This window comes from Prionailurus viverrinus, chromosome B1 (assembly GCF_022837055.1).
Source record: "Prionailurus viverrinus isolate Anna chromosome B1, UM_Priviv_1.0, whole genome shotgun sequence".
Classification (NCBI taxonomy): Eukaryota; Metazoa; Chordata; class Mammalia; order Carnivora; family Felidae; genus Prionailurus; species Prionailurus viverrinus.
Window position 1 is genome coordinate 194,158,616 of NC_062564.1, and position 121,896 is coordinate 194,280,511.

At 42.7% G+C, this 121,896-nt stretch overlaps 2 protein-coding genes across 4 annotated transcripts; one reads left to right on the forward strand and one right to left on the reverse strand.

Moving 5' to 3' along the window:
* Window positions 1-31,237: 31,237 nt before the first annotated feature.
* On the reverse strand, window positions 31,238-52,085 carry LOC125164913 (transcription factor SKN7-like). The gene is made up of 5 exons (XM_047857622.1): window positions 51,619-52,085; window positions 50,879-50,907; window positions 38,785-38,851; window positions 38,154-38,291; window positions 31,238-33,057 (listed from the first exon to the last, which is right to left on the reverse strand). The coding sequence occupies exons 1-4, from the start codon at window positions 52,083-52,085 to the stop codon at window positions 38,195-38,197; spliced, it is 660 nt and encodes a 219-aa protein (XP_047713578.1). The 3' UTR covers window positions 31,238-33,057; window positions 38,154-38,194.
* TAPT1 (transmembrane anterior posterior transformation 1) lies at window positions 52,036-121,006 on the forward strand. Of its 3 annotated transcripts, XM_047856292.1 has the most exons (15): window positions 52,557-52,728; window positions 53,237-53,366; window positions 63,801-63,931; window positions 79,364-79,482; window positions 90,501-90,663; window positions 93,102-93,237; window positions 94,540-94,637; window positions 94,817-94,886; window positions 96,352-96,432; window positions 104,798-104,907; window positions 106,278-106,337; window positions 106,709-106,777; window positions 111,920-111,996; window positions 115,737-115,897; window positions 118,864-121,006. In XM_047856292.1, exons 3-15 carry the CDS (start codon window positions 63,905-63,907, stop codon window positions 119,079-119,081), a joined length of 1,389 nt encoding a protein of 462 aa, XP_047712248.1. In that variant the 5' UTR covers window positions 52,557-52,728; window positions 53,237-53,366; window positions 63,801-63,904; the 3' UTR covers window positions 119,082-121,006. The 3 variants fall into 3 exon arrangements, with proteins under 3 accessions (XP_047712247.1, XP_047712248.1, XP_047712250.1); XM_047856291.1 differs by lacking the exons at window positions 52,557-52,728; window positions 53,237-53,366 and adding an exon at window positions 52,036-52,288; XM_047856294.1 differs by lacking the exons at window positions 52,557-52,728; window positions 53,237-53,366 and adding an exon at window positions 57,437-57,442 and having other exon boundaries at window positions 63,883-63,931.
* Window positions 121,007-121,896: the final 890 nt, after the last annotated feature.

Here is a 121,896-nt window from a genome sequence, read left to right on the forward strand (position 1 = left end):
TGATCTTAACGCCGTTTTTACTCTTTGCTAACGGTGTCCAGGAGATGGTCTAACTTTTCTTTTCTTTTTTTTTTTTAATTTTTTTTTCAACATTTATTTATTTTTGGGACAGAGATAGACAGAGCATGAACGGGGGAGGGGCAGAGAGAGAGGGAGACACAGAATCGGAAACAGGCTCCAGGCTCTGAGCCATCAGCCCAGAGCCTGACGCGGGGCTCGAACTCACGGACCGCGAGATCGTGACCTGGCTGAAGTCGGACACTTAACCGACTGCGCCACCCAGGCGCCCCGAGATGGTCTAACTTTTCACCTGCCCACCATCTATCCCCTGCTTCTTCCAGTAAATCACCGAGGTAACGTGTCCCCCTGACAAAGTTCTGTGACATGATAGCTGCATCACTCAGAAGGCATTTAGCGTCAAGGAGCTGAGGACTTCTTTAAATAATTAGGAAATATAGAACTAAACAGAACTGTGTTAAGTAAGAAGGAAATATACACAGAAACCCTCAGACAGCCAAAGGTCTCTGCAATAGTACACTTGGAGACTCAGTGACATCATTCAGGGTCAGGGATCTTGGCACCTCTCCACTTTATAGATTTCAACCAATTTTTCATCCTAATGCTTATTCCCTTTGTGCTTAAAAGATGCAAACAATTTTTCCTGCAAGAGTCACATCCTCTGACTGAAACAGATTATCCAGAAGTGTTGAAAACAGTAAAGTGCCGTATACACATATTAGGTGTTATATTGCTATGCTGCTATTTTGTGAACTCCCTAAAAAAAAAACAAATAAGAAATAATGGGAAAAAAACAAATAAAAGCAATGTCTTGATTTTTGAGTACTTGAGATATTCACTAATTTAGTCACTCATTAAGAAAATATTGTTGAGCACATGCTCTAGGTCAGACGCTGTGCTAAATGCTGGGATACAAGATTAAGACAAGGAGATTCTGCAACAATTCATTAATAAAGTCACAGTCTGTGACTTTTGTATAAAGAGTTATTAGTTGGTCTCAAAGTTCCTCTAAAAATGTTTATAGCAGTGGTTGAAATTTGGAAACCCAAAGGTTACTTCTTGGGTTGTCCAGACAGTATTTTAAATTACTGGAGAATTCTACATAATAATCCAGATTTCTGCCTTTCACATGGAACATTTTTTTGGATTTGAGCAATGGTTCTTCCCTTAGGTGTGGATGGGGCATGAGTCTTCCAGTTTCCAAATACTGTCATTGGTGCCTTTTGCTTTATATTTTGCCTGCTTTGCTTATTTACATTCCTTGCCTGGCTGTGAAGGGAGGTCACAGGCACTGGTGTGGACTCCGAGGTGCAGGAAAAAAAAAAATTTATTATGTCTAATGCCGGTCTTCTGCATCCAAATGGATACAAAACCTCACCCAATGGGTAGTAGGATGAAGTTAAGTTCCCTAAATTTCTTTCAGTTTAAAGCAATGCCATTCCAGGTAAATAGCCCAAATTTCATAAGCCTGAACGCTTGTGATTCATTCTGCTCAGCACTAAAATTTAGCCATGAGGCTAGCTTAAGAAGAAAGAGAACAAGATGTAGGAAGATTAAAGACATACCTGCCATGTCTGGATTGGACATGAGAAAGGATGTCCCAAGAGACAGGAAGAGAGAGGAATAAAATATCCCCTCCCCATTCTGGTCCCAGCCAGTAAACAGCAGCCAAAGAGACAGATGTGCCCTCACTTACCCTCCCTGGGCTCTGGCTGGGAGAGGAGAGGGTGCAGCCAAGAAATGAGAGAATAAGAAAAGAACAGGGTGCGCGCCACACTTACACTTGGGGCTCCGGAAAGCAATCACCTCCCGGAATGTCCCAGCAGCACCGCTGAGAAAATATTCCCTGGGTGCATTTGGCACATGAGACCCTGACCCAATACATCAGGAACAAAATCACATTTCCTCCTCTCATAAGGCTAACGTTCCAGTGGAGAGAGACAAATAGTAAATGTGATTCCTAAGTGAATTATATAGAACTGTCTTTAGTCGGGGTTTTGAAATATGACTCTGGCTGCTATGGGAGGAATGGACTCTAAGGGGGCCTAAGTGTTGACAACTACCATGGTAATTAAGGCAAAAGATCCCAGTGGCTCCAACAGAGTGTTGCAGTAATGTGGGGAGAAGTCATTGAATTTGGGAAACATTTCAAGATGGAGCCGCCATGAGTTCCTGTCCCACTGGACTGGGACATGGGAGAAAAATAGGAGAGTCATAGATGGCACCAGTGTCCTTGGCCATAGGCAACTGGAAGGTGGAGCTGACAGTGCCCGAGGTGGAAAAGATGCGAACAGAGACTATCTGGGTGGGGGGTGGGGGGGCAGATCAGGTGTCCTTGTTAAGGACCGAAATGTTTGGTAGTCATCAAAGTCGAGATATCGAGGAGGAGCACAGGGGTAGATTTGATGCTGCTGAGACGGAGAGGCCCTCAGTTTCCACGTGGAAAGAATGGGGTAAGAAGACACAGCAGGGAGCTGGGTTGAGAACTAATTGCCTGCCATGGATCCCCCGTGGCCAAAGGCTACATATGGACGTGACAGGGGCCCAAGAGTTCTATAGTGCAAATGAAAACTGAGACGAGGCCAAGTGGGCTGAGAAAAAGCGGTGGCCCCTGACCAGGCCACAGAGGAGAAGGCCAGGGGCCATAAGGACTGCAGACCTCACAGGCCCTACATGCATGGCTACTCCCAGCAGCACAACACCCAGGGCAGAACCACCAATCCAAGGAGCATCCCCAACTTAGTCCTCAGCGGAGCCCCTTGAGGATCCAGATGTGTTTGAGAGCCATGTTTCTTCCCAACTGCCCCCAAGATCGAATTCCTCCGTAAGATGAGAATTCTGAAGGAGAGAAGAAGCCTCATCTCGAACCTAGAGCGGAAGGTCTCCGGGTGCCTGAGCAACAGCTCTTTCCTATGGGACCCTAGGTTGGAGGTAGTATTTTACTTCCTTTTTTAAGGCAGAAAACTGAGGTTCAAAGAAACCAAGTGATACGTTTAAAGGCGACTAAGAAGCTCCATATATACACTACAAGTACCAACTGAAATATCATGGAGAAGATGATTAGGTGTTAGAGCTGACCGCTGGGACATCTGGGATCTGGGCTTTCAGTCATCATCTAAGCGCTGCTCCATGGAGGTTCAAGCCGCATGCACTCTGGACTCAGCACGGGCTGGCCCTAGGAGCCCAAGGGCAGTGCTCAGAAAAGAGTCCCAAGCATAGGCGTTGGGAATAAAATGGTCTGAAATCAGGAGAGGGGCTCCCAGACGCAGTAAAATGGACCCAAGGGGATCTGGGCGTGACACAGTGTCCAGCGGGATTTATCCCTTGTTGATTTGTTTCTTTTAAATTGTGGTCAAAAACACATAACATAAAATTTGGCATCATACCCATTTTTAAGTGTATAACTCAGAGGTTCTGAGGCCCTTCGCACTGTCGTGCAAGCATCTCCATCATCCACCTGCAGACTTGCAAAATTAAAATTCTGTCCCCATTAAGCAATAGCTGACTCCCCATTCACCTTCCCCCGGCACCCAAAACCCACCATTCTATGTTCTTCTGCCTCTGCGACTTTGGCTCCTTGACATGCCTCGCACAAGCGGAATCATATTCTAGTTGTCTTTTTGTGACTGGCTTACTTTGCTTGGCATTCTGTCCTAAATATTCCTTCCCATTGCAGCCTGTGTCAGAAGGTCCTTCCGTCTTAAGGCTGAATGAGTCCCTCTTATGTACCTATCACATTCTGTTTGTCCATTCACCCACCGATGGACATTTGGGTTACTCTCACCTGTTGGCTATTGAGAATAGTGCTGTGATGAATATAGGTGTGCAAAGGGACTTATTTTGAACGTAGGCTGTGCCAGGTATCATTATCTCATTTAGTTCTCCCAACCATCATGCAGCATGGGGTGGCAGACTGCTAAGCATCCCCCAGCGTCCATTTCCCCCTTCTTCCTTAGTAGTAGAACCCTCTCTAGCTTTTTTAAAATTTTTATCATTTTTAAGGAGGTTCCACACCCAGCATAGAGCCCAATGCAGGGCTCGAACTCACAGCCTTGAGATCAAGACCTGAGCTGACATCAAGAGTCGATGCCAACCAACCAAGCCATCCAGGGGCCTCTAGTTTTAAATCAGCACAAAGCAAATGAGCAGAAAGTAAACGAGAGACAACAAAGGAAAGCTGCTGATGCTAAGCTCCCCGTGCAGCCGGAGGTAACTACCTCACCAAGTACTCTCCAACGGCTGTGAAGAGAAGTGGTCCGTGCAGTTTCCAGGCGGGCTGTTCACAGCCGGGGGTGAGCCCTTACCTTCTCTTTCCTACAGGCTGGAATGTGGATGTGGTGGTGGCCTATCTTGGATCTTGTGAACAAGAATACCTTCCTGCCCCCACCCAGAGACAGGGAATAAGGTAGAGAGAGTGTGAGCTTCTGACTTAGGCTGTTTGTGTGGGGCGTGGCATCCCTCTGTCTTGCCTAAGACACAATTTTTTGAGGTCTTCGCTACAAGTGTCAAACCATATCCCAACTAATACTGATAGATTGATTATTATTCTTGCTGTTGCACAGATAGGGAAACTCGTGCTCAGACAGACAGAATGCCTTACATGCACTCATGGCCATGGATGGACCAGCCCTTCCTGGCTCCACGCCTGTGTTCTTCCTATCACGCCATCTTGCCTCAGATCATGTTTATGGGAGGTATATGCATAGGGGAGAGTGTGTGCCGTATAGGTGTGTATAAGAACATATACGAATTTAGATTGTGTTATTAAATTCCTATTTCTAAAAAAAAATGAAAAGTTACAAATTAAATAATATTTTAATTGCACCAAAGGCACTTAGGATTCAAAGGTATTTTTTTTCAAAGATATTTTTTAAAAGAATTCTTTTATGAAGTGAAGGCCACATCCCCAGTTTTGTTCTGTTATTCAAGGTTGGGTTTTCCTATACTACATTTAGCTTACTTAACACAGATCACATGCACACACACACACACACACACACACACACACAAATGGATAAATATGTCTCAATTGCCTTAATAGCCTATGATATTTGCTTTCAGGCTTCATTTGTCATATTGGAGGAGGGAGAAATCTGGAAGAGGGGAGGAACAAGATGGGTAATTCACACTCAAACTTTTAAATAAAATTTCCTTAGACGTATCATATTTGCAGTTTAAATTGTTTTTCTGTTGCATGAGTGGTTTAACCACCCCCCTCCAAAAAAAAACATGAGAGGGAAGACAATGAAGCAAACTGAATCATTGGTTTACAACCTACAATGACCATGACTTTAGCTGGGAGTATATGAGAGTACTTCCTTAATTCTGCCATCTGGCAAGGTTTTCCATGTGATTAATGAGAGACCATTGCACAACATTACCAGGAGGGAAACGATTCCAATTATGCATAAAGTGAAACCATAATTACTATGCAAATGATTTCAGTAATGTAATAGAATGGGATATCTGGTCATTACAGGGCAGACAATTCACAATGCTAATTGGGGTTAGTGTGTTTTGAGAAGGTAAATAATATTAACAGTAAAATAAATCCAAACTAATATTAGGTTTGATTTTGCCTATAATCAAGGGGCATGGTCTGGCTTCTGAAATTACATGTATATTAAAAAGATAAACCATACTTGCTGTAGGCATTTTACTTCTCTCAGAAGTAAAATGACTTTGGGTTGAGACACTGGGAACAAAATGATACCGAGATGAGATTTAGCATTTGAGAGGGGGGTCAGCTGTTGAGGGTCTTTGGGCCAGAAGATCTGAATGGAAATAGACAAGCTTTCATTCTCAGAGTTGCCCAAATAGACCTGGGGCAAGAGGTGATGCTCAATCTGAAGAACAGGGGAGGACAAAGAAAAAGGAAACTGCTGATCAGTCATCCACTTGAAACCTTTTTTTTTCCCCCAGTCTCTTTTCTGTTCCCCAAGTATAAGTCCTACATCACCACCCACTTGTTCTGTTATGATCACTTTCAAATCAGTTTCTTCTGAGTCCCTCCTCCTCCCCATTCATGCTCACCTCTCCACCATGCCATGCTATGGCAGCTCATGAGGTCCTTCCCTTCCACTGCTGAGTCCCATACATTTTACCTCTGGGGGAAGTACCCAAAGCCTCCTTCATCAAACTTTTCTCTCCCCATTCTGCACAGCCACCAGAAGGGCACAGAACCTGAGCTTGGATAATCAGAGTCATTCCCCCAAGACTCTTGCAAAATGGAGCCCATTATCCCAGCAGCAGTGCCCAAATTTTGAGCCCGTCCAGCAGCTTCCCCCAACCCTGCCTCCACAGCAAACACGACATCTATTTGTGGCTCCTCTCATCCTATTTTTGGGCCAGGTGTTTTAGCTTCACTCCCATTCCCTGATCCACATAGCGTCCTTCTAACAAATTCCCCTTCTAGATGATCCTAACCAGCCCTCGTTTCTGTGGATTTCCAAAAAGGAACTATAACTGATATGCTTCTCCTGAGAAATTTAAGCTAGATCTACATGGCATTCAGTGGATGGGCATGAGAAGAAGGTCATGATCATCTTGTAAATTGGTGCTGTTTCTAGAGATTGCTTGTGGTCATTTGACATTTGGAAACATCCTGTGAGTACATGATATCATCAGAAGCAGTGGAAGCAGTGGTTGAGAACGAAGCTCTCAGCATAGACCATGTGGGTTTGAACCTCACTTCCTCCAGTTGAGAGCTTGTGTGGCCTTGGGCAAGTTGCTTACAAGGAAAATGGAGAGAGCAAGAATACATTCCTCCTAGGATTGCTGGGAGAATGAATGAGTTATACATGCGGATTTCCTAGAGCAGAGCCTGATACTGGCAAGCATTGTAAGCATGTGAAATGTGATTATTAAGATTTCCGAAAAATAGCCTATGTGGGCAGGCAAAATAAGATGTAAAGCATAATGACTCAATACACTTACTTGACATCTGTGTACAAGGATTTATGCCGCTTCCAAAGTAGTTCCCCTGGGGCTACTGATATCCCATGATACTGCCATTATTCAAGTTTGGGGGGGGGGCGGGGTTAGGGGGGGTTTTTGGTTTTTGGTTTTATTTGCCGGTTCCAAAATTTCTTTTTTAGAACTTTGTTTACAGCTGCTGTACATAGATTGTAGTGCACTTTTTCCAGTTGGAAGGGGATTCAGTTACTAAATACCAGGAGAAAGTTACTATTAGAGCAGGTAGGCGGTGTGTGACCACTACTCCCACGGTCTCCCGAGCCCTGCCAAAAACCGAAATTGTGAAAGTGAGGATACACGCCTCTTTGCTCCCATGGGCCCTTCTGGCTCAGGGAACCAGTCTTTTGGTAAAACTGCAGGCACTTGCTCGTCTGACAGCAAAGTCACTAATCCAGAACCTTAAGTGTCCTCGCCGCCCCTTATGGGGTCTCAGATGACCAGCAAGGAAGCCCGGGCCTGGGACATACTCCTGCCTCCCCTGCTCCTAGAAGGCACCAATCAGCACCTGCTTCTGCTGCTGCTACCTCTTGGTCCTTCACTCCTAGCCCTGTCCAAAACACTTATCAGGCTCTCCAGAGGTAGCCAGAGTTTGATGCATGTTAACTTGAACACTTCCCAAGAGTCAGATCCATGGGTCTAAAATTTGAGAGCTCACTGGCATCTTGGGAAATTTAATCCTCTACCCAGTTCTCAATTTGAAGATAATGCCCCTCTCAGTACTCCGAGTGAGACACTTGAGCTCCCAGCTGCCAAAAACAGCAGGAAATGAGTCCCCAGGTCTCCCCCCTGGACTCCAACACACACAGTGCTTCGCATTCAGGACTCCCCGGTGCCCACAGGTGTCTTGGGTCAGGTGTGGTAGTGGAGGATATAGTCAAGGCACTGGCGTCTTTCAATGCATGTTTGATTCAGAGAAACAGTGGTGGCCGACCGGAAGTTCACCCAGTCATGTTCTGATCCCAAGTGGTGGTCTAGTTGCCAAGTCCTGCAGAGGACACAAGCGGTTGGTATCATCTTCTAGGATAACTCATCTTGGTGGTGAGCAGCTGGCTCACCAGCGCTGCAGTCCCTGGGAAGGTTCCACTGGCCAGTCTCTTAGAAGAATGCTCGCCTGGTTCCCTACAGGCTCAGGCACAAGTTGTCTCTGACAATAGCTGCCATCAGTGACAAGTATGGCTCACTGAATGAGAAGAGGCTTGGGAACAGAGTCATGGTTAAACCTCTCTGCGAAAGCCAGAGCCACTCAGAAGCGGGGCTATGGTTGGGGCTCTCCTATAGAAAGCACCTAACACCAGGCTAGTAAAAGGTGCCAAGTAGCTGCCATTCTGAGTTCTAAGTTGGGAGCCAGATGTTGGGAGCAATTATCTTTATCTCCATAAAGTACTCACTGAGGGAGGGTCACTTCAGCAGAATGAGCACCAACACCACCTCCAACCATACATTGATGTGAAAATAGGGTAAGGATGGGACAGAGCTTAATTTGGGGCTGCAGTAGGAGAACATTTAGATGTTGCAAAGTGCCAACCTTTCCTTTTAAGACAGGAGCAATGTCTCTAAGTAAGCATATTAGCTCCAGCACCCAAGGCAGTGTCTCTCATCCAGTAAGAGCTGAGTAAATATTTGTTCAGGACCAATCCCTCTCTGTAAAAACAATTTCCAGGCCTTCAGTGAGAGATTCTAAGAGATAGAAAGACATCTTCTTTCACTCCTGCTAGTCCCAATCTACTTCTGAATTGAAACAGTGACAGTCATGATCCCTTTTCTCCTTCATTTTTTCCCCTAATTTTTTTCTAATCTTTTCAAGGAGATAAAATGTAGTTTAAAAACTAACAACACCAAATAGAACATAATTAAATGTCCAGTGAGCTCCGTGGAAAACAAACGTGGCTGTGCCCAGAGGTAAACAAGAATATGTGGCCAGGGTGGTTCTCCATCCATTTTCACTGTACCCAACCTAAAAAGGCCCATCTCAAACAAGACCAATGCCAAGTCTTTCCCTACACCTCTTCATCCCCAAATCTACCTCTTATCTGTCTCATCAAATCTCCATGGTACAGTTTGGTTTAGTTGTTTTGGGTTTGCTCGTTTGTTCGTTTTCTGCTTTAGCTTTGGTTTTTTTAAACAACATAAAAAAATAAAAGCAGTATAGAAATGTATAGAGTAAAAACTAAAAATTCCCTCAGCCCTCAAGGACTGTTTGTGTTTCTCTTATAGGATTTCTTTGCTTTCCCTTTTCACTGTAATTTTTTTACAAATTTGACTTTCCTCCCACAATTTGGAAGTTCATGGAAGGAAAATAATGCATCTTATTCACTTTTGATCTACTTCAGAACTGGTAAAATTTGAGATTGAGTAGAACCTTAAAGCATGGATAGGTTTTAACAGGTAGGGAGGATAGGGAAAGCTATTTGAAACTGGCATGCTATCTGACACTTAGGAGAAAAGGTATGTTTGTGAAATGAATGAATGAATAAATGAATGAATGAGAGATTTATCCTCTGTGGTAACCAAGTAATGGATTGAGATAAATTCAGGATCAATAAAATTTATGAATAAAAATTTTCCTAAACAATGTAAGAGGAGAGGGGTACCTGGGTGGCTCAGTTGGTTGAGATTCCGACTTTGGCTCAGGTCATGATCTCACGGTCTGTGAGTCTGAGCCCCACGCCGGGCTCTGGGCTGACGGCTCAGAGCCTGGAGCCTGCTTCAGATTCTGTCTCCCTCTCTCTCTGACCCTCCCCTGTTCATGCTCTGTCTCTCTCTGTCTCAAAAATAAATAAACATTAAAAAAAATTTTTTTAATGTAAGAAGAGAGGAAGGAAAAGAAAAACATAAAACAAATAGTCTTAGTGATCATGTTTTCAGCAATGTTGCTAAATTTAAGCTGGTATAAATTAACAATTTTTGTTTCCCAGTTTTTGACACTTTCTCCTTCCTTAACTCCTAAATACATGCTGAATTACATGTATTAAAATTTTATTTCAAAATTGTAAAGTATATATTCTTATAGAAGTTTGGAATTTCTCTTTTTCTCCTTGTTTTGGTTTTGAAGGGATACCAGCCTCATAAAATGAATTTAAGAGCTTTCTTTCTTTCTCTATAACTGGAACAGTCTGTATAAGTAAAACTTCCTTCATGATGTGATAAACTGAGTCTTGAAAATTGTCTGATCCATGGGAGTGAGGGAGCGTGTGTGTGTGTGTTTATTTTTGAAACTTGATTCAATTTCTTTGATGTTAATAGGACTCTTCAGATTTTCTATGTCCTCTTGAGTCATTTCTCAAGCTTAAAGAACTTTATTGGCATAAAGCTGTTCATAATAGTCTCCTATACTCTCTTTGTATCTTTGTTTGTAATCCCTTCTGTATCTGCAGTCATGATTCCTTTTTCCTCTTAACAGCAATTATCATTTACCACTGATATTAATGCCAATCAATATTGCTGGAAGTTTATTCTGTTAGTTTTTTCAAAGAAGTTGTTTTAGTTAATGTTTATTGGTTGTCTATAATTTTTTGTTTCATATTTAATTATTTTCTGTTCTTATCTTTAATATTACCCTTTTCTCTTGTTTTGGGTTTATTCTGCCACTTGTTTTCTAGCTTTATTTGTAATTTTTAAATCTTTTTTTTGTCAAATAAATGTATTAACTCCATAAATGTAAAGTATTACAATCACTAAACCCCATTATCCCTTATTTGTACTGTTTTTCTAAATATTTTGTAATATTTATTACAATTTGGTCTTGCGATATACATTAATTGATTACTGTGGTGTTTTTTTTTTCATTTTTAAAACTATGGGGACTGTCTATAGTATTGATTGCCAGTTTGATTGCCTTTTAGTAGAACAACATAGTCTATCGTGTATTTGTTTTCAGGTGTTTGCTAAGACTTTTTGTGGATTTATACATGTTTATTCTTTAATTAATCGGATCAGGGTGGTTTTATTATGCCTATTTTATTATATTGTCCAAACCTCCTAAATCCTTTAAAGATGCTGTCTGTCTTATTTATCAGATTCTAAAAAAGATATGTTAGACTCTCCAGGATTGGTAAGAATACTCCCATTTCTCCCTGAAATTCTCTCAGTGTTGGTTTAAATATTTTGAAAATAAAGCTGGTAGATGCAGACGAGTTCAGACCTATTTTAGTTTCCCAGAGAATTGCTTAATTTATTGTTCGGTGATGACTTTATCTCTTACAATGATTTTATTGCCGTGAAAAAGCTAATATTAATTATTAATGTATTTTAAGACAATATTAATAATTCATAATTACTAATGACTAGGCTCATATTGATATTGCTATGACTACTTTTTAAAAAAAATTTTAGCTTGTATAGAAGAGTGTTACAGGAGCCAAGGAGGGTGGTTTGGGCTCACCCCCGTTCAAGCCAGCTGCCAGCCCATGAGCTCAGCATCCCCCTGCTTAGGCCACCCACTCTGGTGAGGGACAGTGGATGCATGCCCTATAATTGCAGTCATTTGTCTTCTTCCCTGCATGCCCAGGTGGAGACGAGGGCAGGGCCCACAGGCTGGGTGGATAGGACATTGCTAATAAACACACCTTCATTGGCTAAAGACCATTCCAGACACTGCAAGAGCCGAGGGTCCTTCTTCTGACCAGGGTCAGCATTCCATCTCTTCCCCATCCCAGCTCAGCCTTATCAAGGACAAGGAGCACGTCCTAGTGTCCAGGATGCTTGATGGCCATCAAGGCACTTCAACCTCAGCTCAGCTCAGTCTGGAAGAAAGCCTGAGACCAGGGGAAACCACGGCACCCATTTGGGTGTATATTTACGCTATAAAGTGAGGGAGGTACATTTTTTAAAAGTCTGAGGTCATTTCTAGTTGAGGAAAATGCTTATTGCAATAGGTGACCTGCTCTTCGTACGGGGAATTTCAAATCCGAATTATGCTGAGAAATTAACTTATAATTATGCTGAGAAATTAAACAAACAAATCCTCAGAACTGAACACAAGAAGGTTGCAGTGAAGGGAAATGATGGCAGCGGGATAGATATTAGGAAATTCTAAGGTGGAGGAGCTTGGCAGAACAGGAACACTTTTCTTCAAACACTCAAAGCAATGACGACGTTTTTTTCCCCAGAAAATTCCCCTTTTTTCTGAACTTCCACCTCTCTGGCAAATGAAACACAGCAATTTTCAAGACAAAGCAAGCTCTGGGTAAGTATAAAACATTTTAAAACATACAACATGCTTTCGAATTTTATTTTAGTCCTCCAAAAATCTAACAAAGTAACTCGTCATCTGTTTAAAAAAAAAGACCGAAAAATATGTGTTATATAGACCCTCTATGTAGGAAACCTTTCCTATACCAGCTTTATAAAACTTAGGAGAATCCTAATACTTAACCAGAATTCAGGTGCAGAAAGCACAAAATCTGAAATCACCAGCGCAGCCCCGTGGCTATTCCACTAGGGGGCAGCATATAATAACGAATAATGGTACTACAAGGGCATGAAGCGAAAAGCTACTTTCATAACAAATGTCAGTCCCACAAAGACTCTGAAAGAATATAAAAGAACTTGAGTAACTTTCAGCTTAACTTTAGAGTACTGTGGACCTATTGGAGGCGTTATTTTACTCCACACATTCACACTTTCTACTTTAAGTACAGACTCTTGAGACCGAAGTATGATATGGGTAGAAGGGTTGGATTCTCTGACGCATCTTTTCTTCATTTACATTTAAACTAAAGGAAATGAAAACTGATCTCCTAGCCAAGACAGCTTTCAACAGATACCAAGAATCAGTTGGGGTGCCTGAGTGGCTCAGTCGGTTAAGCGTCCGACTTCAGCTCAGGTCATGATCTCCCGGTCCGTGAGGTTGAGCCCTGCGTGGGGCTCTGTGCTGACAGCTCGGAGCCTGGAGCCTGTTTCAGATCCTGTGTCTGCCTCTCTCTCTGCCCCATCCCCGTTCATGCTCTGTCTCTCTCTGTCTCAAAAATAAATAAAAACGTTAAAAGAAGAATTTAAAGACTCAGCTATAATAAAGCCTTTCTCAAAGTCAGATCTTGAATTTTATTTGGCAATTAATGATCTAGAAAAGGAACTCAAGATTTCAGGGAAACGTACCAATCCAACTGAGAAGTTTAAGCCCAAAGGTCATTCTACAAATTCAGGGCATGAACATGTTTTGCTCGGCCTGAAGTGTGTGTGTGTGTGTGTGTGTGTGTGTGTGTTTTAAGAACAGTCCGTATTCAAATTCACACTCTTTCATACAAAACTCCAGATCCCTGGGTTATCTGGAGCATACAGAAGATCTGCCAACACTAAATCCATATTTTCACACGCAACGAGAGGCTGGAATCAAACGGTGGCTGCTCCTTTTTGACCAAGCAAGAGCCCTTAAGTTTTTTTCATTTCCTCTGGCTCTATTATCTATTTCCTAGCTATATTTTTTTAATGTTTATTTGTTTTTGAGAGAGACGGAGAGAGACAGAGTGCAGGTGCAGGAAGAGTAGAGAGAGAGGGAGACACAGAGTCTGAGGCAGGCTCCAAGCCCTGAGCTGTCAGCACAGAGCTCAGCGTGGGGCTCGAACTCGTGAACCGCAAGATTCGTGACCTGAGCTGAAGTCGGAAGCTTAACCGACTGAGCCGCCAGGGTGCCCCAGCTATATTTGCTTTCTATTGTTATGTAACAAATCGCCACAAACTTAGAAGCTTAAAACAACACCCACGCGTTAGCTCACAGTCCCGTGGATCAGAAATCCAGGCCTGCGTTTTCTGCCCAGGGGCTTGCAAAGCCAACATCGGTGTGTTGGCCAGACTGCAACCCCATCTGGAACTTAGAATCCTCTTCCAAGCCTATGGTTGTGGCAGAATTCGGTTCTTTGTGGTTGTGGGCCTGAGCTCCCCATTTCCTTCCTGGTTCTCAGCAATTCCTATCAGCTGCCTGCGTCCCTCACCATGTGATCGCCTCCCTCTTCAAAGCCAGCAAGGGAGAACTTACCACGCACTAAATCCCATTCAGGCCTCCAATCTCTCTGCAGAAGTAGCCCGGTCCCCTTTAAGAACTCAGCTAGTTAGTTCAGGCCCACCCAGGTTACTCTCCCTTTCCGAAAGTCAGTGTGCTAGAGGACATAACCTAGTCATAAGAGTGATGTGCTCCCTCAATCACAGTTCCAGAGATTGTACAGAGATTATAATGGAACATGCCACTGTGACATCAGGCAGATCTCAGAATCCGATTTACTGCCCTTGGCTAAGAGTCAGTTTGTCATTTATTGTGAAACATACACTCTTCCTTTTTCAGAAGAGAGTTTAAAGGAAATGGAACTATTTCTATGCAAACATTTCTATTAAATGATAAGAAAGAGAAAATGATGAGTGGAAAGGCCACATAGTTCCACAAAAACACCAAGGAAAAGATTCTTACGTGTTTCTAATGAAAATAAAAAGGACTATTTGTAGACTGGGGCCTCGTGTTTCATTTACGGTACCATCTGGTTGCTTTGGGGGTTTCCGTCTGGGACCTCTAATTTAAAGCATCTCCTGACATCCATCGCCACTAAAACCCTCTGAGTCCCTCTCAAAACACACCCCACGGGACTCTTGGCCCCTCACTCCTACTTCTCCCTTTCCTCTTGACGTTGGTGTCTTAAATCTCCCGGGTTCGCCAAGACGGAGAGTTTCCCTATTCCAGTGCTTCTCAAACTATCTTCCGGCAAAGGAACTTTCTTCCCCCAACCCACCACAGACTGATGCTTTTGTAAATCGAAATAATGCAGTGAAAATAGAATGCGCTTACTGCTTATGTTCTTGGATGTTTGAGCAATATTAGATTGATATTAAAGTTTCTAAACTTTATCTCACTAAAGGCTGGTAAGCCACAGCTCATGGACAGCTACCACTCCACTGACCACACAAAGCTCACGATGAACCTTCCACCAAAGAAATTTTCAGTGCAAACCCTGTGTAGTATCTAATTACATATACCGCTATGGCTGTGATAGCTAACTTTTCTTGTGGAATTATTATGTGCCTCTGTCAAGTATTTTTCTAGTACTTTATTCATATTATCTCCTTTGGTCCTCAAAATCTGCTGATGAGTGAATTCTGTTATTTTATAGGTATGCAAACCAGGCACAGATAATGTCAATAACTTGGCCGCATTCGCACGGTCTGTTCTCAAATACCATGCTCTGTGGCCACTCAAATAGCCACAAGGGTTGTTAGAAATTGTACCAGAAACTAGGGCTCAAACTACAACTCCTCTGTCTCCTAGATACATGACATGGGTCAAATTATTTAACTTCTCTGAGGTCCACTGTCTTCATTGAAATGCAGTATTATAATCTGCGGCTCACTGGGAGAAAATAGGGAGAGATGGTTACACGATATAATTTGTATTAGTACTTTACAAATTGTAAAATTCTCTTCCAGCATTAATTATACACACACATCAATTTTTTTTAAGGTGATATTGGCATAGTCTCTAACCAACGTCCTTCAAAAAGCCTCTTTTGAATATGCTGTACTGGTGAGGGGAAGAAAACCCACTCTTCCATACAGAAACAATTGAATACCGGGAACAGAGTTGATGGAAATATTATATTTATATTATATTTATATATACTATATAATATAGTATATATGCATATATAATATATATACACATACATGTACCAGAGACATAAGAATATTTTGTATCTATACATAAATATATATAATTATAAATATATTTTTACACGTAAGTAAATATAATATATGTAATAAATATGAATATATAATAAATAAAATATATATGACATATATGGATTCAACACAAATAGCAAAGAATCGTCAGTCCCTCCACCTTACAAATGCTTCACATTTTAATCTTTTGTTCTCAGTTTTGTTCATCTGTTTATCTTCCTGCCACCCTCATGGCTGCACTAGTCCAAACGTACCAATATAGCTTTCATAAATACATAGATACCAATCATCTGATTTACATAAAAATGCTGTCAGGCATAAGCTTAGCATAGCAGACACTGGGACTTAAAAGACGACTGCCGTAAAATAGTTAAGTGCAGGGGACATCTCCTATTTATTTTCACCAGATGAACAAGGACCTGGAGAAGGTGGAAAGCATAGGGACAAGCGTGGAAGTGGGGAAACTGGCCTTGGGAAAAATCCAGGAAACCAATTCACAGAAATAGGGAGGAAGAAGGGCTAAAAAGAGAGGTGTTTTGAAGGGGGTGCTGCAGAACTGGCCTATGGTCCCTGCAGAGCAGGAGGTCAAGGGGACAGGGCGGGGTTGGGGCTTAAGGGGAGAGAAAAAACTTTCCAGTGGGCCATGGTGAGGGATTGGAAACCAGCTCACCGCGGAATGGCAGTCAGTCCTAAGTCGGCTCAGGGCCAGCTGTGGGGAGAAGTCATCAGTTCCTGATGTTTCCAATGAGTCTTGAGGCAAGACCTGTCTCCTCTGAGAGTCTTGGTTCTGCTCTCCACCTTTCATATGCAGGCATACTTGCATTGGGAAGGTGTGTATCTTACACACACATTATAGATCTGCAGGTGGTGAGGATCGGGGTTTGTTACTTTGTGTTACTCTGTGCCTCTAACTCTTCTCCTCTCTAGTTTAGCATCTCAACCTGCAGCTGCTCCTCAACACTCATTCTGCCATCTTGGCAGCTTTCTCTTGGAAATAAGCTTTCTCTTGGACGAGAACTGGTACATCTTCAGGTTACCTTGTGGGATGGTTAAGTTTATGTCATCTTGGCTGGGCCACAGTGCCCAGATATTTGGTCAAACATTATTCTTGATGTTTCTGGGAGGTGTTTTGGGGGGAAAGTTTAACATTTACATCAGCAGACTCTGGGTAAAGCAGTTTGCTCTCCATAATGTGGGTGGGCCGCATCCAAGCAGTTGAAGGCCTGAATAGAAAAGGACTGACTTCACCCATGCAAGAAGGAATTCTGTCAGAAGAATGCCCTTGGATTCTAACTGCAACTCTTCACTGGGTCTTCGGACTGCTGGCCCACCCCATCAGACTTGGGGCTTGCCAAGCCTCCGTAATTACATGAGCCAATCCTTAAAATATATCTATAGATACATGATTAGTTAGACATGCAGTTAGATATGAAGATTAGAGACATACAAATGATAGAAATAGAGACAGACACATCATGTCGGTCCTATTTCTTCAGAGAATCCTGGCTAATACACTTTATGAAAAGTGTTTTCACATAAGCTACCCAGCAGGTGCATTATGAAAGTTATTTGTGCCAATCAGCTTATACGGGCTTTTCAAAATTCTTTCACGTGAAAAGGGATATAAACTTTGGTGATCCCTTCTCCATTTCTCTTTGCTAATTTTCAAACGCCAAAGCCCACAGCAGCTACTGAATGTTCATATCTGGTATGAGTTACACAGAGGTAGGCTAAGCCTCAATTCATTAGTAGCACTTGTAAAAAAACAAACAAACACACCATAATTAATGACCACGAGCTTGTTTATTCCCCAACTTCCCCTCTGATCTTCGAATAAGCTGCTTTTCTTCAAATAATGCAGGGTTTCTAACCTATCAGTTATAAATATTATTACAAAGTGGATTTGAAATTCAGCAGCACATCTAGAGAGAATGATGAGGATTCTGTTGGAATAAAGATGACTAATGATGTATTATCAAGAGCAGCAGCAGCTAAGGCTGGTGCAATTGGCAACTCACCCACGTAGTTCCAAAAACAGACCGCCTCGTTGAGATCCATGATGTAATACTAGCAGCCTTCTGATGGAGAACTCTCTGGGTCTTCTCTTTGACCCAATTCACTGACAGAGCTTTACTTTCAGGCAAACAACCCTGGGTTAGGATGAGAAGTAAATGGAGAACAGCATAGCTAGGCTGTATTCTCTCTCCTTTCGAATCTACTTTATGGAGGGCTTAGTTTGGGGGACAGAGCTGCCTCAGATCATAGGCACCAACACAGTCAACCCAGATTCTGAAATCACAAAATTGCTTGTCCTTGCTGGAAAACACCTGCTACCCTATGCAAACCCCCCAGCCCCATACCATCTCTTCCTCTCCTCTAGTCCCTGCTTGGGACTGCGCCAAGAACTTCCCACAGTTTCTAAGCCAAAAGATCATGCTTGGCAGAGTGGAGGTCCTCGGAAGCCCATTTTGGGGCCATCGCTGGCATGTCTTCTGATTGGCCAGTATCCATGCGCTACTGATCTGTAAACATGTGACGTGTCATACCTGGCTGGTAGGGAATGTTTTGAACATTCTTTTTATTTTTTTCCCCATACAAAGGTTTTTAACTAACCTATATTGGCTCCTGTCATTCCAAGCACCACGATCAATCTTCTCTCTCTCTCTCTCTCTCACACACACACACACACACACACACACACACATCCTTTACTCCTCATGACAACCTTGTGATGTAGGTGGTACCATAATAATCCCCCCACCCCCCTCAAAATCATATTAATATTAGCTAACATTCTTTGTGCTGGATGACAGGCCCTATGCTGGGCACTCTACATGGATTCGCTAATTTAATCTACAACGATGTCATGAGATACAGGCTTTTCTTTTTTATCCCCAATATCTAGATGAGTCAACTAGCACCAAAAAAATTAAGTAACATCCTCAACACTAAAGAGCCGCTAGGAACCGAGCAAGAGCACTCACCAAGGTTTTCCCACCCACTGCATTCTCCGTTCTTGCCTTACAAGTTGATATTGGCAGAAGCATTGAGTAACAGGGCTACCGCAATTTCTAAATGGCTTAAAAGCGGATTAAGCTCTCGCTTTCAGCTTTAGCATCGGCAACTTCTACATTTCACAGCAGAAAGGTTAGCATTCCAACAGCTAACTGATCTCCAGGTGAAACGGTGTTCCTGTTGCTCATTGGCAATTCTAATCTCCAAAGGATGGGCATTTTACCATAGTGACTCTTTCTGTGTTTTTATTATACGTTGTATTTAAGGTGAAAAAAAAAACTGTGGCTTTGACTTCCTGGGGCTATCGCAGAGCAGAGGAGTTGCTGGAGATTTTCTCTGATTCCTGCCCCCACCCCACTTTTCCCTACTCCTATCCAGAGGGGAATGCTTCACCACAAGCTCTGGGACAGGGCCTATGCCTATTTCATTGGATCCCCAGCCACAAATCTAGTGCCTAGAACATAAGAAAATAGAAAACGTTGTTTTAATACAGGAATAAGTACGGATGATAGGGATGCCTGGGTGGCTCCGTGGGTTAAGTGTCTGAATCTTGATTTTGGCTTAGGTCATGATCTCACAGTTCATGAGGTTGAGCCCTGCGTTGGGCTTCGTGCTAGCAGCACAGAGATTCTCTCTAATCTCTGGTGCTTGAGATTCTCTCTCTCCCTCTCTCTCTCTCTCTCTGCCCCTCCCCCTGCCCTCTCTCTCTCTCTTTCTCAAAATAAATAAACTTAAAAACATTTTAAATAACATCAATGTCTCCAAAAGAGGGTGTGCCTTCAGTCATGACAATTATCATACTTCCCACAATATATTTTCTAAGTCCCTTGGGTTAAAAAGTCACCATATCCAGTATACGACATCTGACACCTGGTTCTCTCTTCATTCTTTCATTTCAACAAGCATTTACTGAAATAATCATTCATTTATCTAACAAGTGTTTGTTGAGCACCTGTTATACACCAGGCAACGCGCTCAATTCTGGGAATACAGTGACGCATGAGAAGGTAAGCAAGGTCACTTCCTCAGGCAGCATATGTTCTAGTTGGGGGAAGGAGGTGGAAATGAATGCATTCAGAAAACAACTCCGAAAGTAATACGCAATATACTTATCAATTGTATGAAGGGCTATGAAAAATAAAATAAATGAGGGGAAGAGATGGAGAAACTAGGAGTAGCAATGAGAAGATGGCCTTGGGCTATCTAAAGGATGAAGATTATGTCACCATGCAAAATGGTGGGAAAGAGCATTGTGGGCAGAGAGAAGCGTACGTACAGGTGCTTGGGCTCTTGAGAAACAGAAAGGAGGCTGATACTGCTCCAGTACAGTGAGAAATGGGGAGGGTCAGGAAGGAGAAGGCAGACCTTGCAAGACTTCATGGTACTGAGTTTGCCTTTTATTCTCAGAGAAATGAAAGGCCAATGGAGGGGAACGAAAAGAATTTTATGTCTACTGCAGAGAGGACTGAAGAGGGAAAAATAAAGAGAGGGAAGTGAAGGTGCCTTAGCAGTAGAAATGGAAAGAGGTTGATGGGTTCAAGGCCAGCATGAACTGGGTGTATTGGATAAAGACAATCTGGCCTAAGCAACTGAGATAGGAAAGAGTGGAATAGGAACAGGTTACAATCAAGAATTTCTGCTTTGTACATATGAGCTTTCCTTTGCCTATTAAAGACCCAGATGGGGCTATCAAGTAAGAAGTTGGATATACAAGACTTGAGTTCCAGGGAGAGAGAGAGATTAGAGCTGGAAGTAATAAATTTGGGTATCTCCAATAGATAGATGGTATTAAAACCAAAGTGATAAGTACAAGGATTTGTCTCTTTAAACACCAGTTACAAACTATGCTAATCCCATGATCCTGAGCAAACACACGACTTCTTCATGCCTCCATTTCTCATCTGTAAAACAGAAATGAAAGTACCACTCTTAGGGGCATTGTGAAGATGAATAAAATAATCCATGTTCCCTCCCTAGTCCTGGATAAGCACTCCATGAGTGTTAATGGAATTTTTCTCCCACAACTGACTTCACACTTGCTCTTGGTATGACTGCGTTAAGAAAACTCAAGTCTGAGTGCCTTCAATGGGGTCACTTGGACATGCTTGCTCTACCAAATTCTAGTAGTCGTGGTCAGTGCCCTTGCTGCCCTTAATCTTCATCTGCAATCTCAGGCAGCTTTGCCCACCCCCACATGTTCATAATTCTTTAGGCAATAAGAAGGCATCAGTCTCGGGGGTGAGGTGTCCCTATTCCCTCCTGGCAGACATTCCCCTTTTTTAGGTTTGCTTTGAGGACCATCCTAACTGGGCTTCAGGAATAAGCCCTCCTCTCTTCCCCCAGAGTTGGGAAGATCAGAGAAATGCCATGATGCTCTTACATCCGTGAATCCCATTTAAAGCATCTTCTCAAGCTTTTCCCTACATAGTTGAAGGTGGTTAACAGAATTGATAGTCAGAGGACCCGTTTGTTCATTTCAAAGTCCCCCACAAATGTGTCCAATGTTGCTCTTTATAAAGAATTTGTCATACAGTGTAACTAGTTTTGGTCATCAGCCAAAATTCCAACAGAAAACATCCCTTTTCTCATCATTTATACTTTATTTTTAGTTTTTTCTTAGTATCGGATTTATTAGCTCATTATGACCTCCAGGCAAATAAATACTGGCCTGAAAGTCCAAGAAAGATTTAGGGAGAATAACAGTATATATATTATTGTCTCTTCTTTTCTTATGCTTGTGATACTGGTTACAAATCTGCATTAAGACATTATAAATATCTGTACTACAGAGCTGTTCATAGAAAGGGTCATCTGGGTGATGTTTGATTTTAAAGAAGGGTGGTAATTAATTGCTCCTTCTCCTCAGAGTTCAGAACTAATTAAGAAATGGAGTCTTATGCATGGAGACCCAAACATAAGCCTTATCATTCAGAAAGAATGGCTCCCCAACTCCCCCCCCCCCCAATTCGGCAAGGCAAGATGACAGCCTGTCTTCAGAACCCTACCATATGCAGTCAGGGGCCAGAACTGCACGCCTGTCATTGGCCAGCAGAGCCCTGAGAGGCAAACAGGTGGCCTCTTTTGAAGGCAGGGACACACAATCACAGACGCTTGCACAAGCAGACATCGGACTCCCCTGCCTTCCAAATCAGGACGATAAGAGAGGAGAGAGATACCACAGCATTCCTTGTGTCTTTTCCTTTCCTTCCTTCCTTTTTCCTTTCGTGAAGGAAAGGTAGGATGAGGGATAAGAAGGGCCCTTCAGTAGGCAAATGAAAGAGCTAAATGCTGTGCACATGCAGAGAGTAGAGAAAGATCACCTGGAAGTGGAGACACCCAAGGAGGACGTCATGATGTTCGTTTGCTCTGGGGCCACAAGGTGTGCATTTTTCAGGGGAAGGGGTACAGGCAGCGTTCCCGTCAGAGGCAGAGCATGAGTGAAGACGGGGGGCACAGGCAGGGGTGCTTAGGGAAAGTAGGTGGCCTAGACTGACGTGAAAACCAAGGCTTCGATGGGGACCGGAGGCAGACAGTGAAGAGGCCATCTGGAGCCAGGTTGGAGAGGATCTTGGTTACAGGCCAAGGAGTTTGTATTTTATTTGGTCAGGAATTGGAAAGCAGTCAAAGTTTTTGAGTAAGAGAGGAACATAATTATAGCAATGCTTTAAGAAGATTAAGTGGGCAGCAGGGTTCAGAATGTATTATCTAGAGAGCATTTGGAAGCAGGAAGATCAGTCAGAGGCTCCTGTACAGGTTGGAAGTGGAAGGAACGCTAATTCGTATCATCACAGTGTGATGGGAAGGCAAATGGCTTGCGTCGTGCTTTAGAGTTTACAGTTCTTGTTGCATTAATTGCCTCATGTGATGTGGTAGCTGCGAAAAGTAAGTAACTCAAGGATAGACATACCCTGAGTTATCAATAACTGTTAATTGAATAAGAGCAAGGGACACTCGAAAGGACTCGGTGACTATAAACAGGAAGGAAGGCAAGTGGGCATTCAAGATGACCCACAGCCCTCAAGAACTAGGATAAGTGAATTGATCGTCAAATATTTACTGAGCTTCTACTACAATGCCAGGAATCGTTCCAGATGCTGGGCTATAACAAAGAGCCTGAGAGACAAATCGTTTATCCTCAGGGACCTTATGTACTAGGGGAAAGAAATCATCAATAGATATGTAAAGAAACATAAAATTAAAATACCTGGGAAGAAAGGGATGAACATCAGAGTAAGTGAATTCAGGGTCAGGCAGGTGCTTTTTAAGATAATGCTATCAGAGAAGTCCTTTTTCTGGAAGCGACTTCTGAGCAAAGACCAGACGGGAGGGAGTCAGAGATCCACACAAAGTTCTGAGAGAAGAGTATTTGAGGCAGTGGGAACGGTAAAGGGAAATCCTCAAAGCAGGCAATGGTCTGGCATGTTCAAGAAGCACCCAGGAGGCCTGTGCAGGCAAAGCAGAGTCCACAAGGTGGGGGTGGTAGGAAATGAGTCTATCATAATAGAGTGATAAATGACAAATGAGGGGTAGGTCAAATCCTAAAGGGTTTTGTAAGCCAGGCTAAGGACCTCTGGCCATGGTGGAGAGTCATTTGTAGAGGCGCAAGTGTGAACATGCCGATGATTGACGATCGTTGGACTAATGTGATATTGTTAGAGAAGATGAAAAACAGCCAGAATCTGTTTACAGTAGGTAAGACAAGGCTTATAAGATTCTTTATTGGATTTGATCTGGAGTGGAAGAAAAAAAAAAATTAAGAATGCTTCCAAGGTTTTTGCCTTGAGCAGTTTGATAAATAGCTGTGTCCCTACTGAGATAGGGAATCATGGACAAAGGAAACAGGAGCTTTGCTTAGAGCCTTTGTCTGTGATAAACCCAGAGACGTTGCAAAAATTCTGGAGTTAGGAGGAGGGGTCAGGGTTAGAGATATACATTTGAGAGGGCTTTGCCGTCATCAAAAATACAAAAGCCAGGAGGGAGAAACTGGTTCTTACGCTTACCCAGTACTTACTAAGTACTTAGTATGTGTGAAACACTTTTTCGGGCCCTAATGGGTGCGGATACCAAAGTCATAGTTCTCCTCTTCAGAGGGCTCATCATTTACAAGCAAGGAAACAACCAAATACACCGTGGTGGGAAGAATTCTATAGCAGCAGCTTCCAGGGGGTACTGTGGGAGATTGGTGGTGGGGCACTGGATCCAAGAATTCAAGCAAGTTTTCCTAAAGAAGGTGACACCTCAGAGAAGTTTTGAGGGTTGCAGAAGGGTTGTCTGGGGAGAAAAAATCAGACTGGGGGAGAAGGGCATCTCAGGTGGGCGGAGCATAGTTAATATCGTAGAGATGCGTGGGAGCACAACACGTCTGTGCAACAACATTTAGGTAGGTAGGACCAGAAAAGAGGGGGCTTGTGGGAGAGTGGCAGGAGATGAGACTGGAAAGGTAGGCCGGGACAGGTCTTGAAGACCCCTTTAGGCCATGTTAAGGGGGCTGGTTAGATGAAAAGAGGACAAGTTCTGTTTTGGAGATGCCAAGCTTGAAATGCTAATGGTGTGTGTCTAGAGGGTAACAGAAAACAGAAGATGGGAACTCCAGGGAAGGTCAGGGCCAGATTCATATTCTTATATCTATTTATGTAAAACAGAGATATGGATATAGATAGATATAGACACAGATATGGATATAGATATCTATAAAATCTCAGAGTCTCCTTCATGGGGGTTATCATTGAACCCATAAATGCAGATTCAATAGTCATGAAATAGAAAATGCAGAGAAAGAGGGGTGTCTGGGTGGCTCAGTTGGTTGAGCATCCAACTCAGCTCAGGTCATGATTTCACAGTTCCTGAGCTCGAAGCCCACATGGGACTCTCTGCTCTCAGGGCAGAGCCCACTTTGGATCCTCCGTTCCCCTCTCTCGCTCTCTGTATCTCACTGCTCATGCTCCCTCTCTCTCAAAAATAAATATATTTTTTTAAATTTTTAAATGTCAGGGACGTTTCAGAACTGGAAGAACACATTGTTATGGTAGCCAAGGAAAGGGGGAAGGTTCCTGAAGGTTCCCTGCGGTTCGCAGTGTCACACGCTGAGCAAGGTTAAGGAGGGTGAAATTGGAGGGAAGGTCATCAAACGAGGTGACCAAATGGTCCCTTGGTGACCTTTGGGAAAATACATAGAAGGCTGGGGGTAAACCTTGGCAGCAGGGGTTTAGGGTGACTAGGATCCCAGCAAGAATGAAGGCAGAAAAGGCGGACTTGCAAACCTCTGTTCCCAAGCTTGTCCTATTTTTATGCCTGGCATCTGCCTTTTGTACTCAACCTTCACTTGACCCTTTTCTCCTGGCTCTCTGTCCTGTCTCTGTTATTCTCACTGTCAACTGTCCCAATGTGACGGCACCTCTTGCCAGAGGCAGTTCTAGCGTTCGGCCATCCGGCAAGCCATGACCTGAATCATCAAATACACTTTATCAGATAAGGAAATGGGTCAAAGGTTACCTTGATGAAAGACATGCTGTCATAGATTCTGTAAAACCAACAGAATTTCTCTTCCCTTTTTGTTTGCTTGTTTGTTCTGAGCAGGTGATGGATGTTGTCCACTGATTTTTTCTGAATCTATTGGAATGACTGTGTGATTTTTTTCCCTTTATTTGCTCAATTTAAATTTTTGATTTTTATTTACTTAAAAAATTTTAAATTGAGGTATAATTAACCTATAACCTTATATTAATGTCAGGTGTACAACACAATGGTTCCATATTTGTGTATATTGTGAAATGAGTACAAAAAGTCTAGTCAAGGGGAGCATGGGTAGTTGAGTCGGTTAAGTGTCAGACTTGGGCTCAGGTCATGATCTCGCAGTCCATGAGTTCGAGCCCCATGTCAGGCTCTGTGCTGACAACTGCGAGCCTGGTGCCTGCTTCAGATTTTCTCTCTCTCTCTCTCTCTCTCTCTCTCTCTGTCCCCGTCCTGCTCCCGCTCTGTCTCTCTCTCTCTCTCTCTCAAAAACAATACACATTAAAAACTATTTTAAGTCTAGTTAGCATTCATCACTATATATAGTTACCAATATATTTTTTTCTTGTAATGAAGACTTTTAAGATCTACTCTTTTAGCAATTTTCAAATATGAACAGTATTATTAACTATAGTCACCATGCTGAACTAGAAATCTGTACCTTTTGACCCATTTTGCCCACCCCCTCCTCCGGCCTCTAGCAACCACACCCTGCTCTCTGTATCTATGAGCTTGGGTTTTTGTTGGTGTTGTTTATTTCTGCCTATAAATGAGATCATACTGTATTTGTCTTTCTCTGTCTTCCTCATTTCACTTAGTGTAATGCCCTTAAGGTCCATTCATGTTTTTGCAAATGGCAAGATTTCATTCTTTTTTATGGTTGGATATATTCCAATGTGTGTGTGTGTGTGTGTGTGTGTGTGTGTGTGTGTGCATGTGTGCGTGCATATCCCCCCATTTTTTATCCATTTATCCACTGATAGACATGTAGGTTGTTCCCACATCTTGGCTATTGTAAATAATGCTAACATGAACATGAAGTGAGTTTATCTTTTCAAATTAGTGTTTTCATTTTCTTTGGATAAATACTCACAAGTGGAATTGCTGGAACATATCACAGTTCTATTTTTAATTCTTTGAGAAACCTCCATACCATTTTCCACAAGTACATGGCTGCACAAATTTACATAGCCACAGCCATGCACAAGGCTGCCCTGTCTCCACATCCTCAACAGCTCTTGTGATCTCTTCTCTTCTTGATAGCCATTTCGCATGCGTGAGGTGACATCTCATGGTTTTGATTTGCATTTCCCTGATGACGAGTGATGTTGAGCATCTTATCATGTACCTGTTGGTCATCTGTATGCCTTCTTTGAAAAAAATGTCCATTCAGATCCTCTTCCCATTTTTCAATTGAATTGTTTGGTTTTTGCTATTGAATTGTATGATTTTTTTAAAAAATATATTTTTGATATTGACCCCTTATCATATATATGATATTTGCAAATATTTTCTTCCATTCAGTAGGTTACCTTTTCATTTTGTTGATGACCTTCTTTGTTGTGCAGAAGCTTTTTAGTTGGATGTTTATTTTTGCTTTCGTTGCCTTTGTTTTTGGAGTCAGAGCCAAAAAATCGTCACCAAGACTGATGGCAAGGAGCTTACCACCTGTGTGTTCTTCTAAGTTTTATGGTTTCAGGACTTAATTCATGTCTTTAAGCCACTTTGAGTTTTTGTGTGTAGTATAGGACCGTAGTCTAGTTTCATTCCTTTGCATGTGTTTGTTCACTTTTCCCAATGCCATTTATTAAAGAGATTGTTCTTTCTCCATTGTATATTCTTGGCTCCAGAATCTCTTTAAGGACACTTTCTACTAGGAAGAATGCCACCTATCTTTTAACAATAGTTACCCACCCAAGTCCTGGCCAGTAGGAAGCTGTGGGAGAGGATGCTTTTGAATTTTTGCGATATACACCATTATATTATTTTAGGTTATTATCATTGTTGTCGTTTTCCAACAAAGTTTGTTGGTTTTCTAATTTAAACATTTTTTTTAAAGACATACCCTTCATTCTTCTAATCTGCAGAGGTACTACTTGGCTAAGATCATCTATACTTTCTTTATGTTTTCCTCCCAACAATCTTTGTCAGCCAGCATTAACTGAATGGAAATGTTGGCAAACTCTCAAGGCAGACATTTGTTCCCTTTAATGTCACGACCATATCTAGATAATTGTTCTCCTACATCAATTGATACCTAGCTTTTAACGTAATTGGATTTTTGCATATCCAAACGCCACTTATGCAAATTAAAACAATGACTCCATTCAATAAACTGGAAATGATAACCACAGTCATTATGAAAGTAAGTGGAGCTAATCAAAGCCCCATCTTCATCGTTTTCTTTTTAGAGACCGACAACTGAAACAAATGATCAGGAAGGGAATAATTGGCCATTTATTCCAATCCACGCTTTTTCTAATAATAATAAAGAGCATAAATAGCAAACAAATTAGGCACTGGTCCCCCTGAGCCAATCAATTACCAAGTCATGATAGCTTTACCTCTTTCGGCTGGAAGCTTTTCCTTTTATCACTGGTTCACCCAGGCCCTGTTCTTTTGCTCTGAAGCATGTCAACAGCCTCCCAAACTCTATTCTTGCTTTTCTTAAATATGTCCTCCACATCGGTCACTGAAATGAGCTCTCTCATACAAAAACCAAGCCATTGTCTTGCTTAAAACTCTTCGGTGGCCCTCAAAGCAACACGGAATGTTTCAGCTCATTGTCACAGCACGCAAGATCAGTGGTTTCTACCTGTGGATGTTCTGAATTCGGTTTCGCAGTATGCCAGATTGAGCTTTTGCTTTTGACTTGGGGTTATTGTGTGGAACTCAGATCACTGCCAGACCCCCTTTCTCTGTGATGCATTCCCCTTTGGGAAAACTTAGTGTCCTCTTTTGTCACTGTACCCGGGTGAGGATGAACACAGTCCACTGTGGCAGGTTTACCTAATTTTAACCCCGGTTGAAGAGGTTGTTGACTTCCTTTCTTCCCATCCAGTGGGCTTTTAGGATCCTATGCAGATACATCCGTTCTCCTCCCAAACCTCTATGAACTAAGAAGGGTTTTGCAGCATTTTTTGTTAAAGTTTATTGTATACCATTTTCCAAAGTCAAGACATGCCTCAACTCTTATATTTGTATGAAGGGATGCAGCTCCAGTATGGCTTTCAACGTTCACTCTTAAATAAAAAGTTCTACCACACCAGGCACCCTATCACACGCATATAATCGGATTTGTGTAAAACTCAACTCACTATAGATAGAAGCACACGCATATGTATGTTAAATATATCTCTGCTAGAAATAATATTTTTCTGGAAATACTTTCAAATAATATTATTACTGTGTTCTGGGTGGCCTAACAGATCATTTCCTAACTAACATTAGAGCCTTCTATGACTTTAGCCAGAACCCAAATGACTGAACCCCTACAAGTGACTGTCCGTTATTTCTTCTGCACCAGACTTCTGAAAGAAAAAAGGAGAGAAGCTACTAATTACAGACTTGTCGGAGACTATTTTAAGGAGCTGTTGAAACAGCTTCTGAATCTATAGGCCTCAACCACACATGCACACATAAAAATACAATATCTAGTTCTTAAGATCTAAAGACTCCACTTGGCTCATGTAGGCCCTTTCACCAGGTGTAACCCTCCTCTTGCAAGATCTTACTCAGGCATCTAGAAAATGGTGACTGCGGAGATAGGAATTTCCACTGAAGACCAGATGAAGAACACCTTAGAAACATAATGCTGGCCCTTCTGATGGCTGTAAAAATATCTATAGGACCCACAGATATCCAGTCAACTAACAAGCTAGGGTCTTTGAAAAACCCTTAAATATAAAAAACTACAAAGTTGGTACATGTATGTCTTCAAGTCCCCCAGCTTTCTAGGGCCATTCATTCTTAAAAGGAACTTACTTAAGGACATTAGGCAGCTCTAGAACCTCTAGGAGGACCAAAGAGTCACGTTTGGAGCCATCTAAGGACAATGCTCCCCGTTACACAAGGAGTCCCGCCCATTTGGCTTGAGATTACTGGGAGGGATTATTAAAGCCTTGTGTCTTTCTTCACATTATAGTTCTTTTTTTTTCTTTTTCAAATAATAAGAACTTTATAGCCCAACACTCACCCCATTTTTGTCTAGCTCTCAGGGAAGGCAGAGCTCAAGTCAGAGCTTCCTGTAGTAACTCCCCACTGCCCTTTTGGAATAGCCTTATTTATGTGGAGTAAACTTTACAAAACCAGATGGAAATCCCAAGTAAGGTGGACAAATGAGGCAGAAAGCATAACACTCAGCCTCAGTCAATTGCTGGCAGATCAAGGTACAAACATAGAATAGCTCTGGCCTTTTAAATAGTCCCTGGATTATCAAAAGTGAATGTCTGCTGCTTTACTTGTGTCTTCTGAGGTCATCGTTTCCTTAAATATCCTAATAACATTGTCTGGGCCCCAGCACCATATACTTTAGGAAACTCTGCGGCCATCTTCCCCTGACACAGGCACACACATACAGGCACCACGTGCACACGCTTTTCCCATCCCTGCGTCACTCTCCCCAAGGTACCCCAGGGAGCTTGCTTCTAGTGCTCAGCGCAACCTCTGACTTACCCCTTTCCCCGCTCCTCTGCTCTAAGATTGTTGGTGTCATGGATGCTATGGGTGCTCAATCAAAAGGGAGATACTTCATCCAGGAGATTAAGTTTCCCCCGTCCCCCCTTCAGAGAAGGGGACAATGACTCACAGACACAAGTTTTAGAAAACCACAACTCTTGCCTCAAGTGGGGACCGGCTCTATGGTGCAATTCATGCTCCAGAGCGTCCCTGTGGAATCGGCCCCAAGTTAGTCCCTGATGAAGCCATACCCCTGCCAGGCTTTCTTCTCTCATCCCTCTCTCCTGAGGACTCAATACCTCCATACGTTCCCTACATCACGTTCATGGCAATTCCTATCTCAGGCTCTGCTTCTGGGCAACCCGACCTTACACGGTTGTGTTCAGTAGATTTTTTCCTGAAGGAGGATGATGATCCAACATAGAACAGCAATGTTTAGATTTGAATTCAGTGCCACGTTGGTAAAACAAGACTACCAGAGTGGACAACCACAGGGCATGCCCCCCTCTTCTCTGTGTAGGACAATAGGATGATATCATATCTCTCTTGTAGTTTGAGGGGCTTTTATTCTGTCCTCTCTTAACTGCTTCCTGGGGAAGGAAAGGAGCACTCAAAGAAAGGACAGAAAATCGTTGGTGCAGGGCCCTCCCAGAGTTTGACAGTTGCATTATTTTAAATGTTTCTAGGGGCGCCTGGGTGGCGCAGTCGGTTAAGCGTCCGACTTCAGCTCAGGTCACGATCTCGCGGTCTGTGAGTTCGAGCCCCGCGTCAGGCTCTGGGCGGATGGCTCGGAGCCTGGAGCCTGTTTCCGATTCTGTGTCTCCCTCTCTCTCTGCCCCTCCCCCGTTCATGCTCTGTCTCTCTCTGTCCCAAAAATAAATAAAAACGTTGAAAAAAAAATTTAAATGTTTCTAAAAGCTTTTTTAAAAATTTTTTTTAACATGTATTCATTTTTGAGAGAGAGAGAGAGACAGAGCATGAGCAAGACAGGGGTAGGGAGAGGGAGACATGGAATCTGAAGTAGGCTCCAGGCTCTGAGCTGTCAGCACAGAGCCCAATGTGGGGTTCGAACTCTCATAAACAGTGAGATCATGACCTGCGCCAAAGTCGGATGCTTAACTGACTGAGCCACCCAGGCGCCGCTCTAAAAGCTCTTGAAGTAAAGACAAAACACAGGAATGAGATAATTAGACCCTTGAAAATCTGCCCTTCCCCAAACTCATTTCTCCCATTTTCTTTCCCAGCCACTTTTATCCACAAAGTAAAGAACCTTTCCCTCAATTCGTTTAGGGACCATGGCAAGTGTTGCAAAGTGGAATGTGTGAAGCTGTGAGGGAAGGCGTGTTAAAAACAACAACAACAACAACGACAGCAAAATGCTGAGTGAATTTGAAGATCAAATTGGCTTTATTCAACAATTCACAAATCACGCAGCATCCCCTCTAACAAGTAAAAAGGAACTCTGAGGAAGTGTACAAAATGGAAAGCTTTTATAGGCAGATGGGGGTAGAAAAGGAAGTTTTAGTAGAGTGGACTATTTCGGCCAGGCTTCTTTTGGGGGAAGGGCGGGGGTCTATCATACAGATCACCTCACTAGGGCTGACCGGATAATTCCAGGTTGACTGGGTAAACATCACATTCCCGGGAGAAGCTGAAACTGCAAATTGGGGAGGTATTAAGTCTTGGTTTGTTGACGTTGGGCTTAGCCTAAGTAACTCCTTTTGGGGCCTGTTGTCTCTTTTTCTTTCTTTCTTTCTTTTTTAAGTTTATTTATTTATTTTTGAGAGACAGACAGGGAGAGAGAGAGAGAGAGAGAGAGAGAGAGAGAGAGAGAAAGGATCCCAAGTAGGCTCCATACTGTCAGCACAGAGCCCAACGTGGGGCTGGATCCCTTGAACCATGAGATCATGACCTGAGTGGAAATCAAGAGTCAGAGGCTGAACCGACTGAGTCATCACGTGCCCCTGTCTCTTTCTTTAACGGGTATACAGGGATCTGGTCATGAGGAAATCCTGTGAGAACTGAGATACACAGGATGGGGTGATTTCCTCCTTCATGGGGCACCGGTGGTGTGGGGTGAACACGCACATTTCGAGGGCAGCTGGGTTAAGTTGGTGGGATGTATAAATTGCCCCGGGGCCCATAGACAAGGAAGCAACCAACATTACTTGAAGAGGAGGAGGGAGAGGTCAGAAGCATTTTTACAGAGTATATGACATCTGCTCTGTGCCTGGAAGGATGAGGTGGATTACCAAGGAGGAAAGGAGCAAGAGGGAAATCCCAGCAAGAGAGCCCACAAGGTACAGAGATGTGAACGCAGACGGCGGTGCTGGGACCGGGTGAGCACAGAGTCCTGCAGAGACATGGCAGGAGACGACCCTGGGCAGAACCAGCTTGCGAGGGTCCAAAGCATCCTGGAAATTGTTCCCTGGAAATTGTGGGTGGTGCCTTGCTCATATATGTTATAGAGGCCAATCTGCCTAGCATGTTGGAGATAGAGAGAAATTGAGAAAGAGAAATGAGAAGGTAGTGAAACCAGTTAGGAGGCTTTTGAAATGTCTCTAGAGCTTATTGGGTATTTATGACACGCTAGGCACTGTTCCAAGCATTTTCCACATTTGATTTCACTTAATCCTCGCCTTGACTGAATGTGACAAATGCTGTTGTGCACAAATAACAGGGGGAAAGTGAAGCACAGGGGGGTTAAGTGAGTTGCCAGGGGGTTAACGCTAGTGAATACAGAGCGATGAATTAAACCCAGGGAGTCTGACTCCAGAGTCCGAAGGCCTTTCTGCTCCACTCAGCTGAAATTGTCCAGGCAAGACCCATGGAAAAACTGTCCTAGGGCAACAGAGGATGGAAGAGCTGGGGACAGACAAGAACGTCTGCAGGGTGAATACAGGTGAGGCAAATAAGTAAATACAAATAACTGACGTTTCTAGTTTTCAGTGAACCAAGGAAAGGGGATCGGAATTCACATGAGAAGGTGCAACAGCTTCGGGGGTGAAAATACTATCATTGCATGAGGCGTGCTACATTTGAAAAGCTTGGGAGACATTCCGGTGAACCCCTGGGAAATGTGTGATATACTCCCAGTCTCTCCTTCCTCTGTCCGAAGATACCCTCTCCGTCTTCCACGACTGGACATCATCACACTTGCTCTGTCCTCTGCTCTGTCAAAATGTCTTCGAAAGGAAGTGCCCGCTAGAGGTGTGCAATATTGTGATTGTATAAGAAAAAATGTATTTGTTCTTCATCCTGGTTCCTGGCGGAGTTCCCCAAACCCTTGGAATTTCCTAAGGGTTGGGAATATTAAAGGTGCCTTTTATATGTAAAAGAGGTGTCTTTGGAAAGTAGCTAAGGATGGGAGCTGGCTGGGAGGGGAACAGACCATATAATTAGAGGGTTGGAACTTTCAGTCCCATCCTCTGACTTCCAGGGAGGGGAGAGGGGCTAAAGGTTGAGTCAGTCGCGAATGGCCAATGGTTTAATCAACAATGTCTTTGTAACTAAGCCTCCATAAAAACCCGAAGGGACAGGGTTCAGAGAGCTTTGAGGTTGGGGAACTAGAAGGCTTCCATGTGTCACTGTACCAGGCCCCAAACTCTACAGGAACAGACGCTCCTTTGTTAATGACTTTGTCCTATGTGTCCCTTCATCTGGCTATTGATTTGAAACCTTTAATAGCCTTTTCATAAATTGGTAGATTAGTGAATAAACTGCTTTCCTAGGCTCTGTGAACCGCCCTAGCAATTTAGTCAAACCCAAAGAGGAAGTCTTGGGAACCTCTGATTTATAGCCAGTCAGCCAGAAGCACAGGTGACAGCCCGGACTTACAACTGGCATCTGAAGTGGGGACAGCCCTGTGGGACCGAGTCCTTAACCTATGGAATCTGATTCCATCTCTGGGTAGACAGCGTCAGAATTGAGGTGATTTGTAGAACACCCAGCTGGTGTCAGAAGTTTGCTTGATATGCGGTGGGGGGGAACCCACACATTGGAATTGACACCCCCAAATCCTAAGATGCCATTTACACACTGAGGTCAGCACGTGCTCTCCTACGGGTGGCTTTGAATGAAAGGCTTACCTCTGTCAAAGGAATCAGGAACAATCAAGAGAATATGCTGGAGAGAAGGCTTCCTGGTATCTTGAGACTCTACCCTGCTTACGTGGACAAGTCAACCCTACCTACCAAGACAAACCTAAATGGCCACACAGATCAGGGTCTCCCATTAAGTAAGCCAATGGCTGTAGACCAACAGGGGCATTTCTTGGAGTCCTCTCATGGGGCACAAAAGCATAAGGAATAGGGAACACTTTGGAATGTCCGTTAACTCCCTAAAGGACATCCAGGACTTCTTTCAAAAATATTCTTGGAGCTCCTGGGTGGCTCAGTTGCTTAAGCGTCCGACTTCGGCTCAGGTCATGATCTCAGGGTTTGTGAGTTGGAGCCCCACATCGGGCTCTCTGCTGTCATGCAGAGTCTCCTTCAATCTTCTGCCTCTCTCTCTCTCTGCCCCTCTTCTTCTCTCTCTCTCTCTTTCACTCTCTCTCAAAGAAAACAAACATTTAAAAACATATTCTTATTCAGGGGACTCTTTTTAAAAACTCAAGCATCTCTTTCCCTCTCTTTTCATGTCTCCCTCTCACCTCCTCCTGCCTTCCCACCTCTACTCCTATTTTTCTTTTTTATTAAAGGAAAGTTAGTGACAGATACAGAAGACTATGCATTGTGCCATTATTTATCATAGCAGGTTAGAAATAATCCAAATGTTCATCAATAGAGGACTTAAAAACTATGATATGTTCCCACGATTCTGTATATTGAGCCTTAAAGAAAAATGAATTTCCCTATCTACCTATCTGTGGATAGAAAGATAAATTGTTATGCACAAAAAGCAAGGTCCAAACTGCTAAGTCATATGCCACCTTTCATATATATATTCTTACATTCACAAAAAGAGATGCTGGAAGAATAAAGCAGAAGCAAAATTAATTCCCTGTAGACAGCTGAAGCAAACAGGGTGGAGGGTAAAAGGCGGAAACTAGAGTGCCCCGTGTCTAACTACACGATTTTGACTTTGGAGTCACATAAATGTGACAAATACTCAAAAGGCAAAATTAAATGTAAAGAAAAAAAAAGCAATGAAAATACTTCATGCAGAAATTAGGACTATTTTACAGAAGCGATTCCCATGGAGAAGTCAAACCGTGGCGTTGGGCCCCCTGAATAGATTCCCAAAGTAGGGGAACCCATGAGTGCCTGGTCAGGCCTCTGCATGGCTTTCCTAGGATCGGTGTCGGCCGAGAGTGAAGGACTGTGGCAGAAAGACGATGGGGAATGGACAGAGAAAGACAGTATGGCTCAGGAAGAGAACGGCCAAGATGAAGGGACAAGAGGACAGGAAGGGAGGAACAGCAGAGACAAGACAGCACTTCCCCAGACCATCTCTCCACCAGTTTGCAAACTTTCCCTCAGTCTTGCCTGAAATCTTTCTCACTCACCGCTACTTTTTTTTAAGTTAAAAATACTTTTTTCTAAATATTTAGAGAAGACTCTCTATTAGCAGTTGTGCTTGTGGGGCAGGGTGCTGTTTTATGACACTAACAGGTGACTTTCCTCTCCCGGTGAGTTCCTCCTTCTCTCCCAGCAACCTGCTGGACTGAAGCAGGAGGCAGCTGTGGGTTCACTGCCTCCGGGAGCAGATGTGGAGGGCAGAAGATAAGGGCCTGCCTGGCTAACGTTCACTGCCCCACCCCCCACCCTAGGAACCCGTGAGGAAGAAGGGGCTGGGGTTCTGAGAACACGATCTATCATTCCAGGCAGGGAGGGAAACACTCGTGCCAGAAATGGTTACATGGGGCACCTCCGCGGTTCAGTCGGTCAATAAGCATCTGGCTTTGGCTCAGGTCGCAATCTCACAGTTTGTGAGTTGGAGCCCTACATCAGATTGTCAGCGCAGAGAGCCCACTGAGGATCCTCTGTCCCCCTCTCTCTCTGCCCCTCCCCCACTCATGCTCTCTCTCTTTCAAAAGTAAACATTAGAAAAAAAAAGAAGAAATGGTTATAGGCCCAGAAGCCTCTGGGCAGAGGGCTCCAGGGGCAGCCTAGCCAGAGTCCTGTGCTCCAGGCAAGACAGGGAAACACGGCGAGACCCATTAGATATAAAGTATTGTGTACAGGGAACTTTGGGGACTGGAAACAAAGATTAAATGGGTCCCCACCCATTGTTTGGTAGGCCGCAAGATCCAGGAACTGTGACATGTGTCAGAGAGAAAGTGCAGAAAAACCCCAGACAGGGGCGCCTGGGTGGCGCAGTCGGTTAAGCATCCGACTTCAGCCAGGTCATGATCTCGCGGTCCGTGAGTTCGAGCCCCGCGTCGGGCTCTGGGCTGATGGCTCGGAGCCTGGAGCCTGTTTCTGATTCTGTGTCTCCTTCTCTCTCTGCCCCTCCCCCGTTCATGCTCTGTCTCTCTCTGTCCCCAAAATAAATAAACGTTGAAAAAAAAAAAAAAAAGAAAAAGAAAAACCCCGGACGGAGTGAGGGTTTCCTCCCCTTTTCTTTCTCCAACGCTCTGTTCTAATGTGAGTGTAAAGTTCGTATTAAATTGGTTTAGAGATGATTTTACTGTAGTGTTCATTACACATCTCCATCCGGGGGACGAAATGTGTGCCCAAGACCTCTGATTTTTTTCTCCGCCTCATCAGACATGCTTAGACCCCCAGGGCAATAGCAGTTTGGTGCACAGAAACCAAAGCAGGGTGTCTCTGGCTTTCTCACGGCTCCCCTAGCCCCTTGCTGTCCTGCCTCAGTGTCCCATCCACATGCAGAGTGCCAAGTGCTCGGACCCGGAGGCAGTGGCATGTCAGTTGGGGTCAGGAAACGGCAAAGCACGCAAAGGCAGAAGCTTGGAGAACTTGTCAGGGAGAGATGCAGATTGACCCCTCAGTCCACCTTTATTTTATTCATGTGCCCACAACTAAATTCTACAGAGGTCAAACACACTTCACTCCGGAACAGCCAACAGGATTGTCCTGCACTTCATCCCAAAGGTTAACATCGACAATAACGGGAGAACAGGGACAGGGTGAAAGGGGATACTAGCTAAAAATATTCAAAGAGAATGCCCTTTCTTTGGAGTCCTGCAAGTTCAGGAGCTGATCTTGGTCATGACCTATGGAGACAGGTTTTCTTTATGGGAATCACCATCTTGGAACCTATCCACCTTCATAAATAAAGTTAACCTTTGGAACTGTATGAACTGGCACATGAAATAATTACATTGGGATAAGAAGCCCACACTTCATATGCTCAATTGACCTCATAAAATTGTTATAGATTAAAAAAAAAATAAAGTTAAGGCAACCTCCCAGTCGCTGCTTACCTAGATGAACTGGTTCTTTCCCTTGCCCGTCTGTCACATGATATTGCAACAAAGATTTGCTCACCTGCCAGGACATGAGCTCTGAGAGCACAGAGACATTGTCCCTTCATAGTTTAACCGCCACGGCTTACCCCCGTGCCTGGTGCTATTAACTGCCCAACAATTATGAAGTGAAGAGACAGATGAATGGCTAGGTGGGCGCTCCTAGATGGACAGATGGCATGTGCCTTGGCAACTGCCCCATTATGTGGGAGGCAACCCAGGTTTTGCCATAACTTGTGCAGTCCCACGACAAATGGAAGGAGCAGGGAACGGGCGGGGTCATGGCAAAGTGGTGTTGTTTTCTGTTTTATCTGCCCTGTGAGTGGTGGATCTGAGTAGATGTGGTAAAATGCCCAGCTCACAACTGTCGAGCGAGGATATTGCAGCATTATCTGATGCCGTGGGCAGAATGTGGCGACAGGGCATTTTCAAAGCAGTAACTTTCAAGGGTCAGGGCAGGTGGTAGTATCGTGGGTTTAAGGACAATACTTAAGATCCCCTCGACTGAGGTGTGTGAGTGCCGAGCAAATGGTAATAGTTCAGGGTAGAGTTCCGAGTCCAGTCAGGATTCAGGATTATTTGGGAGACACCAAACTAGGAGCCCAGTTGGATGGGCTGATTTATGATGGTTATGTCTTCTGGGGCACATGGCTGCTGATGCCTCACTGGATATGGAGCTTTAAGGCAGCAAGACTGATGTCAGATCCCACCCCCAGACAGCAGGACAGTTCCAACGCACTCTTTTGGGGATCCCATTCCAATTCTCATGTACGTTCATCCTCTCCCTCCAACAATCAGTGCATAACCATGCTCAAGGCTCTCTCCTACTAAAAGGAAATAAATAAACTAGTTAATGAATAAATATACTTACCTTCTTACAGCCAACAATGGCTGTACAATGGTCTCCGTTCTTCAGTTACTTTTCACTCCTCTGATGAATATATCCAGCTGGGTATTTCTTTCTCCACTCCTGAGATGGCTGTCACTGAGCACAGTGATGATGTTGTTGCTAAATCCAAAGGACACGTTTCAGTATGGGTCCTACATGACCTCTGCAGCATCCATCATCACCCACCATTCCGTTCCTTGACCTGGCTTCTGTGATAATGCCTCCTGCGGGCTTCTTCCTACCTCCTGCCTCTCCCTCATTTTCTCCTCTTCTAGCCCTTTCTTTCCCAAATGTTGGTGCTCCTCTTAATGTTCCTGGGTGCTCTTCTCTCATGGTCTACACACACTCTTGTGAGGTATCACCGCTTCCCTTGGCCTCAACACCCAGACGAAAATGACACTCAAATTTATTTTTGATCCCAGGTTTCTCTCCACACTCCCCCTAGCTGTCCAGAAATATCCTGTGCCCTGGATACCTCCCCTTGGCTATCCATGGGCTGAAGCGTGCCATTTCTATTCTGTCATTTTGAGTCAATTTGATCTTAAGCACCAAAATGAAACTGACAAGGGCCAAAATGATACACAGTAAAATTGGTTATAGATAAAAAGCTTACTTGAGAATCACATATTGTTGGTAAATCTGAAAACCGCAAAATTTACTTCGGGAAAATACTGGACTTGCTAAAAAAAAAAAAAACAAAAAAACAGTAAACTATAGCCGAGAAGAGCAAACCCAGCAAATGGTAAAAATTATTATTGCTCACAAATTAATGAACAATTATAAATATTTTATAAAAGCTTACGTGTGTAAAAAAGAAAAGGAAAAACATTCCATGCACTTGGATAGGAAGAACAAATATTGTTAAAATGTCAATACTACCCAAAGCCATCTACATATTCAATGCAATCCCTATCAAAATAACACCAGCATTCTTCACAGAGCTAGAACAAATAATCCTAAAATTTGTATGGAACCAGAAAAGACCCCGAATAGCCAAAGCAGTCTTGAAAAAGAAAACCAAAGCAAGAGGCATCACAATCCCAGACTTCAGGGGCGCCTGGGTGGCGCAGTCGGTTAAGCGTCCGACTTCAGCCAGGTCACGATCTCGCGCTCCGTGAGTTCGAGCCCCGCGTCGGGCTCTGGGCTGATGGCTCGGAGCCTGGAGCCTATTTCCGATTCTGTGTCTCCCTCTCTCTCTGCCCCTCCCCCGTTCATGCTCCGTCTCTCTCTGTCCCAAAAATAAATAAAAACGTTGAAAAAAAATTTAAAAAAAAATCCCAGACTTCAAGCTGTGCTACAAAGCTGTAATCATCAGGACAGTATGGTACTGGCACAAGAACAGACACTCAGATCAATGGAACAGAATAGAGCACCCATAAATGGACCCACAAACGTACGGCCAACTAATCTCTGACAAAGCAGGAAAGAATATCCAATGGAAAAAAGACAGTCTCTTCAGCAAGTGGTGCTGGGAAAACTGGACAGTGACATGCAGAAGAATGAACCTGGACCACTTTCTTACGCCATACACAAAAAATCAAAATGGATGAAAAACCTAAATGTAAGACAGGAAACCATCAAGATCCTCGAGGAGAAAGCAGGCAAAAACCTCTTTGACCTTGGCTGCAGCAGCTTCTTACTCAACGTCTCCAGAGGCAAGGGGAACAAGAGCAAAAATGAACTATTGGGACCTCCTCAAAATAAAAACCTTCTGCACAGCGAAGGAAACAATTAGCAAAACGAAAAGGCAATCGATGGAATGGGAGAAGATACTTGCATACGATATATCAGATAAAGGGTTAATATCCAAAAATCTGTAAAGAACTTATCAAACTCAACACCCAAAAAACAAAAAATCCAGTGAAGAAATGGGAAACAGACATGGATAGACACTTCTCCAAAGAAGACATCCAGATGGCCAACCGACACATGAAAAGATGCTGAACATCACTCATCGTCAGGGAAATACAAATCAAAACCACAATAAGATACCAACTGACACCTGTCAGAATGGCTAACATTAACAACTCAGGCAACAACAGATGTTGGCGAGGATGCGGAGAAAGAGGATCTCTTTTGCACTGCTGGTGGGAGTGCAAACTGGTACAGCCACTCTGGAAAACAGTATGGAGGTTCCTCAAAAAACTAAAACTAGAACTATCCTATGACCCATCAATTGCAATGCTAGGTAATTCATCCAAGGGATACAGGTATGCTGTTTCAAAGGGGCACATGCACCCCAATGTTTATAGCAGCACTATCAACAATAGCCAAAGTATGAAAAGAGCCCAAATGTCCATCAATGGATGGATGAATGGATAAAGAATATATATATATATATATATGTATGTGTATATATATGTATATATATGTATATATATGTATGTATATATATATGTGTGTATATATATATGTATACACACACACACACACACACAATGGCGTATTACTCGGCAATCAAAACGAATGAAATCTTGCCATTTGCAACTATGTGGATGGAACTAGAGGATATTATGCTAAGCGAAATTAGTCAGAGAAAGACAAATATCATATGACCTCACTCGTATGAGGACTTTAAGATACAAAAGAGATGAACATGAGGGAAGGAAGCAAAAATAATATAAAAACAGGGAGGGGGACAAAACATAAGAGACTCTTAAAATGGAGAGCAAACAGAGGGTTACTGGAGGGGTTGTGGGAGGGGGGATGAGCTAAACGGGCAAGGGGCATTAAGGAATCTACTCCTAAAATCATTGTGGCACTATATGCTAACTAATTTGGATGTAAATTTAAAAAATAAATTAAATTTAAAAAAGCTTGCATGTGTAAAATTTGACATGGTAAAAATACTAGAAATAAAAGAAAACCTACCACGGAAAAGCTATAATCTCTACAAATTTCACAAAGAGCAAGAAAAAGATGAAAAATCAATAAACTTCCTTGTAAAATGTACACAAGTAAGATTTTATCCTCATGGTGAAATAAAAATCAAAGTGGAAAAAAATGGGAACAGTTTAAATATGATATAATGGACCAAGGAATTAAATTGCCTTAATGGAATTCACTCTGGAATAAATCTTTGCCACAAAATTCATCAGTGTTGATATCATCCTAACATAGATGTTTATGCTCAAGAATAAAAAACCAGCAGCGTCAGAAATAGATAGGAGCTCATAATGATGAAGTCAAAATGGGTACTCAAAGTCCAGTTTCCAGACTGGAGTCGCTTTCCTTCCCCATACGCCCCCCATCAGTTCTCTTGTTTTCTCTCCCTTTCTTACCACCTGTCTCCCACCACATCTGACCACATCCTGCCTCTTCTGGCTCCTAAATATCTCCCAACATACTCTCACCTCCCTATCCCCCTTTAATTCCTGCAGTGGAGGCCATCTTCACGGCTAGGCAACAGCCTCTTAAGGGGTCATGTCAATTGCTTGACCATCTCAAACCACACCACACACTGCCAAGGAAGGTCTTTCTGAAAGGCAAATCTGATTAGACGTTCTTTGCAGTTTCTCTGCCAGGTGCCTGGCTTGCAAGGCTCCTCATGGTATTTATGTCTCCAGCCTCAACTCCTCAGCCACTACTATATTGCACCACTCTCTGGTGCAAACCCAACACGCCTGTTTCCCCTTTCGCCCCCAATCTTGCTACCTTCACCACAACCCCTAGAACCCCTGTGCTGTGAATTTCTATTCATCCTTTAAGAATTAAATTTCAATCGTCTGTTTTCGTGTCTGTCTCTCCCACTAAATTATAAAGTTCTCAGGGCAGGATCATGCCTTATTCATCATTATATTCTTAGTACCAAGTACAGTGGCTCACGTCTGATAGGATCTCTCTATGCATCTGCTAGAGTGATGGATGGATCTTATTTAATCTTCACGACAATCCTGCATGGCAGGCGTTACTCCCCTTATTTAAAGAAGCTCAAAGAAGTTAAATAGCTTGTCCAAGTTCCTATAGCAAGAAAGAAGCAGTCAAGATTTAACCTAGGGCTTTAGCTATCAAGTGCATGTTCTTTTTATTCCACAATGCAGTGCTTTTTAATTGTATGCAACCAAAATAGAGATATGGGGACACAGTTCCTACACACACAGCATTGAGTCAATAGGAGAGAATAATGCATTGAAAAGATCACTGGAACACAGCGTGTCCATGCCATTTTAGACACATGGGCTTTTTATGTATATAAAGAAAAAGAGAATGGCCGTGGGGAAGGGGAGACTAGGAAAGACTGTGAGAGGGCATCAGAACCAGGGTTTAAAGGATGAGTCAGAGCTTAACTGGCAAAGCTGGGAAGTGATTTCTCGGCAGATGTAGAAAATGAGTTCAGTTTTCTTCTACATCAGTTGCTGCATCGAATAAGCTTAAGAGATTAATATTCTCTCTGCGTGTAGTGTAGATGACAAAGCTGTTAATGCCAATATTTCAACGTTTCAAAACACACTGAAGTGATTGAATGTATAGGAGTCTAAGTGCCAGTGAGGTGATTTCTCAGAAGTACCGAGCTGGATGCTGTGTCTCTTCTGGGCTCTGCCAGAGTCCTCAGGCAGGCCATTATGAACGTATTTCTCCATGTCTTATACCTCATCAACCTATTCTGCTGTGTTCCAAGTGCTAATTAAAATTGTATGCTGCCTGCCAAAGTAAAAGCGCTTACATTAAAATAATAAGTGTCTAAATTAAATGGCTCAAAACAGAGTCTGATTCCAAGTTGACATACAGTTCTTACTCCATAATAGTTGGGGAAGGGAGGAGAAGAATTAGAGTCAAGACATAAGATTTAATGAAGAGTGCATTCTTTGTGACCTTTATAATTATTCAAACAACCTACAATTTAAAGTCTATGAAAAGTAGTTTCCAAGCCCTCATCCCATTTTATCCCTTCAATACACTGAAATGACTTAATCTGGAATTTTGAGGTGAAATGTGATAGTCTCTATGTGAAGAATACATTCCTTATCATTATAATGTATCTGTAATTCTTTATAAAAAGAAAATAGGTTCCTTTGCCTGATAGCCAAATATTTATTTACTTACTTATTTATAGCAAGGGGGGGGAGGAGCAGAGAGAGGGAGAGAGAGAGAGAATCTTAAGCAGGTTCCATGCCCAGCATGGAGCTTGACACGGGGCTCAATCTCACGACCGTGAGATCATGACCTGAGCCGAAATCAAGAGCCAGACGCTTAATCGAATGAGCTACCCAGGTGCCCCAGCCAAACAAATTTTTAAAAAATGTTTGCTCTACAAGTATCACACAAAGATAAATTTTCAGGACAAAAAAGTTGTTTGTGGTATTTCTTAACTAGATGCCGGAGTTGGGACTTGGAGAATAAGACTTAATGCATGGTAAATGCTCCCCAGGCTCGGACTAACATTCCGACAACAATTATGAGTAGCACAAGCAAATCTCAGTACATCTGAGGCTCCAAAAAGAATTGAGTTAATCTTCAACTTGGGAAGAAGGCCCAGAGGTGCTGTTATCAACCTGCTAATCCCCTATCGCCTCATTCCCCTTCAACCATCCTTGCCTGTTCTTCTGTCTATTCAGTGCCCTGCCTCCCCCACCATTTGTTCCCCAGGATTTAGCCCTGGAAATTGAATCAACCTAGAAGTTCCACTCAAACACTAGGCCTCCCTCTTCCCTCTGTATATGCTCTTCCATTGGTCTGTAAGGCCCTTTTGTTACCTCCCTCGGCCCCATCTCCCACTTGGCAAACACATCTTCCAAGACCCATTTGTTGCCACTGTTTTCTAAGCTCTCCCGGCTCTCTGCAAAGCAGGATTACTCGGTCACTTCTTTGGACTACCATGGCATTTCAATCGTCTACTGTGGTCCTTATTACCCTACAACATCATTACTTGTGCGTAGGAAACACATCTCATTTATCTTTGCTACTCTAGGGCTTTGCACATCCCTGGCCCATAAAAAATATTCAACAAATGTTGGTTGGATAAGCAATAATAAAGTGTGTTGATTAAAGGTTAAGAGATTTAGGGTGAACATTACAATTTAGCACGGGTGCTTGAGTTCATCAGAAGAAAAACATTACAAACTAATGCCAAGTCAACATTTAACTTCAGCTTAAAATAACGAGGTACCTAAAATCTTATCATCTTAGACCTGAAAGGGAACTTCGACACCATCTAGCCCACCCTCTGCTATATGGATCAAAAGACTGAGACCTGGATCTCATCCCAGGTTTCATGCTAGTGAGCAGCAGCACAGAATCCTAACTCAGGGCTCTGGACTCCCAAGTTAGTAGTTTTCTCCTGTTTACTCTGCTGTTTCCATTGAAAGACCTTTGCAAGTCTTTAGTTGAGAATTTAGTGGAGACTAAATTCTAGGGTCTAGTCTCAAACAAAAGTTCTACCTACTTTGGTGCAGACACACACACACACACACACACACACACACCAGATTATTTTGAGAAAACCATCCGTTAGCTAGAAACAAATGTTTGCATGGGTGAATCCACCTGTGTGTTTCTATAGGCCCCTGAAGGATTAACGGACACTGCCTATCTGAAAATTCGGTTTAAAAAATTTTAGGCTCCAAAGAAAAATCCTTGTTGATATGTCACTTTAAAAACTATACCTTAAATACAAAGAAATTTATTTGCTTTGCTGGGTGAAGCCACTTATCATACCAATCAGGCTTTCTCTGTAAAACATTATTACAATGTTAGAGGTAAACAAAAGTAGAATATTTAGAGTGGACATTAAGTTGCCCAAAGTCAATGGCATCGGTTTATTTTTGTACCTTTAATTACTTAATACGAGATTGATTTTATTGTCTGCATTAGGATAAACCAGAAACTGTAAAGAGCATACAAACCTTGTAAAAACAAAATCAAATTGCATGAAACTCAATATTGTTTAGAAAAAGGGTATCTAGCCACATCGTATCATAAATTCCAGCATCATGAACATTAAAATTGATTATTTCAAAATGGTTCACAGTACCAGAAGTGAATTTTTATTTATACAATTGGTATTATGACATACTTAAGTATATGGATGAAAGATCAGAGTGAAAATAAAGAGATGACAAATAATGATCAGTTTTCTTAGCAATCAAATATTTATGTATGAATTATACATGCCAGATTTTTAACTGCAGCATATATATCTGTCATCAGTGGGCATACGAGTGGCATTACGAGAATGTGAATTAATGTTAGTGTCAGCTTAGGCAAAAGATAATTAGGAAGACAGAACTGTCCCAAGAAAATAATCGTTGCTAAAGCCACAATACATGTTTTCTTTTTATTGCTATTTTGAAAAATTAGCCCCATAACTGTTCACTAAGTTATAAGAGGTAAAAGTTATTCATTATTTGAAATTGATGCCTAATTAGAAAATGTCAGAAACAACAGAAGGATTTTACCCATAAACATAAACTTAGAACATTGAAAATCCAAGGCCTTGAACTCAGATAAACACATTTCTAAACTTTGGAAAACAGAAACCCTAAAAGGAGACTTTTCTGAGAGTCTGAAAATCTACTATGCATTTGTAATACATTTTGGTAACAAAGACAAAAAAGAAGGATAAATACTTAGGTTTGTGTACGAAGAGACAAAATAGATGTTTATAAAACCCAGAAAGTCCACTTACTTTTAACTATCTTAGAAACAAAAATAAGGGAATAGAAAAAAAAAAATATTAAGATGGAAACAGTGATGAATGAGCAGAATGAGAGCAAATCGCAAGAGCGGGATCACAGCCCGAAAGAACTGAATGGGCATGGAAGTAAGGAGAAAAATTACTCTGTTATCTTGATCCATGAGAATTAAAAATGTATCCTAAACATCTTGTAAAATCCTCTGATTACCAATGACTATTTGATAAGTGGACAAAAGAAGCAATAAATAACTCACCACCAGGGAACAATGAAAACAAGACCTTAAAAATTCTGAAAGGCAAAATCCAAAAGGGCTAGCCAACATGAACTCAATGCTAAAATCCCCTGTGTTGGGTGAATTCTGAAGTTAAAGCCTTTGCTAGATGGAATTATAAAGAAGGATTTTGACAGTTATCAAAAAATTTACTGGAAAGTCTGAGTTCACTCTGCAGATTCTCGTTAATTAGCTAACTGAATGATTAAAACCATTCTAACATGGCATGTCTTTTTTTTTATGGGTATAATGAAAAATGAACAATGTTCTTTCTCTTCAAAGAGAGAAATCTGGAATGGAAAGCTTGCTAAGTCATCACCGTGGTCCCTTTCACTAGTACTTTGCAATTTTCCAGAAATTTAAAATCTAAACCTTTTATCTAATCATGAACAAAATGCCCTGTTGCCTAATAAATACGGATTTGTGTTCATATGCTTTGATTACATAAACATAACCTACTTTAGGTTGTCAGAACAGAGCATTTTTAATGGCATATCCCTTTTAACAAAATACACTTTTCAGTAGGGTCTGAAACAAATGGTCTCAGTCCTATATTCTCGTGCCACAGAAATGCTTTGAGAAATAAGATTTGGCTCATGACTATTCTGGTTAACTTGTAACAGGTACATTGGAATCAGAGGTACATTATTCAATTTGTGCTATATCTACCAGAAACAAACTGCACTGGTATCCTTTTGAAATGCATGGAATAAAGCCCAGACAGGATAAAACTTAACGAGTATCAGTCCAAAAGTGACTGCCGAAGATAGAAAATATTAGTACTCAAACTCGGAGATACAATAAACTCACATTAGTTTGCTGCAAGGTTTGCTCTGGGCCCAGGACTATATTTTACTTCTTTAGAACATCAGTTGCAAAGCTGTCCCAATTTTTAAAAAAATACCAACTCTTACTTTTCCCTTTGAAGACAAAATGATGAATTAAATTCAGCAAGCAACACATTTTACAAATTCGACAGGTGGCATTTATGGTTTAGAAAAAGCCACGCATTACTGAAGTAAATTTTTGACTAAGAAATACAGAATTAAAACTGCAGATCTGTCCAGTGCTTGAAGCTATACTCCCCAAAGTAACTGTACAACAGTAATCATCTCAAATACCATTTCAGTTGCTCTTAAATGCCACCTTAGAGCAGTGTTCTCAGACTTAGGTATGCCTGGGTACAATATGGGAAAGTTGTTTAAAATGCATAAACCCTGGGGCGCCTGGGTGGCTCAGTCAGTTGAGCGACTGGCTTCGGCTTAGGTCATGATCTCGTGGTCTGTGGGTTCGAGCCCCACGTCGGGCTCTGTGCTCCCAGCACAGAGCCTGGAGCCTGCTTCGGATTCTGTGTCTCCCTCTCTCCCTGCTCCTCCCCCACTCATGTTCTGTCTCTCTCTGTCTCAGAAATAAAATAGAATAGAATAGAATAGAATAGAATAAAATAAAATAAAATAAAATAAAATAAAATAAAATAAAATAAAATAAAATAAAATAAAATACATAAACCCTGAGGCCTATGGTGAGGCCTGGAAAGGTCACCAAAGGCCCATCAGTTCTCATAAAGGGATGAAGAACTAACACATAGATCAGAAAGGAGGTACTTTAAAGACTTACATGTCTTTGATGCTTTGGCAATAAAGTTACCACATTTTAATACCCTGCATGCAGACTTTAGACCAAATTACAAAGTCATTCTGTAAATAAGGATTTCATACTTTTCTACACATCTTCATCATATAGGCATAGCGAGCTATTTTTAACCCGAGTCCGAGAATCTGAAAAAGGGTTTACAAGGATTTTATCCCCAAATTTTGGAAGAGGCCATGAGGGTAATCTAGTCCAATATGTTATAGGGGGAAAAGGAAAATGAAGCATAGAGTGGTCACATGTGTTACCTTAGGTCAAAAGACTCTAACTGGAGTCAGAGAGCGTCCAGGCCTTGTCTTGATTTAGAGTCCTCACAGGTCATTAAAGTATTTGAAGTTTGGGCGCCTGGGTGGCTCAGTCAATTGAGTGTCCAACTTCAGCTCAGGTCATGATCTCACAGTCTGTGAGTTCAAGCCCCACGTTGGGCTCTGTGCTGACAGCTCGGAGCCTGGAGCCTGCTTTGGATTCTGTGTCTACCTTTCTCTCTGCCCCTCCCCTGCTCATGCTCTGTCTCTGTCTCTCTCAAAAATAAATAAACATTAAAAAAATTTAAAAAAATAAAGTATTTGATGTTTTTGTTACTCAGGAAAAGTATATAGAACGAATTTCAAACATATTTTAGCGGCACATATATAAAGTGCCATTGAGATAAAATGCTTTGTAGTTGAAAAGTAAAACCTACTATAAGTTTAAATGAAAGGAAACATTCAAAATTATCTGTAAAAGAGAAAGAAAAGTAGAAATAGTATTTTTTTTCAGCTCCTATTGTAGAATAGGTATTGCCCATTTACCAATGAAAAGGCACAGAGAACCAGTTTGTAGACTTCATGACAGTTTTCAGGAGCTTGAATCCATGATTCATGCACAATGCATTTAATTTATTTTGTTTAGCCATAAAATCACAACTGTTAAATCTTTAATTACTAAAATATGAAGTTATGCAATTTATTTTTTTAAACTGTGTATACTTCTTTCCAAATTTCCATTATTTTAAAAAATGATATTTTGTGCTTTGCTATTTTCAAAATACAATAGCCACATGATAGACATTACAATTAGAAGGTACAAGAATACACACTTAATTAAAAATACATGCAACAATTTTACAAACTCTTAATTAAATTTATATCATCAAAGTTGTTACACATGTATATTAAAATGTAACTTTGAATATAGGATTCCCTTTCTTTAAATTTTTTTTTTTTCAACGTTTATTTATTTTTGGGACAGAGAGAGACAGAGCATGAACGGGGGAGGGGCAGAGAGAGAGGGAGACACAGGACCGGAAACAGGCTCCAGGCTCTGAGCCATCAGCCCAGAGCCCAACGCGGGGCTCGAACTCACGGAGCGCGAGATCGTGACCTGGCTGAAGTCGGACGCTTAACCGACTGCGCCACCCAGGCGCCCCTCAACTTCTTGTTCTTACTCTTCACTTTCCTCTATTAAAACTATTTCCCATCAATAATGTTATTTCTTACATCAGCAGGTAGGACAGTGACATATTAATAGCACACCAGCTCACTCGCCGTTGAACTAAGTTAAACTGCTGTAGCTGTCATCCAAATCGTTTTTCTTTTAAAATTTTTTTTAATGTTTAATTAATTTTGTAAGAGAGAGAGAGAAAGAGAGAGAGAGAGACTGTGAGCAGGAGAGGGGCAGAGAGAGAGGGAGACACAGAATCCGAAGCAGGTTCCAGGCTCCGTGCTTTCAGCACAGAGCCGGACACGGGGCTCGAACTCACAAACCGTGAGATCATGACCTGAGCCGAAGTCGGACCCTCAACCGACTGAGCCACCCAGGCACCCCAAAATTGTTTTTCTCTTACAGTTTAACTCAGAATGCCATCTGACGTCTCTTTAATGGTGAGAGTTGTCATGTTTTTGAAACATTCCTATTGTTTCCTAATGGTGCTATTATAAATCTAGGCCTGTATCTTTTTACATCTGATATAAAAAACGTTGTTTCTGAATTCCTAATTATTTTCCTCAGAGACCTGGTGCTTCAATGCTGTGCAACTATTTCTTACCAAGACTTAGAATATGTATTTGAAAACACCCTTTCCAGGATTCTGAATCAGTTGCAGTAAGTTGAATTAACCCAAAGAAAACGAGTTTTTGTATGCAATAAGGTATTTGATTGTCTAATGACCAAAACCTATACAAGGGAAGAATAGTGTGAAATGAAAGTTTTATACCGTTTAAAAATGTTTTTCTAGTAGGACTTCATAATGGGTTTGAAATTGGGCAGTTTCACAAAGCATTAAATAAAATAACCAGCTCCAGGGAAGACCCAGCTGATGAGAAGCTGCAAGTCTCTGTTTTCCCGTCTTCACTTTGCTCCTCAGCATGTGTCACCTTCATACCTAGTCTGGACACAGCGCTCCTTTCCTCTTTGCTGACTATTTTAAATGACAGGCACAGACTTTGGAACAGTGTTTTTCCTCCGGCCTGATACAGAAAATGAGAGAAATCCATCCCTACAACTGGCTGCCTTAGAAAACAGGAGTTCAGATTCCTTCCCTTCCAGCTCCTGTTGAGTTAAAGGCAGGGGCAATACGCCACTAATTGTGGTGAGGCAATAAATGAGAGCTGACACAAACAAGCAATACAAGTCTACCTCCTTCTTGACGATCAGTAAACAATGGAATAGGGATGGTCTTACACTATAAAAGATCAGAGAATGATAGAATTTAAGCTATAAGGAATCTTAGAGGGCGTAACATTTTCGTTACCTTTTGATTTTCAAAATGACTCTGAAGTTTTGACCAGACCGTTTGTTTTTGATTAAGGCTCAGCTCTGACGAAGTATAACACAACAGAATTTCATGAAAATGGTCACAGCAATATTTAGAATTGTGTACCTGTGAACTGTTCTATGAAAAAGGGTAAGGATGTTCCAAAGGCATTGGTTCCTCCTTTTCCGAGGCCAAGCAGGGTCAGGTGCCAGCTCTGGAGCCTTTTTAGTCCATCTTGTTCCCTCATCTGGGCTCTTACCCTGCTGTCAGACTGGCAGGTGGCTGCTCTCGGCATGCTGCCCCAGACGGTACACTGTTAAATTTGCTCAGAGTCTGGAACCAGGTCCTCACTAGTGACAACAGGACCCTCAAGGTTCTCTGATGAATCAACATGAGCCCGATTTTGCTCTATTCATACCTGTTTGTAGCTGGCTGTCCAGTTTAGATCTAGGGAAAATTCCAGACAGCTTAATGTTAGGGGAAGAATCACAGTTTTCCTTGTGCTAATCAAAAGGGCAACAGACACAGGTCAGTTCTGAAGTTGGCAAATCGACTCGCCACAGTCACCCTAAATGGAGCACGCAGCAACCACGTGGGAGGCAGGTGGCAAAGGCCCTCCCTAGGTCCCTTCACGGAGCATCTTCACTTGCACCATTCCTGAGCCTGGTGGTCTTGACGCTGCGCTCGGTGCGGAGTCACACCCCAGAGTGGCAAAGGACGGTGCGTTTAAGCAAAGTGGACGCCCAGGTGACGGAGCAAGGGCACCGTGGCGGCCAAAAGCCGTACCCCAACCCTCATCCCGAAAAACAGTGCAGTACGCCCGCGGGCGCTTGAAACGCACAAGGCACCGGGCTCCTCGGGCTTCCCCTCCGCGCCCCCACCTGTAGGCCAGCAACCCCGAGCTCCTTCTTGCTCGAGTGTTTTGGAAACTGTCAACGGAAACCCAGAGGCCAGACAATGTGACGGGAGATCATAAATATGCAGAGGAGATGGAGCCCAAATAGCGGACGTATGGAGCCAGGGCTCGCGGGGGTCGGGGATCTGGAGCCGGGCCCTCGCTGCCGCGGCCGCGCAGGCGGTGCCAAGACCGGGCAGGCGGCGCCGGCGCACTCCGGTCACCGAGCCTGCAAAAGGGGCCCCGGGCGGGCGGCCGCACACCTCGCAGACGGCGGGCAGCGGTCGCAGAGACCGCCGCCCCGGGGCTCCTCCGCCGACCCTCCGTCCGCCGCCGCGCTCGGCCCGCTGCCGCCGGGCGCCCGCCCCGAGCCTCGGAGGCGGCTGCTGTCCCCGGCCGCGCGGCCCGGCTGCATGGAGCCTGGCGCGGGGTCCCGGACGGCCGAGCCCACCGCGGCGCGAGAAGCCACCGCGCGCCACGCCGAGGGCAGGAAGAAGATGGCGGCGGCGGTGGCGGCGGCGACGGCGGCGGCGGCCTCCCACGCGCCGCTGACGCCAATGGCGCGCGCCGGCCGGCGAGCCGCGGATGGCGGCGGCGGTGGCGGCGGCGGCGGCGGCGGCCCGGGCTCCGGCGAGGGGCGGGGCGAGGCCGGGAGGGGGCCGGCCGGAGGCGGAGGCCGGACCGGAGTCTGGAGGGAAGCGGCGGGGACAGTTTGTTGTGCTCGGAACATGGCGGGCGTCGGCGATGCGGCCGCCCCGGGAGACGGCGGCGGTGGCGGCGCGGACGGCCCGCAGCGGGACGGCCGCGGCGAGGCGGAGCAGCCCGGAGGCGGCGGCGGCGGCGGCCACGGGCCCCCGCCGGCGCCTCAGCACACGGAGACGCTGGGCTTCTACGAGAGCGACCGGCGGCGGGAGCGGCGCCGAAGCCGCGCAGGTGAGGCGGACGGGCGGGCGGCGCTAGGCCGCGGCTAGGGCTCCGAGGGCGGCGCGGGGGTGGGGGTGGGGGTGTCGTGCGACCCCGGGTCCCTGTCCCGCGGCCGCCGCTGCCTCCGGGGCCGCCCGGGCTGTGGGCGCGCGAGCCGCCGCGGCTGCCGGGGCTCCGGGGCTCCGCGGCCGCTGACAGCTCGTCGGGCGGGGTCCGCGCGCGCGGCACCGGGGTCTCCGCGGCACACGCCCGGCCAGGTGTGGCCGAGAGACCGCGCTGCGGCCCGGGAAGTTCTGTCCCGGGGGCCTTGGCCGCTTTTGCAAGGTCTTTCAGAAAGACCCCCGGGTATCCTCACGCCCAGTTCTCGTTGGAGAGCGTCTCCCACGTCTCAGGGAGCTCAAAACTGAGAAGAAGCTCAAGGCTGATTTCTTCATCATTTTCCTGCCAAGGTGACTTTTTCGTTGTGTATTTTAAGCGAACTTGAGCCATAGAAACCTGTTAACTTGCCCTCCAAATATGTGTTCCTCAGCCACAGCTAGCAATGTGGTAGTGACCAATGACCGTGAAGTTCAGTACTTTTCCCCAGAACAGAAATATTTAGCTGTCTTCAAAATGTTACCTGTGAACTTTTCCCAAATCGAAACTTAAGCCTCTTAAAAAAAAAAATGACTCTATGGGAAAAGATGCCTTTGTAAATCCTACTTTGAACGACCAATTTCAAGCATATTGTTGTAATATTTTGTAAGCTGTAGGATTCTTTTTTTTTTTAATTTTAAATTGCATTTGTATTCATATCGTAGTTGTATATTAGGCTTAAAAGAAAAAGATTTTGAGGTATATGTTTCACTGAATACAGTGATCACAACATTTAATTTTTTTTGTAATTTTAAGTTTTGAACAGCAACTGAATCATAACTCCATTGAATTTCTTCTCCCCAAATTGCTTTTCATGGGCAGTAGGGGCTGCATTAGCCATCATTTCCTGCAGTTCCTGCAATTAAATGTTCAGTCTTCAGGCTTACTGCATCACTGACTGTATTGGGATATTGAAAATGTAGGAATACTCAAATATCAGAAGGCTGATCAGGTGAGATCCTGTTTGATTTGTTAATTCTCTGAACTAGACGTAGGTTAGGTTTTGAAGAGATCTGTGTCTTTGAAAAATGAAGTACGGACTGTGCCTTGTTCAGTCTTTTTTAATTAACCACTTAAAAATTCTCCACTGTGTTTGGTTTAGTTGTCAGTTAAATACTTGCTTTCAAGAGTATTTGCTTTCTGAATTGGCAGGCTCTAAGTAAGACAAAGTATTAAGTCTCAGCTGTCTGTTTACTGACTTAGACTTGAACCTTAAAGACACTCTGGTGCCAATGGCAGCGAGTGTGGCCAGGTTTCACTACAATGTCTTTGAAATATTTCGGAGTTTCAGGCAAGCCAATATTATGAAAGCCTTTTTTGGTATTGTTTGCATACACGGAAAATGAAGTTGTCGGGAGCCTTTTGGTGAGCACAGATGTATTAGGCTCTTGGAATAACCCCTAACATCCCTTCCTTAGCCCTTCCCAAGACGGGTCTGAATACCTGGTACCATGAACTTCCAGAGACTTCACACCCGACACATGTATTCTTCATCGTCATGAGTTTCTGAGCATGGCTTACTTAACACGTTGGAAGCTGGACTTTTAACCCATGGTAGCAGAAAGTCTATCTGAGAGACACTTCCAGCTTTAGCTGTGGGGGTAGTCCTCCTTGTCCCCCTAATTCCATCAGTCTTGTTGTGAGGGGAGATAGACAGTGGAAACCCGTGGGGATCAAGACTTAGGTAAGAATCCCAGGAATATTTCAACAGGGGTCACCAGCCAGCATTGTACCCTGTGGACCCCTTATTTTTTCCCCCAGGTGTCTGTCCCTTCTCTGCCAGTCATACAGCTCTTGCCCTGCTGGTGTCCACCCTCTGAGTCTGATGCCCCTTTGTTTGGAGCCACTCTCTGGAGATTAGCACACTTAGCAGCCATTCTTAAACAGCCAGGCTTCGAAGTGGCTTCTGCTTCACCTGGCTTTTCAAGCATCGCCCTTTGCTGCTGCTCTGTAACCTTTCCCTGTGTCTCCTCTAGAACTTAGAGAACTGTTCCCCAGGGGCTGGTCTGGGCCCCCAGAGGGCCTTTGAGCGGCACCACCTGGTGTCATGTGGGAAGCGTTTCTCCCTGAATCAAATGTCTTCGATGTCTTGCTGCTTGCCCTTAAGGTGTTCCTCACCCATTGGAAACAAATTGTTCTTGAGTGTAGTTGACACACAAGGTTGTATTCGTTTCAGGTGGACGGCATAGTGATTCAATATCTCTATAGGTTATGCTGTGCTGGCCGCAAGTATAGCTGCTGTCTGTCACCATATCCTTTTTTGTTTTGTTTTGTTTTGTTTTGTTTTGTTTTGTTTTGTTTTGTGTTTTTGTTTTTGTTTTTGTTTTTTAATTCTGATTCTGCCTCTGATCCTCTCGTCCTCCTCCCCAGTGGAGGGCAATCTTTGTTTTGCCTTTTGAAAGGCACAATCTTAGTGTCCTGGTGGCCCAACCATCAGTCCCAAAATTCTTTTTATTATTTTCCCAAGGAATTTAGAGCTCTTACAATGTTTGTTGGCCTGTCCTAACAGCCTAGGATTTCCTGAATGAATACACAGACGAGGTGCTTATCCACACTCTCCCCGTCCAAGTAAAATAATTCCAAACCTAGTGTTTGAGGTTCATATTTTTGCTTTATACCTGTCTTGGTTCACTTATATCTTTAGAAAATATATACGAATATTAGTTTGTTTATGAGCAGTTATTTGTACCACATACAGGTATCTACATCAAGTGTAAGCTTTCTTTTTTTTTTTTTTCCCTCATTTCAAACTCTTCAAATCACTTGATTTTCTGAATGCCTTCATTGACTTCTATGTGGTGTGGCAGTGGGTTGAAACTTTTCTTTGGTCCTAGAACTTCTACCTTAATGTAGCGTGCAAGGGATATGCCACTCACCATACCTGTTCTCTTGTCTCTCTCTCAAATGTGCATCGTATGTTCCCCTATTGCCTTATGTGGTCACTGTTCTTAGACTCCGGGTATAGTGTGGAGCTGCAGATTAATCTCTTTTGTCTTTTGTTCCTACTCTTAAAAATACTACCAACTTCTGTTGTCCTTTCTGATATAAGCTCAGATAATAAGTACACGTTACCATAGTTTTGTACTCATTCCCCACTTGACTCATCCGTAAAAGATTTTTTTTTAAGTTTATTTATTTACTTTGAGAGAGAGAGGAGAGAGAGAATCCCAAGCAGGCTCCCCATTATCAGCACAGAGCCCAATGTGGGGTTCAATCTCATGAACTGCGAGATCATGACCTGAGCCAAAACCAAGAGTCAGATGCTTAGCCGACAGAGCCACCCAGGTGCCTCTCATCTGTAAAAGTTCTAGGCGGGAGAGTTTCTGTATAAGCCATGTTCCCATTTAGGAATCTAGGTCCAGCAAGTCAACTTTGGACTAAGAATTAGGCAATCTGTTCTTGGCTGGTTTCGGCTGTTGAATTGCTCTGTAGACTCTGTGCTTGCTTAGACCGTTTGCCTAATTCTTTGGCTCTGTGTCATGACTCCACTACTAAATAGTTTAGTATCTGCAGTACCTAAGTTGGCTCTAGTGCCCGTGGAGACTTAACAGTAGAAGACTTGATGTAAAATAAGCCTCACCTACTGGTGAGGAGGAAACAGTACCTATATAGTGCAGGTGCTGGAATATGCACAGGGATGGGTGTTGTCTGGAAAACAGAAGAGCTTCAAGCAAGGTTATGGTTGAATAGTATCGTGTCTGATTTCAACAGTGCCATGGGGCCCATGTTTGTCCTTTTGTTCAAATGGTGACTCTCCACTTCTAGAGCTCACACTTGTTATCCATCTGTTTTGCTGTTTTTCTCTTTCTTTTGCCCATTTTAGACCTCTTGCTTTCCCTCCATGAGGGAATGAGCAGAGGCAGGAAGAAAGCCTAAACCCAGAAAGGCCAGCTGAACTCCTTTTCACAGTTCCCACAGAGGCCTTCGAGTGGGACAAAGGTTTTAACTGTTCATATTTTTTACGCCCTATTATTTGTGTAAATTATTACAAATAATTTATTTTTATTAAAATATCTTTTCATGGGATGCCCGAGTGGCTTAGTGGGTTAAGTGTCAGACTCTTGATTGCGGGTCAGGTCATGATCTCACAGTTGTGATACTGAGTCCCACACCGGGCTCCCAGCTGAGCGTGGGGCCTGCTTGGGATTCTCTCCCTCCCTCTCGGCCCCTCCCCTCCCCCACTCTCGTGTGTGCACACTCACACGCTCTCTCAAAATAAAGAAACATTAAAAAAAATACATAAATACCTTTTCATTTAACCGGACCTCATCTTCCACGGATGATTAAAGGCGGTTATTCTGATATTATACTCTAGGCAATTAATTTCTCATTTACAAAAGGAAGTATTAATAACTGTAAAACTGGGAAGTAACTTGGAGTAACCACAACCCTGAGATAGGTAAGATAAAATTAGCTTCTTCACTCTGGCAAGCTACTCCTCTGCTTTTAAAACTCTTACTTGCTTTATTTAACTAGTACGTGTCAACTAAACAAGCAATGAAAAATTACTCATTTTGGTCTTTGACCAGTTCAGTATCCTCGCTTTCTAAACTGTTTAATTTCATCCTAGTTTACCCTCCAAAATGCAGCCCTGGGTTGCAGGCTTATTTGTGGCCGGGTTTGAGGAATGTTTGCATGAAACAGGTCTTTGGAAAGACAGTAGCATTGACTGTCAGATTAATGACATTCCGATCCCATTTTTAGTCCTTAACCCTGTAACCTTGTGACCTTTTTTCTCTGTGTCCCTATTTTCCATCTATAAATGTATAAATTTATGAGAATTCTACCTATTCTTAACGTTCCTAAATGAGACTATTTATAAGTAGTATGAGGGTCTTAAAAACTTGAATGATACTTTTACTACTATTTGACTTAGGAAGACAGAATTGCTGTTGTATTGATTTCTAGTTGGCCTTGTACAAAGATGTACCTCTGTATTTGTGTAATAAAATTACCTATAATATTTTCACATGACCTTAGAAAAGTTGATTACGGTTTTACATTATTAAAGACTGTGGAGATTTGTATGTTTTGTAGTATTTTCCTAACAGTTAACCAATATTACTTTCCAATTTTTTAGGGGTCAGTGCTATTTCAAGAAAGATATATTTGGACATATTACTTAACATATAAATATATTTATGATTACTCATTACTTTTAATTAATACTTTTGTATCTTGGGTTCTTATTTCTAAAACAAGCTATCTCAGAAAATAATTAAACATAGTCATCTTTGAGGGATGAGGAGAGCAATTTATACTATACTTTTCCTCAATTTAAGATACTGGATCGGGGTGCCTGGGTGGCTCAGTCAACTAAGCGTCTGACTTCTGCTCAGGTCATGATCTCATGGTCTGTGAGTTCGAGCCCTGCATTGGGCTCTGTGCTGACAGTTCAGAGCCTGGAGCCTGCTTCGGATTCTGTGTCTCCCTCTCTCTCTGCCCCTCCCCAGCTCGTGCTCTTTCTCTCTCGCTCAAAAATAAACATTAATTTTTTTTTTTTTTTTTTTAAGTACTGGATCACAGGGGCACCTGGGTGTCTCAGTCGGTTAAGCTCAGGTCATGATCTTGAGGTTCGCAGTTCCTGAGTTCAAGCCCCACCTCGAACTCTGTGCTGACAGCTCAAAGCCTGGAGCTTGCTTCACATTCTGTGTCTCCCTCTCTCTCTGCCCCTCCCCAACTCACACTCTGTCTGTCTCTGCCTTTCAAAAGTAAATAAACGTAATTAAAAAAAAATTAAATACTGATCACAGAACATTTCTGTGGTGAAAGATGAATATTGATTAAAAATACTCTGGAGGAACTGATTTGCATTTATGATGGGTATTATTCTCCTTATATGAAATATTCATATATTTCAAGTGGCAAAACTTAGTTTTCCAATGTAGAAGCGGTTGTTTATATTATATGCTGACATTTCTTCTTGGTGAGAACTGGGTAAATGAACTAAAATTGGTTGCCATCTAAAAAGTTAAGTCACTGTTCAGAAAATAAACATTTGGATTATTTTATTTTGGAAAATAATTTGCTCTTAAACTATAAAGACAGATGTTTGGCATAACGAACGAGAGTGACGTTGGCTAAGAAGGAATGAAATGCCACCACAGTATGGAAAAAGTTAAGGTATACTTAGAATTCTTGAGGGGTGGCACCCACAGGTGAAACAAGAGGCTTCTTAAGGAATTAGCCAGGCAGCTCTGCCCACTCGAACGGGACAAGTAAGCTCAGGCAAATCTGTAGAATGCTAGAGAACAATATTTAAAAGAGCAAGAAGAAAAACAGTGAAACACAGCTATACTTGGGAACAGAAGACTAGGGAGCATCCTGCTGAGTATGTCTATGGCTACGGAAAGGCGGGAGCAGACTCACAAAACCAGGAGCCTAACTTAACTGCCCAGCTGCATGCCAGCGTAAGCCTCTTCTCCAGTAGGAATCAAAGGGCTCTTTCTGGCCAGCTGAAGCCAGGTTAGGGTGAGGTTATCTTGTGTGATTGTCAGATAGGTGGATGCTAATTGTGCTGTAAGGGAGAGAGCACGTTGGACTTGGAGGTCGGAGATCTAGATTCTATTCCCTATTTGCCTCTTACCCTTTCAGTGACTTTGGACAAGTCTCTTAACTTCCGCAACCCTCCGTTTCTTCATTTGTAAAACATGAACATTATCTGCTCTCTGTAGCTCTCAGGCTTGTTGTGAGAATTTTATAAAGTACAGTGTGCAAGACCTTTGCAAACTGCCTCTTGGAAGAGCGGGAGGATCCTAATCCCTTAAGCCGAGCCAGTTTATGAGCAGTGAGGGAGAAGGTAAGACAAAGCTTCCAGAATATTTCACCCCATGAGGCTTGGTTCCTTTGTTAATATTGCTTTAACGCATCTTTAAAAACCATTCCCTAGGCCATCAGTAATTGTAAGCAGACACTTCCTTTAGATTCAGGACTCACTAGGGGCTAGACATCGGGAAGATCAGGGTACACGGTGCCTGCTTCCAAACAGCTCGTGAGCTGGTTAGGGAGCCGACCAGTTAACAGTGTAACATCGTAGAGGTGAACCCAGGGTGCTGTATGTGCAGACAGAAAAAGGAAAGAATGGACGGCTCCCAGTTTTCCAGAAAGTAGATACACACTTGAGACAATGATAGGCAGAATAATCTAGTGCCCCAAAGCCCACGCTGTGGCGATAGACTGCTTGATTTTGAATTCTGGCTTCCTGTGTGATCTTGGAGACCTCCTTACCCTCTCTGTCCCTTGGTTTCTTCATCTGCAAAATGGACGTAACAGTAGACTATGCTCCATAGTTTTGAGAGCTGTGCACTAAAAACACGTTTTTATCATTTGATTTTTTTTAAGTGCATTGTGGAATTTAAATTAGTGTTTAAAATTCCTGCATTTCTAGAAGTAGAACCCTGACACACCACTGTTTTATATTTAGAATATAGTTAAGACACTTTTGGGTTTATATTATATGACTTGTTTACAAAAATTAGTTATTAGGTTATATAGTTCATTGAATATGTTTATTTGCCGCATTGCCCTTTATCCATGAAAACAAGCTTGCAGAAGTAGCATCAGTAAACGCTAGGGAACCCCAAACCAGAACTGAGTAATACCTCTCAGGTCCTTCAGTAAGAAGGAGCTCGAGACCTCGTGTCCTGCTTCGCACTGTCACGTGCTTTCATGCAAACCCTGACTGGCCCCTTGGCCGTCCTGTGTGGACGACGCAGGTAGCAGATGTTCTAAAACTGCTGCAGGCCTCGGTTTTCTCTTCTGTGAAACTACATCTATGACTTGAGCAGGGTCACAGGACTAACATGTGATAGAGAGGATGCCGGAACCCCCTTCTTCTGATCGCCAATCCCTGCTTTTCTCACGGATCCGAACAAAACTCTTATTATGGTAAAACTCGGTCATCTGCAGTCATCAGGGAAGACGCCACTGCGGAGGATAATTTTCTCAGTAAACAGGGAACAGCTGTCTCAATCTTTTAATTTGCTGTTTTAAATGTAAGATTCTGTAATGACCTGTTTCTGTATTTCCTTACCACGGCTGACATGCGGGCAGGCTGCCCAGCTGCCCTCCCTGCCCCTGCTGTGGATGATGCGAGATCCTTGCCAGACCCCAGACCCCAGGGCACATGCTGGCTGTGCCCGCCGCCACGGCACCCCGTCCTTTGGGGTAGAGGTTCCGATACCTGGTGGGTGACCTTCGACAGTCACTTAGACACGCACACGGCATAGAGGCTCCTTATCTTCGGTTCTGCTGCGTCCAGCGGGGTACTGGGGCCTGTCACCCTTCCTCTGCTCACCCTCCCAGTCTCAGAAAATTCTTTCCAGTCATCGGCTGTTTTCTTGAGAATCTGGTGTTCTCTGCCTTTGCCACTTCTGTTTCTGATTCTGTTTTTGTCCTCTCTCTGCCACCCTCCTCTCCGTGATTTTGCCCCCTCCTCCTCCGATCCACGCCTGCTGAGCACCTCTCGTGTGTGTCCAGTCCGGCACGGGGGATGCAAGGTGAGGGAGAGACCTGGGCGAGAAAGTGCACAGTGTGGCACGGGAAGCGCAGGAAAGGGTGCGAACTGAGGGGGGAGAGGCTGCCTTGTGTTCAGGGACCTGGAGCCGTCCCCACGGAGAGGGCGTCTGTGCCTCTGTGCACTTGCCTGTGGGACACTGGAAGGGAATCTTCGCCAGCCCACCTCTCATTTTCGAGAAAGGAGAAGCAGCCTAGTAACTAGGGACCCAGAGATTCAGGAGAGGTGGGTGTGAGGCACAACTGAAAACAGCTGGGGGCCACATCCTAAGAGAGCTGTGTCACCACATCTGAGGTGTAGGACGCGACCCACAGGGCCTGGCTGCCAGGGGTTAGGACCCAAGGGAGCCAAGACTGGAGGGAGGGCGCCAGTCAGGAAGCTTGTGCGGGAACTGGAGGGGGAGAGGAGGACCAGAGGAAGGTGACACAGAGAGAGGGGAAAGTTCGTAAATGTTCCAGGGGAGGAATCAGTGGGACCTGGAGGGGGGAGGGCTGGCCCCCAGCTTGTAACGTACGAGTGTGTCACTGGTGGTGCGGGAACTAGAGTCAGGGCTGCAGGGGAGGGCGGGCTGAGCTGAGCGGGGAGATCCTGAGCTCTGTTTGCAGATTAAAGTGGTGGGGGTGGGCGGAGAGTGGTTCCAGGTGCAGTTGACCGGGAGGCAGCTGGAAATCAGATGTGGTGACTTTAGGACTCAGGTGGTGGTTTTAACCTTAGACTGTGCAAGGAGAGTATATATAGGGAATAAAGGAGCGAAGAGAGGGTGATCGAGGGCATGTCAGGGAATACAGCCTTGTATTACTGTTACTGTAGCTGGTGCTTTGTTAGGACACAGGGACTAGAACGCGGAACGGCAGACCTGTACGGGTCAGGAGGAGGACGAGCTGCCAAAGATGCCCAGGTCAGAAGAGTCGGGCGATCATAGAGAGGAGAACCTGTGTGGAGGGTGGCAGGCGGAATGGGGACAGGGATCCTGGGGCAGTGACCTCTGGGGCTCGCTGGTGTCAGAGGAAAGTCGTGTTAAGTTCAGTCTCTCCTGCCTTCTGAGAGGCCTGCTGCTTCTCAGTGTTTACACAAAAAGATTGATAGTTATGGTATGTTTATTGGTAAGTATCAGCTAATCAAAACATCCTCTGCTCTCTCATTGGAAAACTGAACTGAGTAAGAGTACAAATTTTGTCTTTCACTGGTTTGACTGTTCTTGTGTGCGCTTCAGAAGGCTTTCTTTTTCTCCCCTTCAAACAGCCGATCTTGTTCTCGATGTACCCAGCCTACAACATATTGGAAAGTCCCTAATCAAAAGTTGTGCTCTACATGGATTTGGTGATACTAAGGCCTTCTGATCTGAACACCTGTTAATGTGTGAACAGTACTGTTCACCTCCGGTGTCCGTGGCTCATTGTACATGTACTGAAAGCATGAGGCTCGCAGCGCGTTTGATGACTTGGCCTGCCCTGCATGGGGCTGGAGTGGGTGGAAGTCTGCTTTTCTCTCCGTCTGTTTCAGTCCCCAGATACCTCGCATGGTATCACCACCTCTCCAGAGAGATGACGAATCTGGAATTTACAGAAGTGTGTGCACGCATGTGTATATCTTTGTGTGTAATATAACTTCTTTACGTGAACAGGCCATTGACCTGATGCTGAGAACTAGCCATCCGTTCAGTCCTGGAGGAAGTAAGTTGTTTTAGGCCCACTGGGAAGACCCACTGCTTCTGGGTTTTCTCAGGGCTTTGCAGCGGTGTTTTTTGACTATATACTCTTCCCCATACCTCCAGACTTTCAATCCTAGCCCTCACAAAAGATGCAGTTCCATAAGTCAGTACTCATAAATGAAATGCACATTCCCTCTCCGTTGTTTTTTGGAGGGAACACCAATACTGTGTCTGGTAAAAGGACCACAAGGGCCAGTTCAGAGCAAAGAGGACAATTTGAAATCTTTGTTATCCTGACTTCCGGCAGAGGGCTTGGCCTCCTGGTGAGTGAGAATAGGAAGGTGATGTGAGTTGGGGTACTGAAAAGTCATTGAGGTGATGGGCTGTCAGGGAAGCGTAACATGTTGGAAGTGGTTGGAACCTTAGCTTCTCATCTCAAAGTCTCCAGGCACAGCCAAGGGGAAAGACTCCACCTCCTTTGGCCTTACTTTCACGTGAGACGGGATGACTCTGGGTGAATCTGTTTTGGAGGAACAGAGGGAACAGGTGGACCAATCAAAGAAAGGGAAGTCGTTCTGATCTGCTTGAGGTTCTACTTTGTATGACTTGCTGTGATTATTATCCTGTTAGTAAGCCTTCACCTAGGGAAACGGCATTATTTAGATACTTTTGCAGGATCTCCAGGGCTGAAGAAGAAGGAAGAAGGTGCACTGATATCAGTGTAGTTCCCCTGGGGATGGTTTTTGCACTGAATCAATGCCTGTTTAGGTGACTTGACTCCCTTATAGCATATGTAGAGTCATATATGTGTGTATGTGTGTGTATACATACATACATACATATATATATGTATATAGTATTCATTTTATATATACTTGCTCTCGATTCATTTTACCTCCCTTCTGTCCATCAGTCCAGGTCCTATATCACCTATAAGACCCAGGACTGGGCTCTTACAGACACTTTTCTAACTATTCTGATTAACAGTAATCATTCCTTATATATGTCTGTGGCGTTTTCCCTTTGTACCACACAGAGTAACAATTGTCAACAATTTTTACTGATTGTTTGTATGTAGCTGTTCAGTTCTGGGCACAGAATTATAGATTTTTTTTATTCTCTTTTTGTTTTATATATGTATTATCTGTGACCCCAGCTAGCATATAAGTTTCTTGATAAATACTGTTCTTTTTATTTTGTGTCATTTTCTTTTCCTGTAGAGCTTTCATTGTTGAGGTTCCTCAGTGCTGAACTAACAAGAGGGTACTTCCTTGAACATAATGAGGCCAAGTATACAGAAAGAAGAGAAAGAGTATACACTTGTATGCGAATACCAAGAGAATTGGAAAAGGTACTATTTTTTTTTCTTTTACTAGACATCATTTTGAAAGTTATGTCAACATGTTAATTATATGAAAATAAACCGTGAATACCTTGAGTTGAGTTTTTTAAATATCGGGAATAATGCGATCATAGGTAATTAAATATATTGGGGAGTAGGAATTCCCATGTAGGAAGAGGCTTTAAAACTTATATTTTTAGTGTAAGTAAGATCCAGTGTTTCTTTACTTTGCTACATATTAAACTTAACCATATTTCCACTTGTGTCCCATCCAGATCACTTCTGGGGAATTCATTTCCACCCACTCCTTAGCTCCCATCAGTTTTATTGTAGTAGGAGCAGCATTTTTCCCATTGGGCATGGGAAATTACTTAATTTCAGCCCTTTTAAAGGTTTTAGTTTCTCAGAAAGCCCTCATATTTAAAAACACATATGCCAGTCTCTTCAAAGAAAAAGACGATTCATTTCATCATTGCCACACAAAACCTCACATCCTGGGGTGGGCACAGCCACAACAGCACTGAATTGCGTGCACACCACCTTCCCTTGATTGTATCTCGAGTCCGTGAAGACCAGTCAGATGTGACAGGAAGGCCGCTCTTTTTCCTCTGTGTTGCTTCGGTTGGTAAGTCTGGGCACTTCCAAGATTTCTTGCTAGAAAGAGGGGATTAAGAAATAATTCAGCTTTATTGGAATACAGTTTCGTACTTTCATGGTAACGTAGAACTTACCAATGGTCTGATCACTTCCTTAGAATCATATTTTCTGGCGGAGTGGCTTTCAGAAGAGTTTTGTTGGTTAGCTTGACCAGAGTGTCCTATAATGGGGTGCGGTCGACGGTGAGAAGTGAGGACCCCGCTGGCTTGGCTGATGGTCTTTTATTTCTGACAGTCCATCAGTGTGGTAGAGGGAAGGGAGTCAGATGTCACGTGACAGTTTGAGAAGCGTCGCTTCACCTGGGTTCTTGGTGGCGCGTGGCAGGCTGACGTTTTAGGGAGTTCTGTGTTCGGGCGGGGAGCGGTGGGAGCGAGCGCAGACCGGAGAGAGAGCAGTCGAGACAGTGAGAGACGGTTGTTGCCTGTGGTCGGGATCCTGATGCCCAGTTATGATAGTGTGGCTGCTTTTCCAGGGAGTCATAGGGCCCGGTGGGTGAGACAGAGGAGGGTGGGGCGTGCTGTGCACCACTGCGTCCCCAGGGCAACGGCACCTTGATTTTGCACATTGGAATTTGTTTAAGATTTTGGCCAGGGATGGGGGGTAACATTTCTTCTGCTTGCCAATAATAATACTAGTAATTATTATTATTAAATGTAAACATATAAATATCTATTGTATTTATAATAATTATAATTGTAGGCATTATCATTATGTCTTTGTTTTCTGAGCTCACTTTTTCCTTCCAATGATAAGCCAAGGCAGGGGAGTGTGAGGACACCGCAGAGGCAGTTGGAGAGATGGTCAGCCTGTACCTGTTTCCTCATCCAGGACAGTGCCGGCCGTGGTCCAGGTTTATCTACCTGGTCTCTTTGAGGGAAAGTTCTTCTTCCACCTGTCTGAATGGTTGTGAATTCCCATTTTTCTCTGGGGAGAGATTTGCCTGCAATCCGCAGCCAAACTGTAGACACGCCCAGGGTGTCGCTTCAAAGCAAGAAGTGTGTGTCTGACCCCTTTTATTACCCCTCCTGTAGCAGAAACGGTGAGCAGCAGTAACAGCCCTCATGATTATTAGCTCATCAGAGGCAGGTTCAATGCACACGTCCTTCTCTCTCCTTTACCAGCCCTGTTGAGATGCCAAGCAGTTTCTCAGTAGATTTCTCGCAGAAACTTGCAAGCGTTTCACATTTCTTATTGTGACTGTTGTCTTCCAGGGCAAATGCCCGCAGGTCTTGGTAGGACGTCAGTATAAACCAGTGTTTTACACACCATGGTGCATGAAGGGACCACTGACGGGTTGGCTAACCCACATGGTAGGTTGCAATCAATTAGGACTTGTTTCTAAAGAAAAGAATAGAAAAGCATCAGTGTCTGTTGCCTATAGGAGGGTATTTTCTCATGAAACTTTGGTTTTATTTGTGTGCACGTAAGATGTGTAACGTCTGGAAAGTTGAATTAACACTGCTCATGCACGACTGTAGAAATTTTCTAGCCCCGTTTCCCATCACAGAGACTTTTGCTTGAGGCCTATTTAGGAAAATTTGATTTAGTCTCTTAGAACAACACTTCAGAAGCTTTATTGCCTCAGATGTACAAAAGGATGTGCATTTTTCAGTTTAGAGAAGTTTCTTCTTAACATCTCAGAGTAAGTGAAATGTAGAGGGAAGCAGAATTCGATTTCAGTTTAATCATCGGCATAAATATCTCTCGTAACAGTGCGAGTTCCCTCTGGTGTCTCAGAGGCCTTTATTTTATGGGTAGGGTTTCACTTCAGGCTTTTATTACAAGAGTTGGGGGGGCTTTCTAGACATTCATGTCAATAAATTCATTGTCTGATATGTACTACCTAATATGTAATACCTTTCCCTTGATACAGAACACTTCTGATAGTTAACACTTTATACATTTTTTTTTTCTTGTGTTCTGGTAAATGCTGTGATATTTTCACCAACCTTTTCAGGATGAGAAACTTGATAATTAAAGAGCATTTTGCTTCTACAAGGGTTGCACATGCTATAAAACACTTAATTAATGTTTATACTTTCAAATCAAGAGAAAGGTCAACTCAATATCTCTTACTGAACCTTTTTACTTAATATAAAAAAAAAAAATCCCAGAATTTTTGTGTAATCTTATCAGTGGATAAACCCATTACACTTGATATTCAGAAAAGGTGAATCGCTTATATATGTAAAATCGTATTTCTAGTGGTTGGCACTTTTTTCACATTTGAACTTCTCATTCTGATGTAAGGGGATAAAATTTTAGAGTGTTTTGTTCGCTTTGGGGAGCATTTCTTTTTTTTCTGCCACAAACTCCTTCCCCCTGTGCCCACACACCCCTTGGGTTCTTGTCCTGGTTCTGTTACCATAGGCACGTCTGTGTGGGGGCTGCGTTTTTCTCTTTATACAGTGGGGGACACTGAACTACACTTCGTCTGCGTTCTGAACTGAGATGCAGGATAGTGCAGTGGTCAAGGGCACGAACTCTAAAGCCAGCCTCCCTGGATTTGCATCTTGACTCCACCATTTATTAGCTGTGAGGCCAATTTAGTTCTGTCCATTTGCCTCATTTTTCTCATCTGTATATTAATTGTGTGGTATCCCCTATGTAAGTGTTTTAAACTGGTTTACAGCCCTCACTTCAGCAAGTTGGGGAACGCCCTGCCTTAGGAGAACAAGAGACATTTTGAAAGTTTTCTTATCTTCAGGTTGCATTCCAACGGATGTCGCCTCACAGTAGGGGTTGCTGTCTACTTGGGCCCCCTGTACGGTAGGGTATATATAGATACCGGGAGATGTCTGGTGTCCATGGCTTCCCCATGGTCCCACTCTGATCTTATATGATACTTTTAATCTTCCTAGTTCATTTGCTGCTAAATTTGACTTTTCTGACCCAGCAAAGGGCATGATTTTCTGACTCTCTGCCTTCTTGGATTGCTGACCACAGGCAGAAGGAGCCTGTGGGAGAGAACTGTTTCCTTCCCTCTGTCTTTGTAACCAGGCTGTCTTAGAGTAAAGCATGTCTTTTTCATGAGGGATTTAGCTGATAGCCAAAAGAGGTAACACATCCCATCACCCTGACATTTTCTGTCAGGCCCTCTAGAGTCTGGCCTCAGCAGGCACATGACTGGAGTTTATGGTTAGGTTGGACCACACGGCTTTAACCAGAAGCCTTTTGAAATCAGGGCAGGGTCACCAGTTTCTTAGAAAATTCCTAGTGGGTAAGTGCTCACTGCTCCATAGCCCCCCCTTGACTTGGCCACTTACATCCCACCTCTGGCAGCTGTTTCTGTGTTAATAATAATAAAGCAGATAGGGGTGCCTGGGTGGCTCAGTCAGTTAAGCGTCTGACTTCGGCTCAGGTCATGATCTCGCTGTCCGTGAGTTCGAGCCCCGCGTCGGGCTCTGTGCTGACAGCTCAGAGCCTGGAGCCTGTTTCAGATTCTGTGTCTCCCTCTCTCTGCCCCTCCCCTGTTCATGCTCTGTCTCTCTCTGTCTCAAAAATAAATAAATGTTTAAAAAAATTTTTTTTAAAAATAATAAAGCAGATAGTGGTTATCAAATAAGAATTGGGTGCCAGGCACTGTCCTAGGCACTTTAAGTGAATTAGCATTAAATCTCCCCCACAGCCACATGTGATACATGTTCTCATAAAGTCCCATTTTCTTCATGTGCCCTGACATGGCGATCTTGCTGGTGTCTGTGCTGCACTTGGACCCCCTGGGAGCAATTTATCCTGTACCACATATAAAATTAGCCCTGGGACAAGGATTCATCTGTGTGAATCCCAAACTGCAGGAACTAATAAGGAAATGCTCACGAAAGTATTCTTTAAGATTCCTTAATAATATTTAAATGCTAATTTAAAGAGATACAGGTCACTTGTTCACTGATTTATCGGTTTTCTCAGTGTGTTTTGAGTGCTGTGTTCAGACACACTGACGGCAGAAGCACAGCCCTCCACCCCAGACCTGTGAAGGTAATGGCAAGGTGATGAGAAAAGGAGGTGGATTTTGCACCTGCATTTTAGGGCTGGGGGGTATGGGTGGGTATGTAGGAAGATCCAGAGGTGGGAAGTCATTAGGGACAGGAGGAATACTGGGAGGGTAGGCCGGACCCAGGACTGTGAGTGGTCAGACTCAGCAGTGGAAGCTAGCTTTGGGAGGGTTTCTCAGGAATACTTTTACCTATATGTGTGGTAGACCACCTAACAGAGGCTTGGACACATTTCAAAAAAACTTTTGAGGAGTCTGGAGGAAAGATCTCAATGACTCCAGCCGACTAATGAAGCCAGCCCGGGTCCTTTCTGTGTCTCCATTCTGCCATCGTTGGCAAATTGGCTTCTGGTCCTCGTGCTTGTTGCCTTTTAATAGAAAGATGGCAGCCACAGCCTCAGGCGTTGCCTCTGTATTACCCTCCGAAAGGAGAGGGGGGCGACAGGTCTTCCAAGGAAGGGAGAGGCGGATGGAGAATGGCGGTTGGGTTGGCCACCGGCCAGAGCTCTGCGGCTGAAAACCAGAGAGCGGTGTTCAACGTGGATTGGCAATGAGAGAAGCAAAAGGAGCCCCAGATCCACGTACATCATCTTCCTTCAGAGCCAAATAGATTGATTACTTGTGTTCCCTCTTAAGGAATGTAGTCCTTGTGTTGAATGCACGTCAGGTGTAGGTTGTGACCATTACAAAGTCTTTTACCAAAATTACTTCCTCCTGTGGCTACATATGTTTATGTGACTTTGCCTGTCATGAAAAGTAGAACTAAAATAAAAGTGTATTTTTGACCATTCTTTGGTAATTCTATGCTTTTTGGCAGTCCTTTATTTCATTGTTACCATCCTTTGTACATTATAGTTATTTAATAACATTTTTAAAAAAAAATAGAACTCAACTGCTTGGTCTTGAATGGAACTACTTAGTTGTCTTAAGAATCTAGTAAATTCTGGGGCGCCTGGGTGGCGCAGTCGGTTAAGCGTCCGACTTCAGCCAGGTCACGATCTCGCGGTCTGTGAGTTCGAGCCCCGCGTCAGGCTCTGGGCTGATGGCTCAGAGCCTGGAGCCTGCTTCTGATTCTGTGTCTCCCTCTCTCTCTGCCCCTCCCCCGTTCATGCGCTCTCTCTCTCTCTCTCTCTCTCTCTCTCTCTCTGTCCCAAAAATAAATAAAAGTTGAAAAAAAAAATTAAAAAAAAAAAAAAGAATCTAGTAAATTCTTCTAGGCTTTAAATTTGTCAGCTGTGGGTACAGAATATTGTTGTCTTTCCACATAGGCTATTGCTGTGATTGAAAGTGAGAAAGAGTAGTGTCACGCGGGATAATTTGGGGTCAGAATTCAGTAATGTTAACTTTTCTTAGATCTGCAGGTGACAGCCGAGTGGCCTGATCAAGGTGTTGAACCTCCTGTGACTTTGACTTTCTTTGTCAAAGATCAGGGGGTCGGACTAGGGCATCCCGAGAGTCCGTGACTCTGAATGGGTTTGCATGTGAGGAACAGAGGAAACAGGAGCAAATGGAAAGATTCACAGAAAAGGAAATTTTACTAATCTAATGGAGGAACTTAGTTCTGCTTTTTGGAGGGTCCAGGGGTGTAACATTTAGAAAAAATAATTTAACACGTTGTTTTCAAAACTACGAACTTACTCAAAATATCACACAAAGCCTTTTCGTTGTTTCTCAGTGTGAGTGTTCAGAAACATTAAGAAAATGTCACAGCCATTTGTGTGATCTTTATGTCAACAGAATAGTCCTGGGGTTTCATGGTGAAACGAATAGAGAGTACTTACCCAGACCCATGTTTATGGCAGCGATTTCTTGGACATCCTGCTCAGTTTCTAATTTCATGGAAGTGTGTTTGGGGAATCACCCCACTAAGTTCTCCTCGTGATGCAGCTCTCGTTTGTGACACGACCTGACTCAGACGCCCCACCACGAGACTGCTAAGTAGCAGGAAAGCCGCGGGATCCACAGTTGTCAGAATCCAGCACCTCGGCAGCCTAGGCTGGTGCCCCTCTGGTTCAGTCTGAGGCTTGTTGCCCCTGATTGGGGTGGTGGTGACGGCAGTCCCTCACTCCTTCTGCAACGGTCTTACCTTTTTTTTTTTTTTTTTTAGAAAGTCTGAAGAGATATATAATTTTCCAGTGGTCCTTTATTTATTTTTTTTTTAATTTTATTTTTCAATGTTTATTTATTTATTTGGGACAGAGAGAGACAGAGCATGAACGGGGGAGGGGCAGAGAGAGAGGGAGACACAGAATCGGAAACAGGCTCCAGGCTCCGAGCCATCAGCCCAGAGCCTGACGCGGGGCTCGAACTCATGGACGGCGAGATCGTGACCTGGCTGAAGTCGGACGCTTAACTGACTGCGCCACCCAGGCGCCCCTACCTTTTTTGACTCTCTTTGAGGACAGCCAGCAGCCCCTCCAGAAGTGGGGCTCGGAGGCAGTGGGGGAGCACCAGGCATCCAGGGCCTCTCAGGCCCTGCTACCTATTGGGCATAGGGGACGCGTCCGAGAGTTCTAGATAACCAGCCAAAGACTTCACGCTTCTGCTCGGTTCACTGATGTAGTTAAAAGACAACTTGTGAAGTTGGCAGTGTGGGGCTCTGTTGATCTTTTCGAAACAGTAACTTATTTCTTCACATTGGCTTTAGAAACAATTTTAAATCTCTCCCTTCCTGTCTCTTTCCATTGGGTCGGATCAGGCCTTGTGATCTCTCATTGAGACGGTCATTCTCCTTACCTGTCCCCTCGGCTTCTCTCAGCCTGCTGCAACGCTGCTGATCCCTCCCTAAGAAAGTAGATTGGAGCCAGGAAGTGGTACGGTGTTCCGACCAGCCGGCAGCAGCTGCTAAGACCTGTTCCTTAGCATGACTCTCCCTTGTGCGTTGCAGCCTTGTTTGTTTTTGCAGATGCCAAGTCATGGTCCCTGCCTCAAGGGCTGTTGTGAGGAGTAAATAAGTTAATGTGGGTCGAGGGCTTAGAATGTAACAATATTCAACGTGACTTAAAGAGAGGAAAGAAAATCCAAGACCTTTCCACGTATAGAGTCTTTTTACAAATGAAAACCTTCAGTTCATTTACTTCTTAAGAAATGTATTCCTCGTGTTAAAATATATGTCAGGTGTAGATTCTGATTATTATGAAGGCTTTCATCAAAATTACTTTGTTTTCCATGGTTACATATGTATATGTAATGCTGCTTGACATGAAGGTCCCAGGTTCACGGTGGTAATCCCATTGTCGGCCTTCCCCTGGAGTGCAGACCTCCCGGGGGGTGTGAATTTTTTAATTCAGGTGAATAAAAGTTATTATAGGGATGACCTTGAAGCAGTAATTGCTTTCAAAGTCAGTCATTTGTAAACTTTTTCAATTGACAACTCATTCTCCTAAGAATGATAATCCATTCTTCTCATAATGGATCCCTGCATGTGGGTTCGTTGAGAACTTCTGGAATGTAGGATGAAGGTATGTGTTCCTTAGCGATTACTGGAGATGGGTTCTGTCCCTCTTGTAGAGTGATTACATCCTGGCCATGCAGGCTCCTACTCACACTGCACCCGGGCGTGCCCTTCTCTTTCTCCAAAATTCTGTTCCTTCCTGCCGTGCCTGCCAAAATCTAGTGCCCATCGTGTCTCCCCTGTGGGAGATCCTTGCTGACTCTGTTCCTCCCTCCCCTGGGTGTACATTCCCCAGCGCCACTCCCACACGTGCCCACCCTGCACAGACCTAATCTCTTTGCAGTGTTCCCAGAGCACATCATTCACCAGCACTTACTACCTGGCCTGCGTCCGGCTCACTCGATTGTGAACTCCCTGAGGAACGTGTCCTTCCTAATGACCTTCTATCCCCAGTGTAGAATTAAGCCAGATACGGTCTCCGCTCTTGCAGGAGGAGACCCAGAGCTCTATAAATTGTGAGACCAGGGAAGAAAAGGGAAACACCGCTTCCCATTTTCCTCCTTTCCAGCTAACAGTGCAGGCCAGCCACCCTCCACCTGCGGGTGCCGTGCGGTGGTTGTGGTGGAGGAGATGGTGTTCCGAATTGCCACAAGGTGGTTTGTGTCATTCAGAGAGGCGTATTCCAGAATGTGCTATTTTAGTGTTAGCCATAGAAGTTTATTTACTTTGCAATTTAAAAAGGAAGGCAGGAGATTTTTGTCAAAAGGGGACAGATTCTAAAAAGGTTAAGAAACCGTGCTCCATTCTCCATGGAGATTGGCACTTCTATTTACTTCTTTTGAGGTGAGTATTTTTCAAACGACAAAGGGCAATAGTAGTAGGTTGAAAACGAACGTGGGAAGAGCTGGTTGTATAAGTTTTCACTAGCATGTGGTGGTTTGTTGACCAATACATCGTGTTACAGAATCTCTGCCATTTTGTAGTTTTCTTAACACTCAAGTTGAGATCTTAAAAACTCTGTTAAATCTTTTTTTTTTTTTTTTTTTAGGAAAATTTGTATAAGGCCAAATCCAGTAGCAAGGTTGAGTCTGGAAGGATGAGTAACAGGGGTCATTAATAGAAACAGTGCTTCCGTTTTCAAAGTTGGGTGTTCTGCAGATGGACTGAAGTCTGGCCCTGCCTCTCCTGCTCACAGACCAGGCCAGCTCCCGAGTCTCAGCACAGACCAGGGGGTGAGGGTGGTGGTTCTCGCCTCTCAGAGCAGAGTGGGGCATGGACTGAGGCCCCGTGCATAGAACCCGGATGCACCGCACAGTACCGGGAGAAGGCTTCCGAAGTCCTTCCAGACAGGAGCTCCTGCGAGACAGAAAGGCCAGCTAACATTTCTGTCCATTGATTATGTCTGCTTACAGGTTTTTTATTCTACAGATTTGTAATATCTACCTCATTAATCAAGCAGATTATTTAAAAATCTATTTCCATGTAAATTTTAATAAGTCTCTACTTTGAGAATGAATTTTAAGAGATATTTTCAAATTGGGGCACCTGGGTGGCTCAGTCGGTTCAGTGTCTGACTCTTGGTTTCAGCTCAGGTCATGATCTCACAGTTCGTGAGTTCTAGCCCCACGTTGGGCTCCGCGCCGACAGCACGGAGCCTGCTTGGGATTCTCTCCTCCTCTCTCTCTGTCCTTCCCCTGCTTGCTCTGTCTGTCTGCCTCTCTCAAATTTAAGTAAGCTTTTAAAAAAAAGATCTTTTCAAAGTGAATATCTGCAATTTGTCTCAGTGCTTTTCATTCATTTTTGTACAAAGAGCTTCCCAGCTTACCCCGAAACTCTCTGCCAAACTACCTGTAGCCACTTTGAACTGTCTTCACTGCCCCTGTGTCTGTCCACGAAGGGAACTGAGTTCCAACCAGCCTATCCCTGTAGGTACTTGTGTTTCAGAGAGTGCATTACCATCCTTCAGAGGGTTGGGAATTCAGGGAGACCAGTACTGCGTTATAAAGGGGAAGCAGAAGATATCAACCTGTATCTTATGGAATAAAAGTGAATCTTACTTTGGCAAAACTTTTCTTTTGGGTTTTTGCATTATATGAATATGTGTGTAGTGAATCATAACAGTGTTTCTATTGGTGGATCCTGGTCAGAGTTTGATTGCTCTTCTTTGGGCAATTTGCTCCTTTACAAGACTTGACTTTTTTTTTTAAGACCGACCTTAAAATAGTGGTCATATATTTGATTCAGCTATCACAGTCTCTGCCGCATGAGAGCTGTTCAATATTTGTTTGATTAAGAGGAAAGGAGGAATAACTCAAAGAATGTTAGCCCTGAGAATGTTTCACACAAGACCGTGTATAGCGTTTTGTCTTCTTTCCCTGGGCAAATGCACAGAATGGAAAAGCAAAAGCCAAAAAAAAAAAAAAAAAAAAAAAAAAAATTCCAGTGTCTGATTTCTTCTCGGAATATTGTCATCATGCTTTGGTTCTTTGCCGTATTTTCCTTTTCTGCTCTTTGTTATTTATGTAGTGGTCAGTGTGAAGAGGTGATGTATTCATTCTAAGGGCTGCCCTGTAAAGGTGAGATGGGCATGAAATGAGATCCAAATCCACAAGACGGTAAAGCATGCTGAGCCTGGGGTGGCAGTGCTGCAGAGGGCGAGATCGACGGAGAAATGGGTGAGCCCAGCGAGGGTCCGGTGCACAAGGCATGACTGCTAGCTGGGGGGACAGATTTGCACCCGGGCTGTAAAAAGAGGCACAGTCAGAAAGCCTTGTGCTGTTTAATTTCAGTTAGAACCTAGTGGGGTTTTTTTGTTTTGTTTTGTTTTGTTTTGTTTTGAGTCTGCAAGTGGCATTTAAAGGAGGGCAGGATGCTTTTGTGTTTCTCAAAAGGGAAACAGAGAGTGGCATATGACACCGATTCCATTACAGTTATACCTTGGATATTTCGGAGGGATTTTCGTTAGGCGTTGCTTCAGACTGCTTGATCACTCTGGATCCAAAGAGAAAGGAAATCGGAAGGGCCTATTTTACCAAGATGCCATGCAAAGTAACTGAAGGTGTGAAAGTACACATCATTCCCTTCCTAATATATACCACACCCACAGCTTTTAATTCTTAGTAACGTGTTTTCAGAGTTAGCTATAAATCTCAATACGTGAAATTTATTTGCCTTTTATAAGTTCGATTCATTAAATGTCTTATTTGCATTTTTTAATGACACTAGGTAAGTTAGCAGAAGAAAAGTTAGCACAAAGAAAACCGTGTTAATCCGTAGGTCTAATGAAAACAGGGTGTAAGTTCTTTTGGCTCTGCTCAAACTGCTTCGACCAGAGCGTGTAGGGCCTTGGGTCAGGACGACTCGGGCTTGAATGCCAGTTCTTTTTACTCTGACCCGCAGCCTTGGGCGAGCATTCAGCTTCCAGAAGTGGGGTTTCCTCCAGTGTCCAGTAGGGATGGTAATAACTACCTCAAAGAGCTGTCAGGAGGATGAAGTAGCAGGCTGTTACCACTGTGGCTGGCCGGTGTGAGCACGGGTGACGTTGCTGTCCAGCCCCCCCAAACTCCGGAGTGGCCGCATGAATTAGCTGAGAAATACCCATGCGGTGAGTGTCCCGCGGGGCTCCAGGCTCACGCTGCACCTCGCATGCTGGCTTTACCTCCTTCGAGGATGAATGGTTTTAGGATCACATCCTGTTTATTAGGAAGTTTTCTTGTAAGGAACTTAAAAGAATCTTTGCTCTCTGAGAAAGTGCAACCTCCAAACAGCAGGGACAGTAGTTGAGTCCACTCTCCCACATTTCCAAACCCTGAAAGGCATTTGTGTTGCTTTTCTTGTGCATTGTGTGTTCTCACTACATGAGTACTTTCTCCCCACCCAGCTGAAATTTCCTTAGACAGCAGCCCCTTGCCCTCCTTCCATTTTTCTGTTGCAGTCTGTTTATGTCGACAGCTCCAGACAGTCCACGGTTAGCATACTGTGTGACATTATTGCTTGCCCGCTTGGTTTGCTGGGCTGGTTTAAAATGCAAAGAGAGGGGCACCTGGGTGACTCAGCCGGCTAAAGGTCCAACTTCAGCTCAGGTCACGATCTCGCAGTTCCTGGGTTCAAGCCCCACATCAGGCTCTGTGCTGACAGCTCAGAGCCTGGACCCTGCTTCAGATTCTGTGTTCCCTCTCTGTCTGCCCCTCTTCTGCTCGTGCTCTCTCTCTCAAAAATAAATAAACATTAAAATATATAAACAAACAAAACAAAATAAAATCCAAAGAGAAAGGCCAGTAGACGTCTGATACTCTTGCTCACCGTGAACGATTGTGAATACTAATTCCTCTAAGCCAGAGAGAGGTGGCTGCACTTTTTTTATTTTTTAATTTTTTTATTAGTTTTCTTTATTTTTGAGAGGCTGAGAGAGAGACACAGTGCATGTGGGGGAGGGGCAGGGAGAGAGGGAGACATAGAATCTGAAGCAGGCTCCAGGCCCTGAGCTGTCAGCACAGAGCCCGAGGCGGGGCCCGAGCTCACAAACCGTGAGATCAAGACCTGAGCCACCCAGGCACCCCTAGGTGACTGCACTTTTATTCTTTAAGAGAAAGTTACAGTCTTCATAATTTCTTTCCTCCTCTGTGCCCTTGCTCTGCTTCCTCCCTCTGGAAACTTCTTCCCCCTCCCCTCCCCGCCCTGACTTCTGCCCAGTGTATCCTCTCCATGTGGCAGTAGCCCTCATCTTCTCACACGTCTTTAAGGGTCTCCCCTGGAGTGTTTCCTACATCTCCCCAAGTTGGTTCTGCCATTCTCTCTCCAGGGCTCCCCTGTTCCTAGTAAACTCGGTTCTGTTGTAGCAGCAGTCTCTGTGGGTGTCTGTGTGCTAAAATTGAATAAATGTAGTGAGGGCAGAAATCGTATCCTGGTGTCACGCCTGGCGGGCTGAGCTCGTTACGTGGCCCATATTCACAGCTTAGTGGGTGTTGGATGAATGAGTAATGTGCTCCTCCCCAGTGTAAGGTCACGAGAAAGACGACCACTTAGTCTCCTGCCCAGCGTGCCGTCTCCTGAGTTGCATGCACACCGAAATTACCTTATGGGATGTGCAGGCTTCTAGTAGTTTCTGCCTTTGGAGGGCAACCAACGGTCCACCAGGAAACAGAGAAAGGCTTCTTGGCGACGAGAGAGCAGTAAATAAGGGCCACGAGCTTTACGTGGACCGTGCTCAGTCTCCTACAACACTCCTTTGCTCGTGAAACAAGGAAGCAGATGCAGGTCAGTGCTGGCAGACAGGACACCTGATGGACCAGCTGCCACGGAGGGAACCCTGGAACGTGGTTCGCAGCACATGACTGGGTCCTCCCCTTGGTGTTCGTAGTGAGCCTACATTGTTCTAAAAAAACAGAACAGCTGTTAGGGTGTCTGTATTCTGATTAAGAAACCTCGTCCATATATGTATATATTCTTTTGAGACATTTTGCAAAACATTAATGTGTCGTTTCTTCTTTTAAAGGTTTGCTAGGGCTTCTTTACGAGAGCACCACAGACCTGGGGGGGGGGGGCTTAAACAACAGGAATTTTATTTCCCCACAGTTCTAGAGGCTAGAAGTCGAGATCAGGGTGTGTGTCCGCAGGGTGCATTTCTTCTGAGGCCTCTGTCCTTGGCTTACAAAATGATGTCTTCTCCCTGTGTATTTGTATCATCTTTCCTCTGTCTGTGTCTGTGTCCAGATTTCCGCATCTAATAAGGGCACCAGTCATACCGGATCAGGACTCACTGTAATGACTTTATGTTAACTGAATTACCTCTTTAAATATAAAGAACCTGCCTCCAAACATGGTCACCCTCTGAGGTCCTGGGCATTAGGGCTTCAACATAGGCATTTGGGGAGGACACAGTTCTGCCCATAACATTGTGAATTTTAAACTACTTAATGTATTTACATAGGATAGTTCATTACCTCAGGTTTCATGGAGTGTTAACGTGTGAGGACATTGGGATCTCACCGTGCTTGTGTGTCAGACCCAGAAAGTCACCGCTCCTACAAGAGCAGTTTGGTCTCCTAGGTGTGGCTACTTCTCCAAGCCATCAAAAAACTCCTCCTTCCTACAAAATAATGTCATGCATTTAACAGGACAAATGCATAACATTACTAAAAAATAGGAAGGATGTGGCAAGGGAACAAGAAAGAGGAAGAGATGCAAACGTTAGCAGCTACTCCTCCAATTAAGAATAATGCCTTCTAGGGCGCCTGGGTGGTTCAGTCAGTTGTGTCCGACTTCGGCTCAGGTCGTGATCTTGTGGTTCGTGAATTCGAGCCCCGTGTCAGGCTCTGTGCTGACAGCTCGGAGCCTGGAGCCTGCTTGGGATTCTGTGTCTCCCTCTCTCTCTCTGCCCCTCCCCCCACTCGTGCTCTATCTCTGTCTCTCAAAATAAATAAATGTTAAAAAAAAAAAAAAAGAATAGTGCCTTCTGGAACACCTGGGTGGCTCAGTCAGTTAAGCATCTGACTCTTGATCTAGGCTCAGGGCATGATCTTACAGTTCATGGGATCGAGCCCCACCTGGGGCTCTATGCTGGCATTGAGGTGCCTGCTTGGGATTTTGTCTCCCCACCTCTGTGCCCCTCCCCCTCTTGTGTTGTTAGTCCCTCTCTCTCAAAATAAATTTAAAAAACTTAAAAATATAATGCCTTCTAAGTACAACAAATTTGAGTGCATGTGAAATTGTGTTAGAATTAGTAATCCCTTTACACATTTGTGACATAAAGACAGTATTTTAGGGGCACCTGGGTGGCTCAATTGGTGAAGAGTCCTACTTCGGCTCAGGTCATAATCTCACAGTCCGTGAGTTTGAGCTGTCAGCATGGAGCCCACCTCGGATCCTGTGTCCCCACCCTCTCTCTGCCCCGCTCCCACTTGCACTCAATCTCCCTCAAAAATAAACATAAAAAAAAAAAAGACAGTGTTTGAGCCCAGTATATGTCCTAGTCTTTCCCCATCCATGAAGCACTCTGATAAACAGGAGACAGCAAAATCAGGAAGAGTAAAGTTAAAGACTTTATCTGAAAGATTTTCAACAGTATCTTTAAAGTCTGAAGAGGTGCACATCAGGTGTTTCATAGTCATGGTCAGAGCAGATTGTCTTTTGAGTAATTGACTTCTCCAGGTGGTACACCAAAGGTTCTGTGGGGAGAACTACAAACTTGCACTTTGAAAAGGGATTCATCATTAAATGTGGCACATGTACAATGATTAACTTGTTATTCGCATAGCTGAGTTATGAGTACCAAATCTCCGACCGAGTTTAGAAATTCCTCATTTGAAATTTTCATCTACAGTTGTTTAGAGAATATTTATGTTTTGTTTTTGTTTTTTTTGTTTGTTTTGTTTTCTTCTCTCCTTTTAAAATCCAGCTCATGGTTTTTGGAATCTTTCTGTGCCTGGATGCATTTCTGTATGTGTTCACCCTGCTTCCTTTAAGAGTTTTCCTGGCACTATTCAGGCTCTTCACTCTGCCTTGCTATGGCTTAAGGTAAGTTTAAGATCGTGAGCTATTTTAAATGTTTAAATTATTTTTGCTACTTATAAAAGTGGTATTTTACTGCTTGTAGTTGTTAAAGTAAATAATCACTTGGATAGATTTTGCAGAATAGGGATAATTCATACAGTTTTCATGTATACTTTGGCCCTTAATGCATTAACTAATTCTGTTTGTCTCATTAATGATTATTATATAATGTGTTTATATAATATTTGTACTTTTTTCATGCACGCTTTTTTTCCAAGTGGTTTTGAACTAGAAATTTGCTTCGGCTCGTGCAGTAATAATAACGCAGATGGCTACATAGGAGAGTGGGAAGGCCTGGGGGCTGAGAGCCAAGGACCTTGTGGCCACTGTTGCTACCTTGCCGAGTACCTTTGGGTTCTTGAAGTCCCTTGACCTCCTGGGCATCATTTGTAGGGTGAGAACTGGGTTCTGGGCTGGCAGTTACCAGGATCTCCTCAGGAGCTCTTACTTCAGGGCTTCCTCATCCTCTCATTTAAGAATCACTGTCTTAGTGGCTGTGGAGCCTTAGTTGCTGACTCCTGTTGATTCTCCCTCCAATTTGTGAGAGGGGGGAACTCTCGGAGAGCATTGTCCTAGTGGGAAAGTGCAGCCCAGCCCAACGTTGATTAATTTCTACCACATCACGGTAGAAAGGGGATGTTGAGAGCCCAGCATCTTTTACCACAAAGATTGGGAGGCATACAGAGAATACCCAGCATGATGCCTGGTTCACAGTAGATCAGAACAAATACTAGTTTCTTTCCTTTCTTCTTTACCAAAACTAGGAACAGTCAGATGAAAATGTTAAGCTTACATGGATCTTAATGCTTTATTGAGGTTAGAAGTTTGGGTTTTACAGATTTCTCTTTTTGTATAGATACACCAACATGTCTCCACTCTATGGAGTCGTTCTCTATAACATCATTTTACGGTTCTTAGCAGAGTTGCCCAAGTGACGTTTCTCACATGGATCCCTTTTCTAAACACATTTCATTCTGAAAAAGTTTTAAGACACTGAAATGGACAATAATAATAAACTTCATTTAACTATAAATTAGGTAGTGATTCCATGATATATAAAAATATGATTAATAAAATTATCAGTAACTTAACCATGGAAGCTGAGGTACAAAATTAATGGTTGATATACAGAATTGTGTGTTGATTTTTTTTTTTAATGTCTAAAGTCATGGAAGATTCTCTTTTAAAGTAGTAAATGGGCATATACTTCATACTTAGTAAGCACTGAATAACACATGTAGTCCGTTTAGAAATGAACCTTAATCAGTTTCAATAAGGAAGAAATCATTCCAGTATAAGTGGGAAGAATTTATTGGTCATGATGACCATGTTGTGGAAAGAGTAAAAATTCTTTGCCACATTACATGGAGTAAAACAAGGATAAAAATTAAGATCGCATCACTGTTATATGTGATGCTTGACATTCTGTAACCCTACCTACCAGAACGAGAGAATTGTGTTACAAATGGAAGATTCTTTTTAGAAATTTGATCATCAGCTTTCAGAATTCAGGTTCATTCTTTACACCTTTGGGAGAATTTTTAATGCTTCATTCTTATTAGCAAACCTTTTTGAAGACATTTATAGCATGGTATTTTAACATCAGCAAAGCCTAATCTCATATAGCTTTTTTCCTTTTATCACTATCGGGGGCTCAGTAAAATTATGGTTATTTTAGTTTTCAGAAGACCAGAAAAAAGTATCTAATGAAACATTACTGAATATAAGTCTTCATATGGACCGCATAGCCAGGATGGACACATAGAAATTCAGATAGAGCCAGGTGAAGCTACCTGACATAAAATAACTAATGCCATGTAGAGATGTTCACGTCTACACAGTGAGCTGAATTAGCTTTTTAGTTTTTCTCTGATCAGCAATGTGAGGGAAGTTCGTGTTCCAGCCATCTTTAAGTGAATGGCTTTCAAAGACATAGTGTGTTCCGTATGGCCATTGGCATGTGATGAGATAAAACAGTAGAGGGAAATACAACTTAAAAACTCTCTTCCTTCTAGAGTGGGTCCTTCCTCAGGTATGTTAGCACACAGTGGAGGCTCACGGAATGAGTGGCAATGGAGATTTGTCAGTGTTTTCCCGAAGGCCTTTTTTAGGTTCTGTTTGAAGACCCATCTTGTTATTGTGCAGGCATCTAGAACTGTGTCATTTCTAGTGTTTCTTGTCGCTTGGGGGAAGCAGGACACCAAAATAGCACGAGAGTAGTCTTTCAGTGTGTGTTCTGAAAACTAAAAGAGGTGTTGCAGAGAGCTGGCACATTTTCGTTCCTCTCCTCCCGTTGGCTTTGTTGTGAGTGGCTGGTGGTCCCTGGAGCCGACCTTTACTAGATATTTGAAGATTTTTCTTAGCACATAAAGTAGAGATGATTGCTTTTGTATATTACTTTAAAATACTTTCAGTGTAAATTAATTTGAGTAACATTTCAAAATCAAATAAAAAGTGTTCTATTTTCAAGGTTTTAGAGCTAAAATGACACTAGAGGGCAGCGCGTTACCCTACATGCATGACTCCGTTAAGTTTCCCAGTGCAAACCCTTGCTATTTCTGCAATGTGGACCAACTAAAAAATTACATTTTATGCTCTCTCTAATAAATATTATATACATGTATACATATATATGTAGCTAACGTGAAATGCAGTTAAAATTGTGTAATAGAACTTTAGCAACTTTCAGTGTTCTGTGTGAATGTAGGCCAGATTACACAGAATATGAAAATACTGCCTTACTGTCTTAGTACCTTAAGTATGCCTTATCCAAATTGAGTAGTTTGTACTTCCATCAGCGTGCATTCCAATTTATATTCTCTTGGAACAATTTAGAAAACAGTGTCTTTGGGGGCATTATTTTTAAAAGCACCAAAGTTGAAGTGTTTAAAACTTGAACTAGGATAAGAAAAGTACAGTAACAAAGCTATTGTTAATATTAATTTTTGAAGAATAGAAAAATACATTTGTTTTTACAGAATTACTATTTAGAAATAGCCAAATTCTGCCTTCTCATACGTTTTCTTCCAACATTCTCTACTTCCATTAAAGGTTGATTTGTCTTCACCAGTAGCTGTGTTATGTTCCAACTTTTTCAGCAAGCAAAAAGTGCTCTTTCCTTCAGTCTGACTTTATTTTTCAAAGGGATAAAAGGAAATTCAAAAGACCAATAAAGAATTCGATTGTGGGGTTTTTTTTCTGTCCCCTTATTCTTATATTCCTATATGTCAGTCTCTTTTCTCTAAGAAAGTTGCTGTCTTCCTAGTCTCTTAGTTCTGTTGAATTCTTCCCCCACAAAGTGGGGAGAAGGATATTTGTCAGGGTAATCAGGATGCTGACATGAACACGGTGACTTTGTGGTCTCCAGTACTGTTTCCAGATCACGTCAGTAGTTGTGTAACGTTGTTGCCTTCTTTCCATAGTGGAGATCAGTGTGTTTGCCTCCTCCGCTGGCAGAGCTTGTCTCCGGCAGCGCTTGTGAGATGCTTTTGAAAGCTGACAGCCTCCCGGATTTTCTGCTTTAGAAATTTACTCTTTGAACCGATTCCTAAATATTCTGTAAACCTCCCATGGTTTTTGGTTTGGGTTTGCTTTTTGCCTCTACTGACATCTCAGTACACGAGGACTCTGCCCTTCACTCCGGCTGAGGGCCAGGGCCATTCTCCACACCCTCAAGAAAACCCAGCCTTCGTTGCGATGTCCCCACTGGCTGGCATTTTGCCAGCTTTTGACCCTGTTAAAACATTGTTCATTTTGAGAAGTTGGCAGGGTAATTATCTTGACTGGGTGGGTGTGTTTGTGTTGCCTACAAAGGAGGCACTGCTTCCATAAAAAGTATAGTGATCTCAGGAATACTTATTTGACAACTTTTTGCTAATGAATTAACAATCTTGAAAATTTTTTGCCCCCAAATGTTTTGCTGGAGACTAAAATAAAAGAAAGACATCTAGATTATTTAAAAAAAATTTTTTTTAATGTTTATTTATTTTTGAGCGAGAGAGAGAGAGAGCACGAGCTGGGGAGGGGCAGAGAGAGAGGGAAACACAGAATCCCAAGCAGGCTCCAGGCTCTGAGCTGTCAGCACAGAGCCCGACGTGGGGCTCAAACTCCTGAATTGTGCATGAGATCGTGACCTGAGCCAAAGGCAGAAGGTTAACCGACTGAGCCACCCAGGTGCCCCAGACATCCAGATTATTTAAAAGCAGATTCCTAGGTTTCTTCCCTTTTGATTGATTATGTGAACTATCTGTTTCTTGGAAGAATGGAAGTATTTCATTTTTTAGAAAAGTGGACTGCTCTATATTATGCAAAAGAGGTATCAGACCTCATTTTTCCAAATTTACTTCTAGAGTAAATATAGAATAACCAATTGTGGAAGTGTTTTTAATTTACCTGACATTTTTGAGAATCCTCTTTCCTTCTCAGACTTGTGACTTCATTTTGTGTTTTAGAATTCTCCATAACATTTGAGTTAAAGTTGAGGGAGATGATAGAGAAAAACCATGCTCTCTGGTGCCAAGAACTGATTGGTATTTTTGAAAACTTTGCTAAACCATTTTAGACGGCAGTAAGTATAGAGTAGGCCTAGGTGATAAATGCCACGGTGTTTTTCTTGTATTATCAGAACTAATAAAATATGTGCAAGCAAATTTCCTGGCCGCACTTTGGTTTTAGACAGAACTCTTACTTGAGGTTTCATGGACTTTTTTGTTTTTAAGAGGCAATAGTGTCTTTTTCCTCGGAGAGTTTATCCCCTAGGAAGGCATTCGTCTCTCAGAAGAATTACGAATATCAAATGCTTGAGGGTTTCTTAAGCTGTTGGGTTTCCTCTATAAACCTTACCTCCTTCAAGATAATTCACCCCAAATTCACTTCACAGACACACACGCGCACGTGCGCGCGCGCACACACACACACACACACACACACACACACACACACACACAGGACTTTTCTCTTCTTAGGCCTGAGCCTCAATTTTGCCCTGAATGGTTAATCTACCCCCTACAGCACATGGAGGGAGAGCTCTTGGTAGCTCTGTCTGGGGAAACAAGTATGTTTGTGATTTCCTCTTATCAGGGTTGATCTGCGTGGCTGATGTGTCGAGAGCAGTGTACTTGTTTAATTAGAGAGTCCTCTTAAATCGGGTTTGTTGTCCCGTCTCCTCACCATGGCACTCTGAGTAGTGTAGCGACATGACAACCTTCTCTCTCTCTTTCTCTCTCGTAAATCAGACCCAAGGGAGGAGCACTTTCACTTCCTTTATAGAATGGAATGTGGTGTCACAGGGACTCCTTGTGGTGAGTAAACCCTGATTTTTCCTTCTCTACTCTTGGCCAAATTGACATCAGTGCAAACGAATATTAATTATAACGGAAACGACAAAAACGGCATAGGCAGACGTAAACATTTGAAGATGGCCACCTGAAGAAAACATGGTTCCCTGTCCTTTATTGGTCCTAAAGCTCTGTCCACATTTTTGCAGGCTTTGACCATGATCCCACCCAACATAGAAAAATCACCAGTAAAATGATCTTTAATTACACTCGTTCAGACTTGACAGCAATACTTTCTCCTCGATGCCACAGCAGTCAGCTGAGCTGCTTAGCCACTTCCATCTAAACAGTTTTTATTTTGCATTATTCCAAATAGTGAACATAGCTTTATTAAACGAGTTGGGTTTTCTCCTAGGGGAGTTTGAAAGTATTTTGAAACCCAAGGAAAGACTTATAATCATTCAATTTCAGCATTTAGTCATTATTTTCCTACTGTATGTCAAGAGAACTTAAGATTTAAAATACTGTTTCCTAATTAAGGAAAATATCTTTTTTAAATAAAAGAAAAATTTTTAATGTTTATTTATTTTTGAGAGAGAGACACAGAACGCGAGCACGGGAGGGATAGAGAGAGAGAGAGAGAGGGAAACACAGAATCCGAAGCAGGCTCCAGGCTCTGAGCTGTCAGCACAGAGCCCGAAGTGAGCCTTGAACCCACGAACTGCGAGATCATGACCTGAACCAAAGTCGGAGGCTTAACCAACTGAGCCACCCAGGCGCCCCAAGGAAAATATCTTAATCGCAATACTGTGTTTGAATTTACTTCTAAATTATAAAGGGACTTCTTTTTTAAAAATGGGAACCATATAATATTTTACATTTTTTAAAAATTTTGCATTCTTTTAGTTATACTACAAACAGTTAAAGCGTTCAGAGAGAAAGAAAGAAAGATTCAGTCTATGTATTTTATAATGAAATATCTCGTGCTGATAGCTCGACACCTTTCTACACCAATTTGAAAATCAACCAGGCAGGGATTATCCCATTTTTCTTGCTCATTTGTGTTACCTTTTCTTTTTTCTTGATCTTTCTGTATGCTACCAGTTTTTACTTTAGTCTCAGCACGTTCCCTTCTGCCATGGAGCAGAAGGAAGAAGCCTACCTAGAGCATCTTTGTCCACCACCTTGTTCGGTTCCCATGAATCTCTGAGCCCTTTGAAGCAACGGCAGTGCTTCCATAGACAATTGGGCATGTCCAGTGGAAGCATCTGAATGAGTAAAAGGTGAAATTTAGAAATGAGAAAATGTGGTTTCTGTATGAGTGGCTTGACATGAAAATTTTAAAAATATTTTAAGTTCTGTTGAGTATCTTGTTTAATGTTACTCGTCTTGCAGTAACTCACAACCAAGCCTATACTTTAGTGGGTTTTTCACTTTGTCGAACAGCTTCCTCCGCTTATTTATGTGTTCGTGTAGGATTTTTAGCATTTGCCAAATGAATTGCCAGTAACTACCACTTCACAGACATTTATAACGGAGAACATGAACCTGAAAGTATTGTTTGAAAGCCCATTCCAAGTTGATTGGCAAGGCTATGGATAAGCTGCTTTTGGAGTTGGAAATGCTTATCAGATAGTCGTCTAAAAATATCTTGATGGAGAAGGAAACCTATATTGGGACTGGTTCAAGTTCTTTTAATACTGTGAACTTATTTTGAGGTTAGGTCTTTGCTTACTCAGAGTTGCTGTGATAGATAAAGATACCTTTTAAGATGCCACCTTAGAAATAATTTTAATTTTTGCAATTTTCCTTTTTTACTAACGGATATTTATCTGAAAATAAGAGTCTGTTTCTTAGGAGGTCTGTTACTTTTATTCTTTATTTAAATGATACTCCTTCATTTTGAAAATCAAAGTTCTCTCTGGAGCAACCACTTATGATATTAGCATTGGATATTTTCACCAGAGCAGAGAGCACACAGAAAGCAGTGGGTCCGGTGAAATATGGTCCTGTTTTTTTTCTCTTTTTAGAAATAACAAAAATGATGGATATATTTGCTGTTTAGCACAAAATTTTTCCAAATGAGATGTCAGGACAGTGATAAGTAATATAGAATTAAATTATTATGCTGAAAGAGAAAGGGTACCATTTTGTTGATTTATAAGTTCTTTTAAAGAAAAGTCTAGAATGGTAATAGAGACTACCATGGTAGTAGAGAACACGCCTTCTGGAGCCAGACTGCCAAGGTTCAAATCCCTGCTCCTCCATTGCTTGACTAGCAACTGTCCAGCTGTGGGCACATTCCTGACTGTACTTTGCCTCATTTGTAAGACTAAGGTGGTGATAGTACCTTGCCCACAGGATTATCGTGAACACGGAAATGAGTATATTCCAAGTGCCTAGAACAGTGCCTGCCGCATAGTAACTGAACTGTCATATAAGGTGTTTCTACAACTTTTCTGTCGTTTTTACAACCTGGTTTAATCCTAGGCAAGATAAAGCTAAATTAAAGTTGTTTATGCTTAATTGTGAGTTATTATCATCTTTGTTCAAAATGTGTCATATTGTGTTATTTTGGGATATATTTTTCCCATGTTTGGTAGCTCTGATTCCTGACAATGACTTGTAATTAGTGATAGTATTCCTTCATAGATACACCAACACATTGGTCTTTGGTGTAAATGTTTATGAAGACACATAATTGGGGGTGTGTGTGTGTGTGTGTGTGTGTGTGTGTGTGTGTGTGTGTGTATGTGTGTAAAAGCCCTTTGTCTCTTAAATAAAATTACTTTGGCTGAGATCACTTAACTAAGTAGATGTCAATCTATTACCGAAAGCTCTAAGTATAGTTTTCTTAGTTTAATTAGTAATCAAAATCACCTTGGTAATTAATGCAAATTAATTAATACTGCCCTACTTTTGGTATCTATCATTTTCTTTAATTCATAAAACATGACCTATAGTTTCTAAATACAGAGACCCACGGCTCTTGGCGATTTGTGATATTCAGCATATGCAGAGCCGCACCTGCGCTTCTGGGGAAGCGTTGGGAAGTGAACTCCGTACCATTGCCGGTTTGTCCCCTGGCTGTCGCAGGGGAGGCAGTCACACATAGGCCACCTGTTCAAACTCTCCTCTTCTCATTGCTTGAATTAAAAATATGTTTAGTTCCACCTCTCAACAAATGTAATGCCTCTTCTGTTTTTAATCTTGTGGAAGTAGGGGCAGGGAATTGCCTTGATAATCGAATAGGCCTTGACAGAGATCTGTGTTCTGGGCTGGGTGCTTGGGAGATGGGCCACGATGAGAAACAGCCAGACTCCACATGGGAGAGAGGAACGGCACTGGAGAAAAGAGTCAGGGGGAGAGGGAAATAATGATAGATCTTCATCAGCTTTGTCCTTGAATCAATTTTGCCCAAAACTTCAGCTGCTAAGAATAATTTCCCTTGGTGTGTCAGTTTGTAGCGCTGGTCTCAAGACCTACGGTCTGACACAGGCAAATTCTGACCTGTCTCCCCAGTTAGACTCCCTGCTTCAGTTCGGTGTCTTCCCATCTACTTGGAAACCTTTGTAGACCTCATTCTCATAGAATTTGCCTCTTTTCAGGACTTTTGCAGTATCCCGTGTTCTATGAACAGATCGAATTCATATCTGGCTGAAAACCACGTGTGGTGTGCATTATAGGAAATAAGAATGAGGTCCTGTATCAACTGCTCGTGGAGCTGATACCGCAAACCTCATTTGTAAAATGATGTTTCGCTGTTTGTGTAAAACAGCGTTTCAGGTAACAGTTGGGAAGGCTTGCAGATTCCTTGCTGATCTCTGCAAGACTCTGTGAAAGAAAAGAGCCCCTGATCCGAGTGGGGACAGTGGTTGGGAAAGAGCCTCAGAATAGGTCAGCAGACAACACCGAATATACAGAGACCTTAGAAGGTCGAGGGCCAGCTGGAAAAGGAGCCGACCCCTTAGGCTGGTGCTAGAAGGTTGTCACTGGGGCGGAAATGAAGAGATTCCGTAACTCCTGAAGAAAGTACTCAGGGCTTTTGTTGATGACACTGGGCAGAACAGCTGTGCGAACAGGAGGGGGAGCATTTCCTGTCGTGAGGAATTCGCCTGCAGACACAGAGCCGCTTCTGTTCCTGTCACGGGAATTTCATAGCCACTGAAAGAAATCTTAAATTTCCTCTTTTCTGTGTGTGTGTGTGCGTGTGCATGTGCGTGTGTGTGCGTGTGTGTGTGTTTTCCCTTGTGATTTAGTGAGATGATTCCATGCACAATTTAGGTTTAGCTCTTTATGCTGTGATCTCAGAAGTGTAGGGGAGGAAACTTTTTCTTTTTTCCTTTCTAGACTCTTTGGCTGATCCAATAATTAACCTGCCAAAAAACAGACTAACAGGAGAAAAATTTGATTTCATATGTACAGGAGCTTATAAAAGTATTTGAGACTCAAAGAAGTGACCAAGCAGGAAGCTTTTATGCCTTTAAGACAAAGAAAGAGTAAATTTGTGAAGAATTAACAAGATCCAGGTGTTCGGGCTTAGGGTAGCAAGTTAATGAAGAAATGACAAGGGTTGCTTATACAGCCTTCTCAGCACTGGATTTCTTATCTCTGGTGATCAGGATGCCTTCTACCTCACTCCGGGTGCAGGGAGGGTGCCATTCATGGGGGAATTTATCTCCTGCTTTCAAGGGGACAGAAGAGGTCAGAGTGTCCTTGTATCAGCTGTTTCTTCAGTCACTTTAATTCAAAATAATATGCCACATTGGCATACTTGGGGGTGGATTGCCTTGAACCCCATCTGAAGTAAACAATGATTCTGCCCATATTAATTAGTAAAACAATTTGCAACTTAGGTCAAGCAAGTAAGAAAAAGATACGAGGGGAGAATTCACAGAAATGTAAATAACTTAAATATATAAAGAAATGCACTTTTCCATTGGGAAAAATCAATGGCCACTACGTTAGATGCCATTTTTCAGCAGTGGGATTGGCAGAGATCCGGAAGTTGATCTATCCCTGGATAGATGCACTTGGGCTACAGGCTTCCTCATAAGCCACTAGTGGATATGAAAATTGGTACAGCCATCAGGCAGTTCTGCTGCTTCTGTCCAGGGAACATGCCCTTCAAGTCCAATTTTAGGAGTTTATCCTGCAGATATACATTAATATATGAGACATGACATGTACATGGCGTCACGGTTTGTGGTTGCAGAAGACTGGACATTTGCCAGTGGTGTCCGGTAAATTACGGCACATCCACACAATGGACCATGACGCCATCATGGAAGTATGAACTCCTTGCGAAGAGACATGGAGAAACCTTCTATGCTATAAATAAAAAGTGCCGAGGGCTACCGTTGTACTGCAGGGGCTGAGCCAGCGGGCCGCAGGGCTTTGAGGTGAAAGTCTTGTGTCGAAATCATGGAAATCCATTGCTTCAAAGTGCTTTATCAGCAGATGCCCGCCCTCTGCGTTTGCTTGTTAAGAGGGCCCACTTCTAATAGTAATTCTGGTTTCACATCTTTATATTTTGTACTCGACAGAAAACTTCACACTGCTGAATAGTCAGTAGAATTTGTTAGTTCTTAAAATATCAACGTAATTCTCATTTTTATTTTTGTATGCCAGTACATGTTCAGTAAAGATTATTTCGAGAACACATAAAATAAAACTCATGTTTTTATTACTTTTTATGCATTTCAGGGACAGACGTTTGCTTCAGCCTGCTCAGGTGTGTGACATCCTGAAGGGTGTCATTTTGGTAATCTGCTATTTCATGATGCACTACGTTGACTACTCCATGATGTATCACCTGATAAGGGGGCAGTCAGTCATCAAGCTGTACATCATCTACAATATGCTCGAGGTGAGTTAGGGCACTCACACGGTCGGTCTAGCTTCCCAGACCGTGACAGGCTTGGCTGATGCACAGACTTGGGGCCTTCTGATATGGAATACTTGTCCGCCGACTCTAGTATTACGACTGTTGTTGGCCTTGATGTTTATAGAGTCACTTAGAGACCTTGTTAAAAATACAGGTTCTGATTAAGTGGTTCTGGTCTGAGGCTGGAGAATCTCATCCTGGCGAGATGGTGCCCACTGCTGGTCCTGGGTCCCCAGGGCGTGTATTGTCCTCAGGTGGGAGAGAAGGGTGCCTGCTGCCTGGAGTTTAGTCAGAACCCCCATGAGAATATAAGTTGTCAGTTGTTAGGGAAATTTGTTTGTAAATTCATTGGAAACCCACGTATACTTTTCACTGGACCTTTAAAAATTATGGAAAAATGATAGGATTGTATGTGTTTGCTATAATAGATTTATATTTTAACGGGCTTTGGAAGTTTTTCATAGAGCTAGCAAACAGAAGTTTCCCAATTTCTCCAAGTACTTAATATTTTTAATACAATATATTTCACTTTAAAGCAGTCAACCTATGAAAATCTGCATTCATACAAAAATAAACAGCTACACAAAGCAAAAAAAAAAAAAAAAAGGCTTTGCTTTAATAAATTCTTAAAATAGTAAGTAAGCTACCCTAGGTGATACAGTAAAACTTTTGAGATTCAAATGCATTTTCCTATACTACTTTTCAGGGACACAAGTAAAGTCTCCTTACCTTTTAAGTGAGCCAAGAAAGGACTTTCCCTACTGAGTTGGGCAGATGGAGTGGTGTGGGGACTGCCGGCCTGTCTGCTCTGAGACTGCATTGCTGTGGTGGAGGAGGGTTCTCCGTATCGTCACGGAAGCCATGGAACTCTGGCCGGTCCTGGTTACTCCTCAATTCATTGACCAACATGACTTAAAACCACACCCAGCTTCCTGATTCTAGGCTCGTTGCCTGTACTCTCGTTTCGGCCCCACCAAGCAGGATGCAGATGGTGGGAGTGGGTTTTTGAGGCAGAGTAGCCGCCCCACTCTCCCCTCCCTCTCACCTACAGAAAACCCCGGGCTCATCTCCTTCCTTCTGCCGTGTGAGTGGTTCTTCCTGCCAGTAGCCTACTAGTTCCCTTCCCTGCCTTCCCTCATAGGGGATTGTAGGTGCCGAGGGCTTCTATCTACCCCCAAACGTAATGCGCCCCCTAGTATACGAAGCCCTCTACGGGGTGGCCTCAGTACTATTATTCGTGAATAGGCCTTAAGGAAAAGGGTCTGTAAATTGCTGATCAGAACGGCTGAAACACATACTCACTTTGCAGACTACGGTTGACGACGTGGCTTCAGCACAGTGGACAGGAGTCCAGACTCTCATCTAGAGATAAACCGTCTCTGACTGAACCCTGCTTCTTCACTTACTGCCTTGCTGTCCTGAACTTGGCTGCAGGTTGCCGCGTGTCTGTAACTCTTATTGTCTCACCAGTGAACTGCTGGTGCTAGCGGAATTAGGAACGTTCAGTGAGGCAGTACGTAGGGCTTAGCACAGTGCCACGCATGTGTTGAGACTCCCCGAACGGTGGGTAGCTCTTATGTCTTCCTTTAGCAAATATTTAATCAACAATTTCTGCATGCCAGGCACTGCCTTTAAACTCTAAAAATCCAGAGGTGAGCAAAGCTTGTTCTCATGGAGCTTACATTCTGCAGGTGGAAAAAAGACCATAAACAAGAAGATACTAGGAAATGATAAATACCATGGTGAAAAAGAACAGAGTGGTGGGTTAGAGACTGTGGGAGCCCAAGGCTGATGATCTGGGTGTGGCTGCACATGACAGCTGAAGCCTGAATGACCTATGCCCTCCTTTTTTTGTTTGTTTCTTTTGTTTTTAATTTCAGTGTGCTTCCGGTTATTTATCATACTATATTCATAGAGATCAGTCCCTGAAAATGTTTTTAGGAAGTAAATCTGCATATTATATACTATGTAATTAATCCAAAACTAATTACAGCTACCATTGTTTACAAATACTATATTTGTCAAATTATATATTTGTCCTAAAGGATTTAAGTTCAGACCCTGAATCCGAATTTAGAGAATTAAAACTGGAGGACCCATGATTTTCATGTGCCTCTCCCTTTTATCTTTGCCCCCATGTAAGACACTCCTTGTTATAAATATAGATAATGAGTCTAAGTGTACAAGAATTTGAGCACTCACTGTATGTGAGAGAATAAAGAAACACCCCTGCATAAGTAAACAAAGATCTCTGTTCTTTTATAGCTTGCCTTCCAGCGGTATTTAAAAATCCCAACTCAGTTGGGATTGAGTTGCATCTGAGTTATAGTAACATACTTCGGTGGAATATTAAGAAACACGTTGCAGGGGAAAAAAAAAAAAAGAAAAGGAAACACCTTGCCAATAATTTTTTTCCTCAGGTAGCAGATCGTCTGTTTTCATCATTTGGACAAGATATATTAGATGCTCTCTACTGGACAGCAACAGAACCTAAAGAAAGAAAAAGAGCCCATATCGGAGTGATTCCTCACTTTTTCATGGCCGTTCTCTATGTCTGTATCCTTTAAACTTACTGGAAATTTCAAGTCAGTGCATATTGTACATCATTTTATTTGGTTAGCTGCTTCTCAGATTTAAAAGGGGAGGAGTGTGTATCCTGAAGATTAGTGTGAAATGTCTGCTTTCTTTTGATAAATTGGCTGTAGTAGTGATTATAAATTAAAGAGACTTGTGTATGCTTGCTCCCTTTAACTGGGAAAAAACAACTCTCGTCTCAGTGTAACTGATTATATGGAAGAACTTGAGAATGAAGGGTTTATATTTATACATACTTTATGTGATCTGTATAACTTTCATACCCACACTGGAATTGTGTGGAAGTTATCTTTAAGCCTGTGAATTCTTTGTTAAATCCTAGGGCTTAAAATGTATACGGCTCATCTAGAGGTAGAATTTGAAATTGGTTGAGAGGAATTTTGGAGGTTTTATCTCCTCTGTTCCCCACACCCCATCTTAAAGCTTTTCTTTTGAGGAGCAAAGGCTTTACTAGATAAACTTTGTGTGCGCGTGTGTGTTTACCCATACGTACATTTGTACACACTTGTGAGCAGCTGCACTTCAGTTCCACGTGGGGTCAGGGCTCCTTCACGGGAGTTGTACTGTCTCTGAAAGAGTGAGACTTGAAAGGATTGGATTAACACTTGGAAAATGTAGGGACTAAGTGGGAAGATTTCTGTAGCATAAAAGTTTGTTCCAAGTATAGGAAGTAAAACAGCTACTCTTTTCATGTAAACGAACTAGTCCAAGTGTAATACAAATATCATGCCTGCAACTTGTGGATGTTTTCAAAAATGACATGTAAAGAATCTTCATTATTAGACATTTCTTATTATCTTACAGTCCCCATCCCCTGCAGAACTACAGAGGTGAGTTGCTTCCAGACTTTTACTTTGTGTGCTTTTCTGTTTAGAAGGCAAATTAGCTAAGTCTCTTTTCTCAGTATTTATCATAATTTATTCCATATATTTAACAAACTGTTTTCAAGGCCTGTTTGCCAGGCCTTGTGCCAAATACCAGAAATCCAGAAAGAACCAGACAACCATCTTCCAGGACTCAACGGTCCAAGTGAATGGATGCGCAGAGGCTCATTTCTGCTTTCGTTTCACATGGGTCCCGTACGTCTTACCTGTCAAATTCGTATCACGTATAGCTAATAAGAAAACAAAGCATGAACGCAAGACTGGATTTAGAAAGCATAACCATGCCCCCCTCCCACATTGTTCACTTTCAAAACTGTATAGTTGTATCTATTGATATGACGTGAAAACAGGCTTTTTCCTTGATGTCACTTCCCACTAGTTTTGCATGCAATTCTCATCATGGTTCAAGCAACCACTCTCAATGTGGCTTTTAACTCACACAACAAGTCACTGCTCACCATCATGATGTCTAATAATGTAAGTATGAGGTTTCATTTTACATTTTTGAGGTCATACGGCACTTTAGTGGTAATATTCTGGGTGGGACAAAGTTATTTTTTTTCATGTTATCTACTCTCCAGGAAGTTTTATATGTAGCATGTCCATTTTTTCATCTATTATCATGATAAAAGTCATGTTTTTGTTTACTATTGCAGTTTGTTGAAATTAAAGGAAGTGTTTTCAAGAAGTTTGAAAAGAACAATCTTTTTCAAATGTCTAATAGCGGTACGTACTCTTGGCTTCTACAGGCAGCTGTATGCAGTATTGTTTTGCAATTCATTCTGAAACTGGGGTGTCACATTGCCTCCAGGTTACAGTTTCCTATACTTAAGCTCTGCTTTCTCTTACTCCCTCAACATCTGCACCGAGTTTTCTATTCTCTAGGTTATTGTAATCTCAAGATATTTAACATGGTAAAGGGTAAAGAATGGCATAGCACCTTACCATACTTTCAGAGTTTCCTCTTCATCCAGAAATTTCTTTGTAACAGATGATATTCCCTTTTAGAGATGTGGAAACTAACACAGAAAGTAATTTGACTTCCCCAAGGTCACCCACACGGATGCTAAGAGCAGAGTTATGACGTAACCCTCAGATTGTCTCTCTGTTCTCAGCTTTTTCAGTTATGCCTTACTGCCTCCTTACTACCTAGAGAAGCCTGAAGGCACAACATCTATCCCTGGAATTATCTTTCATAGTTATGAAAATCAAAGGAGCATAGTGGCTTGGATCTCAAAATATAGCCCAGGGAACCCTGGAGGGGTATTCCTGAGACCCTGGAAGAGAGTTCACAAGCCAAGACTGTCTCATCAAAATATGAATATGTGATTTATCTCTCACCACATTGACATTTTCACTGTGGTAAAAAATGGAGTTGAAAAAGCCCTAAGGAGGGGCGCCTGGGTGGCGCAGTCGGTTAAGCGTCCGACTTCAGCCAGGTCACGATCTCGTGGTCCGTGAGTTCGAGCCCCACGTCAGGCTCTGGGCTGATGGCTCAGAGCCTGGAGCCTGTTTCCGATTCTGTGTCTCCCTCTCTGCCCCTCCCCCGTTCATGCTCTGTCTCTCTCTGTCCCAAAAATAAATAAACGTTGAAAAAGCCCTAAGGAGATGCCACTGCACATACCCCAGAGTGGCTGCTCCTGTGGTGTGACAGTGCCGAATGTCGGCAGGACATGGAGTGACGGGCATTCTCAGGATTTGGTAGTGTGAGTGGAAGACATTACGATTGCTCTGCAAAAACTTCTGGCAGTTTCTGATACATTGAAGTATTTGCCTGTCGCGCAACTCAGCAGTGAGAACACATTTTCACAAAAGACTTGTACCAGAAATATGGCGCCTTTATTCATAGCAGCCAGAGACTGGAAACAACGCAAATGTCCATCAGCAAGAAAGCAGATAAACAAATGGTAGTTGAGCCATTCTGTGAAACCTTCCTCAGGTATTAAAAAGAAAAAAAACACTGATCTGTTCAACCATATCCAAAACTGGAATTTCCATACTAGAATTAAGTCAGTGAAAGATGTAAATGCCTTACCAATGTAGCATCATCCTATATATAAAATAGTGTATTTATTTTGCAGACATTTGTACATAATAATACTTTGATCACATTCCAACTAAAAGAAAATTATACATGCACTATATTACTATTATTTATATGCAGTGCAGTATTTATGTTAATTTTTTTCAGATATTAAGGAACGATTCACGAATTATGTGCTTTTGCTAATTGTGTGTCTAAGAAACATGGAGCAGTTTTCTTGGAATCCAGGTATGTAACTCAACGAATATAGTGCCTTCGAATTTTATTCTTGAACCCAAAATCATTATTTTATGTGAAATAAGATGAATATTGCAGAGAGCTTCAAAAACATCAGCCGTTCAACTCCTCGGGTATTGAAAATACCTGTTTCAGTAGGAGGGATTGAGTATGTTCTCTGAGGTGTGCCAGGATGCCGCGTCACGGGAAGCAGTCTTCGGCCGGCATTCCCTGTGAATCTCACGGCGTCTCTAGAGCGGTGGACGCGGTGGACTCGGTGGTGAGCAGACCCTGCTGGGCGGACCCTGCTGGGCACTGCAGCCTCTTTGTTTATTTATTTAACGTGCTGGTGTTATCTAAACATAGCTCTTTTCCATTTACAGGGTTCACCAGAAAAACTTTTGTTCTTTATTAACATTTGTCTCTTACTCGTTCACTGCCTATTAATCGGCATTTTGAATAAGGATAAATTGAAGAAATATAATGTAAGGCAGTAAATTTGGTTACTTATACACCTTAAATCAGGGTTAACAGGAAGTTGTGAAAATTCTATGAATTTTGGGGGTACCTGCGTATCTCGGTCGGTTGAGCATCCGACTCTTGATTTCGGCTCAGGTCATAATCCCAGGGTTGTGGATGGAGCCTCATGTCAGGCTCTGCACTGGGTGTGGAGCCTGCCTAAAATTCTCACTCTCGGCGGGGAGTGGATAGAAGCCAGAGACAAAGGAGTGGTGCGCGATTGCTGATCGGGGAGAACAGACTTTCGATACTAGAGACTGGGTAGCTGGGTGATGCCATTTTCACCCCATCTGCACATGCGCATACACACCTACAAGTGCCACGACATCCACCTCAGCAGGCTAAGCAGCGCCATCTACAGTGCCGTTACACTAAGCCCCACCCAACTGAGCCACCCTTGCTCTTCAGGAACACCATTAGTCTCTCCACCTGCTTAGTTTATGGACTATAAAGTGCTTCAGAGTTTGACTTCTAGGGGAAAATGTTGTAATTTCAGTCGTATTGCAGTCTGTTCGCTAGTATTCAATTTACTTTTATTCTTTTTTGTTGCTTCTTGAATACAGAGAGAGAAAAAATTTATTTTCAAGTTTTTAAAATATTTTTCTTTAATTTTTCTATATTTTTTATTATTTATAAATTTTTCAAATTCTATTTTACTTCCATCGTTTCATTTTATTCTGTTTCACTGTATGCATTTTTCAAATTTTCAAACGTTTTCCTTTTTCTTTTTCTTTTTTTTGTTACCTTTTTTCTTTAATCTATCGAGCTCTTTTCAACAACCAGACCAAAACACACCTAGAATCTAGCATCATTTATTTGATTTTTTGTGTGTGTTGTTTTTAATTTTTTTATTTTAATTTTTTTTACCTTATTAATTCCTTTTCTTTCTCCAAAATGACAAAATGAAGGAATTCACCCTGAAAGAAATAGCAGGAAGAAACGACCACCAGGGACTTAATCAACACAGATATAAGCAAGATGTCTGAACCAGAATTTAGAATCACGATAATAAGAATACTAGCTGGGGTTGAAAATAGATAAGAATCCCTTTCTGCGGAGATAAAAGAAGTAAAACCTAGTCAGGATGAAGTAAAAAATGTAATGAGCTGCAATCTTGAATGGATGCCGTGGCGGCAAGGATGGATGAAGCAGAGCAGAGACTCAGCAATATAGAGGACAAATTTATGGAGGAAAATGAAGCAGAAAAAAAGAGGGAGACTAAGGCAAAAGAGCACAATTTAAGAATTAGAGAAATCAGTGACTCATTAAAAGGAACAACATCAGAATCATAGGGGTCCCAGAAGAGGAAGAGAGAGCAATAGGGGCAGAATGGTTATGTGAGCAAATCATAGCAGAAAACTTTCCTAACCTGGGGAAAGACACAGACATCAAAACTCAGGAAGCACAGAGGACTCCCATTAGATTCAACAAAAACTGACCATCAGTAAGGCATACCATAGTCAAATTCACAAAATACTCAGGCAGGGAGAGAATCATGAAAGCAGCAAGGGAAAAAAAGTCCTTATCATACAAGGGAAGACAGATCAGGTTTGCAGCAGACCTATCCACAGAAACTTGGCAGGCCAGAAAGGAGTGGCAGGATATATTCATTGTGCTGAATCAGAAAAATCAGCCAAGAATTCTTTATCTAGCAAGGCTGTCTTTCAAAATAGAAGGAGAGATAAAAAGTTTCCCAGACAAACAAAAATTAAAGGAGTTTGTGACCACTGAACCGCCCTACCAGAAATTTTAAGGGGAATTCTCTGAGAGGAGAAGAGACGAAAAAAAGGGAGAAAGAAAGAAAAAAGACCAAAGGCAACAAAGACTAGAAAGGACCAATGAACTCTACCAGAAACTCCGTTCTACAGGCAACATTATGGCAGTAAATTCGTATCTTTCAGTACTCACTCTAACCGTCAGTAGACTAAATGCTCCAATCAAAAGACATAGGGTAACAGAATGGATAAGAAAACAAGATCCATCAATATACTGTTTACAAGAGACCCACTTTAGACCTAAATACACCTTCAGATTGAAAATAAGGGGATGGAGAACCATCATGCTAATGGTCAACAAAAGAAAGCTGGAGTAGCCATAGTTATATGAGACAATCCAGACTTTAAAATAAAGACTGTATCAAGAGATGAAGGGCATTATATCATAACTAAGAGGTCTATCCACCAAGAAGACATAACAATTGTAAACATTTGTGCTTCAAATGTGAGAGCACCCAAATATATAAATCAAGTAATCACAAACATAAAGAAACTCATCGATAGTAATACCATAATAGTAGGGGACTTCAACACCCCACTCACAGTAATGGACAGATCATCTGAAAAGAAAATCAAAAAGGAATCAATGCCTTTGAATGACACACTGGACCAGATGGACTTAACAAGATATATTGAGAACATTTCATCCTAAAGCAGCAGAATTCACATTTTTCTCCAGTGCACTTGGAACATTCTCCAGAATAGGTCACATTCTGGGGCACAAATCAGCCTTCAACAAGTACAAAAAGATCAAGATCATACCGTGCATATTTTTAGACCACAATGCTATGAAACTTGAAATCAACCACAAGAAAAAATTTGGAAAGATAACAAATATTTGTAGACTAAAAAACATCCTACTGAAGAATGAATGGGCTAAACAAGAAGTTAAAGAGGAAATTGAAAAGTACATGGAAGCCAATGAAAATGATAACACCACAGCCCAAAACCTTGGAGACACAGCAAAGGTGGTCATAAGAGGGAAGTATATGCAATCCAGGCCTTCCTAAAGAAGGAAGAAAGATCTCAGATACACAACCTTACCTTACACCTTAAAGAACTGGAAAAGGAACAGCAATTAAAACCTGAAACCAGCAGAAGACAGGAAATAATAAAGATTAGAGCAGAAATCAGTGCTATCGAAACCAAACAAACAGTAGAACAGATCAAGGAAACCAGAATCTGGTTCTTGGAAAGAGTTAACAAAATTGATAAACCCCTAGCCAGTTTGATCAAAAAGAAAAAGGAAAGGACCCAAATAAATAAAATCAAGAATGAAAGAGGAGGGATCACAACTAACACAGCAGAAATACAAACAATAATAGAATATTATGAACAATTATATGCCAATAAAATGGGCAATCTGGAAGAAATGGACAAATTCGTAGAAACATATACACTACCAAAACTGAAACAGGAAGAAATAGAAAATTTGAACAGACCCACAACAAGTAAAGAAATCAAATTAGTAATCAAAAATCTCCCAAAAGACAAGAGTCCAGGGCCACATGGTTTTCCAGGGGAATTCTACTAAACATTTTAGCAAGAGTTAGCACCTATTCTCTTGAAACTATTCCAAAAAATAGAAATGGAAGGAAAACATCCAAACTCTTACTATGAAGCCAGCATTACCTTGATTTCAAAACCAGACAGAGACCAAACTAAAAAGGAGAACTACAGACCAATTTCTGGGATGAATATGGATGCAAAAATCCTCAACAAGATATTAGCCAGCCAGATCCAACAATACATTAAAAAATTATTCACCACGAGCAAGTGGGATTTATACCTGGGATGCAGGGCTGGTTCAATATCCACAAAACAATTAACATGATTCATCACATCAATAAAAGAAAGGACAAGAACCACATGATACTCTCAATAGATGCAGAGAAAGCATTTGACAAAATACAGCATCCTTTCTTGATAAATACCCTCAAGAAAGTAGAGATAGAAGAATCATACCTCGAGATCATAAAAGCCATATATGAACGACCTAATGCTAAAATCATCCTCAATGGGGAAAAACTGCGAGCTTTTCCGCTAAGGTCAGGAACAAGACAGGGATGTCCACTCTTGCCACTGTAATCCAACATAGTATTGGAAGTCTTAGCCTCTGCAGTCAGACAACACAAAGAAATAAAAGGCATTCAAATCGGCCAGGAGGAGGTCAACCTTTCACTCTTCGCAGATGACATGATACTCTATATGGAAAACCCAAAAGATTCCACCAAAAACCTGCTAGAACTGATCCATGAATTCAGCAAAGTTGCAGGATATAAAATCAATGCACAGAAGTCAGTTTCATTCCTATATACCAATAATGAAGCAACAGAAAGAGAAATCAAGGAATTGATCCCATTTACAATTGCACCAAAAACTATAAAATACCTAGGAATAAATCTAACCAAAGAGGTGAAAAATCTATTCTGAAATTATAGAAAGCTTATGAAAGAAATAAGACACGCACACACACACAGGAAAAATATTCCATGCTCCTGCATAGAAAGAACAAATATTGTTAAAATGTCAATACCACCCAAAGCAATCTACATATTCAATGCAATCCCTATCAAAATAACACCAGCATTCTTCACATAACTAGAACGAACAATCCTAAAATTTGTATGGAACCAGAAAAGACCCCAAATAACCAAAGCAAGCTTGGAAAAGAAAACCAGAGAAGGAGGCATCACAACCCGGACTTCAAGCTGTACTACAAAGTTATAATCAAGACAGTATGGTACTGGCACAAAAACAGACACTCAGATCAATGGAACAGAATAGAGAACCAGAAATGGACCCACAAACATATGGCCAACTAATCTTTGACAAAGCAGGAAAGAATATCCAATGGAATAAAGACAGTCTCTTCAGCAAGTGGTGCTGGGAAAACTGGACAGTGACATGCAGAAGAATGAACCTGGACCACTTTCTTACACCATACCCAAAAATAAACTCAAAATGGATGAAAGACCTAAATGTAAGACAGGAAGCCATCAAGATCCTCGAGGAGAAAGCAGGCAAAAACCTCTTTGATCTTGGCCGCAGCAATTTCTTCCTCAACACATCTCCAGAGTCAAGGGAAACAAAAGCAAAAATGAACTATTGGGACCTCATCAAAATAAAAAGCTTCTGCACAGCGAAGGAAATAATCAGGAAAAATAAAAGGCAACTGACGAAGTGGGAGAAGATATTTGCAAACAACATATCAGATAAAGGGCTAGTATCCAAACTCTTTAAAAAACTTATCAAACTCAACATCCAAAAAAACAAATAATCCAGTGAAGAAATGGGTAAAAGACATGAATAGACACTTCTCCAAAGAAGACATCCAGATGGCCAACCGACACATGAAAAAATGCTCCACATCACTCATCATCAGGGAAAAACAAATCAAAACCACAGTGAGATACCACCTCACACCTGTCAGAGTGGCTAACATTTACAACTCAGGCAACAACAGATGTTGGCGAGGATGTGGAGAAAGAAGATCTCTTTTGCACTGTTGGTGGGAATGCAAACTGTTGCAGCCATTCTGGAAAACTGTGTGGAGGTCCCTCAAAAAATGAAAAATAGAACTACCCTACGACCCAGCAATTGCACTACTAGGTAATTCATCCAAGGGATACAGGTGTGCTGTTTCGAAGGGACACATGCACCCCCATGTTTATAGCAGCACTATCAACAATAGCCAAAGTATGGAAAGAGCTCAAATGTCCATCGATGGATAAATGGATAAAGAAGATGTGGTATACATATACAATGAAGTATTAGCAATCAAAAAGAATGAAATCTTGCCATTTGCAACTACGTGGATGGAACTGGAGGGTATTATGCTAAGTGAAGTTAGAGAAAGACAAATATATGACTTCACTCATACGAGGACTTTAGGATACAAAACAGATGAACATAAGGGAAGGGAAGCAAAAATAATATAAAAAACAGGGAGGGGGACAAAACATAAGAGACTCTTAAATACGGAGAACAAATAGAGCATTACTAGAGGCGTTGTGGGAGGGGGCGATGGGCTAAATGGGTAACAGGCATTAAGGAATCTCTTCCTGAAATCATTGTTGCACTATATGCTAACTATCCTGGATGTAAATTAAAAAAAATAAATTTAAAAAATTCTCCCTCACTCTCTCCCTCTGCTCCTTTCCCCCCACTAACATGCACTGTCTGTCTCTCTAAAATAAAATAACATTCTATGGATTTTCATCATCCATTCATAAAGCAGACATTTACATAAGGCTGGGCACTGTGGCCCGCATAGACAGTACTGAGATATGTGTAGGACTCTCAGGCTAATAGTGAAAATAGGTAGTTGAACACAGTCTGGTAATGTTGAAGTGAGCTTGGTGGGGAAAGGATCATGTGCTCAGGTGTCTCAAGTAATTAAGAGTTTTTTTGTTTGTTTTTTTTTTTATTTCTGACATTTTTATACAACCTTGTTCTTAAGGAACAAGCTTATTTTTTGCATTTTATTCATTACCTTCAACGCGATATACTTTCCAGGCTTTTAATAACTTCTTGTTAATTTATTTTGATTCATTGCTAGTCTAGTCTTCGAGTACCTGTGAGAAACCAGAAACAGATGTTAAGTGAGATATATGATCTTGGAAATACATTTCCAGAAGTAATTTTCTTGTGGAAAGCATAAGATGAAATATATCTTACAGTGGCTTGCGTTCCTGTCTGAATAGATCCAAAGTCTGCCTGAGTTGTGGCAGCAAAGCCGTGCTCCGCACACTGGGATTTTCTCTGTGTAGCTGCGTTCTTGGTTTACAACTACGGCAGCTAATATGGTGTCTGCATGAGGCTGGGTAGAGGGCATGCGTGGCTGGTCTCAGCAGAGCCCACATGGAATCAGCAGTCTTGAGGCAAGCTGTTGTGCCAAAGGACAGTAGTCCTAAGCCTGCTGACAGCTGGAGGTCTGAAGTCGTATTCTCATTTGTCCTGGGACTTTCAGCAAATTGCTTGGGTCTTCTTTATTAACTGCTATGGCGGTGTGATGAAAGGAGCACTTAATGTTGGTGAGTCATCATTCCTTCACTCTCTCTTTCGTTTCTTTTTTTTAATTTCTTTTCTTAAAGAATGCCATTTACGGAAGCTTCCCGTAAGCCTGCAAGATCATGAATAACATAAGAGTAATGCTAGCTGTTTTGTGTGCCAGGCACTTTGCGCTGTCCGTCTTTATTCTCATAATGGTGAAATACAGATGCTTTTTATTTTGTAGATTAGGAAACTGAAACTTAGGTCATGAAGAAACTTGCCAAAAGTCATGTAGCTAGTTAGTGGCAGAATTTGACGTGGAAAAAAGTTTCCTGATTCCCAAAACCTCAACGCAATGCCAGACCCACTAAAACCGTCAGCTCGGATGGCCTGAGCTGTATTCTCTCCACCCTGCCCTCCAGTGCCCAGATCCCAAACTGCCTAGGACCTTGTTGACATTTCTAACCTTTTTCTTGCTCTGTCACACTCTCACATCCTTCTTCAGGGTCTTAGGAGGTCATTTGTTTGCATTTTTTTATCAGGTACTTGGTACTGAATTGACATTTTAACAAATAATGGTAAAGGTGCGCAAACTTGACAGATTGCATCTGTGGGATACTGAAATAAATGATCAAAATCTTTGAATCTTAGGGAGCAAAGAGAGGAAGATCGTTCCATTGACTCCAGCACATGTCCCAACTAGCTATTTACTAGCATACTAGGCAGCTATAGAATTAAAGGGTTTTATAACAAGCCTGCTCAATTAGTCGTCCTAGCAGCGTGTTAGCTGTGTGAAGGAATTCAGGGGCTCCACTCACCTCTGTGACCTGCCCCTCAAGGGCTTGGCACAGAGAAAATACAAAATAGGTTATCTATTGAGTGTATTATCCTTTAACTTGATAAAATAGAGGTTTTTTGATAATTAATTGAATGCTAGTTTTGCCTCGGTTATCATTTATTGGCAGCATTGTAGTTGAGCCGTGTGGAGATTGCAGATTTCTGTCGCTGCCTGTGTGATACTATTATGGTACATGATACCCCGTTCCTATGAAGAGATTCAACTGTCTCTTTTTCCCTGCACTTTCTAGATCACCTCTGGGTGTTGTTTCCAGATGTCTGTATGGTGATTGCATCAGAAACTGCTGTGGATATTGTAAAACATGCCTTTATCACCAAGTTCAATGACATTACTGCAGATGTATGTATTTTAATAAGCAATTCAGCGTTTAATGTTGACTGCTGCTGCTTAATATTATGAAGTTGTAAAATGACGAGTCCAGGTTTACTGCGTTTATAAAGATAAGAGTACTGCTTTAAATTTAGAATTATAATTTTCCATTTCTGAAAATTATAGTACAGAAAGTATACTATTTCAATGTTGACCAGTCCTGTTCCATACTTTTGGGTGGGACTATAGTTCGGCCAATAGTTCAGGTCAGAGTAGAGTGTCACTGACTCAGAATCATTATAAACTGTTAATAGCATCAGAATTTGTTTACTTAAACTTACACAAATCCCATTGTTTCTATTTAAGCATTAGACTATCAAAACTGTTCCCTCTGGCTAGGTTTTTTTTTAAGTATTTTATATTTAAAAATGGATTTTTTTTCTGTGATTATAGATTTCTGAAAAGTTCTAGAAAACAAGAGCCTTATGCTTTTTGGTGAAAGCATTCGAGAGATTTGTTTTGTGTTTCAGCCAGCTGTTCTGTGGAGTTTCCAGAAATAGACATGTGCTGTAGGCTCAGGGTACAAAACCACGGGAGTTCCTAGCATCTTCCCCGTTCCTGCCTCAGGCCCAAAATAAACATTAATTTCATCAGTTTCCTACATTTTATTTGGTTTATACTTTGTCTTGTTATAGTACTGTCTCAGAAGGTACTATTTCAGAAATCTAATGTGGTTGCAACTGCTACTGTGTGATGATTTGATATATATTTAAATAAGATTTTGTATTCTTTTGTAAAGCAGTGATCGAGTCATTTCATTGTTTACTCTCTTGGCTTCCTCAGTACAGAATGGAATCATCTTCTCAGCATCTGAAGTCAAAATTAATAAACTTGATTCAGTGCAGTTTTTAGTGAAATGACAGTTTACAGTCCCTTCATAACTTCTGTGTTCTCTCAGTTTTATATCTTGCAGAGCATCCATTTTTTGAAGAAGGCATCATTATCGTTATATATAGACAGTCTATGTATATATATACATATATATATAGACAGTCAATAATTTTTTAAACTTTTCATTTAAAATGTCAAATTTTTATATATATATTATACTATTTAAAATAGCCCCTCTTCCCCAAATTCTAAACTCTCAGTGTCATAATCATTGACTATTGCTCTTTGAAGGGAAATATTTGAAAGGCTCGTAAACATAACAGATGGGGGAATTAGGACTATTTTACCCTTACTCTAGGAAGATAGAGAAACACTACCCAGATGTCTGCTTGGTGATCAGCACCTTTTTCCTGGTTAATTATTAAACATTTTCATCTACAAAGTCTGAATCTGTGCACATTGTATATTTGCACTATATTACTTAACATATCACTTTTATTTGTCTTTAGGTCTACAGTGAATATAGAGCCAGCCTTGCTTTTGACCTTGTTAGCAGCCGACAGAAAAATGTGAGCATTATAACAGAGACATAGTCTGAAATTAACAGTGGTTTAATTTAGCATGGAATATTGGTTAAGGGAAAGGTCCATAAATTTCAACTTCCTCTTAATCTCTGTTCTCTACACTGTGTTTAGTAAAATAATAATAGTCCTTAATATTAAGCAGGGTATGATTTCTGTAGTATTGTAATAGTTAGACAACTTTGGATTTAAAACCTCTTATGAACATTTAGATAATGTTCACAGTATTTTACTCAATTACTCAATAATAGGTGCCGGGTTCTGTTTTTGTGCATAGTCTTGCCTGTTGAGAACATTTGCTGTTGATGAGTGGAAGCGAACTTTTTAAATGCCATAATCCTTCTGTTTTCTCTGTCCAGGCGTATACTGATTACAGTGACTCTGTGGCACGGAGGATGGGGTTCATTCCTCTCCCGCTAGCTGTTTTAGTAAGTTCATACTTTTTTCCCTTTTTTTGTGATGAGAGAGCCATCATTACAGAACACTAATAAGTGGATTATCGTTAAGTTTATTTCAGAAGGACATGATATAAAATGGGAAGGAAATTTTAAGTTGTGGCATTATGTTTTTGGGTTTTGAACTGTCCAGTAGATAATTTTAACAAACCATTTTATGTAATGGCTTTGCTAGCAATGGGAGTGCTTATTTTTACTTACTCATTTGGCAAAGATTTTTCTTTTTGAATGGAGATGCCTAGTGGTAGGCATTGGCATGGCCAGTGTAGCATGTATTAGCGGAAGTATAAGAAGTCGATCCAACATTTCTAAAAGGCAGTTTAACAGTATAATGCTTTGATGCAGCAATTCCAGTTCTAGGAATCTATCCTAAGAAAGTAGTTATAAAAGGCACATGATGGTTTATAGGCAAGATTATGCATTGCAGTGGCATTTATAGTAGTAAAATTTTGGAAAGAAATGAAATAGGTTAAATAAATTATGGTATGCTCAAATGAAGAAGTAGTCTTTATCCATTATAGTCATTACTTTTTAAAATTTTTCCAAAGTTCTTACAATGAAAATTTTTACTGTTATACCCAGAAAATATCATATATATATTTTTTTTCTTTTTTTTTAAGTAATAGAACTGAAATGTATTAGATCAATCCAAGATAATGTCACCAACCTTGAATAATTTAATGAATTGCTCAGAACAGCCTTGTAGAAAGTTACTAGCCACATCGGGCTGTAATAATATTAATTAAGAAGATTTGCTGGCTGCACCTGTATTTGATTATATTCCTTGTTGGCTACCTAGTCTCACATCAAAACAAATGCAACCATCTTTTTGCCAAAGGACATCTAGAATTCTCCTGTAGATGCAAAGTGTCATGGAAGTCAACTAAGAGATGTAAAAAGCAATTGTAAGTGATACCAACTGTATTTTAGACCAGTTTGCCTGACCTTTTTTTAGAGGAAGGGAGATTGATAAATTTAATGTTATGTATATTTCGTTGTAACTCTCCAGACAGCCACATCCTAAATGTTTTCAATTCTGTTAGTAACTTGTTTATTATATAATAATATAGCTTTATTTTGTTTGGGAAGAGAAACTCCTAGAATTTTGGAAAAACAGGATATTTTAAAGAGTAAAATTCTTTAAAGTATAAGAGATTGATAAAATACTAAATTTTTCTACATTTGTTTCCTACAACTGGAATCATGATACATGTAGTATAAGGATAAACCTAGGTTGCCTGACTGATTTTTTTTTTTCTTTTAAGGATTGGTTAAGTGATTGGATTTAAATGTGGCCCTTCTTTGCAAATAATAATTGACTATCTAGTAACTTATTTGCCAGAAAACTCTATTCATAATTAATATAGATTTTTTTAATTTAGTATTTTTAAATTTTTCTCCAGCCTTTATTTTATTCCTTAAATGAGTTTGTATGGTTGTACCAAAAGATTTAAGTTTAACTAATAATTGATCAATGAAATGCTTGGGGGGTTATTTTCAGACGGGGTTATGCTGTTATGCAGGAATCCAGAGGGTTTTCTCCTCCAGCGCTTTCCTCACAGAGCTCCAGAGTGAGCCAGTAGCTTTGGCAGATAGCTAGGAGCCTGGAGGAATATTCCAGGGCCTCAGCAATCCCACACATTCTTTAACTGAGGCCCACGAGTGACAAAATTTCTCTCTAAATGCTACCTTATGTCCTAAAATGCATTTGTGTCCAGGAGAAGTAAAAGAAATTATTTATTAAGGTCTTTTTTTTTTTTTTTTTTGCAAGTAAATTTCTTTATTTATAGTAACTGCTTTTGAAGTCTCATTTAGGCACTGTGTGGCTTCATGCATATTATTTTTTTAATATGAAATTTATTGTCAGATTGGTTTCCACACAACACCCAGTGCTCATCCCAAAAGGTGCCCTCCTCCATGCCCATCACCCACCCTCCCCTCCCTCCCACCCCCCATCAACCCTCAGCTTTTTCTCAGTTTTTAAGAGTCTCTTATGGTTTGCCTCCCTCCGTTTTTTTTCCCTTCCCCTCCCCCATGGGTTTCTGTTAAGTTTCTCAGGATCCACATAAGAGTGAAAACATATGGTATCTGTCTTTCTCTGTATGACTTATTTCACTTAACATAACACCCTGCAGTTCCATCCACGTTGCTATAAAAGGCCATAGTTCATTCTTTCTCATTGCCACGTAGTATTCCATTGTGTATATGAACCACAATTTCTTTATCCATTCATCAGCTGATGGACATTGAGGCTCTTTCCCTAATTTGGCTATTGTTGAAAGTGCTGCTATAAACATTGGGGTACAAGTGCCCCTGTGCATCAGCACTCCTGTATCCCTTGGGTAAATTCCTAGCAGTGCTGCTGCTGGGTCATCGGGTAGATCTATCTTTAATTTTTTGAGGAACCTCCACAGTGTCTTCCAGAGCGGCTGCACCAGTCTGCATTCCCACCAACAGTGCAAGAGGGTTCCTGTTTCTCTGCATCCCCGCCAGCATCTATAGTCTCCTGATTTGTTCATTTTGGCCACTCTGACTGGCGTGAGGTGGTATCTGAGTGTGGTTTTGATTTGTATTTCCCTGATGAGGAGCGACGTTGAGCATCTTTTCGTGTGCCTGTTGGCCATCTGGATGTCTTCTTTAGAGAAGTGTCTATTCATGTTTTCTGCCCATTTCTTCACTGGATTATTTGTTTTTCGGGTGTGGAGTTTGGTGAGTTCTTTATAGATTTTGGATACTAGCCCTTTAATATGTCATTTGCAAATATCTTTTCCCATTCTGTCGGTTGCCTTTTAGTGTTATTGATTGTTCCCTTTGCTGTGCAGAAGCTTTTTATGTTCATGAGGTCCCAATAGTTCACTTTTGCTTTTAATTCCCTTGCCTTTGGGATGTGTCAAGTAAGAAATTGCTGAGGCTGAGGTCAGAGAGGTTTTTTCCTGCTTTCTCCTCTAGGGTTTTGATGGTTTCCTGTTTCACATTCAGGTCCTTTTTCCATTTTGAGGGTTTTTTTTGTGAATGGTGTAAGAAAGTGGTCTAGTTTCATCCTTCTGCATGTTGCTGTCCAGTTCTCCCAGCACCATTTGTTAAAGAGACTGTCTTTTTTCCATTGGATATTCTTTCCTGCTTTGTCAAAGATGAGTTGGCCATACTTTTGTGGGTCCAGCTCTGGAGTCTCTATTCTATTCCATTGGTCTATGTGTCTGTTTTTGTGCCAATACCATGCTATCTTGATGATTACAGCTTTGTAGTAGAGGCTAACGTCTGGGATTGTGATAATATCACAATGGGGCAAAACTGAGAGCTTTCCCCCTGAGATCAGGAACATGACAGGGATGTCCACTCTCACCACTGTTGTTTAACATAGTGTTGGAAGTTCTAGCATCAGAAATCAGACAACAAAAGGAAATCAAAGGCATCAAAATTGGCAAAGATGAAGTCAAGCTTTCACTTTTTGCAGATGACATACATGGAAAACCCAATACTCCACACCAAAAGTCTGCTAGAACTGTTATGTGAATTCAGCAAAGTCGCAGGATACAAAATCAATGTACAGAAATCAGCTGCATTCTTATACACTAGTAATGAAGCAACAGACAGGCAAAGAAACTGATCCCATTCACAATTGCACCAAGAATCATAAAATACCTAGGAATAAACCTAACCAAACATGTAAAAGATCTGTATGCTGAAAACTATAGCAAGCTTATGAAGGAAATTGAAAAGATGTGAAGAAATAGAAAAACATTCCATGCTCATGGACTGGAAGAATAAATATTGTTCAAATGTCAATACTGCCCAAAGCTATCTACACATTCAATGCAATCCCAATCACAATGGCACCAGCATTCTTCTCGAAGCTAGAACAAGCAATCCTAAAATTTGTATGGAACCACAAAAGACCCCAAATAGACAAAGTAATATTAAGGTCTTACGGAAATTAAACTTTAGACCTATGTATCTTAAAATTACCTAAGAATGTATTAAATAAAAATGAAATTACTTAAGCCTTGAATGGGGCAGATGGCTTGCCTTCCATATTCATGAGTCAAATCCTAGAGCCGTCTTAACTTCCATCCCAAGTGTGTGTCCAGGGGTCGTTTCCCCGTCACAGCCTGTGTGAGAGATGGAGACTTCCATATCCTTTTTCTCCTAAGGGGCCTTCACTGGGCATACTACAGTCCCTTCTGTCTGCACCCAGCTGTTCTTTTACTGAAACCATTTGTAAATAGTGTTTAAACTGTGTCTTAGGATACTTGTTTAAGACGCTCTAGTAGACTTGATTTGATGATAACTTCACATTGTGGATATCAGTTATTTTCCCTGACTTTTCCATTTCCACGCAGCCATCCCCCTAGACCCTGATATGTGGGTACATTATGAAGCCTAACCTGGAATGTGTAAATATTTTTTGGTGACAGATCCCACCAGATTTATTCTACACATTTCCAAGGACAGTGCTGTTCAGCCCATATTTCTCTGAGATAAGGAAGAAAACATGTGTTTAACCATAACTATCCAAAAGAGACAGAAAATGTCCATCCTTTATAATTAATTTTGTAATACTATTCAGTTTTTTTTTTTTTTTTGGTAACAGTACAAAACTCCTAAGGCTCCCTTTTCTCTCTCCTCCCTGTAGGTCCCTTTGGGTTCCTAAAAAGAGTCCATGAAAGACAAAGCAAGAACAAGGGAAATGCCCACCAAGTGGTTCTAGCTCTGGTCAGGGGGATACATGCAGTAGGATGAACCCATTTGTATTTCCCAGAGTGACTTTTCATTTAAAGATCAGCTGATTTGCATCTCTGTGAGGTACAACTAAATGTGTCACTCATGAACCTGGACGTAGTGCCCGACTTGACACTCACCAGCAGTTGAACGTGGCATCTTAGATTTGCCTGAACAGACCCAAATCAGCCGCAGGAGTTGTCACAGGCAGCCAGATTGTATAGGAATCGTCAAAGCTGGAACGACATACTTGGGTTCAGACAGGGGCCACAGGGGTGCACCTAAAGTGTTAAAATCGGCGTGAACAGGTCTTTAAATATTAACTAATAACTCTGTGATTGTGTGTTTTGTGTGTGTGTGTGTGTGTGTGTGTTGTTTTGGTTTGTTTCTCACTAGCTCATCAGAGTCGTCACAAGCTCCATTAAAGTGCAAGGAATCCTGTCGTATGCCTGCGTCATACTCTTCTATTTTGGGTAAGATTAACTGTTCTGGAACATGTTTTTCGGTTATACAGTAAAGTACAAATACAGGATGTAATGGACAGTAATATCAACCACCTCACACTGTAGCCATTCTCACTGTCCCGGGGTCCCCTTAGCAGCACCTGCCTCCAGGTGTGTCCGTGACCTGCTGAGTGAGACTCAGTTAAATGCGCTGCTATTTGGTACTAGTATGAACAGCACTTTAGATTTTATTTTAATCTTTAGCAAAAGGAGTCCGTTAAAGCTCTTTCTGCTTAGGATTTCGGTTGTACCCATATTTCCTCTTACAATAAAATCTGCCATCACAGTCAGACATTCTCCTGTGTTTAAAAACATCTTTAACTCCGTTAATCCCTGGGGCTCCCTGCACCATGGCTTTGCTCAGGTTCTAGGAGGCGGACGCCTCCGCGTGGTTGTCAGGCCTCTGTCCCCGCATTGTCCCAAGCCATATTGTCAGCACCTTGATTCGTGGCTTTGCTCTGACACGAGGCACGTAAGAAACTGCGTTGAGGCAAGGAGTCCGGGGTCTGGATTTCCCCTCAGGTCCTGCCCCTTCTTCATACTGCAGGGACTGACTCCCAGAGTCTGAAGCTCAGGGGACCACACCCCTCTCTCAGTTTTTTGACATTAAAACCCTGAGCTCCTCCTCTGGTCCAGATGCTCACACAGCCCTCCAGAGTTCTTGGCATTGTGCCTCGTTCCTCGAGTGGTGTTGCTGTCGTTGCTCCCATGTTTGTTTAACAGAATATTCTTGTATTTTTCTTGTGACACAACCCAGGAAGTGAAGCATGTGTACACTACACCTAAAAACCTTCGTTTAGTGACTGTTGTGTGTGTGTAATTCACCAAAGTGGACGCGCTTCAATCCAAATGACTGAAAAGTCACGACCTACCCCCATGTTTCTCCCCTGTATTGTCACTGTTCCCCCCGATAGCCCAGAGAGGCATACCTGCTCACTGATCTTTCCCCTCGACTCATGTGTCCTGATTCGCCTTGGATCAGGGTAGTGCCCGGATGACCCTCTCCTCCTCCAAAGTCTTTCCCAAACCACCTTGTCCGTGAAGCCTTCTTTATTCCTTAACTCCACCAAGCCCAGGACTCTCCCTTGAGTACAGACCAGTCAGAATTCAGTTGACCCTCCTGGCACACAGTGCTGTGTCCTCACCCCCACCCCCCCAGTTTCAGCCTCTTTCCCTCCAGGCTTGCTATGGCCAAGCTGCAGAGGGAAGGCTCGCAGCCTCTGCCCTCCTCATCTGGGCAGCACGCCTCAGTCAGAGCCCTCTAGGCGCCAGGTACTGGTCCTGGGGTGGGACCGGTGCCCTGCCTTCGTGGCACTGAAAATAGACAGCAACCAGAAAAGCAAACCACCGTAAGACGACAGTTGGTGGTCGGCATCAGGAAGTACGAAAGAGCAGCGTGAGGAGATGCGGAATGAGGGACACGGCTGCCTACGAGCAGGCGGGGACCTCCCTGGTGAGCTGGTGTTTTTCAGTGGAGACCAGACAGAGGGAGAGAGAGCCGTGCAGATGCCCGGGAGGATGGCAGACTCACAGAGGGGACGCGGGACAAGTCTAACAGGAGCAGCGGCCGGGAGTGTGGCGGTCCCGGCAGGGCACTGAGCGGGGGGACCCGGCAGCCCCACTGGGCTTCCAGCTGAGGGAGGGAGGGACCCCGAAGGCTGCCAAGCAGGAGAGCGTGCCAGATCCGGCTGCCACGTGGGGAATGGGCTGGAGCGTGCGTGGCAGGAGACGCAGACCTTAGGCCCAAGGTGACCGTGGCGTCTGCCACGGAGGTGGTCGCGGCGGAGTGGTAACGATTCGTCCGCTGGCGTGTGTTTGTTTTGACGGTGGAGCCAGACAGGACTTGCCGAGCGGTGATGGGACGTGAGGTGTAAGGGAATAAAAGGAACCCGGTGTGATTCCAGAGTTTGGGGCCCAGCAGTCAGGGTAGTAGAATTACTGTGACGAGGGAGCCTGTAAGAGATACATGGGGGTGTGATTTTGTTTTGTTTTCTTTTGTTTTTTTGGAGGGTTGGATCGGAATCAAGAATTCTGGCTTGGCTTTAGTAAGTTTGGAATCCGGTTAGACTTCCCCAAGGCAGTGTCAGGGAAGCGATGGAAGGTAGGAGTAAGGAGTTCCCGGCAAAGTTGGGCCTGGGGCTGAGCTGGGGAGTGTTCTGCACGCGTAAGTCCTCGGGGCCAAGGATCTGTGTGAGGCCCTCCCTCGTGGTGGCATTCTGAGCTCCTGGACTGGAGAGGCTGGGGACGGTGAAGGAAACCTGTCTGCCCCTTGCTCTGACCTCCTGCCAGGCCCCTTCTTGGCGTCACCCCCACTGACTTGCCACTTCCTGTCATTGCCACGACCTCCCCTCAGCCATAAGAGATGGCAACCGCCTCTTCACGCGCTGGCAGTGACGTCTGTGCTTCTTTGTCATTTGAAGAACGTCACATGAGCACATATCAGCGCGAAGAGCAGTTTTTCAGATTTTTTTTTGTCAGATTTGTATCAAGTACCTGAAAATGCCATGTACATTTTTTGGCCCAGAAATTCCACTTCAATAATTATAGCTATCTAGTAATTTATCTTAAGGAAATACAGATTTCACCTATGTTTTCCTAATTAGAAACTTTTAAATAGAAACAAAATATTGGAAATAATCCAAATATCCAAAAGTTAAGGGCTTTTGGGGGTTTTGTTACACGATAACCTAAACAGTGATATTTTATTTTATTTATTTATTTTTTTTTAATTTTTTTTTTCAACGTTTTTTTTTTTTATTTATTTTTGGGACAGAGAGAGACAGAGCATGAACGGGGGAGGGGCAGAGAGAGAGGGAGACACAGAATCGGAAACAGGCTCCAGGCTCTGAGCCATCAGCCCAGAGCCCGACACGGGGCTCGAACTCCCGGACCGCGAGATCGTGACCTGGCTGAAGTCGGACGCTTAACCGACTGCGCCACCCAGGCACCCCAACAGTGATATTTTAAGGCCATTAAAATAAGGTCACTGAGGAACATTAACTGGTAGGGAAAATATTAATAATAATAATAATGATAATATTGTTATGTAAAACAACACCAACATCTAATGAAATAACATTGGTTGACATTTCGGTGTGCCAAGTACTGTTCTGAGCACTTACTAGAATCATCTCTTATTACTGGGTAAGAAACTCACTCAGGTCCACACGGGTTCTAAGCAGCGCATCAGGTTTGAACTCAAGCGCTTGATGCCCAGAATCAGCTCCGCCTCCAACTCCATCCACTTGTGCCTTGTAAAATAGCCCCAATTTCTGAACAGTGGGAAGGTACAAATTAGTATAAAGTCATACCAAACACTACCAGGACACAATATACCAAATGTCCCAGTGAGTAGCCCTGGGGTATGGGATTCTAAGTTCTTTTTGGTTCATCTGTATTTACTACACGTACTGGTTTTGCATAAGAGAGTAAATGCTAAATAACTCGGGACCAGGTAAAACTTGTAAGTGGTACAATTTTTCTCCTGTACTGAGGACTAAGGAATTTACCAAGTGTTTTCCCTTATGGGAAAACAGCCTCAGGAATTCGGGCTTTCACGGGAACCTCGTCCACCCCAGATGCGAGCCTCCGACCCCCAGGCCACGCTCCTACCCAGGCCCCACACCTCCTCGGCAGCTGTGGCGGGATATGGCGTTTGTGGTCATGGAGATGAATTCCAGCTGTGGTCGTTTCCTTCTTTCTGGTTCCAGGTTGATCTCCCTGAAAGTCCTTAATAGCATCGTGCTGTTGGGGAAGTCATGTCAGTATGTGAAGGAGGCCAAAATGGAAGAAAAGTTGTTCAATCCTCCTCCGGCCAGCACATCAGGCAAACCACCCCATAAGTCACAGAACAAATGTAAACCCTCTCAAGGTACGTTCTGTTCCTTTCATCACTGTGTGAATCGTTTTCTACAGAGTTAATGGTCTGAATTCTCCCTAGTGAAGAAATCCCTATTCAGTTGATGTTTAACATTGCTTTCAAGATTTGATTTCACTTTGCTGAGTTGTCTTCAATGTTTCTATTTTAGATCTCATCGCGGATACACCCCCATGCCGTGCTCTGAGTTTTTCCATGTGTTCATCATTCAGTAGATGATTTTTGAGCACCTGGTACATGACAGGCTCAGGGGATACATTGGTGGGGAAAACAGAACTGGTTCTGACCGGGAGACAGAGCCAAGGGGCGGTAGTGCTACAGAGAAAACTCCAGCGGGTCCACCAAGGGGAGTGTGAGCGGGAGTCAGGAGCTCCCCCAGCCAAGGAGACAGAGCCTTCCCGGGCTCAGTGCCAGCAGCCGGTGCGTGTGAGGGCCCGGGGCAGGAACCTGCCGGGCGTGTGGAGGGACAGCAAAGGCAGGTGGCGGGAGTGGACCCCTGCCATGGGTGAGGGACTGGAGAAGGCATCAGAGAGGCCACCCTGCTGCCTGTTGTGAAGAGCGTGGCTTTTACTGTGGGGAAGGGGCCGTTCCAGGGTTTGGAGCAGAGGAGGGACGTGATCCAGCTGTGAGCTTTGTGGAAAGTAGACTCGGGAAGAGTGAGCCCAGAGGCGGAGGTCAGCAGGGAGACTGCTTGGCTCAGAGCCGGGGTGAGTGGTGTGAGCCAGGAAAGCTGGCCAGATTCTGGAAAGGTCTGGAAGAGCACAGGATTTGCTGATGAGTTTTACAGTGTGGGAGAGAAGTGGAGGATTCCAGGGCTGCTGGCCTGGAATGTTTGGAGGAAGAAGTGGGGCCCTGCCATCAGATTTGTCATTAGATGGCAGTTCCCGGTTCTCGTGGTACCTGTTCATAGGACTTTGCGTTCATTGATTTACCTTTAAATATACGGAGCCACTGTGTGCGGGTGATATGGGATCCTGGGGATACACAGGTAAATAAATCGTGCCGCAGGGCCTCACAGACAGAGGAGATGGTAAAAGTGGATAATCCAGACACGTGAGCAGGTTGGAGACAGGTGTGGAAGGGACAGGACGGGGTCCCTTCCTGGAGGTGGTGAAGCCTGGGCTGAGTTTCGAAGGATGAGAAGTGGGTCCAGGTGAAGATGGGTGGAGAGGGCACTTCAGAAACCTACCGGCCTGAGCCGAGTCTAGAGGCCTGAAAAGCAGCCAGGAACTAGCAGCTCAGTATTCGGGTGTGGCGTTTGTTGCGGGAAGGGCCCAAGTCCAGGCTGAACAGAGTGCTGTGCTCATGCGCGCTTTCTCGGGAGCCAGGAGGAAAGTGAAATCTTGTACAACAACCGGAAAATAATGTTCGTCATAACAGAGAGCATGTAAATACTCTTAGTAACACGGGATTGCGTGTGTTTCGACCGGGTCAGTCATAGTGGCCAACACGCATTCTGTCCTGCTAGGCACCTTCCGCACATTGACAGATGAGTGTCGGTCATGCAGTCGGGAGTCCAGTCTGATGGGGGACGCAGGAGGTGAAACCTTTAAGTGCACACCTCAGTTCGAGGCCATTGGCTCCAGAGCCGCGTACTAAGAAGTGCATTTGGGACGAGAGTGTGAGTGTCCATGTAGGGTGTTTTTGGAGGTCAGGAGACCACAGGCCAGACAGACACTGTTGAGGAAAGTGTTGTAAGTCAGGTGGCTCAGGTTCAATTCAAGGATGAAAAGAGGGGCAGCTCTCAAAACAAGCGTCGTGTTTGTCATGTTCTTAAAGAAGCAAAGGACAGCAGTGGGGGTGGGGGCAGCAGGGAGGGCAAGAAAATAGACTCCGTGTTCACGGTCGATCGTGGCGGTGGTTTGTACAGATGTATGCGTGTGTCCACACCCATCAGATTATTCATCTTACGTATGTTCAGCTCACCTGCTGTCATTCTTACCTTGATGAAGCCACTCTCCTAAGGACTGAATGTGTGATGCAGAGAGCGGTGGCTGCAGGCCCTGACCGAGCCGTCCCGCAAGCCGGGTTCCAGGACTCCCGTGACCCAGAGTACACATTTGGGTCTTGTCGGTCTGTCTGTTTCTCCCTGTTTTGGACTTCCCGCAGGTGAACTGCTGAGTCGAGCTAAATTTTACAGCGCCTCATTTCACAAATTGCCCACTCTGTAATAAGAATTTACTTCTAATTGACAAGTGACAGGACTGTCTAATTTGAATTCTTCTTTGGGTCTTAATGGTGGCAAAATGTTTGATTTTTGTCCTGGGCAGGGGGGACAAAGAAAGGGCTGGTGCCGGTACCCAGGAGAGGTAGGATGTGTTAGAGTATGCTTCTCCTTGACGTCTTGAGCGTAGGAGCCAGTGTTAACTGTTGAGGCAACAATCATATTAGGACCTGGTTATGCAGGAGGGAGTTTGTTAGAGAGGAGTTCTGATACCGAAGTCAGGTGGTGGTATTATTTGTGTGATGCTATCCACATAATATCCCTCTGTGGAATTTTTTTTTAATGTGGAACTTATTGTCAAATTGATTTCCATACAACACCCAGTGCTCCTCCCAACAGGTGCCCTCCTCAGTGCCCATCACCCACTTTCCCTCCCCCCACCCGTCCATCAACCCTCAGTTTATTCTCAGTATTTAAGAGTCTCTTATGGTTTGCCTCCTTCCCTCTCTGTAACTTTTTTTTTCTCCTCTTCTCCTCCATGCTGGTCTTGAGTTTCACAGGATCCATATAATAGCCCTTCTGTAGAATTTTATTGAGCAAACAGAAATGGCATAGCCGCTGAGTTTCATGATAAACCATGGCCGCTCACATGCCACATGCTATTCGGTTATCACTCGCTCTACCTAGAAGATGAATGGGGGACACCTTTTCTCATTGCCACTCTGTTGGTATGCTTGTATTTATTGTAAATTGAGGGGAAATCCTTTTCTAACCAACGGCATCTCTTTTTCCACAGAAGAAAACTTGTCTGCTTCGGTCACCAGCCAGCCTGTTCATCCGAAAGAAAACGTCATACCCTTACTTGTCACAAGCAGTTCTGATCAGTTTCTGACGACTCCAGATGGTGATGAGAAGGACATAACACAGGAAAGCTCTGAATTAAAGCACAGATCCTCAAAGAAAGATTTGCTGGAGGTAGACAGGTTCACAATCTGTGGAAACCGAATCGACTGAGCTCTGCGGCCAAGTCCTGGGGCGGGAGACGCTCTGCTACTGGGATGGACAGATGCGAAAACTGGCACTTAAATATTTATTTAAAAACTTAAATTATTAATGGAAAGCGAATCTTAATATCTTTCTTCCGGTGACGTGGTCTGGCTGAAGGTCAGGTCACAGAACAGCAGCGACCTCCAGCCTGGACTCTGGAACCTGACGGGTGAGGAGGAGCCCCCGGCTTGGCAGAGGGCAGTCACTTCCAGGCCTCACGGGGGCCACCTCCCAATCACTTTGCCGTATCCGTCCGCGCTTCCAGAACCTCGAATTCTCCCTCGAGGCCTCTTCCATACAAGGATACACCTGGAAAACTGTGAAGCTTCTGCCATGACATTACCTTTCCAGCTCATACTGTTTTCACAAACAGGTTTCAGACTTGACTTCATCTGCCAAAGCATTAAAAAAAAAAAAAAAAAAGATTAAAACTTAAGTCAAGATAAATGTTCTTACCACCAGAATAATCCTTGAAGATGTATCTGAATTAATCAGAATAAAAGGCTACCTAAAATAATTCATGGTGAATAGTAGCATTTTATAGGAAGAAACCCTAAGCCAGTTTGTTTATTTACAAAATATTCATTAATGAAAGTTACGCATCACAGAGAAAACGTTTCATGATTTTTCAGTTTCCTCTTTAAAGCAAAATGTGAGCTGTGCGTTGTTCAGTTGCAATGGAGAGAATAGAAATACCCTTACGAAAAGGCACTTTTTATACTGAAAAAGCAGAGCAGTGTTAACTTTCATGTGTAGTTAACCGGTTTCTCTTTAAAACTAATTGCTTCACAAATTGTTACAGTTAAAAGGATCGGATGTCGAGTGGGCTGCAGGATTGTCCTTGTATAAAACCCGAAGGTTTTTAAGGTGTCCACTTGAACTGAGTTTTTAAAGTGACAGTTTTAAAGTAAATATTCTAAGCGGTTTGGGCAGCATCTTGCTTGGGCTTAAAAAACGCGTCAGTCTTTCTGACTGGAGTGTCCGTGGGTGTGCCCGAGCTGGGGGTGCCCATGGGCTCGGGGCCTGTGGGCCACTGTTTGTGTGGGGAGACCTTTGTGTCTGGACGCTGGGAACAGCAGCCAAAGGTGCTTCTTGGTTTTGTTTGAGATCAAGATTCCATTTCTGTTTAACTACTAGTTTGTGGCCTACAGCAGAGGACAAGTTATTCCCCACCAGTTTCATCTCGAGGAACCTTTCTGCATTTTTATAAAAATTTTACAGCGTCTCATTTCAAAATGTCCAGATGTTCTACTGTTCACTATCATTTCCTTTGATGTTTTCATTTTGAAGTTCAGCTGTTGTGCTGATATTTCAGGCATGTGACCTGCAGAAAGTAATTTTAGGGGATTTCTCTATTTCCTGGGTGAAATATAAAGCAAGCTTTAACGTTTGGCTTCTTCATGAGAAATATGGAAGTGGATTTTAATGTTTTGCATCAGCTAAGGAAATCTGAAGGTTAATGTTCACATAGGGTAGAAAAGAAAGTCCTCCTGAAATACTTCGGTGAAACCAGGAAGTATTTTAAGTTAAAAATGAAAAGACTTTTGTATATGTTTCAATGAAGCTCCATTTTAGAATTATACTTTTTTTCTATCCCCTCTTCACCACCAAAAGGAACAGTGTCCAAGTGAATGGAATAGTTTGGGGGGGAACTTTGCCAAATGTAGCCCTGATCCATGCAAGAATATGATTTGGGTATATCCTTCCACTCAGCTTGAATTAGCCTGTTATTATTGTGCTGTCATTTTGGGAAGATTTCATTTCCTTTGCAGGATATATTGGGAGTTGGGAATGATGTTCATTTCTTCTGCTAAAATGGCATTCAATACTAATTTTATAAGTGCATCTTGTGTGAAACTCAATAAATTCAATTTTGTAATCTTTTTTAAAAAGGTCACTGAATTTATTTTAATAAGGTTTGTTCCTGTATTTGCTGTCATAAATTTCCCACTGTAATAAGAATTTACTTCTAATTGACAAGTGACAGGACTGTCTAATTTGAATTCTTCTTTTTGTCTTAATGGTGGCAAAATGTTTGATTTTTATCCTGAAAAAAAAAAAAAGGCTGGTACTTGATCATAGATTATTTAATATTTCTCAGCCGATGGAGATACTTGCATTTTTCAGGTGTTTTGAATGTCACACAATGTGTTTTTCACACCTGGGAGTCAAGTTCAAGACAGTACTTTTTTTTTTTTAATTAAGACACAACATAGGTCACTCTAATGAGCTTTTCCTTTAGAACAGAAGTGGAACAACCAAGGGTCATTCAGGAGCTTGTCCAAATTTTCTTTGTGCCTTGCACCTCTGTCCTTTGGCTAGCATTTAGACCTCATACCCATTATCCATGTACTTGGAAGAAATGTCGTCTCATTAGGTCCTCCAAAATGTTTCTGCCACCCCTGGTAACTCAGCAGAGGAGGCTATAGATTCACAAAATAATTTAAAATGACAACATTTTGATATGTTTCAGGTTCATTTATCTATTCTTTCAACAGAGATTTATCCACACCTTCTATGTGTCAGGGACTGTTCTAGATGCTGGGATCAGCCCTGAGCAAAGCTCTTGCTCTTCTGGGAAAGGGTGAGAGCAAACTCGTCAGCAGGATAACGTCTGCTGGAGACACACTGCCTAGTGACCAGGGAGAGGATATTTCAGGTTTATCTCAGGTCTAAAATCTAGTTCTTTAACACTTCATAGCAGTCTGACTTGTTTTCCTATTGTATTTGTGTAAAGTAAGAGAATCATGTAGCGGTTTCACAGTACTTCTATAAAACAAGA

Bases quoted from the DNA above. Each gene is read 5' to 3' on its own strand.
- TAPT1 (XM_047856291.1), top strand. From the start codon at position 52,084: ATGGCGGGCGTCGGCGATGCGGCCGCCCCGGGAGACGGCGGCGGTGGC. The intron at 52,289-63,800 runs GTGAGGCGGACG...CTTTTCCTGTAG, and splicing joins GCGGCGCCGAAGCCGCGCAG to AGCTTTCATTGTTGAGGTTC. The intron at 96,433-104,797 runs GTATGTAACTCA...TGCACTTTCTAG, and splicing joins GCAGTTTTCTTGGAATCCAG to ATCACCTCTGGGTGTTGTTT.
- LOC125164913 (XM_047857622.1), bottom strand. From the start codon at position 52,085: ATGTTCCGAGCACAACAAACTGTCCCCGCCGCTTCCCTCCAGACTCCG. The intron at 50,908-51,618 runs GTGTGCGGCCGC...AATTTTCCCTAG, and splicing joins CGCTGCCCGCCGTCTGCGAG to ATCTAAACTGGACAGCCAGC. The intron at 38,852-50,878 runs GTATGAATAGAG...TTTTTTTTTTAG, and splicing joins GGACAGCCAGCTACAAACAG to CAAGTCCAGTATTTTCCCGA.